The following is a 144,179-nucleotide window of genomic DNA, read 5'->3' on the forward strand; positions in this document are numbered from 1 at the left end:
ATAAGCAACTTTATGTAAATTTGTATATGCTTAATTTACTACAGAAATCCACATATAATTGAAGAGGGAGAAATCCTACATTGTACATGTTGTTTATGCTTAAATGCATACATAAAAGCTTATCTTAATTATTAAAGAAAGCTTTATATGTTAGTTCAGAAAAAGGTTGATCTTAAGTATAACTTTCGTTATAATTCCAAATTGCTTTTTAAATTTTTCTCTTATTTTCAATTGTGGCAAAATACACATAACAAATCAATTTTATTTTAAAATATTTAATTGACAAATAAAATTATATATATTCAAAGTATACAATATGATATATTGATATAGATATACATTGTATAATGATTACCGCAAACTAATGAATACACCCATCACTTCCCATAGTTACCACTTTGTGTGTGTGTGAGGTGAGGACACTTAACATCTTTCCTCTTATCATATTTCAAGTAAACAATATAGTCTATAGACTATAGTTAACTATAGTCACCATGGCGTACATTAGATCCTCAGAACACATTCATTTTATAACTGAAAGTTTGTACCTTCTGACTGACATTCCCCCCTTCCCCCACGTGTCTTCCCCTGAAAACAGCCATTCTACTCCCTGATTCTACGAATTCAATATTTTTGATTCCACATATAAGTAAGATCATACAGTATTTGTCTTTCTATGTCTGGTTTATTTCACTTACCATAATGTCCTCCAGGTTCATAGATATTTTCACAAATGGCAGGATTTCATTTTTTATGGCTAATTAATACACTCTAGTGTGTGTGTGTATATATACATAGAGAGAGAGACAGAGAGAGAGATTTTTCAAAAGAAGAAATACAAATGGTCAACAGGTATATGAAAATGTGCTCAATATCACTAATCATCAGTGAAATAAAAATCAAAACCACAATGAGATATCACCTTACACCTGTTAAGATGGTTATTATCAAAAAGATGAGAGGCAAATTCTCAAAAAGGCAAGGATGTGGAGAAAAGGGAACCGTTGTGCACTGTTAATGGGAGTGTAGGTTGGTACAGTCATTGTGGAAAACAGTATGAAGGTTCCTCCAAAATTGAAAAATAGAAGTATCATGTAAAAAATATATGCACATATATCACTTCTGTGTATATATCCAAAGGAAATAAAATCAGCATCTCAAATAGATATCTGCACCCCCATGTTCACTGCAGCATTATTCACAATAGGCAAGGTATGGAAACAACCTGTGTCCACCAATGGATGAATGGATACCTTAAGTAATTTTTAATGAAAACTCTCTTTGTTTCTGAAAATGCTATTATTTCTAATATATGTTTGTACTTGTTGTTGTGTTCGTTTTTAAAATTTTGCCTTTCCAAAGCAAGGTAATAATTTCCTAGCTTCAGGCACCTCTGGCCTGTGCTAATATAATGATGTAATGATCAGTTCTCTCTGAGAGATTTTTCTGATACTGTCTTTCCTAAATGTAGTCTCCAAACTCTGAACAATAAAACTCTTAAGATACAGTTTTCACTCAAGTAATCCTTGGTGCTTCTCAAATGGCCCACTCAGTTTACTTTTATACATTATAAGGGATGCATGCTGGAAATAATTAATATATTATATTCTTCATATATTAGTTATCTCACCATGAAGGGTACTAAAATAAATAATCCAGAGACACCTGTTGGGCTCTAGGACCAAAAGAGTCCTCTCCTTTCTTAAGCAGGAATTACAATTCCTGAATTCCCTAACTGTGTAAAACCCTTCTCATTATAGGTAAAAGAAAAAGCTATGATTTGTGGTGCTTATCCCCTAAAGTGGAACCCTGTCATAAGCCCATTGCTTTTCTTAGCATGTCTCTTGACTCTGTTAATTCATGTTTGTTTGCACGTGATAGTGGCAGCAGCTTAACTACTTGAAGCCTCAATAGAAAGTGTTCTGGCCTCACCTCTCATACCATGACTCCCTAAGAGAGTGCAAGCCTCATTACTTTAAAATAACATCCAACACCTCCTAGCCAAACTTATTCCCACTTATAAATTTTTACTTTGCTGATTCCCATATAATAGTCAACTGTTGCTCCAATCTAAGAGCAGCTACCTTACTTTCTCTTCCTGGTAAAGATAAACTTCATGACTATTTAACTGTTTTTGATAATGCCCTATCCTGAGTTGACTAATGTTTTCCTAAAAACTTCAGTATGTTTTTGTTGATGACTCATCTCTTTACAATGGTCTCTGTATATTTTGTGCTAGGCACTCTGTTACAGAAGCTCCCTTATTTAAAATTTTAAGTTAACATGCCTTAGAAGTTGTTCATGATTTCAGCTTTGTTGCAGGTTGGGTTCCTGAGAAACAAAATCTAAGACAGAGATTAGTTTGTGTAAGACATTTTTCAGAGTGTACACTTGGGTTCAGCACCTCTGGAAGGGAAATGGAAAAAAAGGCAAGATTGGACAGAGGATAAGATTGGGCTGTGATGCATTCTTAACCAACACCTCAGGCAACCCTATGGAAAGCTCTGAAGCTGGGATGACCTTTCAGAATTACTCCCCATTACGACAAGAAAATCAGGCATTTTACTCAAAATCAATCAGTCACTGGAGGTAGGCTTCGCCTGAAAAGAGAGCATGACCTTGGACAAAACAAGTGGAGAGAGCAATTTCTAGGAAAAGTTGATGGCTGAGGGCCTAGGTCCTTCCGTCCTAATGAGGAATGCAGCTGCCACATTGCAGTTTCTCCTATAGGCATGACATAAAAACAGAGGTTTTCTAACTTCTTGAGATACCCCAATCAAACATAAGAAATGACTTATTAGAGGCAGTTCTACATACAAAGGAAGTCTTAAATATGAATTAAAGCCCACACTTCTGATACTAAAAGGATTACTTTATCCATAACAAACTACAATGCACAAAGCACTTCTGTGAGGGTCAATTTTATGTGTCAACTTGACTGGGATACAGGGTCCCCAGATGCTTGGCTAAACATTATTCTGGATGTGTCTGTGAGGGTGTTTCTGGATAAGTATAACATTTTAATCTGTGGATTCCCACCAAAGAGGGTGGGAATCATCCAATCACTTGAAGGCCTAAATAGAACAAAAGGCTGAGCCCTCTCTGCCTTATGGTCTTCAAGCTGGGATGTCAGCCTTCTGTCTTCAAACTTGAACTAGAACTTATACCATCAGCTCTCTTGGTTTTCAGGCTTTTGGATTCAGACTGAAACTTATACCACTGACTCTCCTGCTTCTTGGGTCTTTGAACTGCAGAGCTGGGGTCCTCAGTCTCCATCATCATGTGAGCCAATTTCTTATCATAAATGAATTAATTAATTAATTAATCATATTTTTAGATACGGAAATATATGTATAATATATATGTGGTATTGGTTCTATTTCTCTAGAGAACTCTAACATAACTCCCTATTGATTTTTATATTCTTGGTGTTAAAAGAAAGCTTCTCCCCTAATTTCATGACTCCAAAAGTACTTATTCAAAAATAACACTCTTTCCGTCCAGAAAAGAAATCTCAGCATTGTCTAATGAACAGTGATGTATTTGGACATTCCCAAGACATTTACTCAATGGCACCCAAGTATATGTCCAGTCCTTCAGTGCACATGCTACATGAAATACCCACAATGGCAAAGGCAAATTGGTTCAAACTTTTCAAAAATATGTATAAAGACATTTCCCTTGAAAGATTCACAGGTGACCAAATCTTGCCTTTTCTGTAATTATAACACAGGAAAAATTGTAAAGGTAGAACAAAACTCACAACTCCACTTCAAGGAAAATTTGAATACTTACAAACGGATTTATTTACTTACCCAAATCACAAAGCCTTTAAGCAGGCTTTAAGTTTTATGGTTAGATTGAAGCTTTCCCTTGCTGAAAGTCTAACATTTAAACTTTGCAGAGAGAGAAAGGGAGTTGTGTACAGCTGTGTACTTTATTTCCATCTTTACAGGTGAAATGCTTAAGGGGCTACATAAAGCTTTTCCTTTAAAACAGAACCTTCATTGATTTCACTCTCAAAGTCCTTAAAGTGTAAAATGATATTTTATTTTTTATATAAACATTAAATAAATTTTAATGATTTCTATATTTCTATTTTGAAAAAAATCCAAATTTATAGGAAATTTGTATGAGCAGTTTAATGAATTCCTATATGCCCTTCACCTACATCACATTTGCACATTACTTTATATTTCTCCTTCTTTCTCTCTTTCTTTTATATACACTCATATATTCATATAAATAATAAAGTTATTATTGCTAATGTTCATTGCTATTACCAATGGTTGCAAACGTCCCAGCCTTTATTCCTAAGTACTTCAGTGTTTATTCTTCTGTAAGAATAGCAACATTTTCTTACATAAACCAACATGCAGTTATCAAGTTCAGAAAATCTAATATTGATACAATATCATAATATAATATACAGTTAGCATCCCAATTTCACCAATCATCCCCAATCTTTATGTGGTTTCTTTTTCTTGATCCAGAATCCAATCCAGGATCATCTACTGCAATTAGTTATCATCTCTCTTTAGTTTCCTTTAATCTGTAATAGTTCCTCACCTTTCTTTGCTTTTACGACATTGATACATTTGAAGAGTACAGGCTAGTTGTTTTGTGGACTTTCTCTCAATATGAACTTCTGTGATGTTCTGTAACAATTTGTTTTTGCAAGTATGGCAGGAATACCACACAAATAATATTGCTTCCTACCTGGTGCACCTTAATGCCGAGAGGCACATGATGTTAGTTTATCACATTACTAGTGATGCTAACTTCAATCACCTGGCTCAGATGGCATCCACAAGGTTTCTCCATGTAGAATCATCAATATTTTCTTTGTGATTGATAAGCGATCTCTGGGGAAGTCCTCTGAGACAATGTAATTATCTGTTTCCCATCAAACTTTCACACAGTAGTTTTAGCATTTGTTAATGATTCTTTCCTGAGTCAATTATAAGTATAATAGTTGCATAATTTTTTAGCTATCTTTTCTTCTATGTTTATTACGTAACATTATATCATAATGAAGAATTTTTCTTTCTCTCCCATTTATTTATTTAGCTTCAGCATAAAGCCATAGATTCTTATTTTATTCAGTGGGTTACCAGACATTAGTTATATTTCTGTTGATGGTTAGATTGTCCTATAATAGATTTAGCCATCAAGAGACCTTCAAGCTGGTTCTTGCGACCTTTAAACAATCTCCATTGTTCTAGAAATTCCATACTTTTGGGCACAGTAAAATGCTTCAGACTCAGGTTGAGTTTTCTGTCTCAGCTCTGGATTTGGCTATGGCTTCAAACTATTCAGAAACCATTATGTGGTTTATTTAAGTCTACCCAGAGTGTTTGTTCTCTACAGTTATATCAATAACTTTTGTTCCTTCAATATGCTCCCTTAGGAACTCTTTTTCCTATGTAATCAGATGGCCTTCCCATGTTGATCACATGAAAATGTGACCTATACTTTGACAAGATCATCCTGCCTTTCCAACATTCATCTTGCTCTAGTTTCTTTTAGTGGAGAATGGTATTTCAAAAACAAAATCTGGATGCCAGTTGTGCTCATTGTACCAAGGTGTAATCGTTTCTAAGCTCATTCAGTGAATAGAGCTAAGAAATATAGACTTTTATTATAAATGGGATGTCCTTCAAATCATGAATTAAGAAATATATTTATTATTAAGAAATATATGTGTGTGTATGATTCTATCTCTAACTCCAATCTAATGCTACAAGATTCTTTCCTGCTTTCCCCAATTCCATATATGTACCTTCTTCTTCCCCAGTGAGAACACTGGCTCCCAACAATGAGATTATGTTTACCCACTTTCTTAATCCCACTAGATATATAAAATAGTTCTAGAATTTTCACAGCCATACTATACACACAAGAAACTATTAAAGAGTGTTCAAGATTTTTTTGCAGGTTTTTTTGTCTTTAAGGGTATGTAGCAAAGCGCTGTTTAAAAGTATAAGCTAATAATATTTAAAATCATAACAATTAATATTTACAGAAGAATTCAATATATCTTATCTAAAATTTCCACCCTGGCCTTAATGATAATGTAATCTACATCACAAAATTCCCATAAATTCTCACTTTCCTTCTGACCACATTACCTTATTACATTCTGATCTTGTCAGGTGTTTTCAAAATCTAATGTTACACACAAGAGTCATACCTAAGAGTTACAAACTGAATTTCCTAAAGAGACACCAATGAATACACCCCTACAGAACACACAACCAGTAGACATTATATAGGGAAAGAAACCAGTGAAAGTCAGCCTTAGAACTATATTGAAAAGGGCCATTTCAAGTGTTTCAAGCCACTACTGCTGCTTGTAAACTCCAGAACACAGGACCCATGGACTTACACTTCCTAACGCAAACATATTAAGGATCTTACAACATGAATATTCAGCCCCACTGGAGAGCTAACCCTGAGCTCACTAAAAGGCCTCCAAAAGTAAGAAACTTACAGAGGTAGATCATTCAAACAGACAGTTTCCACCGCTGCCAACACTGCCAATTGCACAATTTTTTATATGGCTCAGGCACTTCTAAAAAGTGTTAACTCAAACACATCTATTCCACATGCCTCAACTCTAGGTCCCTCACAGTTGCTGTTACTTATATATCCAGAGCCTCAAAGTCACCTATGGGATGTCAGGATAGCAAGGAACAGGTGACTAATAATGCAACTTATCATCGAACTGTTTTGTCATGAATTAATTCAGAAACTTCACGACTTGTTCAAATTTACCTAGAATGTTTGTTCTTTGCAATTAGACCAAATGCATTAAGGTGGCAAATGATACCAACTGATTATTTTTATGTCCCTTCTATATGCACCCAAAAGATTATTTTTCCTATTTAATTAGATAGGCCTCTCATGCTAATGACATCGAAATGTGACCTATTCTTTGTCAAGATCATCTTTGAAAGGACTAAAAAAAATTCTAGTATTTCTCATATTTTGTGGGGAGCCTGACATGGTAACTTACCAGAAAATATGCAAGACACCAAATATCACTAGCATTTTTTCCTTAGACTGAAATGTATGATCCGCATTTATAACTAGGACCAAAAAACAAATAACGCAGCTCAAGTTTGAGAAGTTCAACCAACCAGCATAAATGTATTGGCTAGACTAATCTAGCTAATAAAATTCTTCCTGACTATTTACAGGTCAACCATCTATTGAGTCAATACAGTAACCAATACCTGGATAAACACTTTAGGAAAAGTGGAGGCATTAATTTGATTTTTAAAAAAAGAAACACAAATAAGGTTGCCCAAACTAATCCATGGGACTTGTTCTCCTAGTTGGTTGTAGGCCATTTTAAAACTAAATACAAGACGGGATTTCGAATGTTTCTCTTGGCGTTTATGATGGTCCTCATACCTTTTGCATTTTCTTCTGAATGAGATGCAATTACTTAAAAATTACTATACTGCCATTATGCTAGGCTGACACTCAGCTATATCTGAATCTATGTAGGCTGCTATGACAAAAATACCATAAACTTTATAGCTTTTAGACAACAGAAATATACTTCTCACAGTTCCCGAAGGCTAAGAATTCCAAGATCAAGGTGCTGGCAGATTTGATTGCTGGCAAGGGCTTGTCTTCTGGCTCATACATGGCATCTTCTAGCTGTATCCTCACTTGTGAAAGGAGCCAAGGAAGCTTTCTGGGGTCTTTTGTATAAGGTTATTAATCCCACTCATGGGGCACCCCTGCTCATGACCTTATCACCTACCAAAGGTGCCACCTCCTAGTACCATCACCTTGGAGGTTAGGATTTCAACATATGAATTTGAGGGGGGACATAAATATTCAGTTCATTGCAATTCTGCATCAAAAAGACTGAAACTATCACAGCTCACTCAGCAGACTTTAACTAAAAGAGGAACAACGTTACTATAGTAGAGAAATGGTACACTCCTAGCTTAACTAAGGTGAAGGGCTCAGCAGAAGTCCAGCAGAGTTCAACAGCAGCCACACCCAGAAATAAAACATCACTTCCTGTCACTTTTAGTAACAAGATTTCTCCAAAAACTCATATAAATAAAGTTCCCTTCTCTGATAAATGCCAGTCTGCTTTGGGAAAATGCTCTCCTTGATAGGTTTTAATTAATCAGCTTGCCCATGGACAAAAAACAATATTTCACTGTTCCTCAGCCTGCTGTAGGTTTTGTTTTTATAACTCCCCCCTTGCCTTGGTTTTATGACTGATCTCCAGCACATGTGAATAAATAGCAGCCGTGCTTTTAATTAAACTGAGTTATTCTTTGGTGAGATTATCCTGAATTTAATCAAGCTTCAAAATTGGCTTTCGTTTGCAGAGGGCAGGAATAAGTGACTACATCAGAAGTAGAGAGTCACATCCAAAATGTAAGAAAGTTTATAGGACAATTGACCCAGTTTCTACAAAAAGCCAATGATGGGAATTTTAAAAATGAAGGGAGGATTGTACCAGATTAAAAGAGATTTGAGAAACACAAAAGTGAATAGAATATGTGGACCATATTTGGGTCCTGTTTTAAACAAAGCAACTGTATTCTTGAGACAATCATGAAAATGCAATTATAATTGTTAAGTATTTTAATAGAATTGTATTTATGTAAGAAAGGTTCATGCTTTTAGAGATACATGCTTAACTACAAAGGGTGAATTTAAATGATGATTGTCACTTCCTTTTAAAGATTTCAGCAAAGATGAAAAAGGAAAAAGAAACAAAAGCAATAAAGTTTTGGTAATTTCTTAACTTGACTAATACAAGTTCATTATTTGCTCTCTTCTATCCATTTGAAATAGTTTATGACAAAAATATAAGTACAATACTTCTATATTTTGATGTAAATGTTCAAGTTATTGAAATCCTCTTTCCAAAAGAGGACATTTCCTGTACATTCTAAATAAACCCAAATAACACATCTGCAAATCTCTGGGAAATTTCTTTTCTGCCACAATAGGCAGCATTTGCCACCTAACTGCACATTGCTCTGTTTTTGCTGAACTGAACTAAAAAGATAGGTGTCGTTCAAGGAGTAATCAAACCAAAAACAGAAAAAGCCATTAAATATGTGACAAGAGAAAAAAAAGGAGTGGAATGGGGTTCTGTTGTCTACAGTTGAGTTCAAGTCTAATGTGTCTTTTTCTTCTTTTTTTTTTTTTTTTTTTTTTTTTTTTTTTTTTTTTTTGAGACGGAGTCTCTCTCTCTCGCCCAGCCTGGAGTGTAGTGGCACGAACTCGGCACTCGGCTCACTGCAAACTCTGCCTCCTGGGTTCACACCATTCTCCTGCCTCAGCCTCCTGAGTAGCTGGGACTACAGGCGCCAGCCACCACAACAGGCTAATTTTTTTTTTTTTTTTTTTTTTGTATTTTCAGTAGAGATAGGGTTTCACCGTGTTAGCTAGGATGGTCTTGACCTCCTGACCTCATGATCCTCCCACCTCGGCCTCCCAAAGTGCTAGGATTACAGGCGTGAGCCACCAAGTCTGGCCAAGTTCAAGTCTAAAGTTACTGTCAAATTAAATTTTTGATGAAATTTTTTTTTAAATACTACCTACATCCATTAATTCAATTCCACTTGATAAAACAGCAGGATGGGGGTGGTGGAAGTTCAGAGGGTCAGAAAATTAGTTAATAAATGACTAATAGGAGAATCTCCCAGGAAGGCAGTATAATAAAATGCTTTTGCTTTTCTCTTCCCTACATCATCGTCCTCCTCTTTTTAGCTTGATTTAGAAAAATAAGGTTCTTAGGCAACTAATGTTATTGTACATATAATGCAATCCTCACAGTAGGGGTACTGTTTAAAAAGTAAAATAAATTGAGGCTTGTGGGATAAACAGAGTGAGTCACCCTTCTCCTAGATTTCTCTTCCTGGCACTTCAGCGTTGTCTCCACTGTTTTCTCATTTGAGGGTTGTAAACTAAGATGCTGAGTGAAATCTCAAGGGGAACCAACTTCCCAGCTTCAATGGTGTCTAACTAATGTTCTCCCTGGATTTAAGCTGTAAATCAACTCATGGAGAGAAGGAAAAAGTTAGTAACAGTAATTGCTGCCAAGATAGTGAGTAGTTTTCAACATTATCAATGTAATGTAAAGATTCAGCTCATTAAATTTATATCAAGCCCTTCTTATGATTAGAACAAGTTTATTTCCAGAAAAGTTCAATTATAAAACTATCAATAGGATTTACTAATTTCAGTAAGTCATTTTGCTTCAGGGTGAATTATACCAATTATTAATACATACAAGTCCCATTTGGACATAAAGAAGACCCTAGGTAGATCAAAGAAAACAATAATTAACTAATAATTGTTCATTTTTAAATAACCAATTTAAGAAGAAAACAATAAAGTATGTTTGTTCTGTACTTCAGAAATAACTCTAACACACTGGCAAAATCCTGAGCAATACAGAGCACACTGCTAATAGAGAACACTAGCTCTCCCTCCTTGGAATGACTTTCCTTTTGAATAAACCGTATTAGACAGTTCTATTAAAGGACATATGATCCTTTTTTTTATTAATCCTTTTTTTTCATTAATTTGTAAGAATTTAAACATGGCAAAATAATCAAAATGTTAATAAGTCAACCATTTTTTCATGTGTGATTATTTTAGATGCATCTCTAAATATCTTCAGCTGTAACTATTTTATATCCTAAATTTCTAAACATCTAAAAAAAATTCAGTGGATTTTATCTCTCATACTTCCTTTGTAATCAACCGAGGTCAGATCAAAACAATTAATTTGACCTTAACAATGTTTCTCTTATCGCACTAACTTTTAATAATCACTTTAGGATTCTTTCCCAGGCACTTGATTATAAATAGCAGAAAATCATATGACTGTGTTAGATGGCATCAGCTAATCCTCCAAAGCAACTGTTACTCTCTGGTTTGGAAAGAAATCAACACCTCAGGCCTCCTCACAGAGATAATACACAATAGGCTGTAACCCACAATAATTAAAATTTCTGTTAGCAAGTCTTTGATTTCCACAGCTCCAGCTTACTGCTGTTAGAGAAAACAAAATTAACAAAATTAACAACGGCTATCTACTGTTGTGAGCTCCACTCATTTAGGTTCTTTGGGAATAGGGCAGGATATAAATAAATAAACACTGGTAAACAGCCTAATACCTGCTCCCAATACAAGCTAAGCAAAGGAGGTTAGAAGTATCAATATGGTTTCACTGGATTCAGCCATCTTGAATCATTTTCAACAGTGTATTATTTATTATTTCACAAAGTGTTTTTAACTATCTACCATGTGAATCATGAAACCAACCACTAGGAAGGGTATAAAGATATACACTACTCATTCTCTACCCTTCAAAGGTTTAAATGTATTGAAAACACTAAATATAGTCATAGTACTTAAAATTACTAAATATCCATGATGGCTTAGACAGTTCATACAGGATAACCCTTCAGTCTACCCAAATCCCTGCAAGACAGATACTGGTTGTCCTTAGTTTACATTGTGCAAATGTAGTACCTATTCTTTGAGTGTCCACCCATTCCCATCAAAACCATTTGCTTCAGGAAAAGCCGATCTCATCTCCAGACCTCTGGTGCCAACTGTATCTCTATGGTTAGATAAAACAGCAAATGCACTTTTATTATTAGAGCCAGTTTGAGTTATTTTTTCAAATTTTTTCAACAAAGCATGATCCAAAATACACAAGATCATATTCACTGCCCCAAATTAATATTTTCTTAAAGAGATACGTGTTATATTTTCCTTCACCTTCTATTTTTTAGACGTTAAGGAGAAGCTTGGCTAGCATCACAAAAGTCTGAAATTTCATCAAATAAATCTTTGTTGAATAAATTAGCTGAACAAATGAATGAATAAGTGAATAACATATTGAATATGAAATAATTTTTCTATTCATATTTTGCCCTTACTTTCCCATGTGAATATGCATGATAGCATATTGTAATGATAAAAGAAAACAAAAAACAATTTGATAATGGCACAGCCATTTGAATTTATTTGGTTTTTCTTAGCTGATTGACAATTTTACCTAATATCTTTTTATTCTATGGTAAACCGTATTAACCTACTCTCTTCTCTGTTTGACATTATTTAAAAATAATTCATAACTGATGTTAGGTGGCTAACACCTAGAAAATCAGAAATAGAAAAGAGTCACACATATGACACTTAGGGCAGTAGAATGAGGGTTCTGTTTTCCTCATAGTGATCAAAAGTGCAATCAATTTCATTCAGCAGCCAACTACAGTTGTTAAAGACATTAATGTTATGACTTAGGGCCCTTATTCTCCAAAGCAGCTGAGGAATGTATAGAGATGACACACAGCCTGAGGGGAAAGGGTGTGGTGGGGAGAAGAGAAATACTTTGAAGATATTAGTCACACAAACATGCTGAAGATCCTTCACCTCATGAGTGATAACTACTCCAGTGAGAGGTGATTAACTCTTACATTTAAAGTGGGAAATGCCTATATATACAGAGAAAAAGGTTATTTATTTCCGGACCCTGTCAACTTCCATATCACTCTCTTGCTGTGTCATAGTCACAGACCTGTTCAAAGACAGGAACTGTAATTTCTAATCTTCCTGTTCAAGAAATAATTTTATTGATCTCCACTTCATCTTTTATTTTCCTCATGATTCAGCAGGTCAAAATCGTTCCAGTTCCAGTAGCATCCTATCATTCAGCAAAATGTCTATGAGGTTAAAATGTCTTACAAGTAAGTAGGAGGTGAAGAAATTTATTTCAGCACCAAGGAGAGTGCCCTGCTATTTTAAAATGGTTTTATGTGTTTGAAACTGTGTATTGTTCCAGAGGACAGAAAAAAAAAAAAATTGAAATGTGATTGGACAGAAAGCTGCTAAAAGCTTATTTTAATAAAAAGAAAAAAATCTATTCATTTTTCTGAAATTAAAAACTTGCCAGGGTTTCATACCTGTTCATGATTGCAACAATGTGCTCTTCTTTCAGCTTTCAAGTATGTCAGAATTAGCGATTCTTTGCCTATTTTTCTAATATTAAAATCAGTTTCTGAATGGAATTAGACTGGATCAATAAAGTCACAGAAGTGTTAAATTAGCAGTAATTAAAAGCTTCATGCAGCAACTGCTAAACTTTTTCTCACCATTTTCAGAGCTGTGCACATGGTAAATGCCTCAGTATATATTTAAGTCAAGTGAAAGAGAACAAATGAATGACTGGCATCCATTAAGTGAGAAGGAGGGACTAATGAATGCCTTGTTTGTAATGAAAGTCATTTTTTGCAACTAGTCTCAAAGATCCTCACATACGACATTGCTCAATCCAAAACTTGAACACATCTTTCCTGGGCCTACATAAATGTAGTGTCTCTGGATCTCAGAAAAATAATGCCCCGGACCACACCTTTCATCTCTTCTAAGTTTTCCATGTAAAGCATTCTCCTTAGAGCCCTGGAAAGGTTACTAAAATTTTGACCCACTTAATCCTACACCTTCAGGGCAACATGGCATTCACCTATGGTTTCCTTAATGCCCGAACCAGTCAGCCAACCTGGTTCTGCCCTGTTAACAAATGGACAGGACGCAGGCCCCAGAGGTTAAACTTTCCTCCTCTTCCCCCATGTCCCCAGGTGGACCATAATTACCATCCCTATTCTCAAGCAACCAGGCAGCCCCTTCCTCTGTGCCAAGGAAAGAAAACACCATGCTTCCCTCTCCTGAGAGACCTTCAAGAGTTTAGAGATGCCTAGGTCCAGGTGTGCTAAAAGATGAAGGACAATAATGCAAGTCTGCTCTGAGCTGCCACCATAGCCAGACATAGGGTAGCCCTGAAAGACTAGAACCAAGAACAGAGCCAAAGGTGAAAGAAAATATGAAAAAGTGAAAACACAGTGTTTAAACAGAATTTTCCAAAAGCCTGCATATAGTGAGGACTTCTCAAGCCTCTGAATCCTTTTCCATTGAATTGTGCAGTGGCACATGTATGAGCAAAGTCAAGACTCCTGGCTCCTAGGTAGGCACAGCCCAGTTCTTAGCTCCTAGGAAGCTTCAGGGCTTAAAGCGCCACTCTACTTGGACTGTACTATCAGGCCCCCAAAATGGGGGGAGCCGCCAGGGAAGGACTGATTTCCATTTCAAACTGCATTCTGGTACTTTGTACTCCAGCACCATTGGCCGATCAATATTTAATGCTTGGAGATTCTGACTCTGCGGGAGTCATGTCAGGGGACCTTGGGAGCCAATCTGCTTGAGCTTCTGAGTGATAATTATTCATGGGCTCCTGCCTCTTGCTCTTTCTCTAGCACGGTCCCACTCTGCAGACTCAGTGCCTTATTCAGTCTTCTCTCTCGCTCTCTCCGCTGCTGTAGCCGGACCCTTTGCCTTCGCCACTGCTCAGCGTCTGCACATCCCTACAATGGCTAAAACAGCAATGGGTAAGGCACTGCGCCTCGTTCTCCGTCGGCTCTACCTGGAGCCCACCTTTCTTGAGCTCTAGAAGCATTCAGAGATATTTTATAAAGAAAAAGACGTTAATGGTAACACAGGACCAGGAAGGACAGGGCAGTTCTGGGGGAGGTGGGAGGGCAGAGAAGAGGTCTATGGAAATCTAAAGCGAAGAATTTCTTTTAAAAGGTAGAAGCAGGTAAGTTGCTCTCCTGTGGGTAGAGAATTTATTCTGTTTCCATATTTAAAAATTAGTACTCAGTCCTGAGGGGAGGAAGCTACCTTAACTGTTTGCTTTAAATGGGCTTAAGAGACGTTTTGGAAAGTGCTTTATAACGACCTTTTTCTTTTCTTTTCTTTTTTTTTTTTTTTTTCTTCTCTAGTTTAAGAAGAAAATAGGGAAGGGGAGAAGGGAAGGTGGGAGAAAGGAAAAAGAAAATTGCAAAGTCAAAGCGGTCCCATCCCGCTGTTTGAAAGATGGGTGGAGACGGGGGGAGGGGATGGAAAGAACGGGGCACATTTTACGGTATTGTCTGGTCAGAGAAACCGCTAGTCCTGGGGTGCAGTGCAGGGAGGTAAGACGCCGGGGGACAAGGGTGGGGGCAGGACCTCCGCTCCTTTGTTTTAGGGCAAGGGAGGGGAAGGAGAGAGGAAGTCGCGGAGGGCGTGGAGGGCGCGGGTGGGCAGCTGCAGGGGCGGGGAAGCGCGCGGTGGGTAGGGGTGGAGGGACAGCGGCTTCGAAGGCGCTGGGGTGGGGTTTCTTTGTGTGCGGACCAGCGGTCCCGGGGGGAGGCACCTGCAGCGCGGGGCGCACAATGCGGACAGCCCCACCCAGTGCGGAACAGCGCAGCCCCGCCCCCCGCCCGGTGCTGCATCTTCATTCGAAAGGGGGTCGGGTGGGGAGCGCAGCGTGACACCCAGAAGCCCAGCCCTGCGGGGACAGCGGCGCCACGCCCCGCGCTCCGCGCTCCCTACTCCCCGCCGCGGCTTCCAAGAGAGACCTGACCACTGACCCCGCCCTCCCCACTCTGGCCTCATTGTTCTGCTTTTGAGAGAGATGGGAAAAGTGGGTTAACATTTTTCTTTTCGGAAGCACATTACATAGAGTGTTTAGACATAGACACAGATAAAGGGTTCTTTGAAGACCTTTGATCGTTTGCGGGAAAAGCTTCTGGAACCTAGACATGTGTGTGTATAATAATAGAGATGACATGACACCGTAATATAAAGCAAAAGAGGTCAAAGTCTTAAGTTGAGCCACGCGAAATTTCCGTTTTGTGGGTCAGACAGTGCCAAATATTGGCAATTTCATAAGCTCAGAGAGACAGACAGTAGAGACACAGGATGACCGGAAAAGATTCCGGATTCAGGGCCTTCATCCGCAATTGGCCTTGTGCCTTGAGTGCCCATGATTCTGGCGCTCAGTGGCCCCGGGGTGGACAGGCAGGGTGGGGCCTGGGGTCCTGTGGCAGCTGGAAGCACGTGTCCCCCGGGACTCGGTTGCAAGATGCGGAGACAGGGAAAGCTGCCGAAAGAGCTCCATCTGCGCGGCTCCGCCCTGCCCCACCCTCCGCACGGAGCTAGGGAGACCTCAGGCTTCGAGACTGGCGGGGAAGAGGAATATGGGAGGGGCAGTTGAGCTGTATGCAGTCCCGGAACCTCTTTTTTCAGTCCCGCAGTCCACAACGGTCCAAGCACCCCCTGATGTGCACAGACCCCCGGCGTGGCTCTCAGCCCCAGTACCGAGCTCCTCCCAGCTGAGCGAGTGGCTCTGCAGAAAAGCTGGCTCGAGCCCCGCCCGGCCACACAAAGGCGCGGCCCCACCCAGCCCCGGCGCGAGACAGCAGAGGTGACCCCTTCCCAGGGATTCAGGGAGGGCTCTCTCTTCTTGCCCACCCACGGTCCGCGGAGCTGGGGGCTTTTTTTCCCCCAGCCCGAGCCCACCGCCCACCTCTGTTCTCTATGATTTTCCAGAATGGAGACCCCCCGAGGGGCTTCTGTAAGGAAGACCCTCGCTCCTCCAGCGGGGCGCGGCTCGGCCCTACCCCTCCCAGCTGAGGCCCAGAGCCGCCTACCGCTGGCCGGGTGGGGGCGCACGTGGGGATTGGGTGCGTGGAGCGCAGCCAGCCCTGCAGAGTCCCGCGCCGCGCCCTGCGCTCCCCTCCCCGGAGCTGGGCGCTCGCCCCCGCGGTGCAGCCGGGGAGACCGGTTTCTGCGCAGTGTCCTGAGCTACCCCAGCTTTCCACAATTCGCAGTTCACCCGCACGTCCAGAAAGGTTCTGAGAATGGGTGGTGGGGGCGATCTCGCTTCGCTTTCTGCACCCCTCAGAAAGGTTTCCGCTGCGGGCTAGCGGCTGCAAACTCATCGTCATCATCAGTATTATTATCATTTAAAATCATTATTATTATTTGATGATTCAGTAGCCTTATTTGTTCTCATTTGTTCAAAAGGGACGCGGATTGCTCTTGGTTAAGGATTAACCCTTGTTGCGTTCACTTTGCTTCCTCCTAATTGCCCTCATCCCTTTCCCCCACGAAAAGGAAATTTTGTCTCCAGATGTTCATTTTAAGTTATAAAGCAAATATATTTTTGCTTCCTGCCAGCATTATGTATGTTCATGTGGCTAAGATACATGTGCAGGTGCTTGCTAAGAGCAGGGTTTGTGTGCCAACGATTGCTGGAAAATTCTCTGCAGAGAATTGTTTGTGGCTGCAATGGATGAGAATATACATATATAATTGAGATGTTGTGATCTTCAACATAAGGTTATATCTATAAATATATAAATATAGTTTATGCACAAAATTTTAAGTTTTTTCCCCGCGAAACTATTCTTCCAACTGCTGATTCTTGATACAGCCTCAATCCTACACAGATACATGGATCGTGAAATGGTAGCCTCCATCCCAATAAAAATCCCACCCCAAATACGACAAACGCAAGGATCCTTTCTGGCCATAATTTAACTGCATTTGCAAATCATGAAAAGAACACTACTTCTGCAGTATTAAAATAATAGATTTTGAAATTAATTCCAATTTCAAAGACAATCAATTAATTATCAAGGCGAGTGCTTTTTTCCTGATTCATTAAACAATTACGTATTCAGCATGATTGTAAGAGGTGCATATAATACTCCCCATTATCTTTTCTAATGAAGTGGGCACCTTCTCAATGGATATATAAGTAACTAGAAATGAAAAGCTGAGGATTTGGTCAGGATTTCAGGATAAAGCTGAAAGAAATGGCAGTAGTTTATCAATTAATCTCATGTATTTAGTTTATACCAGGTGAGTAAGCTGAGCCTCTGACCCAGTGTAACACGTTGCAGGTAGCTAGAATGATAGGATAAATTAATAGATCTGGTGGTGTTTGTCTATGCATGTTAACATTCTCTGAAAGAAAGTATCTTTTAAAATGATAATTAAGATTAAGATTGGACAATTTGATAATTAAGATTGGACAATTTGTGCTATTAAAATCTAGAACTTTAGTCATAATTCACAATGTTTTTACAATAATGTGACTTACAGATTTATAGTAAATTTTTCTATTCTAAAACAGAAATGAGTGTTTTTATTGTTAGAGCTATTACCTCGTTAATATTTTTAGCAAACTTTTATTTGTCGCATTGAAAGCAGTTTTAATTACTTTGGGTTTTTATTTTTCAAATTACTAATGGATAGACTGTGGAATAAGCATTTGATCATTTGGCACAATGTGACTTCCCATCAAATAGCTCATGCTCAGTGATTTAAAAATGCTACAAGAGGCTACATTTTACTCAGATTCAGGAAATATCCTTTCAGAGTGCCACAAGGCTGATTCATATAATAAAGTAGTTTTCTTCCCTATAATTTAAGATCAAGTACTTAGATCTGTAAATACCTAGCAGTAGCTATCAAACAGAATTTTAAAGTTAAATCTGTACAACTAACAATGAAGTGGAAGATTACACTGTTATCTGTACAACTAACAATGAAGTGGAAGAATCAATTACATATTGAATGGAAGATTTTCTCATTGATAAATTCAGACCATCTTTAGGAAAATTCCGGATTTATCAATCACCATTATTTTTTACTTCAACTGAGTATGACTGATCATATGCTCAGGCTACCTTGCTAGCTCATTGCTCACAAGAGCCAGAAAAAAGCTGGCCTCCGAGCCCGAGGAAGCTCACAGCACAAACCTAGGCCTGGGCGTGGCCACCGGGAGCTGCTGATAGCGAACCCCAGCTCACACCAGTTTCTTTTTTGGTCGTGGGAAGAAAAACACATATTATCCTGTTGTCACAAGATCTGTGACCTTATATGAAAAATTCTAGAATTTTTTCACTAAAAAAAGAAAATACTGAATTAGCCAGTGACCTAGATGTTTTCAGAACCTAGACTGGTTCTGTCAGTTGGAAAACCTCGGTGTCTGCATTAACTTTTCACCACACTAGAGGGCAATCATGTTCTCTAAAAAAGTAGATGATTGATGTAAACCTAGTTCCAAATATTAATTGTTTCATAAAATCTTTTCTTTTACCAGGAACATTCAAGTGTTTATTCAATAAGCTGATGCCATGCTTTACCCTAGTGGATGAACAGAGCTTGTGCAATTTTCAAGGAGACAGGATGAAATGAGTGGTCATAATCTGAAAGTAGATACACATCCTGGTTAATAATTCCCTGATGGTTTTACTTCTCAGTTTTACTACATTGTTCCTATAATACCATTTATGTTACTTCTGAGATTTTGTAGTCGATAAATAGTAGAAAAAAGTCAGTAGTAATAGCAAAATTATTTAGCAGCCAAATATTTTAATGCTTAAAAATAAAGGAATAAATTAAAGAAAATCATTGTTTACTTCTTCATCGATCTGAAATGTGCCCCCTGTTCAGAGCACATCTGAATATCAGAGTCTCCACCTGCAGAGAACATGCAGGTTAGTGAGTAAAACAGGCAGGTTTGTGATACTGAGGAGGTGTACCAAAAACTGACTGCTATTATTTTTCCCATCTTCTAAGTCTGTCTTTCTTTTCCATTTAAAGATACTTTTTAAAATCAAATCCAACGTGATTTCAATCTAATTTTATCAGATTTCAACGATTATTGAGCATCTCCTTGTAGTGGTGTTCTGTTTATTAGAAAGTCGATGTTAATTTTAATGAAGTAAGAGGAAATATAAAGCATAAAGTAATTTGGGGTATCATCAAAAATGGATTTTTTAAATGTATGCATTGATAGAATTATTTTTCTATTATATTTTATGTAACTCTAATCCATCTGTAAAATATTTAATAGTGTCATATTACTGTGTTCCTCAAACTTTGATGTGCATATGAATTACCTTTGATTTTCATTAAAATGCAAATTCTGATTCAATACATCTGACTTGAGGCAGACATTCTGTCTTCCGAACAAGCTCCCAGATGATGCTGATTCTGACCACCAAACACATCAGTTTTAGGGATATTAACTTGTAATATACAGGTACCCCTCGTAGTAAGCTCTGGTATTATGCCTTAACATTTTTAAATCCATGGCAATCTTTACAAAATATTTTACTTCTGAACTCATATACCTAGGGATTTTATTACTCTGGGAATTATGTGTTCTGCACCATCACTCTCTCTTAATTGGATTTTTAAAATTATATTCATATTGCAGGACTCAGCAGAAGACCTTCGAGAGAAAGGTAGAAAATAAGAATTTGGCTCTCTGTGTGAGCATGTGAGAGAGAGAGAGAGAGAAAGAGAGAGAGAAAGAGAGAGAGAAAGAAAGTCTGCCTAAGAAGAAATGAATGTGAATGCGCCTTGTGGGACAGTTGACAAGGATGATAAATCAATAATGCAAGTTTACTATTATTTATGAATAGCAATACTGAAGAAATTAAAACAAAAGATTGCTGCCTCAATATATCTTATATTTATTATTTACCAAATTATTCTAAGAGTATTTCTTCCTGAATGCTATGTGAGAAAATTCTTAAGAATTTATTGAGTATGACTGTATATTTGAAAAGAGTGTGAGTGTTTTCTTCTGCTTATCTAAGTCAATAAAGGATCTTCATTATTCAATTCTAACTTTCTAAGAAAGTCAACTTACAGATAAAAAAGAGGATCTTCAAGGAATAGCATCAAAGACATAGTCAGGTCTCCCATGCAGTGACTGGCTGACCACGCAGCCATCACCACCTTTCTGGAAATGTTATGCTGCAAAAATAATAAGATACCTGAAATATCTCAAATTAAAAATATAGCATTTCCCAAATAGGGCACTAAAAACATGATCCCAAATAAAACTAGCTTCAGGGTTTGCAGAATATACTGTTACTCAACACAAAGTTGGACTAAGTCTCCAAGTTAGCCATTCAGTTGTTAACAGTTCATTTCAGGGTCTCTCAGAAGCTGGGAAACTTTCCATTTTTGCAATTTCTTGTACATTGAAGGAAAGGAAGACACACTAAGACAGCATTACAAAAGTAATTCATGTTTTAAATGTTAAATTCTGGCAGTCGGGCGTGGCTATCTGTATAACCTCATTTGGAGATGACAAAAATCTAAACTTGAGGACCTCGAGCCAGTAAGTCTTCCTATTTCTTTACTCGAAAATTTTCCTGCAATGGTGCTTTCTTTCAACAGTTTTTCTGGTGTATTCATATATTCCAGATTCTCTATGGGAAGTAACTTTTATCGATTGATTTAACCCTTGTATAGCACATATAACATGCAAGGCAGTGTTCTAGGAACTTTCCACATATTAACTGTGTTAATCACCTAACAATCCTAAGAAGTAGGTTCTATTACAGATATGGAAACTGAGGCACAGAAAGTTGAAGTATCTTACTCAAGATCACACAGTTAGTCAGATCCAGAATTTGGGCCCAGGCCATCTGGCTTTGGAATTCATGTTTCACCAAATCCTGCTAGTCTCGTATCTGTTCCATGTTAGAGGTGCTCGCACTGCAGAGGTCACACCTGTGATACCACCATTTTATTTAAACAGACCTGAGATGGTCTTCTCCTTTCTGATCACAGACTCACCTTGAAGAGAAAATACTTCCAAATTGATGATTAGTTTTAACAGCTTACCTGGAGCTTATTCAAATAATTGTCATGATTTAGGTTTTGGGAGAAAGAGCTATGAGTCCGTGTGGGTTGTAATGTATGAGACACGTGGCATTCTGCAGGTTCAGCACAGCATCGATTTCTGGCATGAACACACTCTGATGACCAGTTCCAGAAATAACGTTGACTTAATCCTCTTAGTCCCATCACAGTTAGCACATTTCAAAATGGTTCCTTAACTACTTCCATAGGCCACAGATATTTAGTTTTAACATTTTGTTGAATAAAATTAATTTACACATGCACATTTAATATAACAGATATTATTTCAAGATTCTCTTCATATTATTACCACCAAAGCAGGCAGGCAGGCAGGAGAAAACCGTAGGAAGGTTCTGAATCCCTTGTGAAACATTTTTAATTATCTTTTAATAAAGGAATCAGGCCCTGTCATTTGTCAAGGAGACATTTGCAGTAGTAAAACTTGTGTTTATAATAACCATTTTTATTAGTCATGATTAAAGATAACATTTTGTGTACATTTGTTCTCACAAAACACTTTTATGTGAATGTAAAGGTTAATTAATGCATTTCAGCAATCATTTTGCTAGTCATCTGGAAATATAGCTTCTCTAGGAATTGTACTTAGAGAAGGAGTCACATATTTTACTATAAAACGGTAACAAAAATATTTTAAGTTTTTCCTCACTTGTTGTTGACCTCCAGAGTAAAATACTTAATACTCTGGAAAATTGTAGGTTTCAAAATTTATTTATGGCAAGAAATAGATAATTGCAGTTCTCATAGAGCACATTTAAAATAATTTATTTTTATAGAGCAAGAATATTGCCTAGGACTGAATTTTTTTTTACAAAGATTGTAAAACAAGGCCTGCAAGAGTGCCTATTTAGCAGTTATTCTTCTGGAATAATTATATTTTGGATGTTGGAGTTTGTACATTATCCATTAGGACAAGTACTCAATATAACAATAGATCATCAGGATAATAAATCTGTCTATCTTTTAGTTGTAAGTCTTTATATCAGGATAAAGAGAATTGAGTAAAATTTATCTAAACCTAGTCCCACAAATACTTTTACAAGAGAGCGTGTTAAAGTGTAAATTAAATTTTTATTAGCATTCTACTCTGTCTTTTGGAAGATTTTTTTTTTCCCTGTGAAATGCAGCCATAAAGTTTAACTTCCATTAACAAAGCTGCTCACGGTAAACCTATTATAATAATAGTTTTCCAGTTTGGGCTTCCTAGTGAGGAGCAACCTAACTCACATGAAACAACCCCAATTTATAATATATTGACTGTTACAAAACTGAGACCAGAAAATCCCATCATGATGGTACTGTTATCATTTCCAGACTCTCAGGGGAAGAACATCAATCATCTGAGACACTGTTAGGATAGACTTATTGCAGCCTCCCTGGTAACTCTGCTTCAGAACATAATTATTTTTATTACTGCAGAGTTATTTTTATTTCCAACAAATATATCTACTGTTATTATTTCAGTCTTACAGCTTTATCTGAGAATTTCCAATTAGCACCCTTCTCATAATAATTCTTCAAACACATGAAAAATTACCAAAGTTGTTCTAGTCTTTTGATGACATATTACAATGCTCCTGCACTTTTGTCACTTTAAAAATTATCTTTTTATTCTACTTCTGATGATTTTTTTCTTATATAGTTTTTAAAAAGGAGCAGGTAAGCACAGAAGACTAAAAAATGTTCGAAAGAAAAATTAAACCGCATGATCTATCTATATGGGACCTTGCCTTTTTTAGAAAACATTCACCTGCTTCATTCTTTTTAATCTTCATATAATCCTCTGAGATGGGCATAGTACACAAGTTGTCTTATTTAAAGATTGGTGAATTTAAGCTCAAATAATTTATTCAGTGGCAAGCCTCAGAGGCAGACTCGGGACACAGGTCTAATGTATATTATATATATAGTAATATATATGTATTACATATAATAAAGTTGTGTATACTATTTACCTATTATAAAATATTTATATGTAATATATAAATATGTTATATATCATGTATGTGCCTATTTCATACATATATACACATTCATACAAAATAAGGTTTAGCACTCCCTCCACTGTCCTGTCATAAAACATGCACAGTGAGAAAAGCCACACACTAGGCATATTTGTCTTCAGTTTAAAGTCATTGATAGTCAGTGTCACTAACTAAAGTAAAATGGATTGGAGCACCAGCTTTGTTCTGAAGCCTGTGCTAGGTATTACGAGAACAAAAATAAAAATGTTCCTCACTCTTAGTGGATTTAGTCTTTTGCAGAAAAAAAAAAAGATCCTGTACATGTCAAATGTATAACTATAAATGGAAGTCACCATCTCACAATTTCACCATCTTAACAGTTTTATTATACTGCCCTACAATATTACAAGATAGTACATAATGATACACTAGCAATATCAACTAGGAAGTACTAAGATCCACCAAAAGGCTGAAAATTTTAAATATTTAATGAGTCCATCAACCAATCTGGCCAGATAATTCTTTAATTAAAATGCCTCCCAAATTTTACTGAGAATCAGCAGTGTTTGAGGAGCTAGCTTCCACCCCCAGAGGTTCTCACTGCATGGGTCTGAAGCAGGTCCCATGGATTTGCATTTCTAACAAGCTCTCAGGTGGTGCTGATGAGGCTGATTCCAAACCACACTTGGAGTAAACCTAAAATAGCAGTGACCTGTAAGGTCCCCAAGCAGCAGGCCAGGACAGCATGTGAGTTACCTCTTCTCTGGAACTCTGCAACAAGGCATCAAGAGGTCAGAGCCTAAGTTCCCATCAGCTCTGCCTTTCTCCACCAGTGCTGCTGGTGCTGCATGGAAGGAAGAGCCCAGAAGGGATTCTGAGTTTTAGTCTTTACTCCCGCTGACTCACCTTGGTCAGGTCAATTTTTCTCTCTGTTCCTCTAATTCAGCATCTGTAAAATAGCCATGTGAACTGCCTTGTCCATATCAGAAGGTCTTTTTCAGACTCAGGGAAACAAACGTGAAAGTGATTACTGTCTGTCAAGAATATATATAATATATTTTTGTGTATATATAAATATAAATGCAAGAAGTTGAGTTTTTAAATTGTCATTAGATATAATATAAATACCCATGTGCATGCATTTAGAATGAGTAAAGAGGAAATAAGGAGCACAATCAAAAACTGAGTCATTTGCTTTTTGAAAAATACTTTCTAAGTAATGAAAAGTGAAAGAAAATGTTACTTGAGTCCCTCTGACAACAGCATCAGACATTTTGCAGTTCTTGTGATTAGAACCCACCTGGCCAGCCCTTCTTCCTCCTAAAGAAGAGCCTTCTTCTTCTTAAATGAACGTTGGCTCAGAAGAAGCAATTAACTCATCCATCGTTTTATTATAGTCAGTCCACACCCAACTTTTCCCCAACTCAATCTGCTTTAAGGGAAGGGTGGTAAGTGGTGGCCCAAGATGGCAGCCATCAAGCTTAGAGAATCTCTGGAAGCAGGGGTGCCCCCAGCAAGTAGACACTGAAAATAGGAGAGGGATGATAAGCCAGAGATAAAACTCAGTACTTACTTTGCTTCTGGTCCATGTCTACCCCTTCCTGGCACAACCTTGACACTCTACCCTCTGGGTCCACCTTCCTGAGATGGTGCAAACTCTGCTTAGACAAAGCAGCCCATGTCCAAATGTGTTAAAGTTTAGTTTAAAGCTGCCTTCAAAAGTTAAAACAGAAGTGTAAAGCTCTGTGCAATTAAAAGTAATCAGCTTGTCTTGGAACTCAAAAGAATGTAAAATCCTATGAAAATTAAAAAGCAGTACCACAAGTTCCCCCCAAAAGTCCTTAGGTCAGTAACTGTTCCTGTTACAGGTAAGAGAGAGCTCTAGTGGATTAGAGGCGTGTGTGGGTATCCAGTGGGCATGGTTTTGAACCATGCTCCGCTACTCACTATCTGAGAATTCTTAAGCAAATTTATGAATCATTTCTATATTACAATTTTCTCAGTTATGAATAGGAAAACAACACCTAAATCACATGGTTGTTAAGTAAGCAATTGATTGTTGAGCATTTGGTAATCAAAAATATTAATCCCCTTCCCTGATTCCCTAGATAAATGATGAAAATACTAAATAAAAATAATAAAAATTTAAAGTAAACATCTCAATTCTTATACTTCGTTAATTTCTACATGTATTACAAACCTAGAAATTACTTGGAATTGAGGAAATGATTACTGCTCAATAATTCTCCATGGTAGAGGGAGAGGTGGTATCAATCTATCAGACAGCAGCCAATGTAGTATATCTCCAAGGAAAAATCCATTCTACGCAGTGCCAGAATTTAATAGTTAAGCATTTTATCTTGGTCACAGCACAATAAGTAAGATGGGTATTTAAAATAAAAGTATATTTATCTTGCATATATTTCTTATTTCATGTTTCCCTGTCATATTTTATATCTCACCCTACTTCAAATACCTATATGCCTTCAATAAAACTGAGCCTTCTTGCTTACCCAGGAAGGTTCATCATTCAGTAGAAATAAAAAATGACTTTAGAAATATTAAAATATAAAAGTCTACACTGAGGTCTTTTGAATGCAGGAAAAAGAATTATATCTCACACACACACACACATATACATGCACGCATGCATACACACGCACAGAACCTCTCGTTCTTTCTTAACATCTTATCAATCCATAAGGTTTCACTCCCACCCCATATCACCTGACTGTGCACAATATCTCATTGCCACCTCCCAGTCTCCTCCATGCCTGGCACCCTCCTGGCTCTCCTGCTTCCACTTTAAACACCCTTCCTTCAGCTAGATCTTTTCTTTCAGGGATCCTCCAGTTACTTTCTTATCTGGATCAATTTAGCCTTCCTCTTCTTCACCCATTAGAGGATGAGCACGACAAAGACACTTGAGTCAAATAATACAAACAGAATATACCTTAGAGGAGTGTGGTGACGAAAAGGATATGGATACTTAAGAGTTTAGGACTATTATCTCAACCACGCATGAAAGCAATGCCTTTACAATCAATAGTGTTTCAGGTACCAATCAATAATCTGTTACTGCTATTTTTAAAATCTATAAGGTATCAGTAAAATGTAATTACTAGAGCAACAAAGATATCTTGTGGAATAAAATTAGTATTCATCTAGCATCTGAGTACAAAGGTTTAAGGGAGGATAACTACCAATAACAAAGCATTTTAAGCATTTTGTTTTGCCTCCAAAATATCAAATCATGTAAATGTATGGTACATAAACCAGGAATTATATTTATGACATAGCTGCAGACATATTAAGAGAAATATGTGCTTATACTTACTAGTATAGTACAGTTCTTTTTCATATTAGATACTGTTGATGATAATCTGCATATAAAAATCCTCAGTATTTTTTCACATTTATAAGCCATAAAATACAGGTAATAAAATATGTTCTACTCTCTCATAAACATGGAATAGTGACAAAGGAGGAGCTTTATATGAAAGCACCATTACAATTTAAACTCTCACAAGGTCATAATATATTGCACTAAGCAGGAGAGTTCAGCTTTGAAAAAAATGTAGGCATTTCCCTTACTTATTTAAAAAAAAAAAAAAAAATTCTAATGAGGTTGTGGAATGCAGAGCCAAAGCATGAAGGTGGAAATAAAAGAATTGCAAGTGTTATGAACCAAAGACTTGGTTGATGATGTTTTTCAAAAAAGGTTTTGTGATAAAACAAATAAGGTAAATGAAATTCAGTATTTAGGATGAAAAGTTTTTCTAACTTCAGAAACAACATTGAAGAAATATTGAACTAAGCGGCTTTGAAAGGATCAGATTCCATTTGTTGAAATTTTTCTGAGAATGAATTTTTTTAAGACAGTGTACACAGTTACAGTGTGTATTCGTTATGGATTGTGGCAAGCTGTATTACAACTTACCCAAGGTAAGAAATAAGGAGGCCGGGCACGGTGACTCATGCCTGTAATCCCAGCACATTGGGAGGCTGAAGCGGGCAGACCACGAGGTCAGGAGATCGAGACCATCTTGGCTAACACGGTGAAACCCCGTCCCTACTAAAAATACAAAAAAATTAGCCGGGCGTGTTGGCGGGTGCTTGTAGTCCCAGCTACTCCGGAGGCTGAGGCACGAGAATGGCGTGAATCCGGGAGGCGGAGCTTGCAGTGAGCCGAGATCCGGCCACTGCACTCCAGCTTGGGTGACAGAGCAAGGCTCCGTCTTAAAAAAAACAAAAAAAAAAAAACTGGACTTTGTGTCCAGCTTGCATAGCTGAAAAGAATAAAAACCTGTCCACTTAAACTCATTGCAAAAAGAAGATGTCACTCCTACAAATAACAAAGAGCCATGAAATTATTCTATCCAGAAAACTATATGTTTCATCCCTTTGGATAAATTTTAGAAGTGAACTACGAATACATACGGTGAGGATAGCCAGCTAAAAAGTCAAGGAGGATTTCTCAAATTTGCTGCTCAGAAAGATCATGCTCTCCACAAAACAAATAATAGCAGGCTTTCCAAGTCAACCTTGAATCCAGCTTTCCTTGATCTTTCCTTCTTGTGAACTCTCACAAGTTTACTATCTAACAATGAATTTGACTACTAGCCGTATACCATCTTGTAGCAATATTTGTTATCATGTCCCTTGTTATTTATCATTCACCTACTCTGTTTCAGCCAGCTACAAGTCACATGTCCCATGCACTTTTTCCTATTTGATTTTTATAGCACTTTGAGACATGTCTCATTATTCCTGATTGACAGGAAAGAAATACAGAAGCCATGGAAAGTTGAGTGACTTGCTCCTGATCACAAACGTGGGCCAGGGAAGAGCCAAGTTTCAAATCTAATGCTCTTTCCACTGCACTCTAGATTCCTCATTTTGAACTTTTTTTTTTTTTTTTTTTTTTGCACTATAGACTGTTTTCCACATTTTGAACTATTTTTTTATTTTTTTGCACTATAAACTTTTTTTTTCCTCTTATACCCAACTATACTAATGACTTCTTTTAGGCTAGAAACTTGTTTCACTTACTTTGTCTTTCTTCGCATTGCTGCATTATTGTCCAACATGTATTGGGTACTTACTGGGTCAAGTACTGTGATTGTGCCAAGTATCTTATAGGAGGATTATCATCCTCATTTTTACAGGTGAGAAAGGAAAGGAGGTAAAGTCACAGCCAACAAAAATGGTAGCACCAGGATTTGAAACAAATCAGTCTGACCCAAGCTGACTTCGTTAAACACTGTACGCCCAGTCTTCTTAGACATAGTAAGAGCTCTAACTGTGTTTGGTGATTTGATTATTATGACAAAGTAAGTAAGAGAAGCAGGGAGAATTATAAGAAATAAGGCTCCACAACACTTGGCTATAGCAAAGCCCCTTAAAACTTCAAAAGGTCACCCAAAGACTAAAGAACAGGCAGGGCTCGGTGGCTCATGCCTGTAATCCCAGCACTTGGGAGGCCAAGGTGGGTGGACCACCTGAGTTCAGGAGTTCGAGACCAGCCTGGACAACATGGTGAAACCCAGTCTACTACTAAAAATACAAAAATTAGCTGGGCGTGGTGGTTGCCACCTGTAATCCCAGCTACTTGGGAGACTGAGGCAGGGAGAATCGCTTGAACCCAGGAGGTGGAGGTTGCAGTGAGCCGAGATTACGCCACTGTACTCCAGCCTGGGCAACAAGAGCAAAAAACTCTGTCTCAAAAAAAAAAAGAATAAAGATCAATTTGGAGAAATTAATGCTTATTAGCAATGTCTTGTACAGCACTTCAGTTTCTCAATACATTATCTAACTCAATCCTTACAACAATACCCTATCCCCATTTTGTGGATAAATATACTCATGTTCAGAAGGTTGAATAAATTATCTAAGGTTGAATAGTTCCTGACCTAGAGCTCAAATCTTCAGTTTCTATCATATTCTTGCCCTTACCCTGGGGTAACTAACATTCACTCACTAGTATAGGAGCTCAAATAAGTGAGAGAACATATAAATGAAGACAAAGGAGACATTCACCTGCCTTCTCTTTTCCTTACATAGAGAAGGTTGATTATCTGCTATTGTGAAGTTTGCCTTTTGAAGGATAGAAATGAGAATACTTTCTTAAATTTTGCCTCTACGCCAAGAAATTAGAGTGGTACCACCAAGTAGTTCCATTTTCAAACTATCACTGTAGCTAAAGCTATGTGGTGAGGGCCAAGGAAGAGAAGAAGTATTCTTGCACTTCAAAATGCACAGAAATACCAGTCAGTAGCATAATATAAAGGAATTTAGTGGACAGAAGAGTTGACGTCAATCTGGCTCCAGGTAGGCTCTTAACCCCTACCCTACACTTCTTCTTCATGGGGAAGCCAACTGGGCCACTGGAAGATTCAGCAGCTACCATTTGCAGCTAAGGGACAGCCCCTCCCTGCTTAGCAACCAATGAATATGCATTTAGGGAACACCAGCTAACTGCAACACACACTCGTCGGTACGAGGGAAAATACAGCAAATGTTAAAGGAGATGCCTTCCCTTGCCCTCAAGAAACTTAAGTATAGTTGCAAGGAAATGATTAGCAGCAAACAAAGCCATAGAGAAGTAAGGGCTAAGGTCTGTGAAACAAGCCTGGAAAATAACCTTGTCCTTGAAAAAAAACAAAAAGAAAGAAAGAAAGAAAAGAAACTCCAAGCCCCTTGTGATGGAAACCATTAAGTTTGCTTCACTTCTGTTTTTAGGAAAATACAAACCCAGTCTTAATGAACGTCAAGGCCACAACTACTGGAGACATTTAGGAATTGTCACCATATTCTAATCTGTATATCCTCTGTCTGACCCTTCCTGTTATTATTTTGTAAAACTTTTGAAGATCTGAGCAATGTTTAAAACCATGAATCCCACTTTTTTTTATAAGTAATATTTAGGCTGAATAAACAAGAGAAAATAGGACATAAAGGGGAGCTAACATTGTGCCTTCGTTTATAATGTATTCTCAAGTTGTGAGTTTGGTTTATCAGTAATTTATCATGCCAAATTCCAAGTCATATTTATCTTTGCAGATCAAACACTTGATTCTATTTTTGCCTTAATTTTTGGGGGGGTATGTTTATGACCAAGTCATATGGTATTTTCTGTGACAGATAAAATGCACAGGTTATTCTAATCTGACTCAGCCAGTCATAGCAACATGTAGTCCTTCTCATGTCTTAAGAATGAGTATCAAGGATTCAAATGGAGTTCCAGATGGTATCCAAAAAGCTTATATTTTATGCATCACTTATTCTATCTAACAGTAGAAAAAGAATATTTGAAGCCAAAAATAGACCTTGCATGTAGTATGTGGAAGAGTAGAAATTGCCCTGATGGTTTAACAATTTGAAATTTGAGACATTAATGGCTTTATGAAGCATTCGTCACGTCATATATAATATTTTATGCCTATCATATATATACTTATTATGAAATATAAAGAAATTATGCATTCTATCTAACTAAGACTTTGTATCCTTGACCAATATCTTTCCATTCTACCACCTCCACCCTAGCCCTTGGAAACCACCCTTCTACTCTCTGCTTCTACAAGTTCTACTTTTTTACTGAGATCACGCAGTATTTGTCTTTCTGTTCCTGGCTTATTTCACTTGACATAATGTCCTTCAGGCCCATCCGTGTTGTCACAAATGACAGAATTTCCTTCTTAAGGCTGAATAGTATTCCATTGTGTATATGTAGCACATTTTCTTAATTAATTCATCTGTTGATGGACACTCAGATTGATTCCATATCTTGGCTCTTGTGAATAATGATGCAGTGAACATAGGAGTGCAGATAATCTTTTTGACATACTGATTCCACTTTTTTGGGATATATACCCAGTAGTGGGACTGCTGAATCATCTAGTAGTTTTTTTTATTTTTTATTTTTATTTATTTATTTTTTTTTTTTTGAGACAGAGCCTTGCTCTGTCGCCCAGGCTGGAGTGTAGTGGTGCCATCTAGGCTCACTGCAACCTCTGCCTCCTGGGTTCAAGTGATTTTTCCTGCCCCAGCCTCCCGAGTAGTTGGGATTACAGGCACATGCCACCATGCCCAGCTAATTTTTGTATTTTTAGTAGAGACGGGGTTTCACCATGTTCACCAGGCTGGTCTCGAACTCCTGACCTCAGGTGATCCATCCACCTCAGACTCCCAAAGTGCTGCAATTACAGGCGTGAGCCACGGCACCTGGCCTAGTAGTTCTGTTTTTAATTTTTTGAGGAACCTGCATACTGCTTTGCATAATGGCTCTAGGAATTTACATTCCACCAGCAATGCCCAAGGATTCCGTTTCTCCACATTCTGGCTAACCAATCTCCTGTCTTTTTGAGAACAGACATTTCAACAGGTGTGAGATGATATCTCACTGTGGTTTTGATTTGCATTTCCCTGATGATTAGTGATCTTGTGCCTTTTTTCATATAACTGCTGGACATTAATATGTCTTCCTTTGAGAACTGTGTATTCAGGAGAAAATAACCACTTCTCAAAGGAGTTTTATTTCAAAGTATCCAGGAAAAAAAAAATTTAATGGAAAATTTATCCTAGAGTAAGTTGTCTTTTATATTTTGACCCTATTTGTAACATAAACTGGATGACAAAAAACTGGAATGCAAAGGCTTCAGGAGGATTACTTACTTGCATTGTATATTGCCTTAGGTTCTTTGCAGAAAATTATACTCATTAAAGTTCAAGGCTATGATGTGATAAAACCTGTTTCAGGAAATGAGTCTACATTGCAAATCTTGAGGAAGTAACATTTGAGTTTCAAAACAAAAAAGCAATTTTCAATGTCATATCTAGGTTAACCCAAAAGATTTATTTCACCCTATTTAGCTGCCTCTGAGATGCATGCTGAAGATAATTACACTGTGGAACAAACAGTACGATGCTTCACACTCACCTCACAGGCTCTGTTATTCCCACATACTGCCAGAGATACTCCAAAATAAAATCACTGCAACCTTTTGTGTAACATCAGGCAGTTATAAACCTTGACAGTATTATTTTCTATTTATATATAGTATATGTTATATTTTACAAGTATAAAATATAACATATTTTATAAATATAAAATAGAATATATTTATTCTATTCTCTTTGACACAAAGTGACCATAAGACATATTACTTAAGTATGACTAGCAAAATCTTGGAGCTTGTCGTTCAGGTGGAAACTCTTACCTAACTGTTCAGTTTTTGTTCACTGCACCATTTACATAAGGCAAACTAATGCCACAAACTGTGCAAAACAATGCACAGTGTTTGAATGAGTGGCTAAAATAAAACTCTAATGAATGGGGTTTGCAAAATGCAACTTTGAGGACACTGTTGAGTAAATGCTACACACTGCACATTTTACAAAATTTCATTGAAGAACACGTGGATATTCTTTTTCGGATTATGGAGGAAAGCAAAATTTCAGCTCCTACATGCAGCTTTTGTGGCCTTTGTCTGAAATAGTTATCTTCCATTAATTATTCAGATATCATTCATTTCCTAAGACAATATTTAGGGAGACTGCCTTAAGTACAATTTGTCCACTACCCAGATAAGAATTCTTTTTGGTGGAACGTTGATAAATATTACTTGGCAGTAACACCAAGTTAAAATATTTGTTTCACAGTTGATGTTAATAACTATTATACATAAAGTGAATTTTACAAGGCATACTCAGATCTAAAACAGCAATATGGAGGCTCTTCAAATCCATTGAAACCTTATACCAGCCTATGGAAGTAAGGTTTTTATGCAAATTCTCCAAGAAATATGCTCTGAACTTTTAATTCCTTAGATTGATAAAGGAATTAAATCATGATATAACTAATAGGTTTGTGGTACATATTGCAGCTGCTTAATCTAACTCCGTGTCTTCCCACTGTTATTTATATCTATATAAATTAGATATTTCATTATCTGAAAACAGTCAACCCCATCCCATGGTGATAGCTCTAGGACTCCTTTTCAGTTCATTAAATCTGTATTCTCAGTCTCCCAACTTCTGGTTAATTCAAGCAGAAAAGTCAACTAGCCCATGAACTGAAATAGTGTCATCTGAATATTTTTTTATTTTGCAGTGTGATAAAAGTCTCACACTTTTTATTTCTAAAAGTTTCTGCTTTCATTGAGAGCATAATAGGCAATCCACCCTTATGTAGTCTTATATACAAAGTCATAGTCAGGCTAAATTCAAACACCCATGTGAGATAGAAGCCAAGGTTTATTTTCTGGAGAAAAGCCACACATTACAACAAAGTGAACAATGAAGCCAGCATCCTTATCACTGGTGACCAAAACATTTGTGACTCTGGGCATTGGCCCCACAAATGCAATAATCATTCTGCATAGGAAGTAAGTTTTGCTAATTAAAAATGGATCTAATATATTTTCTACTCTTCAGCCAAGAATTAAAAAGTAATAGTGAGAAATTTAAATCACTTGGGGGCTACATTGAGCCATTTTGGAGAAACAGTTCAGAGAATGTCATGGCAGCCTCAAATTGCTGCTCAGGAGCAGCCCAGCTCAGAAGATTGCAGGAAGGGAAGAGCATAGTCATTCTTACGTGAGAACTGTCCTTAACCAGATGAACAGACTCTCCATTTTTCACCCTGGCTTTGTCTCATTTAAGTCCCAACCAATCTACCTATTATTTTAGGTTTTACTATCTGGTAGTATTTAGGGGCTTGGCGGGGGGAGGAAACCCTCAATACTCAGAATTAGACTTGGTGATAAAAATCTTGACACATAAACAGAATAAAGGGCTTTCATTACTCCTTTAAACCACAGTGTCATTCGGTCTCCAAAAAGGACTGTAAGAATTTCTTTCATCAGGGGAAAGAAAAAAAGGACAAGAGCCTGCATGATGTAGCGGAACTCTCATTAAACACAGCAGGAGCTTTAACTGGAATCCAGGGTAAGGTGAGGTACCAGGTTAGAACAATTTACTGCTTCTATTACAATTTTGATCACAAGGACTGAGTCATGTCATCTAGTTTCTTTTCCTTGTCACTATCACTGGTGCCAAGAATACATGAAATTGAAATTTAAGAGCCTCATATGTTTCTGTATAACCCAGTGATGGGTTGTACTGCTTTGACCTTCTTAAATGTCCCTTTATTTGATTTGATATCTATTCCCATAGAAAAACTATAATGCTTTGCTCGGTCAAAATATTAATATTTCAAAACCTCCCTGGCTTAGAAAACCATAATTTCTGTAGAGAGAGACGGGTAGAATGTGGACTGAATCTAATTTTATTCTAAAGCAATTAGCATTACATCATCATAGCAGAAATATCTAGAATATTACCTCATGTCAGTGATCTTCTGAGATGTTAAAAAGGAGTATTTAAAAATCTGAGTTATTTCTTTTTCTTTTTAAATATTACATCATTAATTACATATTCATCAGCCAAAATATTTTATGCTCCGAATTTGAGCCGATATAATATGTAAGAAGTGTTCAAAATGAAATTATTGGCTGGGCGCAATAGCTCATGCCTGTAATCCCAGCACTTGGGGAGGCCGAGGCGGGTGGATCATGAGGTCAGGAGATCGAGACCATCCTGGCTAACACGGTGAAACTCCGTCTCTACTAAAAAATACAAAAAATTATCCGTGCATGGTGGTGGGTGACTGTAGTCCCAGCTACTCGGGAGGCTGAGGCAGGAGAATGGTGTAAACCCGGGAGGCAGAGTTTGCAGTGAGCCGAGATCATGCCACTGCACGCCAGCCTGGGCATCTCAAAAAAAAAAAAAAAAAGAAAAGAAAAAGAAAAGAAATTATTTTAGTCTATTTTGTCTTTTAAAAAGAATATCACAGGGATGGACCTCCCAAAAGGATTTTTAAATGGGATTACATATCTGACTTTTAAAAAAAAAATCTGACCTTGAGTTACAGTGCCCCAAAGTAAGCAAACTTCCAAACACACACAATATGATCAGAATTGAGTTAAAATTATCATCAGGGGCTTAATTTCTGAAATTAAAAAGGAAATGTTATTTCCTTATGGAAAAAAAAGGAACCAAAAATGAACTGCAAGGTAGCTGATTTCTGTCTATGTTAAGACTTAGGTAATGGGAGAAAGAGAAAAGGGAGGACAGAGTTAGGAGAAGAGCAGGGTTTAACAATTGCAGGTGCAAGACTCAGGTGTTTTTAGAACCCATTTGCAGAGAACCCTGTTCCTCCCATTAACTGCTGCCGTTTTAAATCCTGGCACCAGCTCTGAGGACTGCAGGGTCCATAGCCAGTGCCCCACTCTACCCAGTTTAAAGACACCACTGCCTGGAAATGACAGGGGGGTTTTTTTCCTAAGGAAAGAAGTGCTTTCTGCCACTGTATATATAAGCTGGCAAGCTTCAAATAAAGTGCTTTTGTCCTTTCTGTCTATCAGAAACCGTGCAAATCGAATTGCCGTAAAACCAAGGGCAAGAAACATCTATCCTGCATTCTTTAGCATCTGATTTTATCCTTTACTTTATCCCCAGGCACTTTTCAAAAGGAAAAAATGAGGTTGCATTTAAATTGAGTATTTAGGACTTGCCGAGAAAACCTCCCACTAGGCTAATATGATTGCAGGGAAAACAAGAGAAAGGAAAAGTGGAAAGGGAATGTGCTAACAGATCTGGGCCTCATCAGCAGAGCCGTCCTGAACACAAGGCCATGGTCAGCCATCTGGTCCTGCAAACGACGTTTTCTTTATGGTCATTAAGAACACCAATGTGTCGGGACACAAACAAGTATTCCTTTCAGAGATTATGACACATTTTCTCCCAAAGTAGTATATTAATGACATTTCCAGAGCATTCTTTACTATCTTTTATATGTGATCAGGAAGTCTAATACATATCGCTACTTCTTTAACAAAACACAGCCTTAGCCAAAACTAAGGTGTCAAATAAAATTTTGCCTAGGATGAATAAACGGAAGAAATTCTGATACTGCACTATCAATTCCAAATTAAATAATAACAAAATGATAAGTGTTAAAATTCATGTTAATGGTTGTTCCCAGACAAGCCGGAAAAAAAAAATCTTTCTGAGAAGAGTCTTTCACGAGTTAATCCTACCTTTCAAAGTGTTCAGTGGCTCCAAATTCAGTTAGTTTCCTATCAGTTCTTCTTTCATTAAGTCTCTTCCCTTTTTTTTCTCTTTGCACTATTTCCCTTAGCCAGGTACATAACCTGATGTGCCTTATTCATTTGTGTCTTAAGTTTGTTTCCTGATGACATACCTTTCCAGCAATGCCATCTGGGGAGTTTGGGCAACTGTACCACGTTAGGAGGAAACCCTTCTTCACAGGAGAGTGTGCCTTTGCTTCAGGGAAGCAATCAGGATTTACTTGGACTGTGGTTGCAGCTCACTTTTAAGGATCTCCCTAGAATGCAAGCAACTCATCAATGAGAATCTGTGCAGTGGCTGTCACTGGGTAGCATCATGCTATGTGGAGTCATAGCCTTTGATACAAATAACAGTAAAGATAAGAATGCTATTAAAGGAATCACCCACAGAGGTTAACTGGGTTTTGTCTCCAGACCACCTTGAAAAAGAAAGAACATTTTTATCAATCATATTCTTAGTTTTAGCTGCTAAAACAAAGTACCATAGACTAGGTGGCTTATAAACAACAGAAATTTATTTTTCACAGCTTTGGAGACTGGAAGTCTGCAATCAGGCTACCAGAATGATCAGATTCTAGTTAGGGCCCACTTTGGGTTTGCAGACTGCCAATTTCTAGTTGCATTTTCATGTGGCAAAAAGAGATTGAGCTAGCTCTCTGGTCTTCTTATAAGGACACTAATCCCATTCATGAAAGCTTCACCTTCATAACCTAATTACTCTCCAAAGACCCCACCTCGAAATACCATCTCATTGGGAATTAGATTTCAAATACAAATTTTGGGGGGACACAAATATTCAGTCCATAATAGTAATGATTATTCATTACACATAGGGCTCTAAATGTGCTGGCTCCTGACAATTTTTACTCTAAACTCTCTTTATTAGCTTGTCAAGCATAATTAGGGCAGTGGCCTTAGTGAAAATTATTGAATTTCATTTCCTAAGGACAGATATTGAGGAGTTTTTCTTCACTAAAAATTCATGTTCTGCTACAGCTTTCATCTGTTCCTATTTTGTGAGATGGAAAATCTTTTATTTTATTTTTATGTTTGGATTGACCCTTCTTAATAAAGTCAGCATGTAATATGCTTCATATGCTTCTAATATGTGCTTAATTTTGCAAAATGTTTTGGATACCAGATTGCATTTCTCTTCCAAAAAAGGTACCAGCCTACAAAACCTTGCTGTTATTGTTTTCAATTAGTTCACGGAATTAAATGTATTAAATCACCAAATGTTTTATCCTCTGGCAGAAATTATGATTCTCACTGAACATCCATATGAATCTGGATCTGGCTGGGCCTTTATTAAGTGACACAATTTCACTAACCGAATAAACAAATGATACAAAGAAATTTGGTTTAGCCTTCTAAAATTCCAATGGTGTTCAATAAAGTACCTCAGAATGGGTGTTCCAGGACTTTTATGGCACAAGACAAAATGTATTGCTTATTTTAAGAAAATAAGCTAAATAATGAGGAGATTCTTTTAGTAGATCCTCAGGATGTGTTAGGTTGAATCATAGGCAGATGATATTTGATCTTTGCACCTGTTAACACATTGAACCTCACCCTAGAAATGTAGAGCTAGAAGAAAGCCTTCTGGCAGTTTTAAAATAGATTGATTTACTGCAATTTATCCAGAAGCTTCACCGTTTTCACTGGTTACATGTGACTTTGGCCTCTGTGGAGCTATATCCTCATTTGTAAAATTGGTGGTGAGGTAGGTGGACAGTTGACTAAATAATCTCTTAGAATAATTCTAATATCTGTGGATCTAAAGCATCCAGGGGTTGAATATGTTTCTTTCTGGCTAAGGAAAGATGGACCTGTGAATAATACCCAAACTCATCTTCCGAAAATCCTCTTTCCCAAGATACCCACTCTCCCTTGGGTTATATTATCGTAATGACCAGAAGCCCCTGCCAAGAGGCAACTGTTAACCTGGGAGGTCTATATTTTAGGTCACAGCCATCTGCTTATACTTTCTCACAAGTTAGTGCACAGTATACCCATCATTTTCTTCCCTTTTCCTTAATTTATTAATTTTACTAATTGCATAATTAATAAAGATAAGAAGATTTTACCTCCTTGCCCCCACCTGGTAGTTTGCAGATACCTGGCCTGATGACAACAGACAGTGATGAGATACTCACCAAGTTTACCGGGGCAGGAGGCCTCCTAGAGGGAAAATGAGAAAATGAAATAGGGAAGGGGAGTGAAGGACTAAGGAGGTGACAATCTGGACTCTCACAACTGCATGGCAAGATTGGCACCCAAGCTGGATTGCAAGGGAGGGAAGGAGATCCTTATCAGACGTAATCAGAGCTCAGATCCAGGGCTTTGGTGTGTGTAGAAAGAGGGAAAGACAAAGAACTTAAAACAGAGCTGCCATTTGACCCTGCAATCCTATTACTTGGTATATACCCAAAGGAAAATAAATCCTTCTACTAAAAAGACACGTGCGCTGGTATGTTCTTGGCAGCACTATTCACAATAGCTAAGACACGGAATCAGCCTAGGTGCCCATCTATTTAGGTTGGATAAAGAAAATATGGTAAATATACAGCATGCAATACAACATGGCCGTGAGAAAAAATAAAATCCTGTCCTTTGCTGCAACATGGATGCAGCTGGGATCCATAATCCTGAGTGAACTAACGCAGGAACAGAAAACCAAATACAGCATGTTCTCACTTATAAGTGGGAGCTAAACACTGAGCACACATGGACATAAATACGAGAACAATAAATTCTGTGGACTACTAGAGGGGAGAAGGAGAGAGGTTTGTAAAACTACCTATCAGATACTATGCTCAATACCTGACTGATGGGATCTGCACCCCAAACATCAGCATCAGTAATATTCCCATGTAAAAAGACTTCACATATACCCCTTGTATCTAACATAAAACTTGAAATTTAAAAAAAAAAAAAAAAAAGAGGCTGGGCGTAGAGGCTCACACCTGTAATCCCAGTACTTTGGGTGGCCAAAGTGGGCGGATTGCTTGAGCCCAGGAATTCGAGACCAGCCTGAGAAATCTGGTAAAACTCTGTCTGTACAAAAAATACAAAAATTATCCAGGCATGGTGGAGCGCACCTGTAGTCCCAGCTACTGGAGAGACTGAGGGGGGAAGATCACTTGAGCCCAGGAAATGGAGGTTGCAGTGAGCTGAGATCACACCACTGCACTGCAGCCTGGGTGACAGAGCAACTCTGTCTCAAAGAGAAAGAGAGAGGAAAGAAAAAAGAAAAGATGGACAGATAAGAAAATGCCCTTGGAGATTAAGAGAAAGCAGCAACATAGGACCCTGGATAATGTGTTTGTTTAATAACTATCCTGATGAGTTCTCTGACTATTCCCAAATGAATACGAGGCAATTCAGGCTGAACCAGCAGATGAGCCCTCCAGAATCTTATTTACGTACAACAGACCTGCATGCACATTTACTAGAATGAGCCCCTCTCTCTGGTAGTCATGTCTGTTTCCACTGATTCCATCTGTTTCCTCTCTCTCCCTCCTATCCTGCTAGATCTTAATTCCTTCGACCTTCCCTGTTTTTCTAAGTCCCTTTCTTTCCCTTGTTATTTAACCTGCTGTACTATGCAATTCATGTCCTCTGCAATAAGGAACATGCACTTCAGAGTTCTGTTGACATCTTGTATTCATTTATATTTAGTGAAAGAATGCAAAGGAGTCTACCTGGCAATACTCACTCTGCAGGAAGCAATAATTATTATTCAAATTAAAAGAAGCAGTAAAGGGAAATTCAGAAAAAGTGAAATATACTAATCTTCAGCTTTTCATTTCAGCCTACAAGGAAAAAATGAAGGAGCTGTCCATGCTGTCACTGATCTGCTCTTGCTTTTACCCGGAACCTCGCAACATCAACATCTATACTTACGATGGTGAGTTACCTATGATAGACATGCCCCTGCTAGCTAGATCATTAAGAAAGGTTGATATATATTTGTTTCTCACAACTCCTGATATAATCACATCAATATTTTGTAGATCTCACTATTGACTTGCTGTGTCTAGCTATTATGTCCAATTGATTACCTATTGCTCAAAACAGTTTGAATTTGGTGCTAATAACAACACATCAGTGTCGGTTAAGAAATGTGGATGGATTCTTATTAACAGCCACATACAGCATATCAGCATCCACAATATGTCTAAGGCCTTTCTTTGCAAATAATATAATAGGCTAAGACATAATTGGAGTAGATCATAATTTATAAGAAAATGCTTTATACTTAGAAAACTCAAGAGAAAGAATCAACAACCATCACTGTTTTTGCTTTATTGTAGTCTTTATATAGTTTCTATATTTGGTGTATACATGTCAACAAGCTAATGATAATAATAATAACTGACTCAATAAATAAAACTGACTTACAACTGAGGCCCTAGATAAAGAGGGTCTGAAAAGAAAAGCCTAAAGAATTAGCATGGCAATTAACATTATTGAGGTGCAACTCTTTAGGTTTGATTTATCCTGATTCATTTTGCTTACTTCGGCTCTGCCACAATCCACATGACATTGGGCAAATGGATACTTGGATTATCTGAGTCTCATTTAACTCTAGCATCTTCCTCTTGAGGTTGTTGTGAGATTTAAATGGTTTAATGTAAGTCAAACACTCAAAGCCAAGCCTAGCTCATTGTATCACTCTACGATGATAGCTATCATTATCAACATCATCCTTACCTAATTGAGTCAATTTAACTAAAATATTTTATACAGTTCTATGTATCCTAGATATCCCTAAGGCATATTTTGCTAACTCTCAGGCTCACAATTATTTTTCTTTTCCACATATGTAAAGAAAGACATTAACGACAAGACAAACTGACCTTGTGGCAGTTAACCCCTTCTGTGCCTTTAAAGCCTATTCGAGGACTCAAAGGCATTTTCCTTCCAAAGTTATTCTATCACGGCACAAAAATCATAAATGCTAGTTAACTGTTCCATAAGGAAGTGTCCTCCATGTGAAAGGAATTCTGTCTTCAAACAAAACATTCATTAGAATGCAGGACCAATGCCTACTTTGTACAAATTCATTCGGTCAGCAAATAAATTAGACAGATCTTTATTATTTGCTAGATGTAGCTGTGACGAAGGATCCAGCTATGTTTCTTACAAGACTCTAATGTCTAACTATGGATTGTCACTGAGGATCCAGAGTTCAATATGGCGTAGTCCTCACCTTCAAAGAATTCAGGGCTTAGTAGAAGAGTCTTACATGAACGACCAGAACGTAGAACACAGAGTGGTTAGGACAAAGGAGCCAGGGATGGTTTTTGCTCGGTTAGGGATTGAAAAAAAGGGAAGAAAAAATGTGAAGTTATGTGTGAGCTGATTCTTGAAATAAGCTGTTTTTATTTGCCTGTGTTCTCTCATAATCCTTTTCCACAGGCTTCTATAATTTTTATTGAGCTGTATTTAAAGTTGAAGTTGAATAGATAATTCAACAGTGCTTGTAAATTGTGCTTCCTAAAAGAGTCTGTAGAGAATTTGAAATTTCTGCAGTCTTAAACTTGACCTGATATTTCTACGTTGGATAATAATGTGACTTGTTTATTACAGGCAAACATTATAACAAGAAATTATTATTATTGTTTACATTTGTAAGCACTAAGTATTTGGCTTGTGCTTTGCATTCAGCATCCTTTATCTTTTAATCTTCACAACCACTTTAGAAAGAAGGTACTCTTTTTACTTCCATCTTTTAAATGAGGAAACAAAAGCATAAAGAAGTTAATTAACTTACCTAGTGTCAAACAGCTATTAAGAGGGGCTTACTATTTGGATGCAAATATAGGCAGTTCTAATTCCAGAGCCTCTAACCTAAGCCATTTAAAACACTATCACCTTATCAAATAAGCTGTTTTTATTTGCCCATGTTATCTTATAATCCTTATCCGTAGGCTTACATATTTTTTATAAAATTGTATTTAAAATTTAACTATAATCTTGGATGCCATCAGGAAAATGAAAAACATTTTTACATTTGTGAAGGAAAAAGCCCACATCATTTCCAATATACTTATTGAGTTAGTTTTATCTAGACTATCTATTAGCAGCTAAGGATCTGAGGTCAAGTCCTGCCAGTCTGGCATTTTACTTGGCCACAGCCTCTACGTGCACTAACCAGGCTGCTAAAAGAACATTAATGGGGACATAACCTGCTGGCTTGGTTGCCACAACTTTAAAAAGATATTAATAAATTAGAGAGCACTTAGAGGTTAGGAAATAATACGGTGGTAAAGATCTAGAAACAGTGTCATTCTGGGGCACTTGAAGATGTTTAGCCTGGAGGAACAACTTGAAATGGAACATAACTGTTTTCAAATACTTGAAAACTGGTGGTGCACCACAAAGAACGGCCTAATCATGGGTAGCTTCACACCTCAAACAAGGATCAGTGGGCTAAAACCAGAGAGATGGAGTTTGGTACTCAAAGAATTCTCATCTGAAATTGAGGGCTGACCAACGAGCTTCTTTTAAAAATCATTATATTTTACTAAATTGTGAGTTCTGTAATTATAAATGTCCTAGCAGGTGCTAGTTATCATCTTTTCTATTATAAATTATACTATTTTATATTATAATTTCTATTATGCAGGCTTAAAACATGAGTCTGATAATCTGCTTATCTTTAATACATAAGCCACTGGTAGAAAAAAAATGGCTAACCATTCTTCAGTTCTTTTTCTTAATTGACAAATAAAAATTGTATATATTTGTGGTGTATGGCATATTTGGAATTATGTATATATACATTAGAGAATGGCTAAGTCAAGCAAATTCATGTATGAATTACCTTACACACCTATCATTTATTTGCGATGAGAACAAAAAAATCTACTCTTTCAGTGATTTTCAAGAATACAGTACATTGTTATTAACAATAGTTAGCAGGTTGTACAATAAATCTCTTGTGGCCAGGCGCGGTGGCTCATGCCTATAATCCCAGCACTTTGGGAGGCCAAGGCAGGCAGATCACGAGGTCAGGAGTTCAAGACCAGCCTGATCAACATGGTGAAACCCTATCTCTACTAAAAATACAAAAATTAGCCAGGCGTGTTGGTGAGCGCCTGTAATCCCAGCTACTCAAGAGGCTTAGGCAGGCGAATTGCTTGAACCTGGGAGGCGGAGGTTGCAGTGAGCCGAGATAGCACCACTGCACTCCAGTCTGGCAACAGAGTGAGACTCTGTCTCAAAAAAAAAAAAAAAAAGAAGAAGAAGAAAAAAAAAGTATCTTGCATTTGTTCTTCCTGTTTAACTGAAATTATGTATTCTTTGACCAACATCTTCCCAGTCTCCACCCCTATCCCCTGGTAACCACAATCCTACTCTGCTTCTCTGAGTTCAATTTTATGAACAGTCCACATGTAAGTGAGATCATATGGGATTCATCTTTCTGTGCCTAGCTTATTTCACCTAGCATAGTGTTCTCCAGGTTCACCCATGTTATCAAAAATGACAGGATTTCCCCCAACTTTTTAAAGGCTGAATAGTATTCCATGTGTATGTGTACAAATTAGATTAGTCAATGTTGCCCCTCCCTCCTCCACCACAGTGGCTCTTTCCCTGGCTCCTAGCTCCAGCCGAGGTACACTAGAGGAGGATATTCTAAGCAGCAACAACACAGGAGCAAAGACATTACAATGGGGTGTTGGCTTATTGCCCCCGTTAGACTGTAAGCATCTTGAAGACAAGGACCCCATCACAGAGTGATGCTGTCATCCCTGGAGTGGACATTGTGCATGATTGATGACTGGAAGCAATGAATACACAGAAGGGCAAGACAGAAATCAGCAGGATGCTTTGCATATCAGCAGTGACTTTGCCAAATATGCCCAACTGTTCAGGGAGTTATATTGGTTCTAACGTAGCTCCTGTGATTCCTAAGCACAGGAATGGTGATAATACATATAATGGTGTATGCATATATATTCATATCTATATAATGATATCTCATTATATGTGAGAACTGGAGGACTCCGTTATTTTTCTCGTCTAACCAAAAAGTGCCTACAGCTATGATAATTTCCAAAAAAATAAATCTGTGCTGCTTGATTTTCATGCAAAGCTCATATTTATTCAAAAGGGAAATAAAGCTTAATTTAAAATCAATTTAGGCTAGGTTTTTCTAAGTATGCTTACCATTATTCAACTCCCTATAGGTATTGTCAAATTTCCCAATATTGTAAATATTCTGTTAAAATATATCCATAGTTATACTAAAGACAGAGAGGTCTTATATGTTCTAAACAACACAGAGTAAATGCTCATAAACAGCATTTTATTCCTATCTCCCGGAATAACAACACTACTTCCAATTGCTGGAATCTCAATTATTAAAATAAACCCACGCTGCAAGCTTTATCTGCTTAACATTTCTCAAATGTTCATTTTTCAGATATGGAAGTGAAGCAAATCAACAAACGTGCCTCTGGCCAGGCTTTTGAGCTGATCTTGAAGCCACCATCTCCTATCTCAGAAGCCCCACGAACTTTAGCTTCTCCGAAGAAGAAAGACCTGTCTCTGGAGGAGATCCAGAAGAAACTGGAGGCTGCAGAGGAAAGAAGAAAGGTAACTTTTTCCCATAGATTTTCCTTCACTCTCTCCCTCCCCTGCTCCTCCCTCTCACACATGCGGGCACACACATACAGAGAACAATGACAGCTGAACCTGCGCCATCCCAACATGTATAGGTTTTCAGTAAACACAGAGCCAGGCTAGTTGGGGTAAAAACTGTAGATAATATGCTAATTTTAGGCTAGCCAAACCAGAGCTCTCAGAAACCCAAAGAGCTTCAGTGCCCTAGTGCCCCTTCCCCTATATTGAATGCCCTTATTATAAAAGCCTCCCTTCCCTAGACCATCAGGCAGACGCACTGTAGAGAAAACACAGCCCTGTCAAACTCCAGTGGTGGGGAGGGGGAGGAGTGCTGCTTCCTCCTCCTCAGGATCTGTGTCGCCCCCTGTGTCAGGCGTGGTTTTCCTTGGAATTACAAATTACCAGATCTTCCCTCCAAGATCTTTCCTGCCCGGATGCTGTTCTCTTGTTCTCTTGGCCACAGGGTAAGGGCCAAGAGCTTGCCCCTTTCCTCCTCAGAGTCCCACTGCCTGCCCTGGAAGTTGGTCCTTCCAAGATCAGGACCTTCTCTGAGAGCTTTGAATATGTTCTTTATCTTTTTCTAAGCCTTGATGATTTTTTTTTCTCTTTTTGCCATTGGTCCCTGCTTGTATTAAAGAGCTTTCCTTTTGCCAAATTTTTAATTTTCCATAATCACATGGCTAAGAAGAGCCAAGGGTATTAATATTTGAGAACATTCAGGTATCCTAGGGACTCTGTACACAGACAGAAGTTGTGTGAATGTGCCTGTTCCAACCATGTGGTTATGGTAGTTAATCCCATCAAGGTACTCTTGATCATCCAAAAATGGAATTATTTTAGGTAATTTATCTCCTACGTTGTATTTCCCATTACTTTTTATGATACAATTTTAGAATCAAGTAATCACTAAGAACATGTTCCCTGCTTTTATGATTTTTTTTGATGTTTTCTGTAATTTTATATACATTTTATATACTATACATCTGTATAGTTTTCTGTAATAGAACACTATGCTAGGTGAAATAAGCTAGGCACAGAAAGACGAATCTCATATGATCTCTCTTACATGTGGACTGTTCACAAAATTGAACTCAGAGAAGCAGAGTAGGATTGTGGTTACCAGGGGTTAGGGGTGGACACTGGGAAGATGTTGGTCAAAGAATACATAATTTCAGTTAAATAGGAAGAACAGTTAAATAGGAAGTTTTATGATGTTGTCTATAAAAAGTCAGCCAACACTTTGGACACTTCTATGTTGGATAATTAAAAAGAGAATGAAGATAGTCCTTCTCCTAAAGATTGAATTCTCCAAGAGAGAATGCAGGACAAACACAGATGTGCTGTGTATAGTATATGTGCATATATACACACATATATGTACACAAATATGTGTATTATCAAATAATAAAGCTCAAACGTTAGAAATCCTTAGATTAAATTTTCTAAACAAGAAAACACTAATATTTGTAGTTGAAAAAAAATCCTCCTATGATGTGTAACATGCTGATCTCAATTTTCACCTAAGAGTGATGTTCTCCAAATGTCTGATGAGTGTTTCATATATATATATATAATTACAATGATAATTGGTATATAGAGATATCTATATTATAGATATATTATATATAGCTATCTCTATATATTATATATACCAATTATAGATATAGATATAACAATGGTAACTGGTATATATGTGATGTGTATATGTGTATATGTATACTGTAATTATATATTAATATTGTATACATATACCATAATTATATATTAATATTGGTGTGTGTATGTGTGCATGTGTATATATATATAAAATACTAGTTATCGTTGTTCTAGATTTAAAAAGCAGGAACCTGAGCTACTAACTCAACTATATATATACAGGAAGTTGCTTTAAAACATATCAGTTTTTTGTTGTTATTTACAGTTTATTCTCATAGTAAAGCTAAAATAAATTATTCAAAGTTATCAAAACTTTGCTGACAACAGATATAAGCAATGCCTAAAACAGTGGAGAGCATGTTGCACCCAAAGTAGTTTAAGTTCTGACCCAAGCACTGGCATCTTATAGGCAATAGGTAGAGATATGAGTCATAGGTTGACATATATTGAGATGCTGTGACTTGATTAGAATACAGAGCCAGTGACTGAGGTGAAATTAAAACTCAAACCAAAATTCAACATCCTGATTTAGGATGTTGCTGGTGTTTCTAGGTAATATACTTAATTTGAAAGAAATAATTGAGGATAAAAAAAGAACTGGGATCATCAAAATTAACTAGGTGTTCTTATAAAAGTCCCTGAGGTTACTAATTAATGAATCTGATAAAGCTCCTGCACCCTGACAGCAAGAAATTATCAATGATTATACATTTAAATAATTGAATTGAACAGAAACCGGCCACATGGTTAAAAGACATTTACAAATGTAATCATCCAGTGTTATGATGCCCAGAAAAAAAGTATTCCTTGGAACACTTTAAAAGCCATATTCCATCACCTTTCCAGTTATTTGTTAAAAATTTTGTAATGCAAAAATCACCATACAGATTATGTCCTAGTGGTCGAGTTTTATTTTTATCTTTTTATTTTTTGTTGTTAATGGTAGAGTTTTAATTAAAAGAAAATACAACTAATTAGCAGAAAGTGCCAACTTTAAAAAATCACTAATTGATTTTACTCTTTTGGGTTATACTGACTTAATTAGCACTAATTTAAAGAACTATTAGTTCTCTTTTAAGAGTCTTTAGCAAGTGCATATATCTCAGTAATTATGTTAGTAAGGACATGCCTATAACCAAAACCCAACTCAACTAGTTAAAACAAAAAGCAAATATGGAACCAAAAAGTCTAGGAGTGGCGACAGCATTAGGAACAGCTGGATCCAGGGATCACAGTATTATCAGAAAATTTTCTTTTAATGCCTGTCATCTCTTCCTGCATTTAATTGGTTTCATTACCAAGAAAGTTAAATTTCAATAGTCAGTTCCAAATTATTTTTCTCGCAACTTAGTGACTCTGGCAGAAACAGAACTTCTTTTTCCCAATATTTAACGAAAGTCCTGAAATTGAGTTTCAATGGCCTGACCTGGATCACATGTCCAACCTAGAATCAATCATTGTGGCCAAGAGGATGTAGTAGTTTGATTTGCTAGCCTGAATCACATGCCCACCACTGACCTGCAAAGGAGTTTAACTAAGATCTCTGGGGTAAGAATTGTGGAGGGTAGTTCCCCAGAAGAAAATCGAGGTGTTCTCCCAAGAGGAAGGGGTAATGGATCTTAAGTAAACAAAACTATAGATGTCTACATTTTTCTATCTATAAATGTTTAGTATTCCTATAACAAGTAGAATAATTATTTAGTTCATACACTATTCAATTTGCAACACTCTTCTGTTGCCCTGCTACAGTTATTTTCTTATAGATGGAATGAAAACTATCAATCTAGGCAGCTCTGTGAAACAGTACTGTCCAAGGAATATAAGGTGAGCCAGACCGGGTGTGGTGGCTCATGGCTATAATCCCAGCACTTTGGGACGCCGAGGCAGGTGGATCATCTGAGGTCAGGAGTTCAAGACCAACCTGGCCAAAATGGCGAAACCCCACCTCTACTAAAAATACAAAAATTCACTGAGCATGGTGGTGGGCACCTGCAATCCCAGCTACTGGGGAGGCTGAGGCAGAAGAATTGCTTGAACCCAGGAGGTGGAGGTTGCAGTGAGCAGAGATGGTGCCATTGCACTCCAGCCTGGATGACAGAGCAAGACTCCATCTCAAAAAAAAGGAAAGAAAGAAATATAATGTAAGCCATATGTGTATTTTTAAATTTTCTGCAAGCCACATTTTTAAAATAAATGTGAAATGAATTTTAATAAAATATTCTTCACCCAATATATTCAAAACATTATTTCAATATGCATATAATCAATATAGAAGTATTAATGAGCTGTTTCACATTCTTTTATCATACTAAGTATTTGAAACCCAGTGTGTATTTTACATTTACAACTCTTTTCAGTTCATGTTAGATATATTCCCAGTGCCTAGTAGCCAAAGGCAGCCAGTAGCAGATACAGATATTAAAACAGAAAACATCTAGGGAATAATGGGGAAACTTTAGGCCTAAGTTTTTAAAATCAATACCAGATAATTATTCAGATTCAACTTTACTTTTACATATATATGTATTCTTTAAAAATTACATTGATATGGGAACTCGGAAAGTTCAAAATACATTTCCATTCTATGGCTTTAATCTTTACATCGTCAGAGCTAATGCAAGTGTGAAGTTTAGGATGCACTGTAAGTAATAGGATCTTCTAAATCTCACGCCCTCTTGTTCAGCTACCTACTCTATTTCTATTTCAGTTCCTCACTGTGGGGAGGGGACTTCTCTGAACCTGGGTTTCATCTCTTACTCTCTTCCATGGTAACCAAGTTTTCCTTTGTAGCACCTAGCACAATTAGTAAGTAATTAGTATTTATTGGCATATTAGTATTTATATGCATACGTATTTATTTAACACTATGTCTCCCACTAGATTATAAACTCCATGAAGATAGAACTTGTCTTTTGTTTAATAGTGCTTGGCAATAGTTAGTACTACAAAAAATATTTTTCTTTCTTATTCAACTCCTGTTAGCCATTGCCTGAGTACTACAAATGTTTTTAAGTGAATAAATAAATAATAACTTACAGGGCCAAATGTGAAAGTGGCAATATATAGCTTGTTTTGATTTTTTATTCCATCCTCCCATCCTAAAACAATTACAGGCACTAAGTTTCCAAATGACATCTGAAACAGTACTAAGGAATTTCCAGTCTGGGCAAAATCACTCAGTCAACAAATATTTATCAAGCACTTACTATTTGGTAGGCCCCGTTCTAGGCACAGGGGATACTCATCAACCTTACATTCGAGTGGGGGAGAAAGAGCTAATAAATACATACGCAGCATATTAGATGACACAAAATTAGCAGGACAAAGAGAACTGGGGGTGTGGGGGTGAAAGAAGCTATAATATATAATTATTACTATATATAATAATATAATTATTGGATAGTCAGAAAAAACCTCTTAAGTAAGAGAACATTTGAAAAGAAGCACAAAGGTAGCAAGGGAGTAAGGCAGGCAGCTCTTCTCTGGGACCTGAACATTCAAAGTAATGAGAGTAACAGGTACGAAGGCCCTGAGATAGCAATGTACAAGGTGCGTTCGAGAAATAGCACACAGGCCAGCGTGGCTGAAGCTGAGAGAGCCGGGGGAGAGTGGTAGCAACTGAAGTCAGAGGTAGCAATTAAGGACTTTGACTTCGCATGAAATGGGAGATTATTAAGGATAATAAAACCATTTCACTACTTTATGTGAGTCGCAGCATCTTTTTAAAGAAGTATCTGTTTTTTAAAAGGGGGAGATGACTAGAAAAATAAATAGTATTAGATAAATAGAGAAAACACGAAAACGTTCTAGACTAAGACAGTGATTCCAGAACTAAGGATCCACAGAGGCAAGAATGCAGAAAGTGTGTGTTTCAGAGAAGTGGGTAGACCAGTGGTTTGGACTAGTGGATTTGGCTAGGGAGTTTGAGAGTAGTGAGGTGAGATTAGGGAGGGCTATGAATGCCAGGTGAGTGCGCAAATTCCATTATATAAGCAGTAAGGAGTCACTACAGACTTTCCAAAAATACATACACGTTCCACCTGGCCCACAGGTTAGCAACATTCCATTGCCCTGGACCTATTTCCTTTCCTGTAAGTTACAGGTTTCTGAAGATTCTACCTAGCGAACATACTACTTTTAAATAAGTATTAATAAATTATCTTACCATGATTATAATCAAAGGAATCTGTAATTGCTAATTATTTCTGATTAAAAGATAAAAAGTTTTGCACTGAATTGACATAATTCTAACTCAAAGTAAATATACAGATAGACATGGATACAGATGTGAAATGTGATTTCTGTTAGGGCGTTTTAAACATAAAAAACCTTATGAGTTCTCCTCCCCCCCCCTACCCTTAATGCCTTGAAGGCCTCTTTCTGGGACTCCAGGGATCCCTTCAGGGAACTAATGACCTAGGCTGTGTTTGGGTGGCTTTCTGGATTTATAGCTGGAAGGGTGCTACAGAGGCGTCTCCACTTGGGCTCAGATTCACTTTGTGTTCAATGTTTTGGCAATTTCCTCACCTCCCCACTCCATCTGTTGACATTACTGCAGCACTGACCATCTGGTTACTAGGTTGGAGGATACTCCCTCAGGCTTCTTTGAGGCAGAATTAATGCCCCAGTGATTAGCTAGTAGAAGAAGCTTGTCATAAAAAGAATAAGCCCTTTCCCTGCTTTTTCTCCATTCTTTGATTATCGCTGGTAGCCGGTGATAATCACTTCTGTGAGTCTGTATCAATCTCATCTGGGCAGCTTCAAGCTCATCTCCTGAAATCAAAGTTTCCATAATGCAACTGACCCACAAGGGTGAAATGACATGAACACTTTAACCATCCATTTATCATTTATTCATTCATTCAACCAACATGTATTTGGCAAGAGGCAGCAGAGCTAGCCTAACTATACATCCCAGTTGGCCCAGGACAACTCCAGCTAACTCTTGTTGTTTTGATACCATTATTAATTATTTCTCTTTTATTCTCATAAGTGTTCCAGTTTGGACAATCAATTACATGGGCATCCTTAGCAGGGCACAGTGTTTAAGAGCATCTTTAAAACATTGTCTTTAAGAACCTGTGGTTAAGAGAATATCTGTGTTCAAATCCTGGTTCCACCACTTACAAGCTGTGTGACCTCAAGCAAGTGACTTAATCTCCCTATGTCTTCTTTCATCAATCTGTAAAATGAGACTAGTAATAGAACTTATGTCATGTAGTTAGTGTGAGAATTGGAAGGTTACTCTACATAAAGACATATAACCGGCATGGTAAAAGGGTTAACAATTACTATGTGAAGATGCATCCAGTTTCTGACCTCACAGAGATTATCTAGCAAACTCATGACTTTATAAAGAAAAGAAGTTTCTCATTAACAGAGACTGAAATGCTACCATACAATACATTGCTTTTTTTTTTTTTTTTTTTTTGAGACAGAATCTGGCTCTGTTGCTCAGGCTGGAGCACAGTGGTGCCACCTTAGCTAATTGCAACCTCCACCTCCCAGGTTCAAGCAATTCTCCTGCCTCAGTCTCCCAAGTAGCTGGGATTATAGGCACCCACCACCACACCCGGCTAATTTTTATATTTTTAGTAGAGACAAGGTTTTGTCATATTGGCCAGACTGGTCTCGAACTCCTGACCTCAGGTAATCCACCCACCTCAGACTTCTGAAGTGCTGGGATTACAGGCATGAGCCAGAATGCCCAGACAATATTTTTAAATATTATAAAATATTCTTTATCAAATTGCATAGAAGAAAAGAAAGTTTGATAGGTAATAGATATATAAATAGATCAGGCCAATTAAAAGTGTCTTGAAAAAATTAATATTGTGAAAACGAAAGGATCTTAATGACATTGATAAAATCTCACCCTAAAAGAGATTAAATTAAAAAGCACCCTACTCGAACCAGTCCAGCGAGATTTCATTAGCATGCTCTCATTACTGGCATAATCAGCTTCAAAGTCACTAAGCCTCTGAAAGGAAGATGTGTTGCTTATTCTTAATAAAATGGCATAAAAGTGGATCATTAGTCACCAAACATGATAGACTTACCTTTTCCATTTGTTGGTATCTCACATTGTAGATGGCAATTAAAATGGAATCCAGGGAAAGAGGGGGTGGTTTGTATAGCAATGGATTATGAAACAAAGTACTGGATTATCCACAGCTTGACATTCAGGAAACATTCTGCTCCTTACAGAATATGGCACGTGGGCCACAGAGTCTTCCTGTGTGCTACCTTCTCGGTGAAGAAGAGCACCCCCACGTTTCTTTTCCTAGGAGCTAACCACAGTAAACCCATTACACACTTTAGCAGAAGGGCTCATTCTAAAGGTCTTTGGATTTTAATCATTTTAAATTTCCTGTTATGCTTCGGGCTCTTCAACGCAAAGTGAATATTATACTCTTTGGTTTTACATAATTATATTCAATTGTCATATTTCAACAGGACATTATTTGTGACTTTAGATGGGTCGATAATGGTTTTTCATTGTTAGCAGTAAAGTCAATAATTACAGACACATCACCTAACCTACTTGTGTAAAGGCATTTTTGGTACTAGGAGATTTAGTGTCTGATCAATGGTCCTGGATAGCAAGTAATGTATCCCCCAAATAATGAAAAGTGACAAGAAAATAAATATGTTTACTTCAGAAATAAATGGAAAATTAGTGCTATCTAAAATGTAGTCTTAAGTCTCATCTGTGTACATAAAACAAAATGAGTTTTATGTACCAGTTACTCAAATTTATCTTCCACTCCATTTGTACAGTAATTAAACTTTTATACTCAGTAATATAAAAATTGGTAATTAACCTCTTTGCAAAATGTTAAAGTGTTCCTAAATGTACAATAAGTCTCCTTCCCTGTCTCACTGTTTTTCCCTTCATGTACCTCTCATGTGATTATTTCAATGATTGAGTTCAGTGTGAGGAGGTTTATGCCTAGGAAAGGTGCTCACCGGTAATGTGCCTCAGTTCCCATAATAGCAAGATCGAGAAGGTTCCTTAGTCTCCCGGAATGTCACGTTGAACATCTCAGTTCTATATTTTGCCCTGACATTTGCATTATATCAGCTGATCATTGTCTTGCCCTAATTTTCCATTTTAATATTTTAGTGACCTTCTATGTTAGGTACAGGTTATTTAGAAGTGTTCCTCCAAGGCCAGATACTTTTTCCTTGGACAATTTATTTTTAACAACTTTTAGTGATTCTCTCACTTCACCACCCTCCCTGTCATAAGTCCATGCAATCCCAATTCCTTTCTGCTAATCTGCACTGTCTGCACAGTCAAGATATAAAGTAAGAATACCTATTTGAACATGTAGTGAGAACTTTACTTCTTTGCCAAAAATGAAGGAAAATGCTGCCACTTTTGTATATCGCATGTTTTTTATTCTACAGCCTCACTCATTTCATGTCATGTTTTAGTGCAGTTTTCTGGACTAACCTTTTATTTTCTCATTGATTAAACTGCCTATTTGCTCATTGGAGGAATCAGAACCAATTTTCTTCCTTGAGGGTCTGACTAGAAGATTAAACTATGTTCATGTGAGAATCAAGTTTTACCTAAGAAATGAGTTAGAGGAGTCATGGGCAGCAATATCTATCTGGATGCTACACTGTGAAAAAGGAAGGGAGGTTATGCCTTTCTGCCCCGATGGGGTAGCAGAGACCTTAGGAACTGAGGTAGATGTCCCCATGGTTATTAGCTCCACTGAATATTTTGTTCAAAAATTGGCTGCCAGACAGGTGTCGTGGTGCATGCCTGTAGTCCCAGCTACCCGGGAGGCTGAGGCAAGAGAATCTCTTGAGCCCAGGAATTTGAGGCTATACTAAACTAAGATCACACCACTGCGCTCCAACAAAGCAAGACCCTGTCTCTAAATTTTAAAAAAATTCAGTGCTTATGAATAGAGACTAATATAGGAAGTTATAAGTATTTCCTCAGGATAGAATGCTTTCCACCATAATTGACTTCACATCCTGTATTTTTGTGTGTGTGGACTTAAGCTTTAAATATTTGAAACACAGACAATTATTAGGTCCTGCAAATGTGGGAGTCGAGATAATAGTGGATATAGCATTCCCTTCCAGAGTGTAAGAAAAGGCACCACAGAAGTGAGCAGCCCTGAAGCACAGCTTGGCCCAGTTTGGCAGGTCTCTGTGAGTTAGCAGCAAACTCACGTGACCACACTCTGTACTGCCTTCTGTTTCTGTTTCACCCCATTAATTGTGCTAAAGAAATGCACTTGACACCTATGCTGTGTAATCTCATTTAGCCCCAATAGCTACAAAAGTACTAACCCCATTAAATTGAGGCATTTCAAACTGAGCCAAACGTTGCACTCCAGTAAATGCAGTAGGCATTGGTTATAATGGGAATTCTCCATTATTCATAATGGGAACTGCAGGAGTTTGTTCATGCAGATCAAATGTGTCCCACCAAGGCAAGAAATATGGAAAAGTGTGTGTTGCTGTATTACCTTGTAATTTCAAAGCCTTCCCGTCTGAATCTTATTTCCATGCTGTTTCCTCTTGACTTTGGTTCTTTCACAAAGGAAAATTAAGAACGCAAATGTAAACATTAAGTTAAAACACAACTGAACAAAGTGCCAAAGTTAATTGGAGCATCTGAAAATGAAACATTTGGCAGTTGCAGTGGCCTCTTGATAATAATGCGCAGTAACTCTCTGTAAGCTGATCCTGTCTGAAGAGCAGCAGGCGCATGGCCCCTGGCCATGAAGTCTATCTCAACGCGCCAGGGTCAGCAAAGCAGAATACAAACCCAGGCTTTCTGAATACCAGGTTAGGGCTCATGTCACTGTGCCACAGGAGTTTCTGTGGAAAGGCTACTTTTAAAAAGTGGCCATTAAAAATCCAGGTGGATCCTATCTAGGGCAGTAATGGAAACACTGATCTATGAGGAGCAGGAAGGAATTGTTAAACCACTGAGTAGAAATGTTACATTGCGCCCGGCGCGGTGGCTCACGCCTCTAATCCCAGCACTTTGGGAGGCTAATGCGGGCGTATCACGAGGTCAGGAGATCGAGACCATCCTGGCTAACACGGTGAAACCCCGTCTCTACTAAAAATTCAAAAATCAGCCGGGCCTAGTGGCGGGCGCCTGTAGTCTCAGCTACTAGGGAGGCTGAGCCAGGAGAATGGCGTCAACCCAGGAGGCGGAGCTTGCAGTGAGCCGAGACCCCGCCACTGCGCGATTTACACACACACCTCTCTCCCTGTAACAATTCAGTAGTCCTGATAACAGCAAATAAGCAAAGTCTAAGTAGGATGCTTTACCGACAGTCCCACCTAGAGGCAGGAGAGTGAACCAGCTAGAAAATATTTTATTCATACTTCTTCCAGAAAGGCTCCATTGGAGTTTGAACTCAATTTATGTTATACTTTTCTTATTATTTTTGTATTAGTTTTCCTGAAACTAATACAAAGTAAGAAAGTGTTGGTTCCACTAAAAATGTCCTGAAACCTGCCAAGCACAGTGGCTCACACCTATAATCCCAGCACTTTGGGAGGCCAAGGCAGGCAGATCACTTGAGCCAGGAGTTCAAGACTAGCCTGGCCAACATGACCAAACCCCGTCTCTACTAAAAATACAAAAATTAGCAGGACATGGTAGCACACACCTGTAATCCCAGCTACTCAGGAAGCTGAGACATGAGAATCGCTTGAACCTGGGAGACAGAGGTTACAGTGATCAGAGATCACGCCACTGCACTCCTGCCTGAGTGACAGAGCAAGACTCTATCTAAAATAAAAACAAAAACAAATAAATAATAAACTGTCCTGGAACCATTATGGGGTTAAAGCAAGAGGCAGGGCTGGTTTCCAGGATTTTTGTCTAATCTCCTGTGAGCCACAGACCTATTCCTGATCAACTTCAGAATAAACACATCAATAAAGAAGTGTAAGGCTGTCTGACCTTACCATTTCTGTAGAATTTTATTTGAAAAGTTTCTTCTTTCTCCAGGCCCCATATTGTTTATACAGCAAGACCTTTCCAGTAAATGCCCACAACCACTACCATCAACTAAAATGTTTTCCCATTAATGCTTTCAATGGTAATCAGTATTTAACAGGGCACTTAGGAATATTTTTTGATCAACCATTGTTTAGATATTCCCATTTATAATTACTCTTGTGAAGGATCGCCTCAGGGTATCAGCTGATCCTAAGAAATTATCCAGGAGCCATGAGTGTGTAATAATTTAGTCTTAAACCTGGATAGGTCAGTATTGGGTAGGACTTTTCTCAGCTGCATAATGGGGAGAATAAAAAGAATATGGAAAGAAGTTACATAACACATCCTGGGTCACAAACAGAGGTAAGACTTGAACACAGACCTGACATCAAAGCCCGTGCCAGTAGGACTTACAAAAGGTAGACTGGACTACCTGCGTTTGAATCATTAGTGATGCTTATCACTGGGCCTCACGGAAGAACCTTGGAATCAGAATCTCTGGAGGTAGATGCCAGGCACCTGCATTGTTATCAAGTGCTCCAGTGATTACCATCCACTGTACAGAGCCATACAGCCTCCTGACGCTGGAAGAAAATTACAGTGCTCAAAGTGTGGGGCAGGGTGTACATCTGGATCTAAATCACTGAGCAACCACAAGGCTTCAAGAGAGGGTCAAAACAAAGACTATCTGCTCTCTGTGGCCAAATGAACACTAAGTTTGCACTGTTCTCAGATCTCCAAAGAGACTTTGGTGTATGGGGGATGGGGGTGGGGGAAAGGGAGTATGAAATAAAAGGAGAAAGTGAATTTGATGATTTGATTGATGAAAGTTGAAAAGCTCATTGTAAGGCCCAGCCTACAGTTGATTAAAAAACAATGGATCACGAAGATCAGAACTTGCCTCAGTCCTCAACCATTTTCCTCAGGCTTTAATGGGATATTGCCATCCAGTAATTCATTATAGCATTTTCTGTTGCATAAATGCTTAGCAACAACTTCTTTTTTAAAAAAAAATCCTCAATGAGGATTAAATGCTTCTTCTAAGACAGTCTGAAATATATTCACAGCTGAAAATTCAGCTAACCGCATTTCCCAACTAGCCACATTCTATAGAAAACTCTAAGCCATGCAGATGAGTACAGACTTGACAATAGTGCTCAAGGCTGGAAATACTATTCATCGGAAAAGAATGCTCCCTCCAATTGGTGGGCTATTATTCTGCTAGGTTTGTGTTTGGATAATTATAAGATGGCTATGTTTTTTCTTCCCCAGTCTCAGGAGGCCCAGGTGCTGAAACAATTGGCAGAGAAGAGGGAACACGAGCGAGAAGTCCTTCAGAAGGCTTTGGAGGAGAACAACAACTTCAGCAAGATGGCGGAGGAAAAGCTGATCCTGAAAATGGAACAAATTAAGGAAAACCGTGAGGCTAATCTAGCTGCTATTATTGAACGTCTGCAGGAAAAGGTAATCTCAGCAGAGTCCTGAGCAGATGGATATATTCATGTGCAACACAGCTGGGTGAACTTCCATATGCCTGAGCACCAGAGACTAAGTCAAAATTTGTTGCAGGTGTGAGGACAACTAACTCCCATGGGCAGGGTCTCACAGTGCAGCAATGACTTCGCAGGGGGTGCAACATGGTAGAGGAATGGGGATCCAACATTAAGGCTGGAATTTTTTCAATTTTTCCCATGATGAGTGGATTTAGGGAGGCTGATTCATGCTTTTGAAATGTGTAAGACTTCTATAGAAGCCTCACGAGGCAATCTATAAGAAAAATGTGACGTTGGAAATATTAATGTCAGTATATTATATTGATATAAAATATAAATAACATTTGATTTAATATTTAGTATATGGCTTTAAATAGATATATTTAATTAAAATATTAAATTAGAAAAATATATTTGCCAGGAAAGGCCAGGGTATTTATGAACACTGGTAAGCCCGTTCTAGGGTATAACAGCATCACATGGGACCATAGCAAAGATTAGCTCATAGGGGATGTTTCATCCAGTTCTGGTATCCTGGTGCCCTTCTCCTCAACAACCTAAATGTATACTCATTCCCATGAGTCAGGAGGAGCTGTGCTGGAGTTGCTCTGAAAAACGCTGTCTTTCACTTTTGTACTCTCTATGCTGTTTCCCACCTATCCCCTCAAAAAATCTTTCTTTTGAAAATATACAGTATAGCTATGAGTAGTTTAGCTGTGTCCGTTTCCAGAAATTGGATTTAGCATTGAGAAACAGGATGTTTGAGAGAGATGCCTCAATCCTTTTCTGAGCAGTCAGTCATGCTTCCCGCCAGTAGCGAGTGCCTTTGTGTGATAAGCATTGGAGATGCAGAGCAAAACATGAGTGTGCCTGTCATCAGAGCCCTAAGAGTTTAGTCAGATGAGCCTCCTGTTTTCTGACTATTTCTCAGAGTTTCATGTCTTCTATTAGAGATGTCCCGTCTCATCTAAGGTTCAAAGAACCTTATCCTAGGGTTCTGATGATTCTGTTTTCATTCTCAGTCTCTGACTGCAAATACCCAGCTAGAAACAAAGGAAATCAGGCATGAAACCTTTTAAGGATACAATTGCATGGAAATCTTCATTTGTGCTCTTGAGGAATTTTTGAAAGCATTGCTGGGGAAGGGCGTGTGGGCTCTGATGCAGCAGTAAGACACTGAGGCTCTCAGAGGTACATGGACGAGGATTGCTGACTTGGGCAAGAGCTGGAATAGTTATCTGGTGCCTGATCCAAAACATGAAAGTTTGGATTAAATTTTTATTTATAAGCTGGTATTTTTTGTTTTTGTTTTTGTTTTGTTTTTTTTTTTTTGAGACGCAGTCTCGCTCTGTCGCCCAGGCTGGAGTGCAGTGGCCGGATCTCAGCTCACTGCAAGCTCCGCCTCCCGGGTTCACGCCATTCTCCGGCCTCAGCCTCCCGAGTAGCTGGGACTACAGGCGCCCGCCACCTCGCCCGGCTAGTTTTTTGTATTTCTTAGTAGAGACGGGGTTTCACCGTGTTAGCCAGGATGGCCTCGATCTCCTGACCTCGTGATCCGCCCGTCTCGGCCTCCCAAAGTGCTGGGATTACAGGCTTGAGCCACCGCGCCCGGCCTATAAGCTGGTATTTTTATACTCTCAGAACAGTGTTATTGCTTTTCACCCAAATGAGTCAAGTCACAATTTGGAAGAGGCAACAGAATTTGGCTCTCTCCAGGTGATTTATGGTGGTATAGGAACATATGTTTTACTCAGATACAGGAGAGCAAAGTTCCATTTGCTGAAGTTTACTCCCATGACCATAAACCAGTCAGTCTTCTGCCATCTGCCCGCATTTTGCACTTCTCTAGAGAACTAAGGATGTTCCTGCTTGACCAGTGCTCGTAACATGGACAGCAGAGGGCCACCGTGTGATCTCTTTGAGATCACTATGACTCAACCTTCATCTCACATCCTAGGCCCTAAAAAAATTAAGTGACGTTGCTAGGAACGGTACCTGCTGATCTCATTGCAGCATTCTCAATTAGGCCTCAATGCAAGAGTTTTATCACTGGAAGTCCCAGAACATTTTTATTTTTCAAATTGCACATATCCAAACACAGGGCATAGCCTCCTTTTTTTGTTTGTTTGTTTTTGAGACAGTCTCGCTCTGTCACCCAGGCTGGAGTGCAGTGGCACGATCTCAGCTCACTACAATCTTTGCCTCCTGGGTTCAAGTAATTCTCATGCCTCAGCCTCCCAAGTAGCTGAGATTACAGGCGTATAGCACCACGCCCAGCTAATTTTTGTATTTTTAGTAGAGACAGGGTTTTGCCGTGTTGGCCAAGCTGGTCTCAAACTCCTGACCTCAAGTGATCCACCCGCCTCAGCCTCCCAAAGTACTGGGATTACAGGTGTGAGCCACAGTGCCCAGACAGGGCATATCCTTCTTGATTTCAATTGTAAAATAGTTCATAAAATTTCCATATTTTATCTAGTATTTCCAGAAGTGCTAGCTTTTAATAGGCCATTTTTTTCTTCTCTGTGTGTTTTTTCTCTTTACCCAGCCCAGCCATGCTCAGCTCATTTTCTCAGTCTTTCCACTCCCACCCAAATTTAGTGCCCTACCCCATACATACATACATGCACACCTGCAGACCACTTTTCCTGCAAATAATCAACCCGAAGAGTGCTTAAAATTCCTGACATCAACCCGCAGAATCTCCAAGGATGGGACCCAGCTTCCATGCATTTTGAAAACTCTCCGTATGATTCCAATATGCAGCCAGATTTGCGAACTAGTGGTTTGTAGCCTTTTCTGATTTAAATCTCAGCTGTCAGGATTCTATCCCATATCAAATAATGCAGCCAAGATAATTTCTAGGACCACATTTTTTTCTGGTATTTCATACCTAATGAGGTGTTTTTCAAATCTAATAGGATCTTTGGCCAGTGTCAGTCAAGATCTTTTATCTCCTCAGTAAAGAGGAAATACCAAATTTACTTTTATTTGATGTATATCACATAGGTGGATTTAGTACAAAATTGTTGTTTACATATTGTGAATGTGTTTGTGTATACTAAAACTACTTTGCTTTTTCCTAAAATAAGACAAAGTTTTATATTATAAGCAATATTTAGCATTTTGTTTGAATGAAGTTATTCCTATGAAACTAGAAATTTAAAAGAGGGTCAGTAATAACAGTAAAGCCAAAAGGCATGAAACTGCCAATGTAACATAAGCTGTTCTGAAATCTACCATATCAAAAGATAATTATGCTGGGCATGGTGGCTCACACCTGTAATCCCAGCACTTTGGGAGGCCAAGGCAAGAGAATTGCTTGAGGCCAGCAGTTCAAGACCAGCCTGGGAAATATAACAATACCTCATCAAACAAAAATTTAAAAATTAGCCAGCAGTGGTGACACATGCCTGTAGTCCTAGCTACTCCAGAGGCTGAGGTGAAAGGATCGCTTGGGCCAAAGAGTTCGAGACGGCAGTGAGCTAATATCACCCCACTTCAACCTGAGAAAGAGAACAAGACCCTGTCTCTAAAACAAAAAGAGAAAAAAAAAATGACTACTTCTGAAATGATACCTATTAATGAGTTAATCATTCAATGAATATGTCCTGAGTCCCTACTATATGCTTAGGAGCCTTTGTAATATCAAAGGTATTTACCAACCATGTCTTTCCCAACACAGACAATAAATAATTCAACAATAAATAATATAGCACCAACAATTAGAGAATAAGACAACATGTAGTATGGTCCAATATAGACAGTAAATGCAAAGACACTGAATAATATCAGTAAAAGCAAATTCACATCAAGGTAAATTCACACCATGCGCCCACCCTTTTGATAGCCCTCACTGGCCCTATCAATGAAGCAAGAGACATGATACAACTTTGTGCAAGCTTTTCCACAATCTGCCTACCATTCAGCACTCAGTCCCTTTTCCCTTCAATTAAGAGAATTGAGCATTCAAGCATATTTTCACCATGATGCCCATAATGGTATCTTCAATGTCACTGACAGACAAATTCCCATAAACTCCTCAGAGCCCCAGCCATGTTAGCTCAAAGCCTTTAGCTCAAACTGAAAGCCTAAAGCAAAAGCAGCCCTGGCTGCACTTCAGAATCTACTGGACAACTCTTTAGGGATTCTGATTTAATTGTCTGGAATTGGGCCAAGGACCTTGTATTATTTTAAAGGCTCACTAGTAGGCTCTAATAGTTAGCCATGGTTGAGAACTACTGTGCTAAATGTTTCTTAAATATGGTTTGTGATGTCATCATAAATTGTATGTTAGTATTTTTTGTCTTTGTTGCATAAGTGTTCTTTCTTCCTCCAAAGAAGAATGTTACACTCATTTTTTATTTCAGTTTCCTGTTTTTATAGCACCTCATCTTAACACTCCAGGCTATTACATAGAAAAGAATCAAATGCGGAGAAGGCTGTGGGAGAAGGGATGCGTGTGCCACAAAGACCTGCATTAGCTGATCTATTGATGTCACATCCAGGACCCAAAAGACTAGTCAGTGGTTTATGACTGATACACTGGTGAAGTTAAAAATGTTCTTATTCTTAGAGTGATATGAGAAGTAGAAAGAGGGAGAAACGGAGAAGGGGAGGAGAGGGGAAGAGAGGAAGCAGAGAGAAAGGAAAGAGAGGAAGGAAAGACACTTGTTCTTGCCATACAGGAATGATTCAAGACACTTTCTTCCTCTCCTGATGTGTCCCTTTCTCCCCTAATGCACTACGCAGCATCCTGCAGAAAATTCACCACCTGACTCTTTTAGGAACCCTGAGTAGCAGGAGCTCCAAATGACCCAGTCAGGAATTGCAGTGAGACAGTTAGTTTTGAAAAATCAGTTAACATAGGTATAATCATTTTAACAACAATACATCTACTCACTAAACATATAATTTTAATATCAAATATTTAAATGTAAACTTATTGACCAATCTTTTGATGTAGTTGGGCCCAATATCTTTTCAAAAAATTGATCAGTTAATGGGAGTTCTATGGGGGTTTCTTTTCTTGCCATTATTCACACTCATGTCACATTAGCTATGATTTGCAGTTTTAATTTCTTTAAAATAGGGCAGGGACTAAAGCCATTTGCAAAATAACCTGGATATAGACTTTTTACAACTTTTCCATAGCTTTTATAGTTTATTCACCCAATATCTACTAAATAGTTCACTTTCTCACGTATTTCCAAAGGTTTCTCTCGACCCTCACAATTCTCCATCAGTGTAGCATTTAATTAAATTAGATAGTTAAATTTTCAAATGCAAATTGCTAAACAGGTGTGGAAATGCCATTGGCAACACAACCAATGAGAAGGAAAGTATGTGGCGATACTAGGGAAGAGCCTTTTCCTCTCAAGCAACTCAGCCTTTAGGAGCCATCAGACAGCAGGACGATGGAAGGAACTGAGAGGGTTAACATGGCAAGTCACTGAAGAGGACTTCTACTGAACCTTGTTTAATTCCCCACTTAAACCAGATTGTATCATAGCTTCTTTCTTTTGTAATTCTACTATATCATCTTAGTCAGTGCCAAGACTTCCGAGCTCATAACACGGTAACAAATACCAAAGGAGCTTTCAGTATTGTTTAGGAAGGAGAGAAGCAAGTAACCCAGACAAACTTGACAACAGCTTTCCCCTATCCAACCATGAAGTACAGTACTTAGGAAATAAAAGAAATTGTTTCACTGTAATTCATCATTTCACTTCTAATATCTAGAAAATGTCAAATGAAAATATTATAGCCATTATTTTAGTGGCAATAGTAGAACATAATACAATGTAACTTAAAATGATAAAAATATTTTCAGGGAATAAGATTCTGTGATTCTTTCCCTAAGAGGTAATTTTGATAATATGTAACTCTTCTATAAATGTCAGTAGTCTTGGGGACACAGGTGGTGTTTGGTTACATGGAAAAGTTCCTTAGTGGTGATTTCTGAGATTTTAGTGCACCCAACACCCAAGCAGTGTACACTGTGCCCAATATGCAGTCTTTTATCCCTCGCCCCCACTCCCAACCTTCCCCCACAGGTCTCCAAAGTCCGTTATATCACTCTTACATCTTTGCATCCTCATAGCTTAGCTCTCACTTATAAGTGAGAGCATGTGATATTTAGTGCTCCATTCCTGAGTTACTTTACTTAGAATAATGGCCTCCAGCTCCACCCAAGTTGCTGCAAAAGACACTATTTAGTTCCGTTTTATGGCTGAGTAGTACTCCATGGTGTATATATACCACATTTTATTTATCCACTTGTTGGTCAATGGACACTTAGGATGGCTCCATATCTTTGCAATTTCAAGTTGTGTTGCTATAAGCATGCATGAGCCTGTGTCTTTTTCATATAATTACTTCTTTTCCTTTGGGTAGACACCCAGTAGTGGGATTGCTGGATCAACTGATAGTTCTACTTCTAGTTCTTTATGTTTTCCATAGTGGTCATACTAATTTACATTCTGATCAACAGTGTAAAAGTGTTCCCTTTTCATCACAGCCATGCCAACACCTATTGTTTTTTTGGCTTTTTAATTATGGCCATTCTTGCAGGAGTAAGGTGGTATTTCATTGTGGTTTTAATTTGCATTTCCATGATGTTGATAATATTTAACTCTTTAGTTATAGATTTCAGCTACTATCAATTTACAACTATTGTATTATTTTCATCTTTTGTTTTCCTATGGTTCTGATTCACAAATAGCATTTGTGCAACCACTTACTATTGAACATATCTGATGAATGAATAATGAAATAGGAAAATGGATTAAAACTAGCCTTTATTAATTGTTTGGTATAGGCCAGACATTTTTGGATGTACTATCACATTTCGTCCAAACAACAACGCTAGAAGAAAATACTGTGATTATCCCCATTTCACATGTAAGGAATCTGGTCTTTAGAAAGGTTAAGTCATTTGGCCAAGATCACAAGTAGACCACAGAGACTAGATTTGAACGAAAGTCTCTTTGACTCCAAACCTTTTTACTAGCTGCCCATGACTCCCAATCACCGTTATCTCAATGCATGAACATGTGCCTTCTTAGCTCACACAACTCACTCCTGACCCCTCTTTTATATTGCAAGTGCATAGTCATCAGTAAAAAGAAGGATTTTTGATTATATTGACCTCGTCTTGAATTTAATTAGGATCATATGACAGAATTCCATAGATGAAATTGGCATCCTAGGTCATATAGTCCAAGTCCTTGTTTCTATTTGATACCTAGTGAGATTAAAGGGACATTAAAAAGTAAAGAAAGAAAAGACTTCATATTTCTTACCTTCCAGGAGAGAAACCTTTCTATGAAATTAGACGAAAGAATTAGAGGACCAGAATTTTTCCCAAAATCAACTTTCATACTTTTTTTCATATAAAAGGCATAGTTGCACACAATGCTAACATACTGCATTACATTTCCTTTATATTGATGGGAGGAAGGGGGTAAATTGCAGAAAACATTGTAAATTTAGATATGCTTGGGCCTCTGACAGTGGCTAGCAAATATCAGGAGCTCAATAATGAAATAAATATTATCAAAGAGTAGTCTTCTTGATGAACCTTCTCTGAGTATCACAACTGCCTTAGGAACCTCTGGATTCAAAGTCTGATAATTGCGAACAGTGAGCTGATAAGAAAAACAGACTGTGTGGGAAATTATATGCTTCCTGCATGACTGCCTTTGGTTCTCCCACATTTGAAATAAAGTCACATTAACATTTCATGAGTAGATATTTGATAATGTGAATGTAAAGTGTTCGAATAATAGAGTGACTAAAATGCCTGAAAACAAATAATTTTTAATTAGAAACTCATAATTATTTATTTTCTCTTTTTCCACATTATTTCAAGCTCACAAATTATATTTATTCTTTCCTATGGCAAAATCCATTTCGTTAACACTAATTTTGAGTTTAACAAGAAGTGTACTCCAAAGTAGTCTAATAATACTAATTATAATGTTTCCTGCTATGTTATCATTTGAATTTATATGAATCTTTAGACTTGAGGCTTCTTTTTCCTAGCATAGTGATGGTCTGGGCTTTTTCTCAATTTTTGCCAGAGCTCAGCTCTCACTAATTAGTTTCTTTCTGCATGAGAAAAGAATTTGCTTCATCTTTTTCCTCATAATAGCAGAACAAAAAGAAGAATCAGCGGCATCCATGCTAATTTCCCCTGTGACATTTCCAAACAGGATTTGATTTCTCTATACATGCCTTTTCCTTCTCTTCATGGTTTTTGAACATACGCAAAAGCTCATTTAAACCAATTAAATAAAATTGTTTTTAATCTCTTTCTCTAGAGTCGACTTCCTGCTTACTCCAACTCTGTATCTTTGAAGGAAATGTAGGGTGGTTATGCCTTTTTTTCTCCCAGAATCTACACTTGAAAAGACACATTTTTCCATGCAACTATAAAATGTTCTCCTCGCTCAACATCGAAATTGTATAGCAGTGATTAAGAGGGTGAGCTGTAGAGCCAGGTTCCCTGGGTTTAAATCCCACTTGTTAGTATCATGAACATGGGCAAGTTACTTTACCATTCCTGTGTTTCAGTTTCTTCATCTGCAAAATGGGGACAATAATAGAATGTCCACTATAGGATTATTGTGAGGATTAAGGGACCTAGTACGGGCAAAACCTGTACTGATGCAGGTCGGGTACATATTAAGTGTCTAATAAATATTCGTTATTATAATATAAAGAAGCCTATAAATATAGATCCCTTGAGATTAATAGAGTTTAATGATAAGATTTACTTTATAGCTGGTCAAGTTTATTTCCCCTGAACTAAAAGAATCTATGGAGTCTCAAGTAATTTCTGGAGCTTCAGAGGGAAGGAGAGAAGCAATATAAACAACATTCTAAACAGAAATATAAATAATACCAATAATAATTAGCATCTTAAAATTTCAATTCGATGAACATTTATTTAGCACCTATGATATATGCAAGACACTGTGATTTTAGTCATCTGAGGTATAGCCATATACTAAAATATACTGGGGCCACATTTTCTCCATCAGTTCCCTCCTCAGGAAGTTCAGTTCCCAACTCAAGGCTACTACCTTGGTTCCTTACGTAAATAAACATCCACCAATCACATGCTATCTGCAAAGCTCTCTGCTAGGCCCTGCAAATGGAAGAAAAATGAGAAAACATAGTCCAGGCCCTCAATGAGCTTTCAGTCAAATATAACAGAGGAGACAAGAACAGAGAGGGTCATAATAGAAGCTAGAATAAAAGGAAAGACTTATGCAGGTGTTCAAATGGAAAGTGAGATAAGTTTGCAGATTAGTCTTTGCAGTCTCACAAAAATCTTTGTGGAGAAAAGGACAGTGGTCATAGGGTTTAAAGAGTAAGTTTACAATCCTGACCAGTGGAGATGAAAGACTAGCATTGAAAATTGCATGACGAGACAATTCCACTAAACTGAAACATCAAGTGTATGTAGGAAAAGATGGGGGTTATGACTGGAAAAGTCACTTAGACTGCAGTTATGAAGGACCTTGACAAACAGGTCAAGAGTTTAAGAAGCAGTATAGAAAGTCTTCATCCTGAATCTAGCCCTCCCAGAGTGTCCGTCAGGATTATAAAGTCCTTAAAATATTAGTCAAAAGGAACGACATCATTAGAAATGATAGAGAAACAATAATGTTATGTTTTATTGCCTTTCTCTGGATTTACACTGTGATCCTAATCTTCAAAATTATCTTAATAACATGAACTTTTGGTCATAGTTTTAAACAAAAACAGTGTTAAATATATTTTTTAAAACACGATAAGTCTTATAGGATCTTTTCTAACATGACATTTTATGGGGCCTATATTTTCCTCTCTTCTGAAATGAGAAAAGCTCCTAAAAGTAGACAACAAACTGAGTTACTTCTAATCAAGCACATGGTATGCAAAGGACCAGACAACAAGGGCCTGTGACATTTCTTCTTCCTTTTGTGTTTTTTAGGAGAGGCATGCTGCGGAGGTGCGCAGGAACAAGGAACTCCAGGTTGAACTGTCTGGCTGAAGCAAGGGAGGGTCTGGCACGCCCCACAATAGTAAATCCCCCTGCCTATATTATAATGGATCATGCGATATCAGGATGGGGAATGTATGACATGGTTTAAAAAGAACTCATTATAAAAAAAAAAAAAAAAACAGAATCAAAAATTTAAAAAAATCAATGCGGTCTCTTTGCAGAATGTTTTGCTTGATGTTTAAAAAATACCTTGGATCTTATTTTGTAAATACTTACATTTTTGTTAAAAAATACAAGTATTGCATTATGCAAGTTATTTCATAATCTTACATGTCCTGTAACAGGCTTTTGATGTTGTGTCTTTCCACTCAAATGAATTTGCTAGGTCTGTTCTTTTTGAAGCTCCCCATGTCTAACTCCATTCCAAAAGAAAAATGAGGTCAGTAGACAGTCTATGGTGCTAGAAACCCACCATTGCCTAATGACCTAGAAGGCTTTGTTATCTCTGAGCTTGACTAAGACCATACCTAGATCACAGGTATTATGACTCCACATGAACCTTCACATTTGTTCGCTCATAATCTACTTACTGCCTAAAAACTACAAAACCAGGCTAAGAAATACCACCAGTTAGAGCATTTACTTCTGCTTCTCCTGGATTATGTGCTACAAATGTGCTTTGACTTTAGAAAGGGATGGATGAGAAGACAGATCTGAGACCAATCTGGGTAGAAGCAAAAAGTTGAACCTTTGAAAGTGCTGAACACAAATCCAAATTCGAATGGTTCAAGTAGCCGTGAAATCGCTCTTCATAAAGTGGGCTTAATTCTCTAGTTTAAGTTCTTTTGATGGAATGAATTAATTAATGTGTCAGGTGGCTTATTTGTGGATGCCATGATTGATGATGTTCATTTTAAGCTCTTACCTATAGTACAAGTACATGATGCTACTGAATATTTTTCCACTTGGAAACTGTGAGCTGGTTGTTGCATTAAAACACACATACAAACAAAATCAAAAACACTGCGGACTTTCACTCAAGCTGGTCTTTCTTCCCCAGTGTAAGGCAATCCTGCCTACTAACAACACCAACAACAAAACACTCCATCTGTGAAGCTGACGCAGTTAAGGGGGCTAGGCAGGGCATTTGTGCCAACTAAGAATCACCAGATACCCAACATAAGTACCTATCGCAGTTTTGAAGTCGTTTCTCCCCAAGTCCCAACTCCTGAAGGTTGCTGCCTGCATATTTACTCTTCATTAGTGCTATTTTCCTGTATGTCATTGTGAGCAAGCTGTGATTAATAAAGAATTGGAGTTCTGTGAACTAATAAAGGTTTGGTCTGTTCTCTTGCCCCTTGGTGTGTCTGACCCTGGCGTTCAGATTTTAAAAGGGTGGCCACTGAATTAGACAATCTCACAAGCAAAGAGATAATAAGGAGAGTTTGAAGGAAACCAGTGCCCTGCTGAGTCATTTCCCTTTGGGAGCAGCAGGCTGCATCTCTTTTCTCTTGCCCTCTGATGGACCAACACAGTGGGAGAGGTCTTCAGTCTGTTCCCCTTAAAAATATACAGGACTGAACAAGGTACCGCAAGATTCAGACTGATAATTCTGAGGGAGAGAGCCCTTTTTGAAACATTGAAGGTTCCTGGCATTATCTCAAGTTCTCCCCTGTGGCCCACAGAACTCATCCCCCAGCCTAGGCCGTCTGTTAAGATGTGATCCCTGCCGTACTGCCAATAAACACACGGCACACATTGGGCGCAGCAGGGTCCTATCAGTGACCCAGATGGATCTTACAGGACCAAAGGAACCACATCCAGTTTTAGCAGAAAATCATAAATAATTGAAACCACACAGATTTGTGAATAAGTACTGTGGGCTGTGGTCCATAGGAGCTCTAACAAGCCAAGTTTAGGGTTGCGGCCACCTGGTCTCTATTTTGAATATCCTTTAATAGTTGTGGGAATCTAACACTGCTACAAACGATGCCCATGCTTGATGTGATACACATGAGCTTCCAATTAGCATGAAATGAGCTGTCTCTTCATACTGGTTTTATATAGCTTAGTTTGGAAAACATTACTCATTGGGTCAGACCCTGTCATAAGCCCTGGAAACATGAACATGAATGACCACAAGAAGCTCACAGTCCAGTAGCTTATTTGGGCCCCAAAACAGCAAACACAATATGTTGGTCAGCCTCTGCAGCATGTTGGGGGGAAATAGATCATTTCTAAGAAGTTTCTGAAATATTAGAAATAGTTGACAAACTTCTCACAGTACCTTGTATGAGAACTGAAACTGCTGACCAGTCCAACTGCCTAATCTCAAAGATGAAGAAGCAGGCTGGGCACGGTGACTCATGCCTGTAATCCCAACGCTTTTGGAGGCCAAGGCAGGTAGATCACTTGAAGAGAGGAGTTTGAGACCAGCCTGGGAAATAAGGTGAAACATCATTTCTACAAAAAGTAGCAAGGCATGGTGGGGAGCACCCATAGTCTCAGCTACTTGAAAGGCTGAGATAGGAGAGTGACCTGAGCCTGGGGAGATCAAGGCTGCAGTGAGCTGAGATCGCACCACTGAGTGCGCACCAGCCTGGTTGACAGAATGAGACCCTGTCAAAAAAAAAAAAAAAAAAAACAAAGAAAGTGAAAAAGCAGAGGAGGGAAAGGTGAGTGGTTGGCTCCAGACCACAGTGCCTACATCTCATGACTTCTCCCCTTATTTGAGGTTCCTCAGAAGAACATCTCCAAGTTGGGTACAGCGTATACTGCTTGGGTGATGGGTATACCAAACTCTCACAAATAACCACTAAAGTACTTACTCATGTAACCAAATACCACCTGTTCCCCAAAAACCTATGGAAATAAAAAAGCAAAAAAAAAAAAATTAAAAAGAAAAATTAACAAAAGAGCGTAATTCAGAGTGGAGGGAAAAAAAGAACACCTCCAAACCTTCCAGACCAGTGAGGGAGAATTGTATCTAGGAAGCTTCCCTAGATCAGGGGGCCTCAAATGTCAGTGTGCTTATGAGTTACATGAAGGGTTTGTTAAAAACAGATTGCTCAGTCCTGCCCCCAGGGCTTTGGATTCCTGAGGTCTCTGGAAGCCTGAATATGTGTGTTTCTAACACATTCCCAGAAGATGCTAATACTGTTGTCTGCAGCCCTCACTTGAGAAGCCCTGCTGTCAACAATGCAACTGATCCAGGTGTGTGGATTCTCTGTGGCTGCCACACTGAGGGCATCGTTTCAATTAGGGAATGTTCCATTGGAGGCAGGGCATGAAAAGAAACTCATTCACTCTTATTCAAAAATGTTTGGGAGTGGGAGGATGCAAAGGAATCCAAAAAAAAAAAAAAGCAAGAAGAACAGCTGTGTTTTGCAGGATAATAAAACAATGGAAGCAATCGTGCACCCAGGGGCTGGAATAGAGCTGAGGTGGAATCAGAGTACCAATGTCTTGGCATCTCTCACACAACATGATTTCAGTAAGTCTCAAAAATATGAAGATGCTCCCCACCTTTTAACAGTGCTTTTTGCGAGGATTTGCCATTCTGTGAACTACCCAGTTTGTTAGCCTGGTTCCATTTACAGATTTTTTTTCTTTTTTTCTTTTCTTTTTTTTTTTTTTTTTTTTTTTTTTTTACAGCGTCTTGGCTTCTTCAGCACTGCGTTTAAATTGCATAAATGTCTTTGAAGTGCTCTGTGAAAATTCACAAAGTTCCATTGGTTTGATGATTCACCCTCCTCTCCTATCTCTTCTACACCCAAAAATGTATGGAACAACTGAATGTTGACAAAGGTCATTCTCTTTCCTAGCAAAAGTCTGGCCTTTGTGCTCTTCATTAGCCTTCACAACACTTGAGAGGAGAAAACAATGGGGGGAAAAGTGCTAACAGGCATATTGTGACCCATCTACCCTCCTCCCCCTGAGGGAGAGGTTGAAAAGGGGAAACATGACTTCTGTGGCTTTAGCAGCCAAATAACCCATCATCTCTCTGTTCCTAGCCCCTGGACAGGACATCCTTGACGTCTAATCAGGCCGTTTGCTGAAACTGCTGAGGCAAGCACAGAGCCCAGAGCAAAGATAAGGCCCCCAAGCTCCCCCAAATTACCTGAGTCGTCTTGGATTCCTCACTGTCCCCCATCACCCACCTCCAGTTGAGTATCAAATAGTGTCAATTTGACCTCCACACTGTCCCGCAGTCCTTGCTTCTTTTCTACTTCCAGAACCACCATCTAGTTTGGGTCCTGGTAGACACTTGTAGCAGCCTTCTAACAAGTCTTCTTTGCTTCAATCCACAGCCCCGACACATAGTGATCAAGTCTCTCCAGGACTCTACTGCCCCTCTCCTCTATCTGCAGAATGCAGTCTGTACTCCTCTATATGTCACTAAAGTGCTCATAAACCATCTCTCTTTCCTCAAGAACACTACTCTTGGCCAGGCACCGTGGCTAACACTTATAATCCCAGCACCATGGGAGGCCAAGGCGGGAGAATCACTTGAGCCCAGGGGTTCAAGACTAGCCTGAGCAACACAGCGAAAACTTGTCTCTATGAAAAATTGAAAAATTAACTGGTTGGATGTGGTGGCTCACACCTGTAATCCCAGCATTGTGAGAAGCCGAGGCAGGTGGATTACCTGAGCTCAGGAGTTCGAGACCAACCTGGCCAACATGGTGAAACCCCATGTCTATTAAAAAAAACAAAAAATTAGCTGGTCATGGTGGCATGCACCTGTAGTCCCAGCTACTCAAGAGGCTGAGGTAGGACAATCACTTGGGTCCAGGTTGTCGAGGCTGCAGTGAGACATGATTGCACCACCGCACTTCAGACTGGGCAACACAGAAAGACCCTATCTCAAAACAAAACAAAATAAACACTACTCTCGTTGAATCCCAAACTATTCTCTCTGACATGCCAATGACATGACACTTCAGGCTTTTACACACACACTGTACTTGTGTGAAATTATCTTCACTATAGTATAACAGGAAAGGCTAAGTCAGGCTGTCATAAAACCCCCAAATCTCAGGAAATTAAAACCACAAAGGTTTATTTCCTACTCCTGTTACATGTCCAACCTGCTCACTGTGGATTCTTCTCTATGCTGTGCCTCACTCTGGAGCCAAAGGCGATGGAGCTGCCTCTATCTGGAACGTTGCTGGTCACTGTAGAAGAGAGAATGTGCACGCTTGTCAAATCATGCGCTAGCTCTCTTAAAGCTTCTGCCCAGAAGTAGCACACATCACATCTCATTGGCCAAAGCAAGTGCTATGATCCCATTTAACTCTAAATGGGTTGAAAAGTGCAGTCTCATTGTAAGTTCAGGAGGAAAGTCAGAAATATTTATTTGATGAGTCATAAAAATGACTGTCACAATGCTAGTCACTAAATAGTTCACTCTCCTTCCTCCATGTAATGTGCACTCACATTGTCCCCAAGATATAAAACCTCCAAGTATCATTTGGTCATGGCATCAAGTTCAATGTCTTGGGTGGTACACAGTTCTCTCTCTCTCTCTTTCTCTCTCTCTCTCTTTCTCTCTGTCTCTCTCTCTCTCTCTCTCTCTCTCTCTCTCACACACACACACACACACATTTAGACATGGGTTCTTTCAACCTGAGAAACAAATAAATCAAAAAGACAATATTTCATTCCCTGAATATTCAATACGTAATGGCAAAATGGGACAAGATAATCACAATAAACACGCTCATTCTAAAGGATAAGAATGAGAGCAGCACCACATTTACTGATCATATAAATTCTGGCATTCCACTGGCCAGACATTGTGAGGCCCCTCTACCCTTGAGACGGGACACATTCCTTGACTCTGTCTCCATTATGTTCCCAGAGAGGAGCTCCTCAGTCCAACATTCTTCTTGACTCGTGGCTCTGTTCTCTAAGCAATCTTCCTATTTCTTTATTCTCCTTGGTCACATTACAAGGACATTGAGAAATATGCCTGCTTGGAATCTGAATCTCCTTGGAAGCAGATTTCTCGGCCTGTTCGCCGTCCACCAAACCTGGGGACCCAAGAGTCATTAAGTTTTTACTGATCACCGTATTGGTTTAGATCCTAGCAGGAAACAGAAGGCACAGTAAAAAAAGAGTAAATAAAGAGAATTGAATGACAATTATATTAAAGGGTGTGTTTTAGTACATTTTGTGTTGCTATAAAGGAATACTCAAGACTGAGTAACTTCTAAAGAAAAGAAGTATATTAGGCTCACAATTCTCCAGGCTGTACAAGCCTAGTATCAGCATCTGCTCAGTTTCTGATGGGGCCTCAGGAAGCTTACATTCACGGCAGAAGGCAAAGGGGGACCAGGCATGTTACATGGTGAGAGAAAGAGCAAGAGAGAGCCCCCAGGCCCTTTTAAACAACCAGTTTACACGTGAACTAATAGAGCAAGAACTCTCTCATTACCATGAGGAGGGCACCAAGCCATTCATGAGGCATCCATCCTGCTGACCCAAACACCTCCCACCAGGCCCCACCTGAAACACTGGGGATCACATTTTAACATGAGATTTGGAGGGGACAAACATCCAAACTATACCAGGGTGTTGGCAGATTAAGAGAAACCAACAGAGGATGATGAAGCACTGCCTGACCAGAAATTATGACCTTTAGGAGAGGAACTCAGCCTCCAACAAATGCAGTCTAGCAATGAAGGATTTGGGAATAAATATCTAAATATCTTTCTTCCCTCACCCTTCAATCTCTAGCCAAGGTTTCACACTGGCCAAATCCAACCAGAAATTAGAGGGCAAGGGAGCCCAGTTGTCCTGTGTATAGAACTCAGCCTCTGAGGCTGAGCAGGATGAAGAAAAGCAGAGAGAGAATCTGAGGGGCAAACAGAGTGTTTCCTCTCTCTCCCCTGAAGACACTGCCCATCTGCAGTCTTCTCAAGGAGGTATGCTGAGTATCTTCCTCGCTCTCATATGTGACTTCTAGATCGTTCTAAGTCCTTTCTAAGACACCCACTCTTGAAGTTCATGTCTCCAATCTATTCAACCACTTCACTTCTTTGTTGGTGTTCACTAGTAAGTATCACAATGCTTCCATTATCTCCATTCCATGCATGCCAGTTTCTGACCAACATCTCCTGTCTCTCCAGCCAAATTTCTTGAGTAGCTTGACTCCTATCCTTCAACCTCACTGGGACTCCCATCAATTTATAGAAGCTTTCCATGTCCTTTATCATGATTAGTCTTCCCTCCTTACTCAGATTAAATTCTAATCATTCCATTATTGTAATCTCTCTCATATAACCCAATAACTCCCTTTCTTAATGTGTTGTTTTCAGAAAGTCAAACCCATAATGCTAACTAAATTAACTCTCCACCTAATCCATGCCTGTACCCATGCAGATGAACATAATTGTAGAAATAAAATAGCTATGCTGACTGGTATCTCTTTAAATTCATGAACATGAACCTCAAGTGAGCCCTTAATTTTTCCTGGCAATCACACTATATGTCCCTAGTCTTATACTCTCTTAAACCTCCTCAAACATCCAACACCTCCTCTCTTATCCTCAGCTAATGACTTTTCTTCCTACTTCACTGGGAAAATGAAGCAATTAGAAGATAGTTTCCACAGACTCCCTCCAACACATCAACCCACCTACCACCACCCTTATGCTCTGCCTTCCAACTACTACTGCAGATGAGCTCTCTAAAGCCAGTACTTCCTCTTTTACATTAGATCCCATCTCCTCTCACCATCTCAGGTGTATTGCTCCAGAAACTCTCTTCTCTCCCTCCCATTTCATCATTTTTCTTTCTACAAATTCAGCATAAAACATGCTATTATTTTTTGCACCTTAAAAAAATTTTGGATTCCATTTTTCCCAGCAGCTGTTGACATACTTCTCCAGTTCACTTTATAGCAAAACTCCGAAAGCATTGTCTCCATTCTCTGTCTTTCATTTATTCCCTCTCCTTCTCTTATAAACCCTCTCCAATAAGGCTTTTACCTTCATTCCACTGCAGCTACACTATTCTTGTCAGGTTACCAATGATCTCCATGGCACTAGATCCAATGGTAAGTTCTCAGCCCTCATCTTACTCTACCTATTATTTGACATAACTGATGAGCCTCCTCTTTGATATCTTTCTTCACTTGGCTTTTCCTACCCCACACCTTCCTGGCTTTCCTCTCATCTCAGTATTGCTGCTTCTCTCTCTTCTTCGCTGCCTCTTGTTCTACCCAAACTCTAAATGTTGGCATGCCCCAGGGATCAGTCTTTGGTCTCCTTCTTTTCTATATCCATGCTTACTCTTACTTCATTGGATGATCTACACCCATCTTACAGTTCAGACATCATACATATGCTGCTAGTTCCTAAACTCATTTTTCCAGATTTGTCACCTGAACTCCAGTCTCATGTGACGAACTGACTACCTAAACATCGTCATCTGTATACATAAGTGGCATCTCAAAACACATCCAAAACAATGCTCCCAACATTCTCTCCCAATCTCTTGCATTTTCATTCTTCTAATTGCTCAGCCAAAATTCTGGTAGTATCTTTGATTCCCCTTATTCTCTACATGGCCCCACAGACAAACATAAGAACATTCTGTTGCCTCTATTCTCAAAATCTGCCTATCTAGATGGAGATATATGTATAGATATAGACCCTATCACCTCTGTCTAATCTACCATCATCTCTTGTTTGGATTATAGCTATTTGGAAGCAGCATGATGTACTAGACAATAATTTGGACTTTTGAACAAAATGCTGGATTCAAAGTCCACCTTTGTTACTTAGCAGTCATGTGACAATAAACAAATAGATTAATCCCTTTGGCCTCTGTTTCCTCAGATATAAGGAGGAGGATAATAATAGTACCAACCTCATAAAGTTTAGTGAGAATTAAATGTATTAGCAACTTGAAGCACTAAAAGCAATGTCTGACCCCTAGTGAGTCATACATACTGTTATAAAGTATAAAGTAGTCATTATTTTTGTTGTTTTTATCTAAAAGGAACTGAGATACAAGCTCTTTAATTATAATTTCAACTTTATTTCAGATTCAGGGGTACATGTGCAGGTTTGTTACATGGATATACCACGTGATGCTGACGTTTGAGGTGCAAATGATCTCATCACACAAGTCCTAAGCATACTACCCAATATTTAGTATTTCAGCCCTTCCCCCCACTCCCACCCCTATCTAACTAGTACTTGGTGTCTACTGCTGCCATCCTTATGTCCATGGGCACCCAAGGTTTAGCTCCCACTTACAAGTAAGAACATGTGGCATTTGGTTTTCTGTGTCTGCATTAATTTATTTAGGATTATGGCCTCCAGCTACATTCATGTTGCTGCAAAATACATGATTTCATTATTTTTTATGATTGCGTAATATTTCATGTTGTATGAGTACCACATTTTCTTTATCCAGTCCACCACTGATTGGCACCTAGGTTGATTTCATGTTTTTTGCTATTGTGAATAGTACTGTGATGAACATGTGAGTGCATGTGTCTTTTTGGGTTTGGGGAAGGTGATATGATTTGGCTGTATCTCCACCCAAATCTCACCTTGCATTGTGATAATCCCCACAAGTCAAGGGTGGACCCAGGTGGAGATAACTGAATCATGGGAGCAGTTTCCCTCATGATTCTCATGGTAGTGAATAAGTCTCACGAGATCTGACGGTTTTATACATGGGAGTTCTCCTGCACAAGCTCTCTTGCCTGGCACCATATAAGATGTGACTTTGCTCCTCCTTCACCTTCTGCCATGATTGTGAGGCCTCCCCAGCCACGGGGAACTGTGAGTCTATCAAATGTCTTTTTCTTTATAAATTACCCACTCTCAGGCAGTCCTTTACAGCAGTGTGAGAATGAACTAATACAGGGTGATTGGTTTTGTTTTGTTTTTTTGCTTTTGTTTTGTTTTGAGACAGTCTTACTCTGCCGCCCAGGCTGAATGCAGTGACACAATCATAGTTCCTGCAACCTCAAACTCCTGAGCTCAAGCCATTCTCCCACCTGAGCCTCCTGAGTAGCTGGGACTACAGAGGTGCACCAACGTGCCCAGCTGATTTTTTTTAAAAAAATGTTGTAGAGATGGAGTCTCACTATGTTGCCCATTTAACCCCTGGGCTCAAGTGATCCTCCCACCGCAGCCTCCCAAAGTGCTGGGATTACAAGCATGAGCCACCACACTTAGCATTTTTGGTAAAAGAATTTATTTTCCTTTGGATGTATACCCAGTAATGGGATTTCTGAGTCAAATAGTAGCTCTGTATTAAGTTCTTTGAGAAATTTCCAAACTGCTTTCCACAGTGGATGAACTTATTTACATTCCCACCAACAGTACATAAGTATTCCCCTTTCTCTGCAGCCTCACCAGCATCTGTTATTTTTTGTCTTTTTTAAAATAGCCATTCTAACTGGCAGGAGATGGCCTCTCACTGTGGTTTTGATTTGCATTTCACTGATGATTAGTGATGTTGAGCATTTTTTTCACATGTTTGTTAGCCATTTGTACATCTTCTTTTGAGAACTATCTGTTCATGTCTTTTGCTCATTTTTTCATGGGGTTATTTGTTTTTTGCTTGTTTGGTTGTTTAAGTTCCTTGTAGATTCTGGATATCAGGCCTTTGTCAGATCCATAGTTTGTGAATATTTTCTCCCATTCTGTAGGTTGTAGGTTTAATCTATTGATAGTTTATTTTGCTGTGAAGAAGCTCTTTAGTTTAATTAGGTCCCATTTGCCAATTTTTGTTTTTGTTGCAATTGCTTTTGAAGATTAGTCATTAATTCTTTCCCAAGACTGATGTCTACGATGGTGTTTCTTGGGTTTTCTTTTAGGAGTCTTATAGTTTAAGGTCTTACATTTAAATCTTTAATCCATTCATCTTGAATTAATTTTCATATATGATTAAATGTAGGGATTCAGCTTCCTTCTTCTGCATCTGGCTATCCAGCTATCCCAACACCATTAAATGAATAGGGAGACCTCTCCCCATCGTTTATTTTTCTTGACTTTGTCAAAGATCAGATGGCTGTAGGTGTGCAGTTTATTTCTTTGTTGTCTCTTCTGTTGCATTGGTCTACATGTTTGTTTTTGTGTTGGTACCATGCTGTTTTGGTTACCATAACCTTATAGTATAGTTTGAAGTTAAGTAATGTGATTCCTCCAGCTTTGTTCTTTCTGATTAGGATTGCTTTGGCTATTCAGGCTGTTTTTTGGTTCCACATGAATTTTAGAAAAGTTTTTTTCTAATTCTGTGAAAAATGACATTGGTAGCTTGATAAGAATAGTGTTGAGACGCAAACTTTTCTTTCATGATCTTTATATTAAACTCATTCCAAATAGCTATTCAAAATAATTTTTATATTTATACCTAGACAGCTTACATTCTCTTAGAAGTTTTATTAGAGATTTAATTTTCAAACACATATTTGTCTGCAATGAGAACCTATATATATATATATTTGTGTGTGTGTGTATATATATATAATATATATATGACCATTTTTGGAACACAGTGGGGTATAAATAAACATATTTATTCTCACAGTTTTTGTAGCCACAGAGAGCAAACATATTAGCCACATACCTTTACTCTAATGAAGGAATACATCACCCAACAAAGCATAAGAATCAGTTACAACTTCAAACTGTTGTCAACAACTTTCTATATGTAATTCATTTGTTTACTCACTAACAAGCACTCACTCGGAAGCAATATTTTGCTTCTATAGCTCTTTCATTATCTACTGGAAGATGAACAATTAATGGTAAATTATATACTCTAAGGAAATAGTGGGAGTAACAGAATGACTCAAGGATTCTCCCAAAGTTTCACGTCTTGAGTAATACCTACCTTGGAAACTATTAATGTTCACACATTCAATATGAAATTAATGGTTGCAGAAGAAAGGACATAATTTCTAGTATAAGGCTATAAACTAAGCATAGTTACATATTACCACAAAAGAGATGGGAAAAAATCTATTAAACGTGAGCAATGTCTCCTGTTACAGAATATATATTACAGAATCAAATGCAACCTTCTTAATTAAACTAGATTATATTTTTTGGCTAGGTTTTCATTTTTGTAAAATGATGTTAATACCGAATGTATGAGAAGAACAAGAACAAAGTGCTAGAAACAAGGCAGTCTTTTGGAAAAAAAAAAAAATTACCCACCTCCAATCTGTTCCACGCACTCTAACCAAGGAGGGAGAGAGGTGTCTAAAATTGAAATCTGATTGTGTCACTTCTCCACTTAAAATATTTTGGGAGATTCTCATTGCCCTTAAGATAATTTAAATTCTGTAGCATAATTTACAAACTTGTGATCTCACTGCTGTCATCTCTTACCAGAGCCTCATAACCTATGTAGCAGCCTCATTTCCTTTGGTTTCTAGAAAATACTGTGATTTGCTATTCCTAACATTTAACAGAGTGCCTAGTTTATAGCAGAAATCTTACAAATATTTATGGAGTGAATGAATGAATGAAAATGAATGGATAAAATAAAGAGAACACGTACTTTTTAAATGGTTTTGATATTCATCTTCTCTTTTCATAGTTGTAGCCCACAACCATAGCCAGTGACAACTTTTTTTAAGTGTCTGGGTAGTAAAAAACAAAATAATCAAAAACACAAATTTAAAAGTAATCTCAACAGATTAACAAGCTGATTTTTCAGTCACTGGGCAGGTCTGCATGTTGTAACACTTCAGAGCAGACAGAATAACAACTTTGTAATTTAGGTGCTATAAAACAAGGATGATAATTTTGAATATACACGTTTTGAAATCTAATTTTTTAATTAAAATGTTTAAAGTCAATGGTGAGTTCCTTTCATTTCAGTGATACTATAAATGATTTAAGGAACAAAATTTTATCGCTTCTCAGCCTTTGGGCTAAGATCAAGTGAAGGAACAAAATTTTTAAAAATCATAATTGAGAAGTCACCAGTTGGATCAAGATGTAGGGCTGGATATATTCATGTATCACTGCCTCTGCTCAAAACCTGTGAAATGGCATCAAAGATATTTAAAGATAAAATAATTCCACTGCAGTAATGGAAAACAAAGGTTCTATAACCAGGCCAGAAATTTTGAGCAACCTCCTAAAGACAGATGGACTCAGATCTATAGAGAAACCCAGCTGGTAGAAGCCATGTATTGCAGAGGTATATGCAATCTGGGGGAGCCCTAAGCCCAGAGTCGAGAGGCAACAGATGCTAAAGCAATCAGATATCAGAGTGCGTATTTAATTGAGAACATGTTTCTTGAGCATCCAGTCCAACTGACTCCTTTCTCCTTTCCAGGTTTTGCTGAGCATCAGTCAGTGATCACTCTTTGGACTCACACTAAAGCAATCCTAAGAGTATAAGCCCTAAGGACACAGATGCAGAGTAGTGCCTCACATAGCTACTCACACCAAAGAAGCATAAGAGTACACATATCCACAAACAAACCCTCTCTCTATACAGCACACCCTCCCCATCTCTATATTCACCACATGAAGTTTATGCTAAATAGAAATGGCATTCAACTGCTGGCAAACAAAAGCTCAGAAATAAAGAAGAGCATGCCACAGAGAATCACAATATTTGAGAAAAACAAATGCCATAAAATAGAGACACTAAAATAAAACAAACAGAAACAAAAACAAATGAACAGAAAATCTGAGATTGGCTTAATGAACAAAACAGAGGGCTTTGAAATAAGAATAGCTAATATCCTTAAATGAAGAACAAAGCAAATCACTCCCATTAAAAGAAAAGTTAAAAAAGAAGGAAGGATGGGTGGAGGGTTCCAACATTCATCTAAAAGCTCTTCTAGATCACTTAGATTGGAGAGGGGAAGTTCCTGTACAAGTTCATGTACAAAATAAAGAAATAACAGAAGAAAATGTTCTAGTACTAATGCAACGTGAGTCAGAAAGAACCCACCAAGTGCCAAACAGAGTGAACAAAAAAAGACTATCCCCATACAAATGCTCATGTTTGAAACTTCAAATCCTTTAAATTTCAACAGAGGTAAAAATAACTTACTTATGAAGTAACAAAAATCAAATTGCCTCTGAACTTTTTTTGGCAACTCTGAATGCTAAAGGATAATGGGGTAGTATCTTTAAAGTCTTGAGAAAATAATTTTGAACCTAAGATTCTGTATCCATCCAAATAATCAATCATATGTGAGTTCAAAATAAAGACAGTTTTAGACATACAAGAACTCATAAAAGTTACTTTTCAATTTCTGAAAAATTAGTCAAGGTATACTGTGTTGATATAAAAAATCTGTAAGATTACAACTATTTTAATTATTATTGATGAATATGCCAGATATTATCTAATGTCATTCAGCATCATTCCCATTTCCTCCATAACCTTCCCAGAGACTAGAAGTCTGTGAACTGCATTTCCTTGTCTTCTTTGCTACTGGTGTTTCTGATACTCTATAGATTCTTGCAATGCCATGTACCTGCATCTGATTTGGAAGATGGAAGGGGACCAGAGGCCTTTCTCGTAATTGGCAGTGAATGTGCGGATTTCAGCAAACATGGTCTTTTAAGTCAGCGATGTTCAGTCTTTTGACTTCCATGAGTTACACTGAAAGAAGAATTGTCTTGAGCCACACATAAAGTACACTAACACTAAGGATAGCTGATGAGCTTTTAAAAAATCACACAAAAAACTCATGATGTTTTACGAAAGTTTATGAATTTGTGTTAGGCTGCATTTAAAGCTGTCCTGGGCTGCATGCAGCCCATGGGCCACAAGTTAGACAAGCTGGTTTTAGGTAGTTATGTTTCCCTGACTACCTGTCACTTTAGGACAACTGTGCCATGGCGGTGGCCTTTCCTACCATCTCCTGGTTCCTGGGTGGCAGCAGGAACTTCCTGATTTTCTGGATCACAGTTAAAGTAGTTGCCTTCTGACTTTCACTCTTTCAGCACTTCCAAAGTTCTAGTAAAGCACCTAATTTCTTCTAATCTCTTTCTGTTTGACGTAATTAGAGTAGTTTTTGACATTATTGTGATTGCTACTTGTTTTGTTTTGTTTTTTTTTTTTCTTTTTGAGACAGGGTCTCACTCCGTCAACCTCTGCCTCCTGGGCTCAAGCAATCCTTCCACCTCAGCCTCCCAAGTAGCTGGGACTACAGGCGCCTGCCATCCCACCCAGCTAATTTTGTGTCTTTTAGTAGAAATGGGGTTTCCCCATGTTGCCCAGGCTGGTCTCAAACTCCTGAGCTCAAGAGATTCACCCACCTTGGCCTCCCAAATTGCTGGGATTACAGGCGTGAACCACCACACCTGGCCATGCTAATCGTCTTTTTAAAAGTCATAACTATTTGGAATTTTTTTAAATGCCACCCAAAAATTATTTTCATAAAGAGAAACTCTCTGGAGTCTAAATTCAAATCAGACTTCTTTTCCAGCCCCACACCAGGCTTCTCCCACTCTGTTATCACTAAAGAATTCTATACACTTAAAAATATAAGAACCCTCACTAAAAACAGATCATTCCTTAAGAGTTTTACAAAATCCATAGTATTTGTAAATTTTTGTGCTGGATTCTTAAGTTTTCATGTCCTCCAGCAACTGCAGTGAAATCTAGAAAGGTTTTTGCCACACAGTGAAACTTACTCTTATGTAATATATTTATTTTAAAACCCATGAATTTCAATGTCTCTACAAAGAGAAAAACATGTAAAAACTACCCCAAAATGGGTTTGACTCTGTCTATAAATTTAAGATAAAATTCTACCCCATGAATGAGCCAAAATTTAATTTTTATGACAGCACACCAAGAACAAAACCTATAAATTTTTAGGTAGGGGCCAATTTCTGAAAGAGATACCCAGATTTCAGAAGAGTTTCCTTACTTATTTCATAGTTGAAACCCTATGAAGTGTAAGTTAAACCTAAGCAAATCAATGGTCTAGGTCTTTGAATGGCATATACAATAAGACACTACAGAATGAGCAATACAACAAGCCCAGAACAAAAGTAGAACTTATTTAATGCAACTGGCTCTGTGCCTGGCATGCAGCAAACTTTGTAGAATCTGTAGAATTTCATTGCAACAACTTCAGCTCCATATTTCTCTAGTAACTAGCTCTAAGGTTCATTGATTCATTCAACAAGCATTCATTGAGGATCTACCATGGAGTTTACTCACTGGGAGAAAACTTTCACTTTCATCTTCTATCCTTTGCTCTTTCTTCTACATACAAACATGTGCTCATTCTGCTCATTGTCTTATCTTCTACTTGCAATATACCATCCCCATAACTGCCCTTATTTCACTCCTTCTCTTTCAATTTTTTTTTTTTTTTTTTTTTTTTGGAGTGCAATGGTGCGATCTCGGCTCACTGCAACCTCCGCCTCCCGGGTTCAAATGATTCTCCTGCCTCAGCCTCCTGAGTAGCTGGGATTACAGGTACCCACCATCACACCGGTGGCTCCTACCTGTAATGCCAGCACTTTGGGAGGCTGAGGCAGGCAGATCATGAGGTCAGGAGTTCGAGATCAGCCTGGCCAACATGGTGAAACCCCGTTTCTACTAAAAAAACACTCCTTTTCTTTCTAATTAATGTTTGCATTCAACATGTATATAGTGCTCCCTGCATACCAGGCCCTGCACGTAAATGAATAGAACCTGATCCTCAGCTTTGAGGCCATGCAGATGGTGATCTGCCAAAAAAAAAAAAAAAAAAGCAAAGCTAAAAAACAAATGTAGCTATCTCATGCTCTTACAAAGGTTTCCAGTTACCCACTGGAAAGTCTTAAGCATGGCATATGGGAATTTCCACAACCTGATCTCTGTCCTCCTAGCCAGCTTTACCTCCTACCACACCTCCCTCAAACTTCACCCTCCCACGTTACCAAACAATACTCACAGCTCCCATATACTCCATGCTCTTCCTCAGGCCCGTGCCTTTGCTCATGCTCTCCTCTCTGCTTGGGATGATTTTGCTCCTCCTCCTTGTTTGCCTGCCTCCTGCTGCTTCTCAGACATCCAATGGCTTCCTTCAGGAACCTGTCTTGAACACATCTCCATGCCCCCCGACTTCCCCGAGTTGGCTGGCTCTCCGCTCTCCTCCTGTAACCCTCTGCGTTTGCCTCTATCAACAATTATCACATTGCAATTGAAATGATTTAGGTTTTACCCATTCACTCCACAAACTTTATTGAGGAACTGTTAAGTGCCAAATATTTGTCGAGGTGCTTAGGACATCATAGTGATCAAAATGGACATGCTCCTTGCTTTCATAGACGTCAAATGATGAGGGGAGGTGGACAGGAAATAAGTATAATCATTCACACAACTTGGGGAAATGGCCATGAAAATTATGAGAACCATGCTCTATTACAGAGAAGGGAGAGATCAACTAAGATGAAGTGGCCCAAAAATTCCTGTCTGAGGTGGTGACAGATGCCTGGCACATAGTAGGTACTCGATAAATGTTTCCTTGACTATAAACTGAACAAGTAAGTCTATACAAGAATGAATGATAAAAGTGTGCATGGCAGATATGAAGTGTAAAAGAACGTGGTGGATATGGGAAGGACAGTAAGTAGGAAAAGAAGTGGTGGTGGGGCAGAGAAAGGGGAGAGAGGGAGAAAAAGAGTGAGACAGATTGGTCTGTTTCCTTTGGATTGATTCCCTTTCTTGAGAAAAATGTGAGATCACTTTTGACCACCAGGGGGCAATGTCTGATCACAGGTGACAACCACACTTTTGACTCAGGCCATCATTTTGTAAGGAGGCACTCCTGTGTTAAGAAATAGAGGACTCAGACCTAAAATGTTATTCATTTCTTTTACATTACTAACAAATACAAAATCCTCAAAGATGACAAATACTGTATTTGGATTTAAATGAATTAAAATGGAAGAAAAAAGGCATTTCATATTCATGGTTCTCTAAGTGTCCTTATCTGATGGAACAAATCTCCACTTCCTAATCATTTATAATTTCCATCACTCAGCTATAGGTCACAGCAGGTATTAATACTGGATGAGAAGGAATTTTCTGGTTTTTATTCAGTACTTACGCTGTTCAAGCACTTCCAACCTGTGCTTCCTTCATATTGAAGAGTCTTGTTTAGCTTCCTCATAACTCATTGAGATAGATGAGAGGCAATTATCATTTTTGTTTGGCAGATAAGGAAACACCAAAGAGCTCTCTGCTGGTTAAGGCAGAATTGAACATGGCCACCCAAGTTTGACAGGCTGCCCGGGAGTCCCTTTCATTCACCACCAGCCAAAATGAGCAAGCCCTGGAGCACTGCCATTTCTTGGAGAAAGTCAATGACCGGGTGCTTTCAGAGTGATATCTGAGACACCTAGAGATGCTATTCCTGTCAGAGCACATCAGGACCTGTATAAAGAACTTAGAGCCTGTGCTGGGCCCAAAGAGGAGTGTTCCCAGAGGCCTTGGCAACATTTTCACCAGAAACCATTAATAGGAGAGACGAGATACTGTTCCAGCAAGTAAAATGCCATAAAAGTTGGAAGGAAATAATCCAGACTTTGCTACCTGGTTATTCAATCAGTGGTCATTCATTCAGCAGCACTGCATGAGTAACTGTGGGGATAGCAATGTATAAAAGATTGCTCTTGGCCGGGCGCAGTGGCTCATGCCTATAATCCCAGCACTCTGGGAGGAAGAGGCAGGCGATTCACTTGAGACCAGGAGTTTGAGACCAGCCTGGCCAATATGGTGAAACCCCGTCCCTACTAAAAATATAAAAATTAGCCGGGCCTGGTGGCACATGCCTGTAATCCCAGCTACGTGGGAGGCTGAGGCAGAATTGCTTGAACCCGGGAGGTGGAGGTTGCGGTGAGCCAAGATCATGCCACTGCACTCCAGCCTGGGCAACAGAGCAAGACTCCATCTCACTCATATATATAAATTGCACCTATCCTGAAAGAATGGAAATCTAATTATGAGAGCATAGTATATACGTATTAAAACATTTTCAAATAATACTGTAAAACACTTTCTGAGAGGCAGAATTTCACAGAGATTGTCAATAAGTATTTATTGCTCACCTACTAAGTGCAGAGCATGAGTGAGATGAAAGAGTATGGAAAAGGCACTGTGGTTGCCCTTGCAGACTTTGTACTCCAGTTGTAAAGAGTATGTTTGTTCTGTTTATTAACTTATTCAGTGAATATTAATGGACCACCCACAACATGTAAAGTACATGCTAGATAAGAAGAATATTAATAACCCACAATTTCCTGCAAGAAACTCATGGTCTGGTTGGGGGCTGGCAGGCCTATAAACATACCATTTACTTTCTTTCTTCTCTTTTTTTTTTTTTTTTTGAGACAGAGTCTTGCTGTGTCACCCAGGCTGGAGTGCAGTGGCACAATCTCGATCTTGGCTCACCACAACCTCTGCCTCCCGGGTTTAAGCAATTCTCCTGCCTCAGTAGCTGAGATTACAGGTGCACACCACCATGCCTAGCTAATTTTTTGTATTTTTAGTAGGGATGGGGTTTCACCATGTTGGCCAGGCTGATCTCAAACTCCTGACCTCAGGTGATCCTCCCACCCTGGCCTTCCAAAGTGCTGGAATTACAGGCATGAGCCACCGCGTCCAGCCCAAATCATTTACTTTCAATGCAGTGTGTGTGTGTGTGTGTGTGTGTGTGTGTAGTTGTATATACATATATTCTTACAGCGAGATAGAGAAGGAGAAAAAATAATTTATATATATATATATACACACACACATATAATTTTACAACAGTGAAGATTGGACTATTAGTTTATAGATAAGTAGATAGGTAGGTAGGTAGATAGATAAATAGATGGATGGATGATAGTCATTAAGGTGGGCATGAGAAATAGGAGAACTAGGAGAACTATCACAAAAAGGTGACATTTGAGGAGAGTCTTGAAGGTGTTTTCCGAGTAGACTAATGAGTGAAGGGTCTTCCAGGTAGAAGGAACTAAGTGTGCAAAATACAGAGTGAGGAAATGGCACCATGCTTCAGTCATCGCTGAACCACAGTCAAAGTTCAGTAATCATGGGACATAATCCCAGTAGTGGGTAGAGACCAGATAGCAAAAAGGAGGGGGATTTCAGCTTTATACAATAGGAAGCCTTTGCATATCAAAAGAGGAGACTCAGACAATCACATTTTCATCTTCAAAAAATCATTTTAATTCCTGCAAGGAGGACTGTTTGCAGTGGAACATGATTAGAGGCAAGGAGATAATTAGGAATGTATTTCCATAGTCCAAACAAAAGCCAGTGAGAGGGATGGAATAATTACTTAGGAGGTAGAACCAAGAAGACATGGTAGCCAATTAGTGTGGAGAATACGGGATGAAAAGTGTCAAGGACAATGTATCTCTATTGGGTGTTCTTAATTTCTACCGGATCTTGATTGGGTGTCGTCAACTCATACCCTGGTTGGCATCAATAGGAGAAAAACTGTAGGAAAATGAATGGGAAAAGTGAAAGTTAAAGTCCTCAGATTTAAATACGTTGCACTCAAGGTGCCAGCAAAACAGCTGGTAGAGATGACCCACTAGTTGAAAACTAAGGTAGCCATAGAATACTTTCTGGAAAAGTTTGGATCACACTAGGCCCAGAAGAATCGGTAGCATTTGTACAGGGAGGTGCAGAGGTGGAGGTGGAGGGTGGTTGGCAATGGAGAACATTCCAGGTAAAGGAATATTCTTATATTCTTAAGGAAGTCAAAGAGGTAACAACAAGGATAGCATAGGAGACCAACCTCAACAAAGCAAATTGTGAGGAAAAGATGATGTTCACAGACAGAATGAATCCAGGGTCAAGTACACTCTGAGGAAGGATATTCTGGTGATAAGATGCAATCTATGGTTGCAGGGTGTCCAAGGGAGAGAATACAGTCATGGGTTCTTAGTTTCTGTTTCCGGTTGGGCCAGTAAAGCTCCTTCCTCATCCCTCTTTTCTGCTTATCACTAGAGACAGAAACTATAAGCCATGGCTTCAGGCTGCTAAAAGCCTAAAACAAACAAACAAAAAAAACAGAACAACAGCAACAAAATAAGTTAGGTTGGACAAGCTTGGTTTAGAGCCTAGAAAATCTAGCGAGGGTGACAAATGGGAGGTTAGTATATTTTTCAGGGCATGAAGGATGTAAAAGAATGTCATCTCCCTTATCAAAGTAAACTGCAGAGTCTCCAAAATGTAGTATCCAAAGCATAGTCTCCTGTTACAAAGGAGAGGTGATATAATAATGATACTTGCTAATATTTACTATATGCTAGTCACTGTGTTTTAAGGACTTGACATATTAATTCATTTAATGTTCCCAGGAACCATGAAGTAGATATTATTATTAGTATTATCATCTATGAATAAGATAACTGAGGCACAGAAGTGTTCAGAGACCTGCTGAAGATTACTGTATTAGTCCATTTTCACACTGCTGATAAAGACATACCCAAGACTAGGTAATTTATTTTTTTTTTAAAAAAAGAGGTTTAATAGACTCACAGTTCCACGTGACTGGGGAGGCCTCACAATCATGGTGGAAGGCATATCTTCAATGGCAGCGGGCAAGAGAGAATGAGAGCCAAGCAAAAGCAGAAACCCCTTATAAAAATATCAGATCTCGTGAGATGTGTTCACTTCTATGAGAACAGTGTGGGAATGGGAGAAAACACCCCCATGATTCAATTACCTCCCACCAGGTCCCTCCTACAACATGTGGAAATTATGGATGCTACAATTCAAGATGAGATTTGGGTGGAGACACAACCAAACCATATCAGTTACACAGCTAGCAAGTGGTGGAGCCAGAGTCTAGCTGTGCAGCCTGCATCCTCCATTGCTTCACTGCATTGCCTCTCAAGTACTTAGCTGCTGTCACTCAGTACCTTCCCTTTCTCCTTGAGCTCATCCATCAGCATCTTTGTTAACACTACCATGCTGATCCCAGTAGCGGTCTGCTGCCCTGTCCCCCTAGCAGTGCTGACACAAGCCAAAACTTGTTTTTTAGGGTTTTTTTTGTTTTTTTTTTAAAAAACAAACTCATAAATGAGAATAAAGTGGAAACACAGGAAGAATACTAAGAAAACCAATTCGACTTATGAAACATAAATCTCCAATCCTTTTCTAGCTCGCTTACCCTGTTCCTCATCATCTCCTCAGAACACGATACTCATTCCAAGAACTGATATCCCTGAATACTTCTTGCCTGATATCCTCACCTTCCAGCCTTTTTCATGTGGTAAAACCATCTTTAAAACATGCAAAATGGGAGCAAGTATCGAACTGGATATCAAACTTAGACAAGATCCTTCTTAGTGGAAGTTCTTTCTCATTTCCCTGGACATCCCTAGGACTCACCTGCTCCCCAGGTGGTTGGCATCACACATGACTTCATTCTTCCAGTGAGGTTTCCTGTCCAGGATCCCCATGCCCACAACTCTCACCCTGAACCATGTTTTTAACTCTTCCAAGTACCAGAGCATTTCCTAATACACTGCGCCAAACATTGTGTCCATGTAGGAGGAATCACACACCTTAAAAATGGAAGTATTTCCTCACAAAGTGCCAGGTATTAGACCAGGGAGGAGGCATTGGGCAGAGAGAGGAAAGGACTGGTTTGAAAACCCTTATGTGAGTTGGGTAAGAGTTGAAGACCCCAAAATTGCAAGTCCAGGTGACAGAGAACTAATTATACTGAGAAAGAATATAGAAGAGGAGTTGGTGGGAAGAAGTGCTTTTGGCAGGGGGTTAAACAAAGAATTTGTTCTTACGCAAGCTGTCTGTGAGGTGAGGGAGAAAGATCCAAGTGTAGATGCCTCATGGGGAACTGAACACCTAGGACTAGAGGTTGGTGCTAGAGTTACAGATAAGGATGTCGTCAGCATAAAGGTGAGAAATGACAAAGAATTGTTCCAAATTTTGAGAGAAGAAAAAAAAATATCAAGAGGGCAGAATTCATAGCTACTGAATACCATGATAAAAAAAAGAAGAGGAAACCAGGAGACAAATGAAAAAGGAAGAGTGCAGGAGAGAGGGGAAAACAGAAATATTGAAGCTGCACAGATAATAAAAAGATTTCTGAAAAGAGAGAGCATGTGACTTAAAAATTCTCATGTGGCAAGGGATGCCACAAATAATAGAAGATAAACAATAGACTAGGAGAAAACATCTTGAATTAGTCCTTTTGACCTGCTATAACAGAATAGCTTAGACTGGATAATGTATAAACAACAGAACTTTATTGCTCACAGTTCTGGAGGCTGGAAGTCCAAGATCAAGGCACCAGCAGCTTCAGGGTCTGGTGAGGGCCTGTTCCTTGTGCCTTCTATGTGTCCTCCCATGGTGGAAGGGTAAACAAGCTCCTTTGGGCCTCTTTTAGAAGAGAATTAATCTCACTCATGGGGGCAGAGCTCTCATGGCTTAATCACCTTCTAAAGTCCCAACCTCTTGCAGTACAATACTATTGCATTGAGGATTAGGTTTCAACATATGAATTTGGCGGGGATGGACACCGACATTCAGACCATAACACATCTAAAGTACATACAGCAAATGAGTTAATATTAACATGAAAAAATCTGCCATAGAAAAAGACCAAAGAATATGAACAGTAATTCACAGGAATGGAACTCAAAACAGTCAGTTCACATCTGAAAAAATACTCATAATCTTCGGTGATCAAGGAAATGTAAATTAAAACCTATCAGAAGTATTGACAGCATCTGTGGTAGCCAGGGTGTGGGGAGTCCGGCTCTTTAATACATTGCAGGTGGGAGTGGAAATGCCTGCAATCTTTTTAACAGTTATCTTGTGGCACCTAATACATTCCAAAATGCATTGACCCAATGATGCGCCTCAACTTTGAAAAACTGTCACATGGAAATAAAAGCACCAGTATATTTAAAGATAATTGTATTTGAATGTTGGTTGTAGCATTTTTTTTTTTTTTTTTTTTGTCAGTGGTGAGTGGAGGGAATAACTTGAAACATTGAATCCAGGTAATAAAATAATTGCATAATTTATGGTATATTCATACTAAGAAATATTGTGTATCCATTAAAAATAATATACGTTTTAACCTGAAGGGATGTGCTATATTTTAAAGCAAAATGTAAGTTGCAAAGTAATATTTATAATATGATTTCCTTTCTGTAAAAAATAAGGGGGAGAAACCCATATTTATGCGTGCACAGTTAACTGCATTTGCATATGCACAGAGAAAAGAGTGGGAGTATGCCACCAAACTAATAACTTTGATGACTGAAGTGGGACAGGATTGGAGCGGAAGGGAAATTGATTAACATTTTCTTTATACACTCCTGGATATAGTTTGATCTGTCACTATGTAATATATTTCGTGGGTTTTTTGGTAAAATCCAGATAAGTAACTGTAATCAAGAAGTTGTAAAAAGTATCAGAAGCCACATTCTTCTAGAAGGATGCACACCGTAATGACCAGACGGGTTCTTCCTGTGCACTGCACAGAAAATACCAATTCACTGTGCAGCAGAGAAAGAGTTTTATTAATTCGAGGTCAGCCATGTAGAAGATGGAGTTATTATTCAAATCAGTCTCCCTGAAGGCTCAGAGGTTAGGACAATTTAGTGGGCAAGGGACTAGGAAATGGTGCAGCTGATGGGTTGGGGATGCAATCACAGGGATGTGGAAAACTGAGTCCGTCTCTGGGTAGGGGACTGACCACAGGACCAGTTGAGTCATGAGTCCAGATGGAATTGGTCTGAAAAACATCTCAAAAGACCAATCTTAGGTTCTACAATACTGATGTTATCTATAGAAGCAATTGGGGAAGTCACAAATCTTGTGACCCGTGGCCGCATGACTCCTGAGCAGTAAGGGATTAGAGAAACTACACCCACATTTTAGTAAAATTCAAGCACCTCCCATAATCTCATGGCCTTTCATTAGTTTTACAAAGGCAGTTTTGGTCCCTGAGAAAGAAGGGGGTTCATTTTAGAGAGCGACTATTATCCGTGTTTTCAAGTTAAACTATCAAGTAAATTCCTCCCATGGTTAGCTTGGCCTAGGCCCAGGAATGAGCAAGGGCAGCCAGCCTGTGAGGCTAGAAGCAAGATGGAGTTAGCCATGCTAGACTTCTCTCACTGTCTCTCACTTGTAAAAGCAGCTTCAACACAAAGACAAAGCCACTGGCCATAGCAATAAGGAGACAAAGCTCTTTAGGAAGCTCCTTAGGAGAGCAGGGTTCAGTAGATGAAACAGACAGCAGGAAGAATCCTGGTTTCAAAATATTCCAAAAGAAGTGAGTAGTAGATAGATTCTTACAGAAAGTTAATATTCCCATGGGGGTTGAATACTTAGTATATATATTTCTGTTTGCATAAAGTTTCCCATTTTATGAAAATAAACACACACCGTGGGAGATTTCACACCAATAAATAAAAAGAAAAGAAAAAAATGCACACAATAACTTGTTAAAAGCTTTGAAAGACTTTCTGGTGCATTATCCCACTTGGCCCTCACAGGAACCCGGCCCTGTCATCAGGATTGCCTTCCCATTCTACACATAGAAAAACCAAATCACAGACAATAAAGTGACTTTCCCGAGACACACAGCTGCTGAGAGGCCACGATGGCCCAACAATCAGCGCTCCCGGATTAAGCCTCTGTATTTCATTTAGCAGAAGCCCCAAGTGCAAAAGTTCCTTCTGGCCTCCAAGAGAAGCAGGTTGGAATACGGAGAACTCATTCTCATTGTTGAATAAAGAGTAGATAAGGCGAACCCTATCTGAATCAAAAATAGTTTCACCGTACCCAACCTGAGGCAGGGGGTGGTAACAGAGAAGGCAGCCAGATGGAGGCTTCTATTCCTTTCTGCCATGAGCTCCCCATGATCTCAGGAAAGTAACTTCACCTCTCTCTAAATGGGATACCCTGTCTTCCTCCAAAGAGAAAGGGTGCTGAGATCAATTGGCCTTTGTCTACAAGGGCTTTGAACTTGTTAGTAGAGAGTACTACACAGGTCGTCTGATCCTGCTCCTTTAGAAGTGACTCTTTGAGAACATGTTCAGGAAGATGATTTATGGCCTGGTCATTCCACCCTCATTCACCTCATGGTGTGAATAAGCCTGCTAAGGGCGTCTAAGACACTAAATATAAATTGAAACCACGCCTGCTGAAAGCTGCTGGGTGCCAGGAGCTGTCAGAAAAACCTGATATCTTTAGTAGTCACCATTTGTGTGAAAGAATGTGACAAACCAAGGCCAAGGCCAAAGGGGACTCACCTTAACCAAAGAAAACCGTGTGTGTGTGTGTGTGTGTGTGTGTGTGTGTGTGTGTGTAAAATACAGTCATGCAGATAGATTCCAGTTCCACTAAGGAAACTTCATTTATCTTTCCTTGATTCAGGAAAACAAGTAGTAACAGCCTCAAAACACCTTCTTTGGGGTTACTGAAAAGCTAAGAATGAGTAAGCAACCATATATATCATAGGTGTTGAGAGATGATGGGTTTGTGTGCATTTCCTATTCACCCAGCAATACAGTAAACTCCTGAAGCAAAAAGACCTTTCTTGAGATGGTCTATTTGGTGTCTGCTCTTCCTCCTGCCCTGCCCACCTCTCACACACGGTGTCTGAGGCAGGGCTTTGCACACAGAGGCTCATTCAACACTGACGTTCTGATGCTATGTGTTCACAGCTTAAAGATTTTTTGGGCATTCTACAGAAAAAAAGCTGACAAGTGACAGACATTGAATTCTAACATATGGGATTATAACTAAAATATTACCCAAACTAGTAGCACACATTTAGATGGTTATAGCCTAAGCACAGTAGGGGTCTTTTTGTTATTAAAAAAAAATTTTTAGTAGAATAAATAGATTACCTGACATTCTATGCCTCTCTACTTATACACACACTCAAAAGCAACCCAGAGATGTTTATACACATAAAAAATCAACCTTCTCATTACTTATCGAGCTCAAGACACATACTATGGGTTATTTTGCTATACGGTACCTAGTATGTGGAACCGAAAGTTTTGGAGAGGTTGCTTGTTCGTTTCAGGATTGTTTGCTTTTCTAAAACACAGTTCCTTTCTTCCAGAAGGTCACAGAAGGTTGAAGGAGACCAGCAGTTGAAACTAATATCTTATATGTCCACTGTTAAAGTTGAATGAGTATCCACTCTATATAAGACACTATATGAGACTCTAGGGCATGAAAACGTATGAGGTAAAGCCTCTGCTTTAGGGTCTCCATGGATGGTTACATTTAGTTTTAAATACTTGGTACACCACACCTTTCCAAGTTTTATTTCTTGCCTATCAAATGCGCCACCCAAGGTAGTGGATGGCACAGCTATAAAATGAATAAAGCCAAACACCATTTTTCCTAATCCCTAGGTCCATAATCCTTGATAAGCATCATAAAAGAGCAATGCAGTGTAAATAGAGCACTCAGGGCATCATAAAGTGTAATGAATAATTTGCACAGATCTATTTTTCAATGAAGAAATAACTTTCCTTGGATCTTTCACATTAGGACACAAGAGAGTTAAAATAAAAAAAGAAGAAAGAGAGGCAGCAGAGGAGGGAAGAGAACAAGGAAGAAAAAAGAAAGAAAAAAAGAAAAAAATCTTTCTGTTGTTTTGAAAACTGGATCAATTCTTTCTTTTTTAAAAAAATTATATTGATTCTTAGAAGAAATGAAGTCACTGGATCACGTTTCTGCTTATTTTAGAGCCACAGTAGTTTTGTTGCCAAAGTTACAAGCTCCTTCCTCCCATTAGAGGAGTCCTAGGCTCCAAACTCATTATTACTTCTCTCCGTCCCTGAGTTTGTCCACAGAAGTGGCCTCCCATCCCTTGCTTCTGTACCTGTGTGATGGAATCAGTGTCAGATTTCAACTTGGAAACCTGGATAAACTCAGAGGCTGTATTAATCCTGTTTGAAATCTACCAACCATATGACTTAAAAAGAGGATGAGAAACTAAATTCCTGGTTGAATGAGTTGAGGATTTCCATAGCACCAGAGACAAAACAGACTGAGGAAAACAGAAAACATCTCTAGCATGTGGCTAGAGGCAGAACAAGCCCTAATATTTAGACTTTGAAGAACCATAGCTGGGCCTAAGGGACAATCTGGAAGTGAGAACATCAGGCTCTTCAAAGAAGCTTCTGTTAATGAAGGCTGCTGCAGGGCCAGGCTGCAGCTCAGGCTGTAAGCAGACCATCAATCAACACTTATTTCTCCTCCTGGGCACCTGACACTTCACACATCAGTCCAGTTTAGGCAGGCTGAGTATTCCTAAAATTAAAATGCCTGTGTTACACTGACGCTGAAGATAAAGGACGGGCAAGAGAAAGAATGAAGAGGCAGAAGGACTCAGGCATAGGACTGAGATCACTGGGCAAAACACTGCCAATCTCAAGATCTGATTTCATTCCCAATGTCCAAGTCACAAAAAAGTTCTTCTGACATATACAAGAAGTCCAGAGTAAAAACTCCAGGAGATGGAAGCATGTTCATTGCCAAAATTGAATTCCTTGGCCATTTTAACTCCTCCCGAATTCTCGCCCTCAGAGCATTCAGGTTTACAGATTGGCACCTGAAGCACAGGAGCTCATCAAAGTCTTGACAATTCGCCAAAGATCATTGTTAGTCTCTGGTGACAATACCACTAGTGGGCACAGAGCCACAGAGTCCTAAATGTCAATGAATGATTTTGTTTTCTTTGGAAATACTGATCTTGAATGATCAGGGGTCCTACAGGCAGAGGGGGAAGAGATCCCAATGTGTGTTTGGTGGCTGGCAAATCAAGTAAGCACCCAGTTGTTTTCTCATAGGGTTCCTGAGTTCACACCACGTGGCAGGAGGCACTGTTGCAGCTCTCGGCTCCAACTTCCATCCCCTCTGTGTTACTAACTCCTGTTAGCATCACATCTAACCCTTTAATTATTTAGGAATCTCGTAAAGCATTATTGATCAGCCACTCTCATTTTACAGAAATTTTAGTTCAAATACCTATGAGAGTATGGAGTAAATACCACATTATGTTATATATGCAAGTGAAAACCATCAGTTCTTATCATGAGAGGGACCCACATCCTTATTTGCTCAGTTAGTTTAGCAGGTGCTTGACACTGAAGAGAAATGAAGCAGAATTTACCTTCTTCTTTTTTTTTTTTTTTTTTTTAAGACAAGATCTTGCTCTGTTGCCCAGGCTGGAGTACAGTGGTGCAATCATAGCTCACTGCAGCCTCAAACTCCCGGGTTCAAGCAATCCTCCTGTCTCAGCCTCCCAAGTAGCTGGGACTATGGGGGTGTGGCACAACTCCTGGCTAATCTTTTTTTGTTTGTTTGGTAGAGATAGTGTCTCCCTATGTTATCCAGGCTGGTCTCAAGCTCCTGGGCTCAGGCAATCCTCCTGCCTTGGCTTCCCAAAGTGCTAGGATTATAGGAGTGAGCCATTGTATCCAATCAGTTTAAATTCTTAACCCATGTTCTACTTCCTCAATATTATGATTCCTCTACTCTTTATTACATGTGCCTTGTTTTCTTCCACCATTGAAATTGCTCTCCAGAGTTTCCTCCACAATCTAACATCCTGTGGGCAGCACTGAATTAGGTATTCTTAAATGACTTGCAGACCTTGGCCTGGAATGACCCAGAACCTCCCTAGGAAAGGCAACTGGGCTTCGAGCAGCACCTCTACCCAGCCTTTAGTCACACCTCAACCCCCGTGACACAAACCCTGTAACTATTGCCCAACCCTTGCAATCATGTTAGGAGTTTTCCAAGGCTGTTGGGCAGAAGTACTCCAGCACAGAGTTTGGTATTATAGCTTTGCTCATAATATATTCTGAGTTCCCCATGAAGTTTCCAGGCAGAAAGATGACAAGATAATGAGGCATATGGGGTCTGGAGGTGATGAAAGAGCTACTAGTGATAAGGGGATTTATGAGACTCTTTCCACTAACTACTCTCCCCACTTTGTCACGATGACTAAGACAAAGTTCTGGTGAACTCTCCTGCAACATTCTGGCCCTTCCCAGTAACTCATAGGCCACAAAAAATTATAAAATAGCCATAGTGCATCTGTCTGACATGCTCTTTTCTCCCATTGCTGTTCACAGCACTGTAATGTAATTTTTCCTTTCTTTTCTTTATTTAGACAGAGTCTCATTCTGTCACCCAGGCTGGATTGCAGTGGCACAATCTTGACTCATTGCAACCTCCACCTCCTGGGTTCCAGCAATTCTCCTGCCCCAGCCTCCCATGTAACTGGGATTACAGGCACCCGCCACCACGCCCAGCCAATTTTTACATTTTTCGCAGACACGGGGTTTCACCATGTTGGCCAGGCTGGTCTTGAATTCCTGACCACAAGTGATCTGCCCACCTCAGCATCCCAAAGTGCTAGGATTACAGGCATGAGCCACCTCACCCGGCCCTAATTCTTTTTTTTTTCTTTCTTTCTCTTTCTTTCTTTCTTCTTTCTTTTCTTTTTCTTTTTTTCCTTTATGTCTTTGTTTCTTTATTTTTTTGAGATAGAGTCTCATGCAATGGTGTGATGTCGGCTCACCGCAGCCTTGACCTCCTGGGCTCAAACGATCCTCCCACCTCAGCCTCCCATGTAGCTTGGACTACAAGTGCCTGGTCAATTTGGCTTTTTTTTCTTTCTTTCTTTGTAGAGATGGTGCCTCAGTATGTTGCCTAGGCTGGGCCCAAGCAGTCCTCCTGCCTCAGCCTCCCAATGTGCTGGGATTATAAGCATGAGCCACCACATCTGTCCTTGTAATCTAATTCTTTCTAAGGAAGAAACTATAGCAGAGAAGGAGAAAAAGAAGAGATGGAGACATCTTTTAAAAATATCCAGCGTTGGAGATTTCCTAATCTACAAATTTATAACCTCTAAGTGTTAGAAAGAGCATAAAGAATATCTCCTCGGCTGGGCACAATGTCTCACACCTGTGATCCTAACACTTTGGGAGGCCAAGGCAGGTGGTTTGCTTGAGTCCAGGAGTTCAAGACCAGTCTGGCCAACATAGTGAAACTCCATCTCTACTAAAAATACAAAAAAATTAGCTGGGCATGGTGGGACACGCTTGTAATCCCAGCTGCTTGGGAGGCTGAGACATGAGAATCGCTTGAACCCTGGAGGCGGAGGTTGCAGTGAGCAGAGATAGCACCAATGCATTCCAGCCTGGGTGAGAGGGCGAGACCCTGTCTCAAAAAAACAGAAAAGTATCTCCTCAAAGAATGCTACACTTGTACTTACATTCCTCTGCCATTTTCCTGCCCAAGAATCCATATCCTGCATGTGACTGCTACTGAAGAAGGCAACACCCACTGAGCTGGCCATCCCTTCCATGCCAATACAGTTCAGCATCTCAAAAGGGGACGACCCTGAGGCCCAATCTCAGCTATCCTATTACCATTAAAGTGTTGTGTCAGCATGCAGCCTGAGTTCATTTTCTGAAGTACAGCTCTTCTCTTCATGTTCTAAATCAAATACAAGGGACTCCTGGCTTGGTCTTATTGCTGACATCTTTCTTGTTCCTTCCCAGGTGAGCTATGCATGATTCTCTCCCTATATTTCTCATCATAAACCAATCCCTAATTCCTTAAAGTATTAGCAGCTACCTCAAGGGCTTGTAGTGAGGACCAAATTAAGCATAAATAGAAAGTATGTAGGGTGGAAGCCAGCACATAAAAAGACCTCTACCAATATCGACTATTATTAACTATCATTATCTATGTGCATTTATCTTTATTCCACCCATATAAGCATCTTTTGAGGAGAGGGACAAATGAGTCTAAAAACTGGACCTAGCATTCTCAATGCAATGGCACCTAAAAGACTCAAGAGAAGGACTGAACTTCCCTCCTCCATGAGACATTCCAGCCAAAATAGCCCTGCCCTTTCCCACCAGGAAGTCACATTACACACATGGGTCTTGTTAGCATTTCGTTCACCATGACTATTTTGACATTTCTGTTGTTGTCATTGCTCCTAGATGCTTAATATATGCTTTGAATTACTTTCCTTGAAAACAAACAAAAACTCTCTTTACACAGGTTTTGATTGGTTCAAGTCCTTCACTAGTATTTGCTTCTCCTTCAGTTTAGCATTACCAACAAGTTGTGATGTACTAATTATATTTCTTTCCTGAGGATTAAAGGCACTAATTGGAGTAAATACGCATGAAGGCATCTGTAGGAATATTTAATTAAAACACATCTGGGCAGTTCATTGATAGCTCGGTGAACACACAGAGCACTGTTTTTGAGAAACACAATTGAGACTCAATATTTATTGATTCTACCATGTGCAAGTTATTATGGCAAGTTTCCTATGTGGAAAAAAATGTAATTTTATGGGAAAAGATGGTTGTTAATTGAAATATATGTCTATATACAATGTGTAAGATGCATAGAACAGACCTACTATAAAGAATCACCAGAGGTATTTCTTCATCAAGCACCAGCAAATACCTGACATTCCCTACACTGAGCTCACAGCAGATATCAAGAATGCATCATGGCTCAGCCCAGACAAAGCCCTGGAACCCTCCTCAACACAACTCCTTAGGAAACCTACATGAATCAATCAGAGTTTATCTAGTCATTCATTTGCTCAGCAAATATTTATTGCTCACTTACAATGTGCCAGGCATTGTCATAGGTGCTGTGCTGTAGCAGTAGACAATACAGAATTTGGTCCCTGCCCTCCTGGAGGGCTCATGAAATGAGGCTGGCATTCAATACAAAAGCGTTTCCCATTCCTGACTTAGACTATCTTGTGCTATTATAATTTGTCTATTAAAAGATATAAGACAAGAGAAGGAAAGCACACAACTACTCTGTCTATAATTTCCAGGATCCAGGACTTGAACTGGGCCAACAAACTGGAGGAAGAAAAGTATTCTAGATTATGTGCTAGAAAGCGGGTGTATTACGTACCTCAAAATAATAAGAGCTATTTATGACAAACCCACAGCCAATATCATACTGAATGGGCAAAAACTGGAAAAATTCCCTTTGAAAACTGGCACAAGACAGGGATGCCCTCTCTCACCACTCTTATTCTACATCGTGTTGGAAGTTCTGGCTAGGGCAATTAGGCAAGAGAAAGAAATCAAGGGTATTCAGTTAGGAAAAGAAGAAGTCAAATTGTCCCTGTTTGCAGATGACATGATTGTATATTTAGAAAACCCCATTGTCTCAGCCCAAAATCTCCTTAAGCTGATAAGCAATTTCAGCAAAGTCTCAGGATACAAAATTAATGTGCAAAAATCACAAGCATTCTTATACACCAGTAACAGACAAACAGAGAGCCAAATCAGGAATGAACTTCCATTCACAATTGCTTCAAAGAGAATAAAATACCTAGGAATCCAACTTACAAGGGATGTAAAGGACCTCTTCAAGGAGAACTACAAACCACTGCTCAGTGAAATAAAAGAGGACACAAACAAATGGAAGAACATACCATGCTCATGGATAGGAAGAATCAATATCGTGAAAATGGCCATACTGCCCAAGGTAATTTATAGATTCAATGCCATCCCCATCAAGCTACCAACGAGTTTCTTCACAGAATTGGAAAAAACTGCTTTAAAGTTCATATGGAACCAAAAAAGAGCCCGCATCTCCAAGACAATCCTAAGTCAAAAGAACAAAGCTGGAGGCATCACGCTACCTGACTTCAAACTATACTACAAGGCTACAGTAACCAAAACAGCATGGTACTGGTACCAAAACAGAGATATAGACCAATGGAACAGAACAGAGTCCTCAGAAATAATACCACACATCTACAGCCATCTGATCTTTGACAAACCTGAGAGAAACAAGAAATGGGGAAAGGATTCCCTATTTAATAAATGGTGCTGGGAAAATTGGCTAGCCATAAGTAGAAAGCTGAAACTGGATCCTTTCCTTACTCCTTATACGAAAATTAATTCAAGATGGATTAGAGACTTAAATGTTAGACCTAATACCATAAAAATCCTAGAGGAAAACCTAGGTAGTACCATTCAGGACATAGGCATGGGCAAAGACTTCATGTCTAAAACACCAAAAGCAACGGCAGCAAAAGCTAAAATTGACAAATGGGATCTAATTAAACTAAAGAGCTTCTGCACAGCAAAAGAAACTACCATCAGAGTGAACAGGCAACCTACAGAATGGGAGAAAATTTTTGCAATCTACTCATCTGACAAAGGGCTAATATCCAGAACCTACAAAGAACTCAAACAAATTTACAAGAAAAAAACAAACAACCCCATCAAAAAGTGGGCAAAGGATATGAATAGACATTTCTCAAAAGAAGACATTCATACAGCCAACAAACACATGAAAAAATGCTCATCATCACTGGCCATCAGAGAAATGCAAATCAAAACCACAATGAGATACCATCTCACACCAGTTAGAATGGCGATCATTAAAAAGTCAGGAAACAACAGGTGCTGGAGAGGATGTGGAGAAATAGGAACACTTTTACACTGTTGGTGGGATTGTAAACTAGTTCAGCCGTTATGGAAAACAGTATGGCGATTCCTCAAGGATCTAGAACTAGATGTACCATATGACCCAGCCATCCCATTACTGGGTATATACCCAAAGGATTATAAATTATGCTGCTATAAAGACACATGCACACGTATGTTTATTGCAGCACTATTCACAATAGCAAAGACTTGGAATCAACCCAAATGTCCATCAGTGACAGATTGGATTAAGAAAATGTGGCACATATACACCATGGAATACTATGCAGCCATAAAAAAGGATGAGTTTGTGTCCTTTGTAGGGACATGGATGCAGCTGGAAACCATCATTCTTAGCAAACTATCACAAGAACAGAAAACCAAACACCACATGTTCTCACTCATAGGTGGGAACTGAACAATGAGATCACTTGGACTCAGGAAGGGGAACATCACACACCGGGGCCTATCATGGGGAGGGGGGAGGGGGGAGGGATTGCATTGGGAGTTATACCTGATGTAAATGACGAGTTGATGGGTGCAGCACACCAACATGGCACAAGTATACATATGTAACAAACCTGCACATTATGCACATGTACCCTACAACTTAAAGTATAATAATAATAAATAAATTAAAAAAAAAAAAAAAGAAAGCGGGTGTATTAGTCAAGACCTCTTTGGCTACAAGTTAATAGAAAGTCCAATGTAAACTCATTTTAAATGAGAGAGAAATTTATTGCTTCACTGTTTCGGAGTCTGAGCTATTCCCCAATATCTCATAATCATATAACTCCTAATTATTACCTGGGCATGTGACCACTTAGAATAAAAACTACTTTTCCAAGCCTCCTTCACACTAAGCTTTAGCCAAAAAGATATAAAAAGAAGTCGATTTGGCAGCTTCTAAGTATTTTCCTCAAGAGACAGAGTGCACATACACTTCACCTTCTTTCTTATGTCTTCCTCCTTCTAGCTGCCTGGAAAACAGAGGTTGTTATCTTGGACCTTAGGATAAAGGTCATATCCTAGGGATAGTGGAGTGATGATATGGAAGAATTCGGAGTCTATGAGGACTTTACCAAGTGGAGCTGCCACACTAGCCCTGTCCTGAGTTCCTCCAGACTTTTACATGAAAAAGAAGCATCCATCCCACTTAAGTCATTGTTATTTTAGGTCCACATGACTCACAGTGAAGCCTGGTCCTAATGACATACTCACATGATGGGAAGTCCTGCATTAGGGTGGGCCTTGGGAATGGTCTGCTCCAGTGACTCTAGCTCCATTCCCCTGAAATACTCTTGGCCTCTGCTCTCCTCATGAGCAAGACTCATCTCAGACTGGTAATGACATAGGTGAAGTGGTTCTAGACCCACTACATCTGCACATGACAAGATGTAAAAGAAGAGGGTAAACGTTGCTTCCAGAAGTTTTCCCAGAAAAAATAAAACAAACTAAGGAGTCCCCAACAAACCTCTCCTCTTGTATTTGGACCTGAATTGAATCCTGAAATGATCAGTAGCAAGTGGACAGGATTACCCTTTGACCAAATAGAACCACTCATAGAACTTCCAATAAGCTTATAAACTGGTGAGAGAGGGTCAGATGGCTGAGCAAATCTGACATTGTGATAGAAAACAGGAAAAGTAATGATCAGCATAACAAACCATGCAAAACATGGTGGTCTAAAAACAACTTATTTAGCTTACAAGTCTGCAATTTAGACAGGGACAACCATCCCTTTTCTACATGGCATTGGCTAGGAAAGACAGGTTGCTTGATAATCAGTGGGGGCGCTCCTTACTCCTCACTCTATGTGGTGTCTCTACATGGTCTTTCCAGCATGGTGGCTTCAGAGTCACCAGACTTCTTCCACGATGGCTCAGGGTCCTGGAGGCACATGTCCCAAGATAGTCAGGGGAGTGCTACTATCTTGCTTTTTCTAACTTAGCTTCATTTCCATTACATATATTTGTAGAAGCAGTCTAAAGGCCCACCCAGGGCCAAGGGATGGAAATATAAATTCCATATATTTATGGCTCAGTGGCAAGGTTCTGAAGAATATGTAACACTGGAATTATTGTTGTAACTTCTTTTGGAAAATGAAACCTGCCACAAGGAAAATGGGAGCTTGATAGGCCACCAAAAATATTCACTGCCAGTAGATAAGTCCTGTATACAAACACCCACCTGCTTGCTGTACAAAGTGATAGGTGCTTTAAGGCATAAGATGCAACCACAAAAATATAAGTATGAGAAGTAATGCTTAGGTTAATTATCTTGATTTAGCCATTTCAGAATACATATATATGCCAAAACATCATGTTATACACCATTAGTATATACAATTTTGTCAGTTTAAAATAATAATAAAATAAAAAAGTATGCAAAGTGCTACAACAGTTCAAAAATGCAAGAGATTATATTTCTGATTGCAGGAGTGTGCAGAGAAGACAGCATTTGTAAGTGAGTCATGAAATATGGGAAAGGTGCGTATATGGGGAAATATAGATAAGAGGATTCCAATGACAGATCAAGTAAGTAAATCCCAAGATACAAGCAAGTGTGTGAAAGATAGAATTCCAGATTAAGGGACTCCCATAGGTAAATCCAGAGGAGGAGGTGCCTAGGCAACAGTGCTAAGTTCATTCAACCAGTCGCTCATCTCTTATACTTATTAAAGATTTATAATAATGTTTTCCTAAGACTCTCCTCTGAAAACTGTTGGCAAAATAATGTAAGTAATTGAATAACAGGTAAGCAGACCAGCAGACAGGAGAAAAGAGAGGTGATAGGGGGTGGTGGAGAGAGAAAGAAACAAAGTACATCCATAGTAGGCACCCTCTGTCAGAAGCCGCCAGCTTACCTGATTGACTTAATGGCTGCCTACACTGACTTCATGGCATTTGGGCTGATGATCCATCTTAATTGATTTTGTGCCACTATAACAAAAGACCTGAGACTAGGCAATTTAGAAATAACAGAAATTTAATTCTCACAGTTCTTGGGGCTGGGAAGTCCAAAATCAAGGTGCCAGCAACTGGTGAGGGTCTTCCTGCTGTGTCCTCACAGGGAAGAAGGTAGAAGGGGCAAGAGAGAGAGTGATCCCACTCCTGCAAGCCCTTATTATATCAGCATTAATTCATTCATGAGGGCAGAACCCTCCTGGCTTAAACATCTCCCAAAAGGTCCCATCTCCTAACACTGTTTCATTGGAAATTAAATTTCCAACACATGAGTTTGGAGACACATTCAGACCATAGCACTTTCTATAAATGAAAGGGTTGATTTTAAAACCACCAGGTGCTCTCAGCCTATTTCACATAGAAAATAATCATATTTCTTCACAACCCAGATAAGCAGGATTGAGGGCCAGAGGTGACCTGCTCTTGCACAGGGGCTGTAGCCCCCTAAGAGCTGAGAAGATCAATATCCCACCACACATATAAGATGGTTTATGTTACAGTGGGTCCCAGCCTCAGTTTCATGCTGAAGTCCCTTTATGAATTTTTATAAGATTACTGATATAGTGGTCTCTCCCAATATTGTGAATATAGCCAGGCCACAGAATGTTTTGAATATTTGCTTCATGGTTTTTGAATACATTGATTCAAATACAACCTGATCATCAAGAACGCTCTAGAATTGACTCTTACATAATGAAGTCTTGAAGGCTTAATAGTTCAGAGTTCATCTTCACAGTTGGAGCTTCTACCTTGTAATAATATTTAATCATTTCTCTACAAAGGAACAGGAATAACTGTGACTGGAGGGGAAAAGCTCACTCTAAATGTTTGTATTATGCTAAACTTCCAACTATGTAGAAGATCTGGACAATTTTTTAAAATTTCCAATCCAGATGTGTGATTTTATTTAGACTCCCAGGGGAAAACTCTTTGTTTCTGACATTCCTAATAAGAAGAGACATTTTTGTTATTAGACATTGAGGAATTTGAGCATAAATAACTCAGACCGGGAGTGCTCTTTGTGACTCAAATGTATGTATCTCCAAATTGGTCTCTGCCCATGATAAAACGGGGAAAAAAACTGCCTAACTGCCTATGACATGAGATTTTCACTGACTTGGCAATACATTTTCCAATAGAGGAGTCAGGGGTAACTTAGGTAATTTTAGTAGCAAAAGCCCATGGGAAGTTTCCTACCATGGATTATATTCTTTAGTTCATCACCACAATCATATCAAGAGTTAAGAAATGCTTTCAGCCACCAACCAACAGTGAATTCACTTCTCCTTCTTGGGGTCTAGGCAACCCTGCCATGTGCAGCTTAGATCCCTCCGCCTCCACCAGAAGGTTCCAGTTTTCCAGATGAATCTCAGCCAGCTGCATGCTGTTGTCATTCTATCCTGGTGAAAAGCAACATATATCTCTTTTTTTTGTCACCTGAAATACAAAAAGGATTATGACGTTTTGGGTACTGTTGCAGGTTACTGGCCATAGATGGATATAGCAGCTCTGGGGTGACTCTGTAGTGAGGCTCAGGAGGGAAGGGGGCTTTCTGCAGTCTATAACTTGGGTTGAAAGCTGTTGATGATGCATTTGAAGTCAGACCACCTAGATTCAGGTCCCTGCTTAACCAATTGTTAGATATATCTTGGGCAAGTCATTGAAACTCCAGACACCTCATCTGTAAGATGTAGTTTGATCATGATTAAGTTTTGCCAACTATCTCAGAGTCAAAAATACAGCAATTGGAGCAGTTTGGTTTCAACAGTAAGCCACTCTAAGGGTCAACAGTCTATAGTGCGAAGTATATGGGGTTTTGAACCATAAGACACGGATAAGGCTCTCAGCTGCTCTGAGCTTCAGTTTCTGCCTCTATCATATGGGTAATGTGAATCAAAGATGGTCAGTCAGGAAGCTTGGGGTCATAGCTAGCACTTGCACTTGATAGCCTTAGGCAAATCACTTAGCTTCACTGAGCCTCAGTTTCCTTCACTGTTCAGAGAAACTAATATCTATTTTTGTGTGTAACTGTGATTTTTAAATGGAATAATGAACACACATAAAGAATCTTGTAGGGAGATATCTAGCATATAGGAGGCACTTAACAAATGGAAACCATTATTATTTTTGTCATTATTTTGTTATTGCTATAAAGAACTACCTGAGACTGGGTAATTTATAAAGGAAAGAGGTTTAATTGACTCATGGTTCCACATGGCTGGGGAGGCCTCAGGAAACTTACAATCATGATGGAAGATGGAGGGGAAGCAAGGCACATCTTACATGGTGGCAGGAGAGAGAGAGTAAGGTGGGAAAGTGCCACAATTTTAAACCATCAGATCTAATGAGAACTCACTATCACAAGAACAGCAAGTGGAGAATCCACCCCCATGATCCAATCGCCCCCTACCAGGTCTCTCCCCTGACACACAGGGATTACAATTCCAGATGAGATTTGGGTGGCGACACAAAGCCAAGTCATATCAGTCACTATATGTAAATGTATCTTGTAATTGTGTACAAGGCTATATGCATATCAATTAGTATTAATTTATCTTTTCCTCCACCATGCCTAAGGATGCCAACACAGTGAAATGCCTAAAAGTATTACCTTATAAAAGTAAATAAGTTAGCTTGGAATCAGAAACAATAATTCAAATAAACATATTTGAATAGTCAAGAGCTTGGGAAAGGAATCAGGCTTCTTAGGCTAAATCCCAGCTGTGTGCCCTCAGACAAATCACTTAACCTCCCTGTGCTTCAGTTTTGCTATCTCTAAAATCGGATGACAATTGCAGCAATCTCATATGGCTGTTATGAGAATTAAATAACTTTAATAAATTAAATAGTGAAAAGTCCTTAGAACATGTCTAACTCATAGTAAATTTTCAGTAAATGTTGACTTTTATTTCTGTGTGCCAATGGCTATGCCAGCCTAATTCTTCACAGATCTTCGCAGATCATTATGCCAGCCTAATTATTCTCCTGAAGGACTCACAGTCTAGGAAGACAATAGACTCTATAAACAGCTTTGGGGCCACCCCAAATGGCACACTGTGCGAATTTGAAAAAGCTGCCCCTTTCTCAAGACATTTTTTTTAAATGTTTAATATTTGTGAGTACATAATAGGTGTGTATATTTATGGGATACGTGAGATGTTTTGATACAGGTATGTAATGCATATTAATCACATCATGGAGAATAGGGTATCCGTCCTCTCAAACATTTATCCTTTGTGTTACAACAATCCAATTACACTCTTTGGGTTATTTTTAAATGTACAATTATTATTGACTAAGACACTTTACTGCCATCTGCCAGAAATTTTCAAAATAAATATACAATAATTATTTGTATGAATGACGCCCCCCAGGCTTGTGCAGTGCACAGCTTTAACAGCCACATATGTGGACCTTGTATAACTGTACATTAAAAATGCATGCATGCACACAAGCACGCGTTTTATTAGCAACAGAATAAAGAACCAAGGGAAAGGGGGGCACTGGGAAAGAACGAAGGAGACTTTGTGGAGAAAGTGACATTTAAATTGGGCCTTGAGGGATGAGTAGAAATTTACCGGGTGGAATTGAGAATGGGGGAATGAAAAGGGAAATCCAAGCAGAGGAAACAAAATAAGCTAAGTTCAGAAGCATACGCTCATCTACAGACTGGAGAGAGGAGTTTAATTCGTGAGCAGAGAAGAGGGAAAGGGTAGGCCTGGTGGGAGAGGGTAGGAAGCGAAAAGAAATTGTAATTTAGACATTAGCTCTCAAAATGTAGGTGCCACCTGCAACAGAATCACCTGAAGCTTGTGTTAAAATGCAGATTCCTGGGGCTCACTCCAGACCTCCTGGAGGTAAAGCCTGGCAATCTGCATTTTAATAAGCATCTCAGACAACTTTTATGTTTAATAAATATTGAGAACCACTATTGCAGAAAGCAGAGAGCCATCCCAAGTTCTGAAATGGAAAAAGACCCCATAATAAGTTAGTTTAATCTGATGCTTTTCTTCCATTGGATGGAAGGGAAGATCTCCATGACATGAGGTTGCCCAAGTGTGCTCATTTAGTCCTTTATGGCATTGCAGGGACAATGTGTGGATACCAGGATGGCAGTGGTTAGTGAGCAGTAGTGACCAACTTCAGGAAGTAGGAGAGAGAAACAAAACTAGAAACAGTATACATGTTCATCAAACCCAGAAGGGCTAAGTCAACCACTGTGTATAAACCACACCAAGAAAACAACACCATAGTTTTAAAGAAAGGAATGAATACATATATATTATATACATGTATTTCCAGGAAATATTGTTGATTGAAAGAAGCAAGTGGCCAAACAAAACAGATAGTATAGTCTTCCTTCTTGTAAAACAAACACAAGTACATACACACACAGGGATGTCCCAAAGCGCACGTGCATGTACGTAAATGCACACAAAATGTTTTCAGAAGGATCCCCAATGCACGGATGGTAACAGTGACCTCTGGGAGGGGGAAGACCTGCGAAGAATGATCAAGGAGACCTCAGACTGATCCTAACATTCCATTTTCATAAGAAGAATGTATTTGGGTACTAATATATAATTAAAAATTAATTTTGAGACAAGATCACAAATTAAAATAGATCCGGTCTGAAAACAAATTCAGCCCACTTCCCAATTTTGCTTCTAAGGTAGCATTGACCAAGCTCTCACATATGTCCCACCTCCATCAAGTCAGAGCTAGAGATCAGGCAAGACTATACCAAGGCCTTCTGCCTCCCAATAATCCAGGGCCAAGCTGAAGCTACTAATCTGAATAAACACAAGAAATAGAGGATTCTTAAGTGCGCCATCCCATTCTACACAGGATTTTCTCTGTAACCAGCATGAAATAGTCCTCACATGCTGAAGTGCAGCTGTTGCTGAGCAACCTAGCAGGAAGGATTTTCACTGCAGCAAAAGCTTTATGGCTTTGGAAAAAGGAGTGCATGACCACTCCACTGAGATAATAAAGAACGAAAAGCCCAAGTGTGCATTTTTCCCTCATGTGTTTTAAGTTCTGTCTCTAGTATCATGGAACTGGAAAGATATTCTGCTAGGAATAGCTCATGGAGAAGCAGGTCTTCCATTGGGATTTGCACCAAGGGATATAGCAGTATAAATACCGAGGTAACACTTAATTTTCTCTGTGCAACCATTGTTAATTCATGCAATATCCCTTAGAAATGCCCGTAGTCAACTGAAGAAAACCTGTTGAAGTCACACATGAGAAACTGCCTAGAAGCCAAACTTTGTTGTTAAATTGAATTAAGTGTTTTATGTGTCGCTTTTTGAAAAAGAAACTGCATGACACATTTACCAGACCAGAAACTGCAAAAATACTTGAGTTGTTGCCCTCTCCCAACTGAAACTAATGCATGTCTTGATTCTTCTATAGCAGTATGTTTTCCATTTAAAGATCACAGAATGGATTATTTAAGGTAAATATGGGTTATCATAAAATGGGTCAAATAATGCTGTCTGGTCAGTGATGCCCAAGGCAGAGTGGTAATGCCTAATGAGCCCCCAGAGGTGACACATTACTTTGCAAATTCTGTTCTCCTTGGTGACTCAGCATGTCACTCATTGCTCACAGAATTGTCAGCAGCATTCTATTTCTTCTTCTTACTCCTCTGCATGTTGCAACAGAATGGAACAAAATAAAGCTTTAAACAAGAAACCATTCTGAGTTTTCCATTTTAAGTTATCTTAGTTCATAGTTAAGATGGGTTTATAGATAAATATCAGGCTTCTCAACACACATATAATACAGTATAAAAGATGCAAACACATTACACCAGATGGGGCACTAGTAATCGAAAAAGGTAGCAATGAGAGTTTTAGTATTCAGGGTTGGGGTTGAGATGCAGAACAGTTGAGTACTTTAAAAGCAAGATCCACCTTGGTGATGAGATCGCAGATTTGGACTCAGTAAAGGTTTTGAAGCAAGATTTAAATTACGTGAAAAAAATTCCAGGTCAGTTTAGGCCGCTGGAGCAAAGGTGGACTCCTCTACTCAAGAGCCCATGGAAGCTGTGATCTCCCTTTCAAAGGGCACTTCCTTAATAAATAAGCTATAAAAAAGGGGAGTGTGGCTAGAGAAAAGGGATATATAGAGATACCCTCCAACTTTTGTTTTACCTTTCCTCTAGGGAATATGTTCATAAGCAACATTTATTGACTTATGTAATAACTATCATATAGCATCTACTGTGTAAGTGCTGAAGATATAAGTGTGTGTTAAACACAACTCCTGTCTCTGGGGACTTTATGATGTATTGAGAGAAAAAAGAACAAGTAAACAATGAGTGTACGGTAGACGTATGCAGAACTTGCTATAAGAGCTCAGAAAAGAGTCCTAAACCCATCTTGGGGCCCTGGGAAGAGGAAATGCCATGTAAGTAGATAAACTGAATTTAGGAATGCTTTCAGCTGCAAGTAACAGAAACTCTAACTTACAGCAACTTTAACAAATAGTAAAAATTCTGGAGGTAAGTAGCTGCTACATTTGGTGAGAGGTTGACAATGGGTTGCAGGCCATCTTGTGTATTTCTTGACTTTTTTTCGTATTTGTTGCCACATGGTCGAGAAAGGCTGCCCCAGCTACAGGCATTACACCAAGGGAGCATGGGAAAGAACTGAATCAGCTATATCTGTCCCATTTTCATCAGGTTAATAAAAATCTTTCCCAGAAGCACCTCCCCAATAAATTTATTGATACGATCTATGGCTCATAATAAGATTACATGGCTTTCCTTAGCCACTAGGGAAACTTGGGGGTATAAACATTAAATAATTTAACTTCTAGAGTGGGAGATGGCAAGGGGAGATGGTGACTTTATGCATCAACAATGACTGCCACAAACAGCTATCAGTCAGGAAAAAAGTGCAGGTATTCCAAGCAAAAAGAGCAATGTGTGCAAAGGTCTGAAAAATGACAGAGAGTGTAATACAACCTAGGAAATGAATGTATTTCCAAGTAGTTCATGGTAAGATGCAAATAGAGGCTGCAGTGTGGGATAGGGCTGGAGAGGCAGTATTCTGGACTTTATCTTGAGAACAATAGGAGATATTTAAAAAGTTTCGAATCAGGAAAAGTCATAATTAGGTGTTTGATTTTTTTAGTGTATTATTTAGAAAGTTTATTCCAAAGTTCAAAGTGGGTTAAACAATAAAATAGATACATTGCTTCATGTAAAAATCCAGAGAGAGAACAGGCTGAGGCACAGTTCTATCAGGGGTCAAACTCAATTTCTCTATAATTGCCTTGGTTCTGCCATGCTCTGTGAAATGGCCTCATCTGAGGCTGGCTTTCTTCAAGGACTCAAGACTGTGACGAGTATCTACAGCTATATGCAAGCTCACTCAAATGTGGCAGAAAGAGATGACTATCTCTTCCCACAGCCAAAGGTTTGATGTTCATCACATGTACCCACAGCAACACCTAGATTAGTGTTTGATTGAGAAACTGGGTACTGTAGCCTGATGAAGTTGACACACAAAACTGTCCATCTCACCTGCAACAGGAAAGAGTCGCTAAAACACTTTTCTCTAGGACCAAGATTCTTTTTGTCCCTCACTTTGGAAATGGCTAGAAAAACCAAGTTATTTACCATAAGCATATCTACCATAAACATTCCCTTAATAAACCATCCCCTGTGTGCATACAGTGTGAAGCCAAGGAAAAAAGAAAAGGATTGGATCTAGCCTTTCACAGGGAAGGTTTACTGCAGAATCAGAACAAGACAGAGGCTATCAGATGGAAGGAAGTCCACTTATGGGCAGAGATATGTTATTCTTTCATATCGGGTTAGTAAAGATCTGTTTAAATATTAACACTCATTCTACAGATAGAAATGTAAAATAGTAAACTTTTTTTAAAAACCAATTCAATGCTATGTATAAAAAAATTCTGGGATGGTTCCTACCACTTAACTCATCAAATACTTCCAGCATTCTATTTCAAAAAATAATCAGAGATTCAAAGAATGAAGTGAGCAAGAATGTTTATCTCCGCATTCTTTATGGCACCAAAATATGTAAACACCCTTAATATTCCAAAATTGTGGTCCACTGAAAGACTAAATACTACACAGCCATTAGAAAGTATGGTTTTTGTTTTGTTTTGTTGTTTGTTTTTTGAGACAGAGTCTCACTTTGTCACCCGGGATGGAGTACATTGGCATGATCTCAGATCACTGCATCCCCCACCTTCTGGGTTCAAGCAATTCTCCTACCTCAGCCTCCTGAGTAGCTGGGACTACAGGCACCCACCATCACCCTTGGCTAATTTTTGTATTTTTAGCAGAGGCAAGGTTTCACCATGTTGGCCAGGCTGGTCTCGAACTCCTGACCTCAAATGATCCACCCACCTCGGCCTCTCAAAGTGCTGGGATTACACGCTTGAGCCACCGCACCTGGCCAGAAAGTATGTTTTAAAGTAACATTTTATAAAATTAGAACACTGTCAATATTAGACAGATCAACGAGACAAAATTAACAAGGATATTCAGGACTTGAACTCAGCTCTGGACCAAGTAGACCTAATAGACATCTACAGAACTCTCCACCCCAAATCAACAGAATATACATTCTTCTCAGCACCACATCACACTTATTCTACAATTGACCACATAATTGGAAGTAAAACACTCCTCAGCAAATGAAAAAGAACAAAAATAATAATAAACAGTCTCTCAGACTACATTGCAATCAAATTAGAACTCAGGATTAAGAAATTCACTCAAAACCACACAACTACATGGAAACTGAACAACCTGTTCCTGAATGACTACTGGGCAAATAACAAAATTAACACAGAAATAAATAAGTTTTTTGAAACCAATGAGAACAAAGACACAACATACCAGTACCTCTGGGACACAGCTAAAGCAGTGTCTAGAGGGAAATTTATAGCACTAAATGCCCACAGGAGAAAGCCGGAAAGATCTAAATTCGACACTCTAACACACAATTGAAAGAACTAGAGAAACAAGAGCAAACAAATTCAAAAGGTAGAAGACAAGAAATAACTAAGATCAGAGCAGAACTGAAGGAGACTGAGACACAAAACACCCTTCAAAAACTCAATGAATCCAGCAGCTGGCTTTTTGAAAAGATCAACAAAATAGATAAACTGTTAGCCAGACTAATAGAGAAGAAAAGGGAGAAGAATCAATAGACACCATAAAAAAATGATAAAGGGGATATCACCACTGATCCCGCAGAAATACAAACTACCATTAGAGAACACTATAAACACCTCTACACAAATAAACTAGAAAATCTGGAAGAAATGGATAAATTCCTGGAAACATACACCCTCCCAAGACTAAACCTGGAAGAAGTTGAATCCCTGAATAGACCAATAATAAGTTCTGAAATTGAGGCAGTAATTATTAGCCTACCAACCAAAAAAAGCCCAGGACCAGACGGATTCACAGCCAAATTCCACCAGAGGTACAAAGAAGAGCTGGTACCATTCCTTCTGAAACTATTCCAAACAATAGAAAAAGATGGACTCCTCCCTAACTCATTTTATGAGGCCAGCATCATCCTAATATCAAAACCTGGTAGAGACACAACAACAACAACAAAAATTCAGGCCAATATTACTGATGGACATCGATACAAAAGTTCTCAATAAAATACTGGCAAATTGAATCCAGCAGCACATTAAAATGCTTATCCACCACAATCAAGTCAGCTTCATCCCTGGGATGCAAGGCTGGTTCAACATGCACAACACAATAAACATAACGCATCACATAAACAGAACCAATGACAAAAACCACATGATTATCTCAATAGATACAGAAAAGGCCTTCAATAAAATTCAACACCCCTTCATGCTAAAATCTCTCAATAAACTAGGTATTGATGGAATGTATCTCAAAATAATAAAAGCTATTTATGACAAACCCACAGCCAATATCACACTGAATGGGCAAAAGTTGGAAGCATTCCCTTTGAAAACCAGCACAAGACAAGGATGCCCTCTCTCACCACTCCTATTCCACATACTATTAGAAGTTCTGGCCAGGGCAATCAGGCAAGAGAAAGAAATAAAGGGTATTCAAATAGGAAGAGAGGAAGTCAAATTGTCTCTGTTTGCAGATGACATGATTGTATATTTAGAAAACCCCATCATCTCAGCCCAAAATCTCCTTAAGCTGATAAGCAACGTCAGCAAAGTCTCAGGATACAAAATCAATGTGCAAAAATCATAAGCATTCCTATACACCAACAACAGACAAACAGAGAGCAAAATCATGAGTGAACTCCCATTCATAATTGCTACAAAGAGAATAAAATACCTAGGAATACAACTTACAAGGGATGTGAAGGACCTCTTCAAGAAGAAACACAAACCACTGCTCAAGGAAATAAGAAAGGACAGAAACAAATGGAAGAACATTCCATGTTCGTGGATAGGAAGAATCAACATCCTGAAAATGGCCATACTGCTCAAAGTAATGTATAGATTCAATGCTATCCCCATCAAGCTACCATTGACTTTCTTCACAGAATTAGAAAAAAATACTTTGAATTTCATATGAAACCAAAAAAGAGCCCCTATAGCCAAGACAACCCTAAGCAAAAAGAACAAACCTGGAGGCATCATGCTACCTCACTTCAAACTACACTACAAAGCTACAATAACCAAAACAGCATGGTACTGGTGCCAAAACAGATATATAGATCAATGGAACAGAACAGATGCCTCAGAAATAATGCCACACATCTACAACCAACTGGTCTTTGACAAATCTGATAAAAACAAACAATGAGGAAAGGATTCCCTATTTAATAAATGGTGTTGGGGAAACTGGCTAACCATATGCAGAAAACTGAAGCCAAACCCCTTCCTTACACCTTATACAAAAATTCACTCAAGATGGATTAAAGACTTAAACATAAGACCTAAAACCATAAAAACCCTAGAAGTAAACCTAGACAATACCATTCAGGACATAGGCATGGGCAAAGACTTAATGACTAAAACACCAAAAGCAATGGCAACAAAAGTCAAAATAGACAAATGGGCTCTAATTAAACTAAAAAGCTTCTGCACAGCAAAAGAAACTATCATCAGAGTGAACAGGCAACCTACAGAATGGGAGAAAATTTTTGCAATCTATCCATCTGACAAAGGACTAATATCCAGACACTACAAGGAACTTAAACAAATTTACAAGAAAAAAACAACCCCATCAAAAAGTGGGCAAAAGATATGAACAGTCACTTCTCAAAAGAAGACATTTATGTGGCCAACAAACAAATGAAAAAAAGCTCATCATCACTGGTCATTAGAAAAATGTATATCAAAACCACAATGAGATAACATCTCATGCCGGTTAGAATGGCAATCATTAAAAAGTCAGGAAACCACAGATGCTAGAGAGGATGTGGAGAAATAGGAATGCTTTTACACTGTTGGTGGGAGTGTAAATTAGTTTGATCGCTGTGGAAGACAGTGTGGCAATTTCTCAAGGATCTAGAACCAGAAATACCATCTCACCCAGCAATCCCATTCTTGGGTATATACCCAAAGGATTATAAATCATTCTACTATAAAGACATATGCACTCATATGTTTATTGCAGCACTATTCACAATAACAAATACTTGGAACCAACCCAAATACTCATCAGTGATAGACTGGATAAAGAAAATGTGGCACACATACACACGGAATACTATGCAGCCATAAAAAAGGATGAGTTCATGCCCTTTGCAGGGACATGGATGAAGCCAGAAACCATCATCCTCAGCAAACTAACACAGGAACAGAAAACCAAACACTGCATGTTATCACTCACAGTGGGAGTTGAACAATGAGAACACATGGACACAGGGAGGGAACATCACACACTGGGTCCTGTCAGGGGATGTGGGGCTAGGGGAGGGATAGCATTAGGACAAATACCTAACGTAGATGACTGGCTGATGGGTGCAGCAAACCACCATGGCACCTGTATAACTATGTAACAAACCTGCACATTCTGCACCTGTGTCCCCAAACTTAAAAGTATAATTTAAAAAGAAAAAAGAAAAAAAAATAACATCTGGGTTGCAAGGAGAGGAGAATGCGGAGTTGTTTAATGGGTACAGTCAGTTTTGCAACATGAAACATTTCTGGAGACTGGTTGTAGAAAAATGTGAATGTACCTAATGCTATTGAACAGTACACTTAAAAATGGTTAAGATTGTAATTTTATCTTGTATGCCTTTTGGCCACAATTAAAATCTTTTCAAAAACAGAAAAAAATATTTATTATTAAATGAAAGGATACAAAACTGCAAATATGATTCAAGTTTTACAAATATGTTAAAATCTTAATATCTCAAGTTCATGTGTTCACAAATTATTTTAATTTTGTTAATTTTTAGCAAAGACAAAAATACCTACTGTTTATGAAGCTGTGTGTTTTTACATTATCTCAATTAATCCTCACAACAATCCTACGAGGTGGTGACTATTAAATACTCATTTTACACATAAGAGACAGTGGTACCATCCAAAATTGCACAGCTAATATGTGACTGGACTACAATTTGAACTTACGTCTGTATGAATGTGAAATGTACATTTTCTAGGATTTTTACAGTCAACACTACTCAATGTACAATATGAACTATTTGGTATTGTTTGGGTTATCTGTCAGTGAGAAGGTCAAAGTAAATATATATTGCTTAGCCTACATCAAATAGGCTGGATCAGAACAAATGCTGGTTAAATAACCCAGACGCCAAAATTGAATGTAGATAAAAATGTTTCCGCTAGGATTTGCAATGATTATGGACACACTGGGTTAGTGCCAAAGCCTCAGGGAAACCCAAGCGACACAGAATGTGTCCGGAATCGGTGGGTTCTTGGTCTCACTGACTTCAAGAATGAAGCCGTGCACCCTCGCGGTGAGTGTTACAGTTCTTAAAAATGGGGTGTCCGGAGTCTGTTCCTTCAGCTGTTCAGATGTGTCTGCAGTTTCTTTCTTCAGGTGGGTTCGTGGTCTTGCTGACTTCCGGAATCAAGTTGCAAGCCTCCGCAATGAACGTTACAGTTCATAAAGGCGGCATGTACCAGCTACCCTTATTGTAACAAGTAAAGGAAAAACGCTTCCGCAATACACAGGAACACCAGACAGAGCTTCCACTGCAAGCTCCGGCACCTTGCTTTTATTCCCTTATCTGACCCCACCCACATCCTGCTGATTGGTCCATTTTACATAGAGCTCACTGGTCCATTTTACAGAGAGCTGATTGGTCCATTTTACAGAGAGCTGATTGGTCCATTTTGACAGAGTGCTGATTGGTGCATTTACAATCCCTGAGCTAGATACAGAGTGCCAGACAGAAAAGTTCTCCAAGTCTCCGCTAGGTCAGCTACACACAGCTACACACAGAGTGCTGATTGGTGTATTTACAAACCTTGAACTAGACACAGAGTGCTGATTGGTGTATTTACAATCCCTTAGCTAGACATAAAGGTTCTCCAAGTCCCCACTAGACTCAGGAGCCCAGCTAGCTTCATCTAGTGGATGTCGCAGCCGCACTGCAGGCGGAGCTCCCAGCTAGTCCTTCGCGGTGCTCCTGCACTCCTCAGCCCTTGGGCAGTTGATGGGACAGGCGCAGCAGAGCAGGGGAGGGCGCTCATTGGGGAGGCTCGGGTATGGTGGGCTGCATGTCCTGAGCCCTGCCCTGTGGGGAGGCAGCTCAGGCCCCCTGAGAAATCGAGCACATCGCCAGTGGGCCAGCACTGGTGGAGGACCCGGTGCACCTTTTGCAGCTGCTGGCCAAGGTGCTAAGCCCCTCACTGCCTGGGGCCGTCAGTGCCTGCCAGCCACTCGGAGTGTGGGGCCCACGGAGCCCATGCCCACCCGGAGCTCATTGGCCCATGAGCGCCATGCGCAGCCTGGGTTTCCGCCCCCACCTCTCCCTCCACACCTTCCCGCAAGCAGAGGGAGCCAGCTCCCGCCTCGGCCAGCCCAGAGAGGGGCTCCCACAGTGCCATGGCGGGCTGAAGGGCTCTTCAAGCGCCGCCAGAGTGGACGCTGAGGCTGAGGAGGGGCTGAGGAGGTGCCGAGAGCAAGGGCTGCTAGCATGTTGTCACTTTTCAAATAGACCTGAAGATTTTGTGGTGGAAAACTAATGGTCAGGAGGCTTATGAGATTGGTGGAAAAGATATGGGTGGAAATAGCTTTACTGGGGTCAGGAGTGGAGACATGGGAAATAGCTTTTAATGTGGGGTGTCAGAAATACAGCCTCTGAATTTAAGTCCCAGCTCACTGATTCTCTCTTACTAGCTAGGTATCCATTAGGCAAGTTAATTATCTTCTCTGCTCATCAGTTTTTCTATGTGCAGAATGGGAACAATCTTCTCTTCTCTTAGTCTGTTCAGGCTGCCTAATAAAATACCATGGAGTGGGTGACTTACAAACAACAGAAATTTATTTCTCACGGTTCTGGAGTATGGTAAGTCCAAGATCAAGGTGCCAGTAGTCTTAGTATGTGGTGAGGGCTCGTTTCCTGATTTATACACAGTGCTTTTGTGCTGGGTCCCCACCTGGAAAAGACAAACAAGCTCTCTCAGGTCTGTTTTATAAGGGCACTAATCTTATTCATGAGGGCTCTGCCTTAGGACCTAATTGCCTCCCAAAAGGCCCCACCTCCTAATACTATCACCTTGGGGTTAGGATTTCTACATGTGAATTTAGGGGGGACACAAACATTCACACCATAGCACACCTCATAGGGGTTTTTGAGGTTTAAATAATATTTGTAATGCATCTAGCATTGTACCTGATGATTATAACTAATTTTAGCTATTATGATTATTTCCTTTAATCTCACTGTTTTAGTTGTCAATCACAAAATATGACCAATCAACTTTATTTCACCTTTACTTTAAGTGACTAATAAACAGTGGTGTAACATTGAGGGAAAAGCCTGATTTGTAACATTTGAAGATTATCTGCAGTGTAAATATTCCTGAAGTGGTAGGTTTAATGACTGGCTCTCATAATTCCCAAATATTTAATAAATCAGCTGTAACAGGATGGTGCAAGCTAGCTCCAGATGGCTCTGGAACTACCATGTTACTTTCTCTGCCAAGGTTTTTCCCCTATCAAACATTCATGACCAATAATGGCCACATAATTTGCTGGCCCTCATTAAAATAAAATTTAAAATATGAGTCCCTTGTTCAAAAATCACTAAGAATTTTAAGATGGTGACAGCAGAGCATTAAAACAAATTCGGGACCCCTGTGAGCCTGGGACCTGTGCAACAGCACAGCTCGTACACCTGTGAAGCTGACCTTCTTCATGACTTTTCTTATGTTCCCCACTACCTTCAGACCACTACTTTTTTAAGAGCTATAGGCCATGGGTAGTTCTAAGGGATTCAACTTCCATATCTCAACGTCCACTTTTCTAAAACTGATTTGTCAGGGAAGGCCCCCATGGTAGAAGTCATCCTTTCCGAACTTCCCTTTCACGAACATTTTTTGGCTCATTTCAAAACAGTCTTACCTCTTACCTGTCCAGCATCTAATCATGCTGTATAACCCAAAACTGTTAAAGAGATAGACACTTATTTTAACCAGGGTGCCATAAGTATAGAACGGAGTCAACTCATTAAAAGTTGTGTTTCTAAAGAATATTTGCTTTTATTTTATTAAATTTTTAAAGTTATTATTTGTATTGTTTTAACTGCAATAATGCCTATAATGATAATCCAATATGAAAGGTCTTTTTTTAAAAAAACACTTAGAGCCTTTTATTCATAGGAACAAAATACACATATGTTGCTAAGAAATACAACAGGGTGATCAACAGAAAACTTTCAAGTGTAAAAGTGTATGACGTTAAGATAAAGTTATTAGAGAAAAGAAGAGAGATACAAGTTCTAGGAGAGAAAGGAATGATGTAAAATATTTGACTGATATAGAAGAACCTATTTATGCATTTTTAAATGGGTCATGGTTCCATTGGATTATATGCCACTTGGGTTCATTAAAATGAGGGATGCATCAGTTTCTCCTAATTGTCAATATGTATAAAAGGCTAGTAACTATTTAAATGTTAGAATTGTTTGATGTTTCAAATTCAGTTAATGGGGATACAAATAAAATGTTGAAGACTGATGCTCAAATTGAAAAACTATGATCCAAGGACGTAAAGGGAATTTGCTGCAATAAAGAGAAACTGATAAGCAGGACATCTACCAATAGTACACCAACAACACAAATCAAGGTGACCTTTATTCAGCACAAGAAGGTCACATTTAATAAAGTTCAAGAGGTGAAGAAGGGCAAAAAGGCATCAGGACCTTCCAATGAATGGTAGCCCCAGTCGCTACAGAATTTCCAGGTATCCAGCAGTTGGCATCCTTCATCTCATGTTTCTCCAGGAAAGACTGCCCTTATTTAAAGTTTCCAACACTTCAGTTTTTAACCTATGACTTTAATAAATTTTTCACTCTGTGCTGCTAATTTACTTCATATTGTCTCAAAAATAACACATTTATAAAATTTTAGATTTACGCTAAGGAATTGTATCCTTAAAATAACACATTTGATGTGCTTATACATCTAATACACCAAAATACTCAAACTTAAAAAAACAAAAGTTCTCACACTGTGCCAATTAAACTCATTTTGTGTTCTCACTGCTGAACCTATCAGAAACCACCATCCTGACTGAACCTGCTGGTGGCCTAAGCCTTTGATCTTCCAAAAACTGGTGGATATAACTATATGATTATTTAGGAAGGAGTTAGGCTCTCTCTTCACCCTGAAGGACTTGAGTCTGTCTCCAAGCTAGAGAATGTGTCTGGTTACAGGAATTCCCAAAAGTGACCAAGAATGTCATTTTTTTCTCTCTCAACAAAGAGGTAAAATGATATCATTCACAAGCTTCATGTAATGCATTTTATTTGCCACTGTGCAATGAAAATAGGCAAATGACCTGTTATAAAACTGTTAGAACTCTTATAACCAAAGCCAGCTGAACTTTAATGACACCAGAATAAGGAATGGAAAAAGCTCCCAAACATTTATTTAGCAATATTTGGGTTTGAGTCAATCAAATAAGAAAACAATTTGCATATAGCCAAAAGTTTGACTGTGGCTTTAGGCTTTTAAAACTCAAAAAGAAAGAAAGAAAAACAGAGAGATAAGCAAGGTAGTAAAGAAATAGGAAATAGGATATATGCTAGGTTTCATGACTCTATGGAAAATTTATTAGAAATTATTAGGTCTAGAAAGTTATTTCTTTACATAGGTATTTTCTTCCTGTTTACTACTACACCACCAAATAGCTTGTCCAAAAAATTTGAGACAGTCTATTTAATAAATAAATGTGTAGATAGATAGATATTAATAAGACAGATAAGTAAATAAATCTTGGAAAGGGGAAATAAGGGTAATGAAAATAAAACCAGAATTTAATTCAATATATTTAATACATCTCATCAAGTGCTTCACACTTGCTAGAAATAGGCTACGACTTTAGCTTCAGAAGCCTAGCAGCCAATACGGAAGAAAAACCCCAATCAGGGAAAATGTATCAATCCCATGGAGGAACTTGCAGTCGGAAAAGCCTATATTTGAATCCCAGTTCTAACCAGCTATGCAGCCTTGAGTGCAAGTCATTGAACATTCTAAGCCTCAATTTCCTCTTCTATATAATGGGAATGATAATACCCGACTCTCAGAGCTGTGAACTACACAAGTCAAGTCTCCAGCAGAACACCTTACATTCAGCAAATATTTAATACGAGTCATCAGTTAAACAGTTCACACTATCAATAGAATAAAAAATAAAACCAGTTGCTGGGGACCAGCTAGCAAATAGCTAACCGACTAGTACCAGCAGCAATCCAATGAGACTCAAGTAAGGAGAGGAAAAAATCCTACACACTTTAGCAACACTGGAGGTTTGAATCAATTACTGTAAACAATAAAATAATGTACACATGGACAGAAATTCGGCAGTGATTTCAGGCTTCAACATACAGCATATGGGCTTGGTTGTGTGCGTGCACGTGTGTGTCCACGTGTATGTGTTATACTATTGTTTTTAATTTAGTAGTCCCTTGACTAAATTATCTCTTCACAGATTTGCCCAGGTAGCTTCAACACTGACCTTCCTTTTTCTGTTTTCTTTTCCTTTTTTTTTTTTTTTTTGAGACAGAATGTCTCTCTGTCACTCAGGCTGGAGTGCAGTGGCATGATCTTGGCTCACTGCCCTCAGCCTCCCAGGCTTACACAATTCTCCTGCATCAGTCTCTCCAGTAGCTGGGATTACAGGCGCCCTCCACCATGCCTGGCTAATTTTTGTATTTTTAGTAGAGATGCGGTTTCATCATGTGGGCCAGGCTGGTCTTGAACTCCTGACCTCAAGTGATCCGCCCACATCAGCCTCCCAAAGTGCTGGGATTACAGGTGTGAGCCACGGCCTGAGCCACAACACCCAGCTTTCCTTTTTCTATTTTTTCTTCTCTATAAGTAAACTGGGCTTCCTGGCTCTGCACTCCTCTCTCCCACCTTCCCATCCATCAATGGAGGCTGTGAGCTTTCTCTAGCAGAAAAGGCAAGTGGGTCCATTGGACATGACTAACATAATTTTAATGAGTCAACCAGCGAGAAGTGCTGGACTCACTAACCAGGTGGCGGATTTCTCTACTCGATCTCCCAGACTTCATGTACACCAGGCCCCTTTGGCCCAGCCACATCTTTCAGCTGGATTTACTGGGATCCCAGTCAGCAGGCTCATGCTTCTCATTCTACCTCTGAAATCCTCAATTGCTGAGCCGTGATGATTTTTCCACACCTCTCCCCAGGGTGTGTCAGCACACAAAGCCAGAGAGTTTGAATCTTTTGAGCTCATTAAAATAGATGTGCAACTGGGGTCTGCTAACCCTGCTCTCCAGTGTCCACAACTCTGGCTCCCCACACTCTGCTGTCCCCTAAACTCACAACACAACTAGATCCCATTAATAAGGGCACGCTAGCTGTCCCTAAAGGTCTGGAAACAATAAGGTCATGCTTATTCCCACTTGAGCCTGATTTGACCTGCAGTGGGGCCATAGCCCGTGCAGCCTCCCACGTTAGCACTCCTCGGAGGCCATAAAATACACCAATTAGAGGCCAAATCACACTTTCCCTTAGGGGCCAATGTTTCTGTGTTTCTCAGGAAACGTATTATTTTTATCCAGAACTGATACGAAATACTCCAAAAAAGAAACCTTGAAATGTATGATCAGAAAAGTAGAAGTAGAAAACAACTAAATGCCCTTTACTAGGAAAATTAGTACTGCTTGGGAAAGAGACAGATTTGGTGGGGGAGGGAATCTCTGGAGCTCAGATAACAGCAGCATGGAAGGAATATGTTTTTATTATCAGAGAAGTTAGAAAACAGTAGGGAAAACCCAGTTAGGCAAACTTGACAAAAAAGCACATCGCATCAGTCAACAGCAAGATTTGAATACCTGCCAAGCACGACTTGTGATTAGACAGGGAAAACAGCATCTGGCTTAAGACCTTGAGTTTGGGTGTCAAGTTGATTTGGGGATCATGTTCTGGGTTCTTACTGAGGGTTGTTAACCTGGCTCTCCCACCTACTAGCTGCAGGACTTGGGGTAAATAACTCAGTAACTTAAACCTCAGTCTCCTCTTCTGTAAAGTGGAGCTAATCATATCTCTTCCATAAAACTGCTGTGAGTTTAAATAATTTAACCTATTAATGTGCAGAGACCAGGGTTGGCCAACAAATATTTACAAGTGCCTATTACGATCTAGACAGTTGTATAAGAAATAGTTACTTCTCTCAAACAGCACATAGTCTAAAGAAGAAGAAAAGGACAAATGTCTAATTATAACATAATGCAATACCTGTTCTAACTGAGGTTGAACAGACTGCTTTGGGAGCACAGAACAAGGGACATTTTCCAAGTGGAGTCAGACGCGGATGCTGGTTGTCTGATCCCAGGCGCCCCCCCCCCCGGCCCCGTTTTCAGCATCATGTCCTACTGAAGGAGTCCTTGAGCACCAAAGGTTCTGATAATCAGTCTGGCTCCCCACCTTGCATTCAGTGTGAAAAGATTCCAAACACGACTGGCCACCTTCGACCACCCTGTTGGACCCACTGAAACCAGTCATATCTGGATCTATGCTCTTTTCAAAGACTATCATAAAACAGATCCTCTCTCAAAGGACTTCAGCCACTTCTTTTATTTTCTTGAGGGCCTTTGAGTCCACTCCACATCACAGAGTCCTTCAGCTGCAAAGCAATTCTTCCATCAGAAGCTTCCTGTAAGGACAGAAATGTCAAAATCAATTTTCTTGAAAAGAAACAAAAATGACTTTTTTCCCCAAATTGTCTTTATGGTAAAATTTATGAGAATAGAAACATATCCCAAGGGGTGCGATGGAAGGCTCATTTGAAGGATTATTTTAATCTGGACTGGAGAAAGCCCTGGAGAAATCAGTACCAAAAACTCTACTGATCCCCAAGGGACAGACTAAATGTCTGAATGTGTCCGCATCTCTAACAGCTACCATTCTTTTGCAAAGAGCTTGTTGTATCTCACAACTATTGTTTTAATAAGAAAACCGAAATACCTGGAGTCGCGGACAGAGGCTGCTACAACATATTGCAGAGAGCTCCATGATGGGAGAGGCATGCCCAGGTGCCAGGGATTCTTGGAGAGGCCCAGAGCCCCATTTAGCTGTCTGGAGCTACAGGGAATGCTAAAATCTTACTGAACCATATCTGAGAGCACGGCCCACTTTAACTTAAATCACTACACAGAGCTCATTACAGAGTGGTCAAAATGTGATCTGGTCCCTTTTCCACAAAAGAAGACGAAGTTCTGAAGTAAAAATTAGAAAACACTCTCCCTCTTTCTGTCATTACCCCCACTTAAATAATTTAAACAGAATTTAAAAGTTGTCAGCATAGCCAGGCATAGTGGCAAGTACCCATAGTCCTAGCTACTCCAGAGGCTGAAGCAAGAGGATGGCTTAAGTGCAGGAGTTCAAGTACAGCCTGGGCAACATAGCAAGACCCCATCTCCAAAAAAAGGAAAAAAAAACAGAAAAAAAGAAAGAAATTGTTGTCTGGGCACAGTGGCTCATGCCAGTAATCCCAGCACTTTGAGAGGCCGAGGCAGGTGGAATGCTTAAGATCAGGGGTTTGAGAGCAGCCTGGGCAACATGGCAAAGCACCATCTATACCGAAAATACAAAAATTAGCCAGACATGGTGGCACATGCCTGTGGTCCCAGCTACTCAAGAGACTGAGGTGGGAGGATCACTGGATCCAGGGGGGCAGAAGTTGCAGTAACCCGAGATGACACCACTGATGTTCAGACTGGGCGACGTAGAACAAGACCTTGTCTTAAAAAAAAAAAAAGATGTTCGGCTTTAGAGATGCCAAATCTCTATCCTTCTCCTGGCCCCCACTCCCTGCAGGCAACTGTTACTGAGTCTCAGGAAATAGAGCACTATAGGGATAGCTCAGGCAAACCATGAGGGCTGATCAACAGGAGCAATCACAGCAGTGGGCAGGGCACAGCAATGGGAAAGCAGGGTCCACTTCTGGAGAAGCCCTGGCAAGCAGGCCGGTAGCATCTGGGAAGGCAATCAGGGCTCAGGTTTAAGGACATCCACAAGGACACAGTGAGACAAGTCCCAGTCAGAAGGGCAATGGCAGTAGAGGCTGCAGAATTTCAATATAGGAAGAACTTACAGGGAGCATTTTGGTTGGAAAAGAACTAGAGAAGCTGTATTTGCATAATACTCTACACAAGACTGAGAAAATGTTGATTATCTATATCAAAAAATAGGTGTACCATGGAGAGTTGAGAGGAGAGCTAAAGCCTGCAGGACCAAGAAGTTTCCTGGATTCAGAATTCTCTGAGGTCATCGCCAAGCAGAATGGTGGATTCAGAGCCTGTAGGGGCAGGCTCTGGCTGGAGAACTCAGCTGCAGGTGCTCTGTCCCAGCAGACAGGAGGCAGGGGGACAAGGAGGGCTTGTTGCCACTCCCGGTGTGATGCAGCAGCTCAAGCATTAGCAGAGGGACGTGCATGCTTGGTTAGCAAGCAGATCCATGAGGATGTCTGGAAGTAAGGAGGGACTTGATAGGTCTGCTTAATTGCTTCCTGCCTCAAGCCCAGATTGGTCTGGGAAAGAGGCAGGGCCCATTCTGCAGGTGGGAGATTGCATGGCCAGCTGTGATGAGCTGGAGAGTCTGAGTAAGGGGAAATGGAAAGGAAGGTGGGGGTGGGGAGAACATGCTGAAATAAATCCCTGAATGTCCTGGGGCGGGAGCCGGGTCACTCAATGTGGGGAAGGAACTTCCTTCCCTCTTTCGTTATTTTCCTTCCTCTCTCTTCCTCCTCACAGGCAACCAGCTAGAGGCAGGATGAGCTGTCTCAAGGAAGACGAAATCAAAACAGCCTTTAAATTACTGGAGGTCATGTCCTGTTTGAAACAACAACAAGAAAAGAGAGCAGAGTGCTACCTCTCCTGCGGAGACCTTGCTGCCATGATCTCTAGCCAAAGAGATTACATTAGTTCCATCTTCATAGCCCAGGGACTGAGGCTTGAACCCACAAGTCTCTGTTTCTCACTCCTTTAAAGAAACTGCTAACCACTTCCACGCCAACTGCTGAAAGCATGTGTTTCTTCTACTGCAGACATTTCTGCAAAGCCTTCCCCTGAGAGCTGAGCACGGATGCAATAGTCCAAGAGGTGGTGGCTGGTGCTCTTTCATCCTTGACCCATGATCTAGAATATTTGGCTTACAGCATAGAGAGGAGATTCCCAGCACAATAAAATAGCCCGGGAGGGAACATTATTATAAGTTCCCTTTTCAACTCAAATAGTTTAAGATTGACTGACAACCTAAGAAATATTCACCACTTTTTCATTTTCAGATCAAACATAACTGTCTTCAGAGTGTAAATCCTCTGAAGCCTGCCCTTCTTGCATCCAGTCCCTTGGGTGGCAGGTATTAAGTGACTACTCCATGTTCTCCATAGGGAGGCAGGATGCCTCGGCAGCAGAGCACACTGTTGTCAGTACTCAGAGGCTCCAGGAAGCCACCCTCATCTTAAAATAAAAGAATCGAGATTGAGCTTGGAAAGACAAAATGTAAAATCAGTGCCTGGAAAAATAGGTCAAGTCACCTTAAGAGTCAGAATACCTCCATGAATATGTCAATCATTTGCAGTGTTGAGTGGGGACGTAGCACAGCCGGTCAACCAGCCACAAGACTATGGTAATGACCTTCCAGCACATGAAGGGGAAAGGGTGACTGCACTGAGCACTTGGCTCCTGTGGTTCCAACAGCATGCAGACCTATGAGGCAATAGGTGCATCCAGCTGATTGTAGTTCAAGGGCATAAAACATGTAGATTATTTAACTTACCAAGCAACCACTAATGATAATTGGGACCTCCTGTAGGCCCCCAGAGGGAGAGTGCACCAGCCAAGAGCCAAGAGCACTGCTTGAGTTTCCTCAGTGGTTCTGGATCTTAAAAATGGGCTTGCTTGCTCAGTTTACAAATGAGCTCAGTTACTGTAAGTCTGCCCTTCAGAGACTAAACCTGCTGAGAGAACAAATGAATAAAATTAAGCCTCTGAGCCCGCAAGATTGAGGGTTTGACTCTGAGCCATGGAAGGTCCCTCTAGGCAATGCCTTTCTGTAAGCAGCTGGAGAGATATCCTACAGATCTTTCCTGAGCTCTGAACCACCCTGCCATGGCTCTTTGGTGAAACCTGCTCCTACTCTTTCTGACATAGACTAACACAAATGAAACCAGCTTTTTGAATTGGTGGAAAAAACTTCCACACTTCAGAGAATAATATAAAACAATAAATAACTGCTAAATTGCAAGGTTCATGGGGAGGACAGCAGGAGCAGCTGAGAAAGGGTTGATGGAAGCGATGGCTTGAGTGGGCCTTGTAGGTCTACATGGGTGGACAACTGATTCAGCACACTCCAGATAGGGATGGAACAGGGAGACCCAGAGAGAAGGTAAGACGACTTCACAGAGACAGTTCAGGTTTTGATGTGCTGGAACACGATACTGGAGATTAAAGGACTGAGCAGATCTTGCAGTGTCTGAAATGCCAGCCTGTTGCAAGTTCATGAAGCAGAAATGGGTCTCAGAACACTGACCTGGTAATAGTTTATGGGCTGCTCAGACAGGAGAGGGACTAGAAGGGGGAGAACCACTAATAATCAATGCAGGTGTGTGACAAAAAGGACTATTGCATTTATATTAAATTTCCTGAGGCCTGTCAAATTCTTCTCTTATTATGCTTCCAACATAAGTTCTTGGAATAGGGAGGGCAATATATTCAGTGTGAGAAATACAGCTATAGGGGTTGGGGACATTGATGCTAGGTCCAGGGAGCATTAAACAGTAGAAGAGTGTTGCTGTTACACAAATAATCACCAACCTTGCACTCTTGTGTGAGAGCTCAGCTTGTCCAGAGAACGAAGTTTTATCTTTAGATTTGCAGAATGGAGATTTCTGTAATGTTTTTAAAGGCCATCCCGCGGAGTTATCTGGCTTCCCTAGAACCACAAGGAAAAGACTGTCACTGGTAAAGCAGACTCTTCTGCACACTTTGTTTTATTCCTAAATGGGCCAGTCAAGTCTAGGGTTGAGGCGGCCTTAGAAACTTTTCAGGGTCAGCATTCAGGCATCAACAAAGCCGTTCTGATTTAGAGAACTGATGAGATAAGAATCAACTACATTCATGATTTCCCAAACTTGGCCAATTTAGAGTAAATACATGCAAACAGTCTTGTAATCGTGATTCCAAATTTTCTGATTATGCCAGGAATAAAAATCTGCAGAATTTCAAAGACTTACCGTTTCTGACACTTTCGAAATAATGTAAGATCTTTTTCAACTTAAACTAACTTTGGACAACCATTGTCAGACACTTCTGCATTTAGGTAAACAATGCCAGTTCACCTCTAAGTAAAACAGTGACCTATTTTTAGAGACCAAGGGTTTCAGTGTTTTACCATTCCGGAAATAAACATCATCATCATTCCTTCTATTTCAATGAGCACAGCTGTCTGGGTGGGGATGTAAACATCCCCTGGCCATGTTGTGAATCCAAACACAACAATGTCAGGCTGGTGTGTGAGAACCAGGAAATGAAGCTGACTACAAATTGCACAAGCTCCCATCTATTCTCATTATCTCATCTAAATGAAGCAAGACCTACAAGATAGACAACATGCTTAGGTCTCTTTGCGAAGTTAGCCCTTTTCACTGCTGGTTGTTAAATGTTCATTTTTAAAAGAAAACAATTATTTAAAGAAAGAAGTTAGCCCTTTAACTAATTCCTACTTCTATTGGAAGTGCAAAATCCCTGATGGAACTCCATATTAATCATATTTTTTTTTTGAGACAGAGTCTTGCTCTGTGGCCCAGGCTGGAATGCAGTGATTCAATCTTGGCTAACTGCAACCTCCACCTCCTAGGTTCAAGCAATTCTCCTGCCTCAGCCTCTCAAGTAGCTGAGGTTACAGGCATGTACCACCAGGCCCAGGTAGTTTTTGTATTTTTAGTAGAGACGGGGTTTTGCCATGTTGGCCAGGCTGGTCTCGAACTCCTGGCCTCAAGCGACCTGCCCACCTCGGCCTCCCAAAGTGCTACGATTACAGGTGTGAGCCACTGTGCCTGGCCTATATTTTTTATTTTCTATATTTTATAATATTTTCACATTTTGGAGGGTCCAGTTGGTCAGGGAGAGACTGCCCTCCCATGACCAACTTATTTCCAAGATAATAAACTAGCCTTACTCTACACCCTTCATATGCAAACAGTGTCCTGAGTCCATACCCCACAGCCACCTCCTTTATTTACCCAACAACCACCTGCTTGACCTCACATGTCAAGTCAATATTTCCTCTGCCCAAAATCCACCCAAAGCCAGGTACCGGACAACTAAGGATAGCCCCATTCCTAAAACCCACTGGAGTATCAGAAGTAGCCAGTCCTAAACTGTTTCTCCCAGCTGCCCTACCTTTCCTGCAGAAAACACAATAGAGGCTCTGGCTTGTGCTTCACCCTCACTCCTTTCTGTCTCCTGACCAACACTCCTGTGTCTGAGTCCACCTGGACTACGTGACGCAAATACCATAGGTTGGGTGGCATAAACAACAAACACGCATTTCTGACAGTTCTGGAGGCTGGGAAATTCAAAGTCAAGATGCAGATCCACTGTCTGGGGAGGACCCACTCCCTAGTTTGCAGATGGACATCTTCCTGCTGTATCTTCACACAGTAGAGAGAGAGGGAAAAAAAAAAGAGAAAAGAAGCAAGCTCTCTCTTGTCTCTTGTTATAAGGGCACTAAACCCACCATGAGGGCTGTACTCTCAGGACCAAATTATCTCCCAAAGGCCAAATACCTTTCCAAATACCTTCACCTTGGAGATCAGAGTTTCACCATATGAATATTGGGGAAGACACAAACGTTCAGCCCATAGCATCATGTGGCTCTGCGTGGTATGGTGTGCCCCTTCCTTGAACCCCTTCTTTAGGAAATGTAAGTAATGAAAATCTTTCAGTGTTAGCCTCTGATGAGTATCATCACTCAATCACCTCTATTATAAATTTAAATCCCGTAGGTACAATCACTGATACAAACTCCCGTTCACTGGTGCTTCTGAACATGATGCTAAATACAAATGTGCAAAGTCTCCATTCTTTCCACGTCCATCTTCCAGTGAGCCTGAACCGGGCTGTGAACAATTGGGTTGACATGACACCTGACAGGGGAAGAAAGATTTTCTCAGTTATACCAGGGTGTCAGAAAAGCCTTATCTCACAAGGAACCAATATAATTATGCCTGGCTTTCCTTTTATGCTAAGAAAAAGAGGGAGGTTCCTGACATACAGCAGAGCTCTCCTAACCTCTCACACCCAGGACGTAGGCCCAGGCCCTCCTTACCCCCTGCCTGGGCCACTATGGTGGCCTCTGAACTGGCCTCCCTGACCTTCACATAGGGACAGTCATTGATGGTCTGCAGGCCAAGTCCAGTCCACAAATGTCTCTTATTTGGCCATCTTAGTATGGGTTGTTTGTTTGTTTTATAGGAAGCTAACTTTATTGATGGAAATGTTATGTGTTCCAACAAAAAGCTCCCATAACCTGGACTCTGTAATCTCCTGTAGAACAAACATAAAAAGTTTAAAGTACGTTGGTTGGGGTTGGACAACACCACCCAAAAAATCAAAGAGGAAAAAGAATCCTTTGCTTCTCTGCTATGGAAAGAGATAGTGAGACCAGATGTCCAAAACCAGATGTCCAACACCAGATGTCTTCTGCACTGGATCAGAAGGAAGGGAAAGCCAGAGGAGAGAATCAGGGGTGAGGGGGTTACCTGAATGAAGAGCAGGGTATTACCATAGTCCCTGATATGGTTTGGATCTGTGTCCCCGTCCCCACCAAATCTCATGTCGAATCGTAATACAATGTTGGAGGTGGGGCCTGGTGGGAGGTGATTGAATCATGGGAACAGATTTCCCTTTTTGGTACTCTTCTTGTGACAGAATTCTCACAAGATCTGATTGTTTAAAAAGCACGTGGCACCTCCCACCTCACTCTCTTCCTCCTGCTCTGGCCATGTAAAACATGGCTGCTTCCAGAAGGCTTTGCCTTCCACCATGATTGTAAGTTTCCTGAGGCCTCCTGAGAAGCAGAAGCCTGTGCAGCCTGCACAACCATGAGTCAGTTAAACCTCTTTTCTTTATAAATTACCCAGTTTCAGGTATTTCTTCATAGCAGTGAGAGAATGGACCAATACAGTCCCAAACTGGAAAAATGCTGAAGGCTATGTCTAAGGGGGTTATAGTTTCTAATTTGAGATAAAAATTTTAAGAGAATTTTCTGAATCACACCACTCCCTCACACTGTATTGTATAATAATGGTACCTTAAAATTATAATTATACAGTGTGCTAATATAAAACTACTCCTAATATTCATCTTTAGCTGTTCAAAGAAATCAAGCATCAGTCATTCCTTATAAGCAATGTAATGTTACGGTTCTTATCACTTTGTCTAACTGAAATCCTAATGCACAAAAGGCAGCTAAAGCCAAATTAAAGAAAGAAAAGGAGAATTGGCAATGAATTGGAGGGAGGCATAGGAATCAATCACAACTCATGACAACACTTAATTACTTCCCACGAATGGTACCTTATATAACATCATTATGTTTAAACTCATTTAAACCACCATTTAACAATCAAGAGATTTCACATGAAAATCTAGGTTTCCAGCTTCTTTTAAAATTTGAAATTTTTGGTGACAGTGGCCTGTTTTCCTACATGGCAGCCACCAGCTAGAGCTGAGGCAAGGTTGCCTCTCAGCTAGGGCATAACTTCTCCAGCCTCCCATGAGCCCTCCACTGAGATTCTGGACACTGAGGGCAAATGTCAGTGGCCTTTTAAACTTGTGCTTGCTCAGTTGATTAGCTTGTAATCTAGGCACTTTTTCTACCCTCAATTGCATCATGCAATGGTGAAGAACAAAGGGCTCTGGAGCCAGGCACTGCCTGGATTCAAACCCTCGGCCACCATTCTGATCACAGGTTTGGCCTCAGCCAGCTTCACTCATCTCCCTGTGCCTCAAAACCTCATTGTTAAAGGACAATACCAAGCTTGTGGAATGGTTGTGAGGAAAAAAGATTTAGAAGCACTTAAAATAGTGTCTGGCACAAAGTAAGGGTACAATTATTGTTAACTTCTAAAATCCATGTCTTTATTCAAAACAGGGTGAGGGGATGGATTGAGAGGGCCATGTGTTTTAAGAAAACTGAGACAGAGAGAGAATATTTCTTTGTAGAATAAAGAAAATTCACTCAGACATGTTTAATAAGCAAACCACCAGCTAGCTTCAGTCAGTCACTGCCTGTCTGAAAGCTCCAGACAAGCCTATATGATAGGGTACAGCTCCAGGCTCTCCCATCCCTGATCTAATATGGGAATGCCTTTCAGGTTAACTTTTCTAGAGCGAAGCTCCACTTATTTCCCTCAAAACCTTTAAAGCGGCCAGCCTCCTTAGCATCAAGGTACTTTATAATCAGTATTTACTTTACACTTCCTACGTTCTTACCAAATAAACTACCAAACACCTCCCCAGATGAACCACCAAACCTCCCCCAAAGAACCACAAAACACCTCCCTAGAGGAACCACCTAACCTCCCCAAAGAACCACCTCCCAGAAGAACCACCAAACACTTACCCAGAGGAACCATCAAACACCTCCCCAGAGGAACCACCAAACATCCCCCAAGGAACCACCAAACACCGGCCTAGAGGAACCACCAAACCTCCCCAAGGAACCACCAAACATCCCCCAAGGAGCCACCAAACTTCCCCCAAGGAACCACCAAACATCTCCCCAGAGGAACCACCAAACATCTCCCCAGAGGAACCACCAAACACATCCCCAGAGGAACCACCAAACCTCCCCAAAGGAACCACCAAACACTTTGAAGAGGACCTACCCCCCAAAGGGACCACCAAACACTGCCCCCCTGAGGAACCACCAAGCCTCCCCCAAGGAACCACCAAACACTTCCTCAGGGAAACCACCAAACACCTCCAAGAGGATCCACTAAACCTCCCCAGGGAACCACCAAATACCTCTCCAGAGGAACCACCAGACACTTCTTCAGGGGAACCACCAAAACCTCTCCAGGGGAATCACCAGACACGTCTCCAGAGGAAACACTAAATACCTCTCCAGAGGAACCATCAGACACCTCTCCAGAGGACCCACCAAACCTCTACAAGGAACCACCAAACAGTTCCCCAGAAGAATCACCCAAGACTTCCAAGAGGACCCACTAAACCTCCCCAAGAAACCACAAAAAACCTCCCCAGAGGAACCACCAAACATCTCCCAGAGGAACCACCAAACACCTTTCCAGAGGAGCCACCAAACACCTTTCAAGAGGAACCACCAAACACCTCTCCAGAAAAACCACCAAACACCTCCCCAGAGGAACCACCAAACCTCTCCAGAGAAACCACCAAACACCTACCCAAAGAGCCACCAAACACTCCCCCAGAGGAACAATCAAATGTCTCCCACACCTACAGCACTCACTGCTACCTCTGGACCCAGTATCTGCTATTATTTCTTGGCATGCCCTTCCTGCCCCATGCACAGCTTTGTCATATCCAATCCATCATTTGAGGTTTAGCACAAATGACAATTCTTATGAAAACTTAATCTCTACAGTTGAAAATAAGCTCTCCCTTGAAATTCCCCTAATGTATTAGGTCATTCTTGCATTGCTATGAGACTGGGTAATTTATAAGAAAAGAGGTTTAATTAGCTCACAGTTCTGCAGACTGTACAGGAAACATGGTGCTGGCATCTGCTTCTGGGGAGGCCTCAGGAAGCTTACAATCATGGCAGATGGTGAAGCAGGGGGCAGCATCTCATATGGGACAGTGGGAGCCAGATCTCATGAGAACTCACTATCATGAAGACTTCACTAAGCCATGAGGGATCCACCCCTATGACCAAAACATCTCCCACCAGGCCCCACCTCCAGCATTGGGGATTACAATTCAATATGAGATTTGGACAAGGACAAATATCCAAACTATATCATTCTGTCCCTGGCACTTAGCAAATCTTATATCCTTCTCACATTGCAAAATACAATCATGCCTTCCCAACAGTTGCCCAAAGTCTTAACTCATTATAACATTAATTCAAAAATCCAAACTCTCATCTGAGACAAGTTTCTTCTACCTGCAACCCTGTAAAATCAAAAACAAGTTAGTTATTTCCAACATACAATGGAGGTACAGGCATTGGGTAAATATTCCTGTTTCAAAAGGGAGAAATCAGCCAGAAGATAGGGGTTACAGGCCCCCTGAAAGTTCAAAACCCGGCAAAGTAGTCATTACATCTTAAAACTCCAAAATAATCTCCTCTGACTCCATATCCTGCATCCAGTGCACACTGGTGCAAGGCTGAGTTCCCAGGGCCTTGGGCCATACCACCCATTTGGCTTTGCAGGGTGCAGCCCCCACAGCTGCTCTCGTGTGTTGGAGTTGAGTGCCTGTGGCTTTTCCAGGCACAGCCAGCAAGCTGCCAGTAGATCTACCATTCTGGGGTCTGGAAGACAGTGGCCCCCTTCCCACAGCTCCACTAGGCAATACCCCAGTGGAGACCCTGTGTGTGGGCTCCAATCCTACATATCCCCTCAGCACTGCCCTAGTAGAGTTTCTCTGTAAGGGCTCTGCCCCTGCAGCAGGCTTCTGCCTCAACATCCAGGCTTTCTCACACATCCTCTGAAATCTTGGTGGAAGCTGACAACCCTTCACTCTTGTGCTCTATGCACCAACAAGTTTAACACCATGTGGAAGCTGCCAAACTGTATGGTTTATGTTCTCCAAAGTAGCAGCTCAAGCTGTACTTGGCCCCCATTGAGCCCCAGCTGGGGCTGGAGTGGCTGGGATGTGGGAGTCAGTGTCCCAAGGCTGCACAGGGCAGTGGATCACTGGGCCTGGCCCATGAAACTATTCTTCCATCCCAGGCCTCTGGGCCTACAGTGGGAGGGACTGCTGAGAAGATCTCTGAAACACCTTCGAGGCCTTTTGGGACATTGTCTTGGATATTAACATTTGGCTCCCTTTTAGTTATGCACATTTCTAGCAAGTGGTTGCTCCTTAGCCTGCTTAAATTCCTTTCCTGAAGAAGCTTTGTTTTTCTCTGTCACATGCCCGTTCTGCAAATTTTTCAAACTTTTATGTTCTGCATCTCTTGTGAGTATAAATTCCAACTTTAAGTCATTTCTTTGCTCCCACATTTGAATATAGGCTGTTAGAAGCAGCCAGGTCACATCTTGAATGCTTTGTGGCTTAGAACTTTCTTCTGCCAGATACCCTAAATCACCACCCTTTAGTTCGAACTTCCATAGATCCTTAGGGCATGGATACAATGCAGACACACTCTTTGCTAAGGCATAAGATGTGGCCACATCTTACGTCTTACCTTTGCTCCGGCTCCCAATAAGTTCCTCATTTCCATCAGAGACCTTGGCAGCCTGGACTTCACTGTCCATATCACTATCAGCATTTTGGTCACAATCATTTAACCAGTCTCTAAGAAGTTCCAAACTTTTTAGAGAAGTTTAGATAAGTTCCTTATCTTCATGTCTTCCTCTGAGCCCTCCAAACTTTTCCAGTCTCTGCCCATTACTCAGTTCCAAAGCTGCTTCCACATTTTCAGATATCTTTATGGCAATGCTTCGTTCTTTGGTACCAATTTTCTGTGTTAGGCCATTCTTGCACTGCTATAAAGAAGTGTCTGAAAATAGGTAATTTATAAGAAAAGAGGCTTAATTGGCTTATAGTTCTGCAAGCTGCACAGGAAGCATGGTACTGGCATCTACTTCTGGAGAGGCTTCAGGAAGCTTACATTCATGACAGAAGTCAAAGAGGGAGCCAGGATCTCACATGGTAGAGCAAGAGCAAGAGAGAGAGTGGGTGGGTCGGGGGAGGTGCCACACACTTTTAAACAACCAGATCTCATGAGAACCCACTATCATGCAGATAGCACCAAGCCATGAGGGATCCCATGACCCAAATACCTCTCACCAAGCCCCATCTCTAGCATTGGGGATTACAATTCAACATGAGATATGGAGCTGGGCACAGTGGCTCATGCCTGTAATCCCAGCACTTTGGGAGGCCAAGGTGCACGGAGCACCTGAACTCAGGAGTTCAAGACAAGCCAGGGCAACATGGCAAAACCCCATCTCTACCAAAAAAAAAAAATACAAAAATTAGCCAGGCACCATGACATGTGCCTATAGTTCCAGTTACTCAGGAGGCTGAAGCAGGAGGATGGCTTGAGCCTGGGAGATGGATGTTGCAGTAAGCCAAGATCACAATCACTGCACTCTAGCCTGGGAGACAGAGTGAAACCTTCTCAAAAAAAAAAAAAAAAAAAAAAATCAACATGAGATTTGGGCAAGGACAAATATCCAAACTATATCACCAGCATCTTCTCTTATAGCATATCACACTTTCTTCATTGAATTACAGTTATGTGTATATGTGTCTTCTTTTTTCAGTAAACTGTAAAATTCTTAAGAAGACTAATTTTTTAAATTTCCCTGTGTATTAATCATAGTAAAATGCATTTAACCTAGATAAATTAAGAGAATAGAGAAATACTATTTTTCTTTCCTTTTTAAAATATCTTTTCAAGATATATTCTGGGTTTTGGTAAAGCACAGAATCAGGTTAACAGTTAGAGACAGCTTCTCCTAACTTCCCAGAAAAGTAGCAGGAAGTGAGTCATGGGGGTGGAGGTGAAGAAGCCAGTGGAGGGTAGGGAAGAAAGGAAAGCATAGCATATTGAAGATGGGGGCCACATGCAAGTGACCGCCAGAATAGGGAGGCATTTTCAAGTTCTTCAAGACCAGTGGAACTGGATGTAGAAACATGTTTCCTGGCCCACAAATGCAAAACCACTTAAAACAGAATAAACCTGCCCATCTGAAAGAAGGTAGGATGATTTCAATCCCTCCTGCTCTCTAACATCAGGTCATAAATGCAAGTTATGAGAAAATAGCACTGCCATTATGAGATATCTTTTAAACAGAATGCTATGTACACCTCTATATGAGATAATTTTGAAGTCTCTATAAAATTAGTGTTTGTCTAGGAAAATTTAATTACTGATATTAACACAGGAAAAGTAACAACATAAAAAGAATGGAGCGATAACTGTGGAATAAATTAAGAAAGCTGTCCATAAAATAATGCCATCCTCTAAAAAGCAAGTGCAATGCAAATATAGCAAAAAGTTGAGATTTTCAAGATTATGGATTTCCCTCTCTTGTGCTGATTTGTATTTCCTAATTTTTCTAGGACTGCTTTTGTAATAATATAAAAGTAAATACTATTATTAATTTTAAGGTTTTAAAATACAAAATAAAATGATATATCATTTTGTCCATTAGAATGACAGAATAGATCTTTTTACTACCAATAATTCTTCTTCTTTTTCTTGAGTCAGAGTCTCGCTCTGTTGCCAGGCTGGACTGTAGTGGCCTGATCTCGGCTCATCGCAACCTCCGCCTCCTGGGTTCAGGCAATTCTCCTGCCTCAGCCTCCAGAGTAGCTGGGACTACAGGCACACGCCACCACACCCAGCTAATTTTTGTATTTTTAGTAGAGACAGGGTTTCACTATGTTGGCCAGGATGGTCTTGATTCCTTGACCTCATGATCCACCCGCCTCGGCCTCCCAAAGTGCTGGAATTACATGTGTGAGCCACCGCACCCAGCCTACTACCAATATACCTAATATAAAGTCTTACTATATAGCGAATAATGTGCTAAGTGGTTTATCATTGCCTCATTTAGTCCTGTCAACTCGTGTACAGCTGAGAAACTGAGGTTCACAATTAAATAACTTGCTTCAGGTTCTACAGCTCTGAAATGGTAGAGGCCGGCCCACCCATACGTCTCAGGTTCCATTGCTTCAGCTGTGACCATTAGGTATACTGTCTCCTGTCCTGCAGATGGTGCTAGGAGACATTATCACATGCAGTGGCTGGAAGAGTAAACTAGTCCAATCTTTTTAAAAAGCAATTGTGCAAGACATGTCAAGGGTTTTAAAAATGTTCACATTATTTGCAAATAATATCTCTAAGAATATATGCTGAGAAAATAACCTGAGATGTACTCCAAAATGTATGAACAGGATGTTCACAGCATCATTATATATTCTAGTTAGAAAAGTGAAAAATCAAGTCAAAGAAGGAAAATGGTTAAATAAATTACACTGTTTCTATTTAAAATGGTTTTCAATGACATGGCAAAATCTTACGTAAAATAAGTATGACATGAAAGTATATTTCATATGGCTGGGGGCAGTGACTCATGCCTATAATTCCAGCACTTTGGGAGGCCAAGATGGGTGGATCACTTGAGGTCAGGAGTTTGAGACTAGCCTGGGCAACTTGACATGAAATGCCATCTCTACTGAAAATACAAAAATTAGCTGGGTGTGGTGGCATGCACCCTGTAGCACCAGCTACTCAGAAGGCTGAGGCATGAAAATCACTTGAGCCCAGGAGGCAGAGGTTGCAGTGAGCTGAGATCATACCACTGCACTCCAGCCTGTGTGACAAAACGAGACTCCATCTCAAAAAAGAAAAGTATATTTCATATAAATCTGCTTTATAAAAATATAAAAAACCTGTTTACAATACATGCATAGTAAAAGCACTGGGAGAAATAAACACACAGTTGTTACTCAGTGTTATTTATTGTGATGAGATTACAGATCTTTTAAAAAATTACTTCAATGCTTTTCATATTTATTATGAGCACATTATTTTCATCATCTTAAAAAATACATTTTCTTATACATGATTCATTCTTCAAAAGCCTGATTTCTACTCAGCTTTCTAGATTGCACCTGTTGCATCAAAAACACCTTTATTTATTTTAGTTTAGTTTAGTTTAGTTTAGCTTATTTATTTGTCTTGAGATGGAGTCTCGCTGTGTCACCCAGGCTGGAGTGCAGTGGTGTGATCTGGGCTCACTGTAGCCTCTGCCTCCCAGGTTCAAGCGGTTCTCCTGCCTCAGTCTCCCGAGTAGCTGGGATTACAGGAGACTGCCACCATGCCTGGCTAATTTTTTGTAATTTTTTTTTTTTTTTTTTGGTAGAGACCTGGTTTCACCATGTTGGCCAGAAAAACACCTTTATTTAAAAGGAGTGTTTTCACATTTTTAGTTTAATTCCTAGAACATATAAGTAAATTTTAAAATGTTCCTATGAACAATCTTAATGTTAGTAATGTAACATCATAAATTTAACTCACACAGAGCCCAAACAGTTAAAACGTAATTAGTATTAGAAATAATATTAGAAATTGTTTTATTTGCAGCAAACATCTGTTTATCTTGAATCCAACCTACTGGAAAACTAAGATAAACATAATTATTCCATGCTGCACAATTGAAGGGTAATTACTGTTCATAATGAGGACTCTAAGGCATTGCAAGACCCCGAAATGCCTTCTAAGCCACCAAAGAAAGATTGCATTCCATTTAGCATAGCTTCCTTGCTAAGATTGTTTTATTGTGCTGAATTCTCTGGAAATTGGCTAACCTACATTTGGCAGGTATAGTTAGTTTCAGTATGCTAAAATTGTCTATTAATCAGGATGCGCTATTCCCTGATGCTTTTGAGTTAACTATATAGTCATCAGAATTGTTCAGAAAGTGGGGGGTATAAAACGCCTCTAGGCTTCCTCGCTCTGAGCTTACCCTTTCAATGTGGGGACTGGGAGTTACAGAACAGAATTCATGAGACTGGTAAGAAGAGAAAGAAATCCTGCAAGGCTGGGAGCGATGGCTCACACCTATAATTCCAGCAGGGAGGGAGGTGGAGGCGGGCAGATCAATGAGCCCAGAAGTTCCAGACCAGCCTGGGTAATGTGGCAAAACTCCATCTCCACTAAATATACAAAAAAAAAAAGAAAAAAGAAAAGAAAAGAAATTAGCTGGGCCTGGTGGCGCACACCTGTAGTCCCAGCTACTCGGGAAGCTGAGGTGGGAAGATCGCTTGAGCCCATGAGGCAGAGGTTGCAATGAGCCGAAATCACACCACTGCACTCCAGCCTGAGCGACAGAGTGGGACCCTGTCTCAAAAAAAAAGAAAAGAAATCCGGCAGACTGCTCAAGAGTACCTGAGAATGGCCCAGTCTACAGATAAGTCAGGTTAGGTCTTTCCATGAGTGAAGAATATGAAGGGAAACCAGCACACCTGCTGCTGAAGAAAGGTTGGAAGTCAGAAGAATGTTGGTAAGCCCTAAGTGCAGCGGGAGTCCTGCTGTGGGAGCTGCAGGATGCTCTCTGCAGAGGTCAATGGCAGCAGGAACTATTCTTGGTGGAAATGCAAGGCACCCTCACCCTGAGAAACAAAAGACAGGACCACAGGGGTTTCAGGTTTCAGGTCAGCACCCTGTGCAGGGATCACTCACGTTGTCCTTCTTAAGAGTTCCTTTGGGTTTCCTGAAATCACATGGTTGCTACTTGGGAGGGGATTCAGAAGAAAGAGTTGAGCTGACCAACACAGAGAGAAGCTGCAAAAAGGTGGGTGTTCACCTCTGTCTGAAGTCCAAGAGCCATAAGGGGAAAAGGCAAGGTAGTCAGCATTGCAACTGGCTTGTGCATTTCTAGATCTACCCATGGGCAGACTATGACTGAGCTGTTAGGCCAGTACTTATCCTGGGAGATAACTATTGAACTAAGAAATCCGAGACTAAAGACAATGTATCCATTTGTGCTGTGCTGTCCACTAGAGGAGCCACTAGCCACGTGTGGCTATTCAAATTTAAAATAATTAAAATCAAAACTCAGTTCCTCAGTTACTCCAGCAACATTTCAAGTGCTCCATAGTTACACGTAGCTAGTGGCTACATATCAGACAGTGCAAATATGGAACATTTCCATCATTGCAGGAAGCTTTATTGAATTTGTATTCAAGTCAACATTGATATATGATAGCGTGGAATACCAGAGCCTCATGAATTTTAAGAGAAGAGACAAAACTCAAAGAACTTTGTGCTTATACCTGGCTGCTTTGAGCCAAGTGTACCTCACAGTGTACCAGTTTATCCTCCTCTTGCTGGGAGTGCCTCAGCAGGAAGTTCAAGAAGCATTATGTTTATGGGTTAGCACCCAGACCATGGTAGCAGGCATCTCCCTTGTAGCCTGCTTATCACTTTCATGAACCAGAGAAGTAAGATTTTGAGCTAAAGACTATTCTCGTGGGTTCCTTCTTTTTTATATAATTTTATTTTTTGGTTTTTATTTGTATGGGTACATTTTAGGTGTATATATTTGTGGAGCATGTGAGATATTCTGATACAGGCATACAATGCATAATGATCACATCAGGGTAAATATGAGGTATCCATCACCTCAAATATTTATTCTTTATTTGTGTTATAAACATTCCAGTTATACTTTTAGTTATTTTTAAATGTACAGTAAGTTATTGTTGACTGTAGTCACACTATGGTGCTATCAAATACTAGATCTTATTCATTCTGTCCAACTATATTTTTATATCCATTAGCCATTTCCACCATCCCCACCCCCTTCCACCCTTCCCTGACTCTGGTAACATCCTTCTAACTCTAGTCTCAAT

The 144,179-nt window shown here is 39.6% G+C and overlaps 1 protein-coding gene across 1 annotated transcript; it reads left to right on the forward strand.

Moving 5' to 3' along the window:
* The first annotated feature begins 14,078 nt into the window (after positions 1–14,078).
* Positions 14,079–69,800, forward strand: STMN2 (stathmin 2). The gene is made up of 5 exons (XM_003902892.5): positions 14,079–14,450; positions 40,512–40,607; positions 45,132–45,304; positions 58,251–58,442; positions 68,454–69,800. Exons 1-5 carry the CDS (start codon positions 14,432–14,434, stop codon positions 68,511–68,513), a joined length of 540 nt encoding a protein of 179 aa, XP_003902941.1. The 5' UTR covers positions 14,079–14,431; the 3' UTR covers positions 68,514–69,800.
* The last annotated feature ends 74,379 nt before the right edge of the window (positions 69,801–144,179 follow it).

This window comes from Papio anubis, chromosome 8 (assembly GCF_008728515.1).
Source record: "Papio anubis isolate 15944 chromosome 8, Panubis1.0, whole genome shotgun sequence".
Lineage (NCBI taxonomy): Eukaryota > Metazoa > Chordata > Mammalia > Primates > Cercopithecidae > Papio > Papio anubis.

What these genes read in the sequence shown, in the direction of transcription:
- STMN2 (XM_003902892.5), top strand. An exon ending in CAACATCTATACTTACGATG is followed by an intron (nt 40,608 to 45,131) that starts GTGAGTTACCTA and finishes TTCATTTTTCAG; the next exon opens with ATATGGAAGTGAAGCAAATC. An exon ending in CTGCAGAGGAAAGAAGAAAG is followed by an intron (nt 45,305 to 58,250) that starts GTAACTTTTTCC and finishes TTTCTTCCCCAG; the next exon opens with TCTCAGGAGGCCCAGGTGCT.